Genomic DNA, 112,872 nt, shown 5'->3' with positions numbered 1-112,872 from the left:
GTGTCATCTGCAAATGGGTTTAAGTCGATAGTAGGTTTTCCTCTCTGCCATCTCTCAATATTTCTTCCGCTCTTATTTTCGAAACAAACTTGTCTGAGCGTCTCTTTGCATTCTACACTAATTCATGAACCAGACCACTTTTATGATTCACTGAACACCAAACTGAAGACAAGTATTTGACTGTGTAGAGCGAGAAAACATTTCCCCTTCGTTCATCAACCTCGCAGCTACTCAATGGGGGAATTTCCCCGCACATCTTTTCTCAGCGTCCTCCACCCCATCTGGTTTGGAGTTGTGCGTCACAATGTCAGCGTCTCCAGTCCTCTTTTTCAATAACGCAAATGAAAGACAAGATGCGGGGGGAGAGAGAGAGAGAGGACGCAGGCATGGAGACCTCTGGTTTCAGCCCCCAAAAACCAGTCACTCTGGGCTCTCGATCTGACTGAAGGGATGAGTGTTTTTATTGTAACTTTTATTAGCCGGTGTTGGTATTTGACTGTCTTAGCAATGCCCGGCATGACTCGGGAGCTTCCAAGAACAATCTTTGTATTCTGGTCATACCTCATAGAGCAGGTGGATGTGGGCCTTTTTGGTTGGTACACATATTAGCTTTCTTGCTGAGAGACAGATGAGAAAATTGACAACAGTTAGGCTACATGTTTGGGCACTAAATATGAGCCTACTGCTAGCTAACGTAGCTTAGCACAAAGACTGGAGATAGGGGAAACAGTAAGCCTGGATCAGTCCAAAGTTGACCAATTCCACTAGGGGTTTCTGGGGGTTATGTGCCAGACTACTTGGCCAGGTCCAGCCACATCCTGGAGTCTTCACAGGTTGCAGGGTATCTGGTCCTGACCAAGCAGTATTTTGGCATGTTACCCTCTGAAAAACACCATTTGTATGGATGAACCTGGCTTTATAAGTGCTGGTGGGTGGATTTAGTTAACATTTGGACAGAGCCAGGCCAGTTGATTCACCCCTGTGTTAAGTCTTTGTGCTAAGCTAAGTTAGCCGGCTGCTAATGGTAGCTTCAGGGCACAGTCACACATGGACAAATGCAGGCAATCGACCGTCGCCTGCTGAAGTGACATTCGTGCTGAATGTGGGGTCAACCACAAACACCGCTATGGTTTCGATGATGTGAACGTTTTACTCGGCCCTTTGCTCGCATGCGATGGAAGTTAACTGGAGGCAAGTACCTGCATTAAGGCCTGGCCACACATGCGCAAAACCCACATTGGCAGATATTTGCACACACATACGTGTGTGTGGTTGACCAAACTTGGCACAAGTATGACTGTGTGACGGACCCAAATGATGATCTTCTCCTTTAAATTGGTTTTGGGGCTCAAGAAGCAGCGTTGGGACCACACAGCTGCCCGTCTAACCTTTAGGCCACCGCAGCTCACTCCTTTACTGTACATGTGGAACACAGACTCCGTTACATCTAGTCATAAAGGTTGTCGTTTCCGTGGGTTGCTGCATGTTATACTTCATTACAAAAAGGTTTTTGAATTCTCTTCATCTTGCTTCCCTCCTACTTAAAGTGGGTGCTAATCCTGTTCCTTTACAAAGTGCTGTTAAATATGAGAAGTAACACTATGCCTCATGTGCGCAACAAAGTTGTTTCAGATCATGAGTAGTAATTATGTTTTTTTGTTTCTGACACCTCGCATTGTCAATGTCATGGAAACTTAATTACACCTCTTGTGCACACAGGCCTGCAGCATGGTGCGCTTTGCAGTATACATTGCAATACCAAGCTTCATCTTATCTGATGTTATCTGCAGACCTTCAGTGGTAGAAAAACCCGCAACCTCAGTTATTATCTCGGAGGCAGTAACACACTAAGGTATAGACGTAGAGACTGTGTGACTGAACAATATGCAGTCTTCCAGCTGACACATTTTAAGCCGGTTTCGTGGCATTTCTCCGAACAAGACAGTACAGAGAGAAGAGATGACAGAATACAAAGGTCATACGAACTGTGACACTGCAAGCAAATGTGACACACCAGCCCGCTGAAACACCAGGAACCTCCCCCTTTACTAATGCACTCAGCTCTTGTGGGTTGAGAACAGCTTCACACACAGGAGTCAAATGTTTCCACAGGAAGTCCTTTGTCGAAACAAAAGCAGGTCCGACCAAATTCACCTTTCAAATTCATGAGGGGAACCTGCACTGACTCTTGATGAACTCAACCAGGAAATTTCCACCAGCTGAACCAGATCGAGAGCTCACTACAGACCCGGGAGGCTCCTTCAAGTCACCAGACATCAGCATCCTGTATTGCTACATAACTACAACTATTATATAAGTATCATTCTTAAAAGACACTTGTGAGTGTTTAAGATCAATATGCTTTTTTTTTTTTACTTAATTCTTTTGGACACAGTCTTTACTTTATGGTCAAAAGTATGCAGACACCCCTGTCCACAATAAATACAATGATTTAATAGAATTTAGTAGTTTTTCTGGCCATTTTTTCAGTGCATTCTTGTCAACTTTGTTTTTTAAGGTCAAGAATGAACTTAGAAACTCCATGTAGAATAGTAGTGAGACGCGTCTAGAGTTACAACGTTAACGCATAACACACAAAATAAAACATTCATTTTTACAACCATCATCTCTCCAGGAAGGATCCCGCCGTGTGTCCATGTGTGTGCATCAGTCATGGCCGCTTGCTGAAGGACATCTTGTGGTTTGCGGTGACTCACACTTACTCAAAAACACTGGCCAGTTGGGGCCGCTAGTGATAACACAGCTGTGTGCATCTCGCATCTGCTACTCTGTGCCCAGGGACACAGTGGGGAGGGGGAGGGGGACAGTTTGTTCACTTTTATTGTTTAGGACGGTGTGTTTGGCTAACAGCTAACGGAGCTACCAGTGCACTTACTGCTGAATACATCGCCGCCACGCGGGCAGACAGCTTGGTGAGTTAAATTTTGTTTTGGAAAGATTGTATGAAACGTCTGACGTCGCTGCTTGTTTTTGAGTTTGAATGAAGGTGTGTTTTTAAGTGTGGGTTGTATTCATTTAACCACACGATACAGCAGCGGTCATTGCAGACACACCTGGCGGAGATCTGCACTCTGAGGGCCATTATGTGGTGAGTATACTCACACATATCATTTGTCAAATCCTCTACCATTATGCAAATGATTTGTAGATGCAGAAAATTAAGGAGGCGGTCAAGTTAAGGAGGCGCTACAAAAAACGTTTTCAGCATGTTTCTGAATGACACGGCTGAAGTTCCCACTATCACTTTGACTGGAGCGAGAGCGAGTGTGTGTTCAGGAGGGACACACACCCACACTTCAGTTTCTACTGATGAGCAGAAAAGATGCTGCCGCCCCCTCACACTTGTGTGAAACATGACTTCCAGGAAAACCACTTATTTGATATTTCCCCCCAAAGAGTTCAAGTAATGCCTCACACTTTCAGGAAACTCACGCATGGCAGTATTTTACGATACTGCCCACGTGACAAATTGTTGCACATTGCTTTACCCACATGTTGCTGGTATCACGAGTCATTTTTTTTGCATTGTGGTTGAAAAACAGATTTTTGAATGAACATACATATCCACATTTCCTGATAACTATCGGATGTGGCTATAGAAATACAATATATGAAAAAAGTTTTTCTGTGTGAGACATTTATATTACAGGTTTACGTGACACCAACATTTCTGATGTCAAACATATTTCAGTTTAACCTGCCCAACAAGCCAATGGCGACACAATGCAGTTTAAAGCAGGTAAGTGTCTGCTCTTGGTTTGGGTAAGAGGTTTTAGAGAAGATGCATTAGGTCAGGGCTAGAGAATATAGTCCGTCAGACTTATCACTTTTTAACCAACCTACTGGTTGGCACCAGACTTCAACGGCCAACTAAGGTTATTTTGAGGAGCTTTTCCCATCCAGCTAAGAATATATTGTAGTTCTTTGAGGCATATTCTTTCACATAAACCGAACACTTGCAGGTGTGACCATGGAAGTTTCATTTGACAATTTTAAACTATTGAGAGGCCACATTTGTTTTTGGTTGACTACACTTTACTGAGTCTTATACGAACTGTACAGAGAGCATTAACATAACCCAAGTCTGTAGCTATCCGATACACAACTACTTTTCTAGCGTTTATAATCCAGTTGCAATGAAGGGTTACCCCAAAACTGTAAGTTCTATAATACTTATAATTATGGAGCATTACCCCCACCTGGTGGTCACCTGGAAGAACAATCTAAACTAGTTTCAACTCAGAACGTTAACTTCCGAATGTTAAGGGAAAACCCTACAAGGTTGTTGATTTAAACTGGTGCTATAGATGAAATCATTTGTCAGACGGTATAAATTTAAACGAGACAAAACATAAGGTATTACAGCTTTAATTTTTTTTGCAAAACAAGACTTGGAATACAGACAAGCCTGGACTCGGGCAAAGGAATCATACAGTCGTCTCTCCATGCAGCGTGCAGTGTTGCACATGAGCAGAACCTCCCGAACCCTCCACCAGAACCGATCTGATAATGGAATGTACCATTCCCATGTTCACACACTTACCGCGCCAACATTTAAAACTCAGTGCAACAGGGTACTTGTTAAAACATGTGTTGTCACCATGAACTTAAACAGCAAAAACCAAAACTGCTTTTTCTTAAAGGTCTTGCAGAGTACTGCTCTGAACGATAGAGCAAAACTGGTCCACCACACAACATGAATGACTATTTATTTTTTTTGCAGTTACTGCAGTTTTAGAGGATGAACAATTGAAAAGTGAGGCTAAAGTGTTAGAAATCTTGGGGGGAGTGTTGGTTTAATCAACTTCTTCCATGCGTGAAGCATCATCATCTTCACCGTCGCCTTCTAGGGGAGGAATCGTATCTGGGATGGATGCAGCGGTTGCCTCCTCTGGAATGACATCGTCGTCATCGATACCTACAGGTACAAGAATCAGTGTTTGTTAGAGATCAATACAAGTAACGAGCATGTAAAAAACTACCAATGGTGACCGGTTGCATCTCCTTACCCAGTCCGAGTTTGATCATTCTGTAGATGCGGTTGGAGTGGGTCTGTGGGTCGTCCAGGGAGAACCCTGAGGACAGCAGGGCGGTTTCGAACAGCAGGATGACGAGGTCCTTCACTGCCTTGTCGTTCTTGTCGGCATCTGCCTTCTGCCTGAGAGTCTCCACGATGGGGTGGTCCGGGTTTATCTCCAGGTGTTTCTTGGCCATCATGTAGCCCATGGTGGAGTTGTCCCTGAGTGCCTGGGCCTTCATGATCCTCTCCATGTTGGCGGTCCAGCCGTAAGTGCTGGTCACAATACAGCAGGGTGAAGACACCAGTCTGTTTGACACGGTTACCTGATAGAGAGCCAAGCGGAGGACATTAGGACTTAACACATGCATAGCTGACCCAATCTAAAATGAGTTAATAAAAGCATGCAGAACAGTCATGTTAGAAATAAATGCTCAACACACCAGCATGGCAAATTCCACATCTTAAATGTCAACATTTGTATACAAACACATTGTAGTTTCACATCCGTTAAAGCAATTGAAAATAATTAAACAGGCATCTGTTAGATCACACCGAGTTGCACTAAAAAAGGGTGACTTTACATCTCCACAATCATGGAGAAGTCACTGGTCAAAAACACATTTGTAAGTGAAAAACTCATTCGGGACACACAAAAGACTTGAGGGGCCTCCTTGCAGATGTATAAAACTCACCAGAATACAACTTAGGACCAGTTAGGGCACCTGTTTCCAAACAAAACAGTGTCAACTGGAGTTCATAACGACCTAAATCCTACCGCATGAAGGGAAATTTAGGTCAAAATTAATATGAACTCATTGGGATTACTGACCTTCTCCACTTTCTTGTCAAGGATCTCCTTCATGAGCTTGCAGAGGTTCTCAAACTTAGCCTTATCCTCCTCCATCTTCTTCTTCTCCTCCTCATCCTCTGGCAGCTCCAGACCCTCCTTGGTAACAGACACCAGGCTCTTGCCATCGAACTCCTTCAACTGCTGGACACAGTACTCGTCGATGGGCTCCGTCATGTACAGAACCTCAAAGCCACGCTTGCGGACGCGCTCAACGAAGGCGGAGTTGGCCACCTGATCCTTGCTCTCACCTGAAGAAGTCAAGCAAGCATCAGCGTTATCCTCACAGATTTAACATTGGCTTATAAATAAGCTACTTAAAGTGAACTTATGTTTCTGTGTGCCGCAAAGCTAGTAAACAAGTTAATGGCATCAGAAAAATCTTTCAGAGCCCAACGCACCAGTAATGTAGTAGATGGACTTCTGGTTCTCCTTCATGCGGGTCAGGTACTCTGTGAGGGAGGTGGTCTCATCTCCAGACTGGGAGCTGTGGTAACGCAGCAGCTCAGACAGCTTCTTGCGGTTTTGAGAGTCTTCATGGATGCCCAGCTACAGATTTAACAAATATGATTACACGCTCATACAAAAACAATCCCACACAACAGTACCCGATATCTAAACAAGATTAATTGATCACACAGCTGTTGCATTGTCTTGCAAATACAAACTCCATCTCTCCAATCAGGATACAAGTTACTAATCAAGTAATTTATCTACAGCTCTAAGTGACTATTCTACTGCACATAAGTACAGTACCAAGTGTAGCATACACAAGAGCCTTGTACACTGGCCCAACTGCATGAGATGTACTACACTGAGCCTGTAGAACGTACGGCCAATAACAAGCTCTTACTAGACTGCCTCAGAAAGCTGGAGGGTACAGTTAAGATTAAAATGTAAACCTTATGAGTCCATTGAGATGCACTGAAGACATGAGCGCATTACAAAAGAGTAACTTTCATTCAAAACTTGGAGATTTTCAATGCGTCACGTGTGTATTTAGGATACCTTGATGTTCTTGGAGAAGCCTTCGTATAACTTCTTGTAGTTCTCCCGGTCTTCAGCCAGTTCAGCAAACAGCTCCAGACACTTCTTGACGATGTTCTTGCGAATGACCTTGAGGATCTTGCTCTGCTGCAGCATTTCTCTGGAGATGTTCAGGGGGAGGTCCTCGGAGTCGACCACGCCGCGAACAAAGTCTGGAGATAAACACAACACATGCTTATTGAAACCATCTTAACTACTCAATCTTTGCAAAACTGCCTTACTGGGGTACATGTATAATCATGCAGCGATGTAGAACAGAACTTACTCAGGTACTCTGGGATGAGATCTTCACAGTTGTCCATGATAAAAACTCTCCTGACGTACAGCTTGATGTTATTCTTCTTTTTCTTGTTCTCAAAGAGATCAAAAGGTGCACGGCGGGGAACAAAGAGCAGGGCACGGAACTCCAGCTGGCCCTCCACTGAGAAGTGCTGCAAAGAAGAAAATGACTCAGATTAGTTTGACTTAATTTCAGCATATGAACTATTCAACAGCAGTTTTATTTATTGCAGTGTTTACCTTGACAGCCAGGTGATCCTCCCAGTCGTTGGTCAGACTCTTGTAGAACTCTCCATACTCCTCGTTTGTGATGTCGTCGGGGTTCCTGGTCCAGATGGGCTTGGTCTTGTTCAGCTCCTCCTCGTCGATGTACTTCTCCTTGATCTTCTTCTTCTTCTTCTTGTCCTTGTCCTTGGAGTCTTCCTCATCGTCTGAGCCTACATCCTCAATCTTTGGCTTGTCTTCGCCCTCCTTCTCTTCCTTCTCCGCCTTCTCCTCCTTCTCCTCCTTTTCCTCCTCTGCCTCGTCATCACTGATCTCCTTTTCGCGCTCCTTCTCAACCTGCGAATTAAAAGAAGAATTCAACTTAACCGATACGCAAACAGTTTTAACTAGCCAAAACCAAAATGTCAAAAAGCAATACTTACAAACAGGGTGATGGGGTAGCCGATGAACTGAGAGTGCTTCTTGACAATTTCCTTGATCCTCTTTTCCTCAATGTACTCCGTCTGGTCATCCTTCAAGTGCAGGGTGATCTTTGTTCCACGACCAATGGACTCTCCTGTGAATAGGATTGTACAGCTATGAGGACAGGAGCTAGTAGATGTCTAAGTGGTACTGTGCATTCACACTGCAAATAGACCTTCTGCCATTACTTAATGCCGAACGTTAACCTAAGGAACTAGGCAATGACTAATAAAATCAAACCATTCCAAGATATTGAACATCTTAAATAAAATAAGTTTGCATAGGGTCCAACAACTAGCTGAATGATGCAAACAATGGGTCGGGTACATTACATGCATGTCATAACCCTGTGTAAACGGCATAATCAGAAATAGTTGGTGCAAATAGTCAAATGTTGCAACTGTAGCAGGACACGTACCGGTGTCGACCTTGACTGTGAAAGAACCTCCAGCAGAGGACTCCCAGATGTACTGCTCATCATCATTGTGTTTGGTGATGACAACCACCCTCTCGGCAGTCAGGTAGGCAGAGTAGAAACCCACACCAAACTGACCAATCATGGAGATGTCAGCTCCAGCCTAGAGGGAACAAAATTGTTGCTATTTAACACCGATCAAATATACGGTTACATCAGAGTGTTCTTGTCATGTGATAGTTTATCGATTTTCTACATGCAGCCATCTAAATCATGTTCCTAGTCATACCTGAAGGGCCTCCATGAAGGCCTTGGTGCCAGACTTGGCGATGGTACCCAGGTTGTTAATCAGGTCGGCTTTGGTCATGCCGATTCCAGTGTCGATGAGGGTCAGGGTGCGCTCTTCTTTGTTGGGGATGATTTCAATTTTCAGATCCTTGCCACTGTCCATCTTGGTTGGCTCAGTCAAGCTTTCATAGCGGATTTTATCCAAAGCCTGAAAAAACACATTGACAAAAATACAGCAATACTTTAGATATCATTTTCAAGCATTATCACAATAAAAATTATAATAATACCTCTACATTAATAATTAAATACCCTGTCAAAACACAGGCATCTGAAAGTAAACAGTCAAATCAATATGTAAAAACAATGCCAAGCTCCGGCAGGCTTACATCAGAGGCATTGGAGATCAACTCCCTAAGGAAGATCTCTTTGTTGGAGTAGAAAGTGTTGATGATCAGGGACATCAGTTGAGCGATCTCTGCCTGGAAGGCAAAGGTCTCAACCTCCTCCTCTTGGTGCATTTCTTCAGGCATCTGCACAAAAGAAAATCAAGTAATGTTTAGCAAATCAATGGTTTAAATGGCAATTTGGAAAAAAGGGATGATGATCAAAACAACTCAGTAGAAGCCAACCACAGACCAAAAAAAAAAAAAAAAAAAAAAAAAAGGCTAAAATGGCCATGTTTACGTGTGAGATTCATTCTGCCTCAAAGTGACAACTCGTTTGGCTTCATTAGAGGAATGATCATCATAATTAGATTATGTCAACAAGCCAGTTTGGGGAAAATTGGACCGCTGCCATAGTGTTGCTACAAATCGGTGGAAGCGGCCATTAACCAAACATGGCGTCGAGTGACAGACAATGGACTCCGCAAACACGTGCTGATGGGCGGCTACAGACAAAAATAAGGATAACATTAGGAAATGCGAAGCTGTATGTTCACTTGTAATAAAAACGTCATGAAGTTTAACGTTAAAAGCCACGTGGGGACAGCGATAAACGTGGTTACGATAAAGCGGCCTTATCTAATCAGCCGTAAAAAAAAAATACACAACAATGACTAATTTGAGCTATTTTAAAGTTATAACAAATTTGAGGCCATATGTTAAAAGCCCATATCAGTTTTATATGAATTAGTCAACTGGACGTCAACAGATAAACGTTTGAAACTGATATCAAACCCGAGAAATTACCGTAATACTTTAGGTAAAATGTTGAGGGGACTATATTTGGATGTGAAATGAGGACCCGGTTCTATGATCTGGTCCAGTATCGGATGTATGTTCTTACGGTTATCGCTAGCTAAACAATCCGCGATGTCATCTTCACCACACCTGCCTTAATGCAACCTAAGCCCGGCCTAACAGTGCGGCACAGAGCCGCATTTATATAATGTTATCGCAAATCGTCTATCAGTACATTAAATGTCTACATAGTTACGGTAAAACATTACGAAATATGTGAACGGACAGCAGTCAACGTTAATCTGCTAGCTGTAACGTTAGCCCACGAGACATTTTAAAGCTAAGGTTACCGTCGTGACTCATGAGCTCGCATCGTGGTTTACAAACAGCCATAGTTGAGTAACGGGTTAGCAAAAACACGCATTAAAAAAAGAGCACAATGTGTCCCATGTGTAAGCAAAGTACTCGTGTTCTTACCTTGTTTATTCCGTTGACTTATCTTGAATAAATGCCACCAATATGTAGTCCCTTCTGCTCTCTGACGCAGGGAAATGGAAAGGAACTTCCTTTTAACAGACCGGAATCTTTATACTCAATCGTTTCAGTGTGCGGCCGTATCCCTCCGCGGTGCACCATCTACCACTACTACTCTACTCTATGTTTAGAAGACAGACACAACCGACTGTTTGATTATGATAATTCAAAGGAGCTGTTGACATGAATGTATAAAGAGCGAGTGAATATTATTGATTTAATCTGATGGTATAATCTTGAAAGACAATGTAATGTAAGGTACACCTTGTATATTTGAAAAATACTGCAATATAACTAAGAAAGTCAGTTCCTGTGCTTAGCGCAACATTGCTGCCACCTTGTGGCGGTTTATGTCAAAACGACAGAACTAGATGGATACTGGATAGACCAACATTTTAGTGACGAATAGTCTTTATTACTGTCGCCACATACTATCAAGGCAAAAAATCCCTGCACCAAACTAATACACATGTTCAATCAAAATCACGAGTATATCGTTTATTTCATTGCAAAGAGTGAGGGTCTTTTCAATCTGATGGAGGAATATTTTAAACCAAGAGGGTGTGCTTCGTTTCTTCTAGCACTTTCCACGAAAAAAAAAAACCCGCCTAAAGTGACGTCACGGCTTGTCAGACGCAGCCCATCGCGGCCCAGCTGCTGTCACGAGCGATACCTACACCACAAACACCATGGTAACCAACCGCTTTAACGTTATTTAGAGTGATAATATACACATAAATACATTATAGCGCTACGTGGTCTGATGATGTGATGATCCCTGCGTTAGTTAAAATGTCTTATATATATTATAAAGCGTTGAGCAAGGCTAATAAAACCGGTGCAATTCTAATTTTAAAGGTAAACTCTGTCAACGCCTTTGATCAATAATCAATAATTAATATATACACCCTTGTACTCAGATGACACACTTGGTATTTATGAACTCCTGATGCCTCACCTGATCCTAAAAATGGTGTTAAAGTTGAAAAGTGAAACGGAAAGCTTGAAATAATATATTATAATACAATTGCATTAAAATTGTATTATTTTATAATAAAATATTCCTTTATTAGGATTTTAATAATTGGTTTTATTAATAGCATACTACAATATTAAGATATTGTTGTTATTATTATCATCACTATTATTATAACGACAATGATAGCAATACGATTATTAACAATGCACATTCATTGTGGTGTTTTTATTTTTATAGGTAGTAATACTCATATTTTCTAGCCCCGTCCAGCTGCCACGTCCCGATGTACAAAACAAGCGCGCTTGTAGTCTGGTACGTAGTGCGCTTGCGTCAATGTTTTTGAGGGCCCGTGACTAGCTAGCGTGCTAATCCAACATTCGGGACGTTACAGAAATTTTCATAATTAATAACCTTGTGAAAGCTGTTGTTTTCCCTTCGTACGCCACCTAATTTTGGGTATGTATATATGGACATGTTACATTTTATTCCGAGCCCATATTGAGCCCGCTAAAGTGAGTTTTACTTGTTAGGTAACACCAGCTCTGCCTAATGTTAGCTTAGCTTAGTGGTGCCGGGTACGGTAGCGTGCTTGATGCTAGTTTCAGCTAAACTGTTGTTTGTTTTGGTAACTTTAAATAAGAGTTGAGTTATTTAGTGAAAACGCAACATGTCGTGCATAAACAAATTCATAATAAACAAACGTCGGGGCTTAATTATATTAAGTTAGCGAACGTTAAGTTGCTCCACTTAGCAACGCTTACTTCAAATAGCGCTACAGTTGGATATCAAAAGTCCTAAATCGATGTTTGTATGCTCATCTAATGTTACCGACACATCTCAGTGGTTTCTCCAACGAAAAGAAGAAAACACGCGTGTTATGTTTGAACCGTGTTTTTAATCTCGGCTTTTACATTGTTTGGATGACTTCATTCAAGTGTGAGTTTAACACATCGTGTACATATGTAGACTGCTAATAGGCATCGCTGTTCCTTCAGGTTGGTCCGAATCACACCCAGAATGTCCTTCCCCCCTCACATGAACCGGCCGCTGTTGCCTCCTCCTGGGATGCCCCCTCAGTTTGCTGGTTTCCCCTCAGGTAAGCAACCACGTGGGCCACCCTACATGTACAGCCTCTTTCACTTTGTCTACTGGAGTGTACTAGATTTAGAAGGGACACTAGCAGCCTTCTGCCTCTGGGATTGAAGTTGATGTACATTTACTTTGTCTGTTGTAGGAGCTCAAATGATCCCGCTTCACATCATGACCCCCACGTCAGTAATGATGCCTTCTGTGCAAGTGATCAGTAAGCCTCCGATCCACCGAAAGGAAATACTGAGAGTCAAAGAGAACAATGAGAACAGCGGCCCCACTACCACAGTGTTTGTGGGGAACATCTCGGAGAAAGCTTCAGACATGCTGATCAGACAGCTGCTCGCGGTAAGATACGGGAAAGGGTTTACAAATATTACATGTCACACAGTTATGAAATATGTATGTAAAATAAAAAAGAAGTCATTGTGTGTGGGCAACCTGCTGAAACTGGATCATGTGCTGTGGCTTTTCTTAAAAAAATTCCCTTCTACCTGAGTTGTGAACTCTTCCTCCCGCTGTGCTCATGTTATAGAAATGTGGAATTGTTCTGAGCTGGAAGAGAGTCCAAGGAGCCTCAGGCAAGCTTCAAGGTAATTCCTAATACATCAAGTCTCATTACATCAAGGTATACTTTAATCTATGGCTAATTTGGTAAATTCACAAAATGATTTCACCTCAATCCAACCAGAAATGAAACAATATTTTGTATTCGTCGTCCCATCAAACCATTCATGACCATAGATGAATTTGTTGTCATGTCTTATTTCAATGTCTGTTGCAGCCTTTGGGTTTTGTGAGTACAAGGAGCCAGAGTCCACGTTGCGATCACTTCGGCTGCTTCACGACCTGCCGATTGGAGAAAAAAACCTGTTGGTGAAGGTGGATGCCAAGACTAAAGCTCAGCTGGATGAGTGGAAGGCCAAGAGAAAGACTGCGAATGGGGTATAATTCTGTTCTTGTTATGAGATTCCAAGTTATTTATAGAAGTGAAACTGAACTGGGATGTTTTCTTTATACCTTTTATTGTACCGGCAGATTAAGAAGCCTGAAGATGGAGATGATGAAGATGAGGTTCTAGACGAGGAGACAAAAAAGAAGGATCAGATTATTAAAGGTGCCATCGATGGACTGATGAGGGAATATGCTGCAGAACTCAACGCGCCTTCACAGGACGAGGACTCCCAGAGACGGAAGAGGAAACGGGAGAAAAAAGAAGAGGTATACCAACGTTTGTCTGACTTGCACTCTTCTTCTTTTGGAACTTAAAAATGTAAAAGTATTAATGTATATTTTGTATCTCTTCTTTAGGACGACCTTAACACTATTGATATGGAGGACGACAAGAGAGACCTGATCTCCAGAGAAATTAGTAAATTTCGAGACACCCACAAGGTAAAGTGGCTCCTTTGATCTTGTAGTTGACATTACAGGTTTTGGACAGCAGCTGCTCACATAGTTCACTCCTACAGCTTGCACATTCAGTCGACACATTTACGAACCTTTTTTTTGATCTCAGTAACATGCATACTGCGCTACAAATTGGCATTCCTTAAAATTTCCACCACCATACACCTTAATTTGCCCCATATTATATGAAATGTTTCATGTTAAATGTTCAGACAGCACAAGTAGGCAGATTTGACACCTGTGACCAGCGTAGTGAAACTCTAGGTGTGACTATTCTAGATCCATTCTTCATTCATCACACAAAAATGCATGGAGACGATGTAAAGTTACTTAAAAAGCTAATCTATTCATTAAACCCCACCATTATGATAGTGATCATATGGTGACTAAAGCAAGATGAATCTCAGAGCTTTGGAAAAAGTTGCGAGGATAGGATGTAAGTATCAGCCTTTATTTACTATATACTTATATTGGGCGTCCCCCCTCTTGAGGACTTGCATAGGGGCAACTGAACTGCCCCCGTCTGTGTGTCGGTCAGGCCTCACGACGATCTGTATTCAGCCAAACATTTGACGATACAAAAAGTTCCTCCCACACCCTTTTTGTCACATCACCGGCGGTGCCCCGAAATGCTTGAGTCGGTGAACCTGTGCGAGTCCTCTGTAAATCATGGTTTGTCTTAATGGTGTTCATGTTGAAGCACAAGGACTCGTGTCAATAACCACTGCAGTGACTTTGGCTGTAGCTTTTATTATGCTAGTGTGGGGGGGCGCCCTCTCCACAGCAGCACACTGATCTGAAGACTGACGAGGTATGTGCTCTCTGAATGTGTGCGTGACTTCTCTCCCCCATCTCTTGCTCTTCGTCTGACTCTCTCTGCCTTATTTGTCCTCCTTCAAGATAGATCAGTGAGTTCATGTATATATTTGATATAACTGTACAGGATGTACTGTAAACAGTCCATGCTTTCTGTTATCTAAGAAAAAAGCTGATATTTTACCCCAAAAAACAGCCCTGCGACCAGGTTCAGAAGATTAAACCAAAAACATAAAAATGCAGAACTTCACAAAGAGGATTTGACCATGTTTTCTGTTTCAAATTCATCACTTTGACTTTTCAGAATTACGATAAATTGTGCAAAAACAGCTGCTTTAAAAACACGACAGACAACAAAGAATAATAATCTGCGCTGTCTGCTAGACTTCATTTATTAAGCCAGCCCCGGTAAACACTCTACAGAGGTAAGTAAAACATCCGACATGATTTGTGCTTGAGTCGAGGCACATAAGTAATAATACTTGACCTCGGCTAATAAAGTTCTACACAGATTGCTACGGTCTCCCATCTTCTTTCTCGTGTCGTACATTTCCTTCTCTTGAGATGCATTACACCCGAGGCTTCTAGAGGAGTCTTGTGTTTCTTGCAGCAGACCAGCTGACTGTGGCTGTATGCGACTGTAATGCAGTCAAGCAATTTGAGTTCATTCTTACTGTTGCACTGTCCCTACTTTACTTTGTTGAATTAGTGCCCGAAAAGTAATGGAAATTCTCCAAGCTTAGCATTTAGTTTCTTTTTGTATTAAATGCTCTCATTCTGCGCTAGAGTTCTTTTAATTTTATACACAAATTGCACTCAAAGCCTTGTGTGTAATGCCCAGAAAGGCAGAATTGGGATGCGTGTATGTCTTTGTTTGTTTGAAGTGAGTTGTGAGGAGCTGCTGAAGACTTCTGCAGGGGTAAGACCGCTTCTACAATATTCATTTATCTGTACAGAAATAACTGCTGTTCATTTCTTGATTACCATGTTACCCTTTTGTGAAGTAAAGGCTGTTAGTTCTGATGATAATGATGCTTGAGCAAGACAGAATCCCATAACGTTTTTCCCTTGTATACCGTGTGACCTGCTTTCCTCCCAGGCCTAACTTAAAAGGCTTGTAGGGGCAGCGAACGGCCGAATCCATAGTTCAACACCTGTAAGTCACAAACAACTAGTTCACCGAACGGCCGACGCCTGTTTTCTGTTTTTGTTTCCCTTGTTCCGAGAGGACGACTCCTAAGCAGAGAAAAAGCATCGTCTTTTGCTGCGGCCTTTTTCTCGTTATGAACGCCTCAAGTTGAACGTGTTCCACTGATCGTTTTGACCATTGAAGTGGTTTCCAGTTAAATTCTTGATAAACGGTAGTTTGAAGCAGCGCTGCCTTTGATCCGTCCAGATTCTCTTACAAGCTTTGCACAGATTTTTAGTATAGGGCATGTTCCTGTATGACGCCTTTCAAAATCTGGAAACCACTTGATTTGTGCACAGTAGGGAAATTGAGAGCAAAGACTCATTGGATCTTGTGTGGCATCGGGTGAACCTGTATGTGTTTTGCTCTGCAGAAACTAGAAGAAGAGAAGGACAAGCGGGAGAAGGAGCGGCTGGAGTTTGAGCGGGACCGGAGGGATCGGGAAAAAGAACGAGAGCGGGAGAGGGAACGCCGGGACCGCGAGAGGGAGAAGGAGAAGGAGCGAGAGAAGGAAAGGGAGCGGGAACGAGACAAAGACAAAGACAAGGACAAAGACAAAGATCGCGACCGCAGGACCAGAGAAAGGGAGCGAGACCGAGAGAGAGACTGGGAGCGGGAGAGGGAGAGGGAGCCCGACCGAAGCCGGGACAGGGAGCTGGGCCGGGACAGGGAGCCCGACCGGACCCGGGAGAGGGAGCCCGACCGGAGCCGGGACAGGGAGCCGGACCGGAGCCGGGACAGGAGCCCCGAACGCAGCCGATCCAGGTGAAAAAGACTGGAAGATCAGCTGATTAACAGAAAACAATAAATAGTCACCAACCATTGTATATGGCTGACTGTACAATACAGATTTTAAGGCAAGCCGGAAGCTTAGCACTACGATGCAACTGGAAAGAAAATGTGCAATCTGAGCCATTTGTACTGGTTTAGAAAAATGCAGCAAACTAGGAGCTTTGGCCATGTGCTGACACTTTGTTCATTTTCATGCAATTGTTCTTGGACCACTGTTTTGAATTTACAACAAAATGAATCCAAAGTCGTACAGAGGCTTACATTTGTGGGTTCAGTAAAAACTTTGCACAGCTGCTCATAGACACTACACAGTCCCACAGGTGTTTTCACACTGATGGATTTAACCTCTTCTCAGACCATGTGGGTAAACTGTATAGAGACCATGCTTGATTGACGTCTTCCCGTCTCTTCTACAACTTAAACTTAACACTTATATTGGAATATTGGTTCCGATTCGAGGGTAATATGTTCTTAACCCTTTTTCTGTTTTTGAAGGGAGGTCAGTCGAGACCGAGACAGAGACAAGAAACGAGACCAAGAAGATGAAGAGGAAGCGTACGAACGCAGGAAGCTGGAAAGGAAACTCCGAGACAAGGAAGCAGCCTATCAGGAGGTAGGGAAGGTTTCCCTGGGTCAGAAATCACTGCTCCTAGATCCTAAGTTTCTAAATGTCCATGTATACCCAGGATAATACATTTCAATTCTATATTAAATGCAGTTGTGTCCAAATGAGACAACCCTAAAATATTTAGGCATCACCTTTTTAAGGGTGTCTTTATCACGGGGGCAAATAAATTCAAAGAACAAAGTGTGAATTACTGTTTTTGCTTGATGTGACTGAACATGGTCGTGGCTCACCTGATACTGTTGTGATGACAGCGTCTTAAAAACTGGGAGCTACGGGAGAGGAAGAAGGCTCGGGATTACGCCAAAGAGGCCGAGCGGGAAGATGAGCGCAGACGGGAAATGGTGAGAGCACGTTGAACGAGCAGTGGAGGTTCATAGAGGCGTCCGAGTTTACTTTGAATGTAATTTACGCCAGAATGTTACCTGTGTTTACCTTTTTAAACCTTGCAAATCTCATTAATCACTGTTAATTCCATTTCAGAATAAAGTTACAACATTAAGTTACGACTACCTTGTCGTGGCTGTCATGATTCTATGGGTTATTAGTGTCTGTCTGCTAGTTGGCATTTCAAAAATATATATATACATGTTTTTGTGTTGCCAAGATGGACCCTTTGTTTTTTGTGTTCATATGTTTTCAGGTAACAAGATAAATAAGATATAATAGAAGTTGTGAGGAGAAATATGTATCATCCTTGAGAAATAGTGCGGTCCTGTGTTCCTTTAGGTGAAAGAGGGCAAACGGTTGAAAGAGTTTCTTGAAGACTACGATGATGACAGAGATGACCCCAAGTACTACAGGTGAGCAGCATGCAAACATGTAAAAAGAATAAAGCATCACAGCAGATCTGACTTGTAGTTGCCGATGCCATACTGCAGCTATGGCTGTTGTTCTGAAGACTGTTATTCCGGATGTGACCCCTAGGGGCAGTGCGCTGCAGAAGCGTCTCAGAGACCGAGAGAAGGAGATGGAGGTAGACGAGCGTGACAGGAAGCGGGAGAAGGAGGAGCTGGAGGAGATCAGACAGAGGCTGTTAGACGAGGGACATCCAAACCCAGACGCAGAGCTACGCAGGGTATGCTTGTCCTTAATAATGATGTGTGTGTGTTTGCCTGTTAATCTGTAGTGAGTCCGCGTGCTGTCTGTTGTCTTTGTGAAGGTCACTTTATCATCAGAGTCTCTCTGCACATCTGGGGTGTCCAGCTTTCGTTGTATGTTGACCTTCTTTTCTCTAAAACACCGATTGGGTGTTAATCTTCTGCCTATCTGCCTCTTATTGGTCCAGATGAAGGAGGAAGAGGAGGAGCGTCTGAGACAACCTCCCATCGTCCAAGAGCCGGAGATCGAGGAGGAGCGGGAACGGGAACGCCACAGGGGTTCAAAAGACCACCGAGACCGGAGACAGGAACCGGAAAGACCAGAACCTCGACCACGGCCCGCCCACTCAGACGACGAGGTGGAGGAGGGTGAAGAAGACGAGTATGACAACGATGAAGACAACCCAGACACGAAACCCTGCTTGAAGCCCACAATGCGGCCAATCACAGCAGCGCCATCGGTGTCGTCGGCCAGCGGCGGCGCGTCCCCGAACACACCCGGGGACGAGTCGCCCTGCGGCATCATCATCCCCCACGAGAACTCCCCCCCCGAGGCCCTCCCGCAGGAGGAAAACCGGCCAAAGATTGGCCTCAGTCTCAAACTGGGTAAGTCTAAAATAAGTGTCCTCACTGTGACATGGAACACACGTAGCGATTGTGTTTATAAATGAATGTATTGTATTGTGTAGGTCAAATAAATAGCTTCTGTCTAGATTTTGTTACAATGTCCAACAACAAAAACTGGAGAAATCCTCTAGATTCAGACCAGAATACACAGCTTGCAAACATCCTGATCCATCATTTTCACAACCTCACACCACAGTTGTGCTCTGATTCCACACATAAGTGTCTGCACATGAAAGGTACATTTAGTTAGTCACAGAGAACCGTATTCATGAAGCTCCTCGTGCTCTCCAGGTGCCTCAGGAAGCCCCAGTCAACCCAGCGTGGGCAAGAGGAAGAAGCTGCCCGTGGACAGCGTCTTCGACAAGTTCGACGACGAAGAGACCGACGAGCAGCCTCGTAAGCGGAAGCTGGTGCCCCTGGACTACGACGACGACAAGAGCCTCGGGGTGGACGGGGCCGGGCTCTCCAGCATAAAGGGGGACGACACGGAGGAGAAACGTAAACACATCAAGACCCTGATAGAGAAAATCCCCACAGCAAAGCCCGAGTTGTTCTTATACCCGCTGGACTGGACTATGGTCGACACGGTGAGGAGAGAAGGAAAATATGGAGTATTTCATTGAACTTTGTGTTTTTTAAACCTCTTTTTGAAGGATTTGTTCACTTCTGCCTCTTGATTTTCTCAGCAAGTCATTCAAAACAGAACTAGATGTTAACGCCTTCATCTCTTGTCCCGTTTAGACGTTAATGGAGCGACGCGTTCGGCCCTGGATCAATAAGAAGATCATCGAGTACATCGGAGAGGAAGAGGCCACGTTGGTGGACTTCGTCTGCGCCAAGGTATTGATCATGTGATGTCTGTGTGCAGGTGACGTCTTTCACACTTTGAGAGGAAGTAAAGCGTGATACGATCCTGATGTTTTCTCTTTCCCAGGTGATGGCTAACAGTATGCCACAGAGTATCCTGGATGATGTTGCTATGGTGAGTAATTTAACGGATGAGTAAGCCTCTCACACACAGTTCCCACTGATCCTTAAAAAAACATCTTTCAAGGCATTGAATTCATTCATTTAAAAGGCCTTTAATTAGCATTAAATGTCTTAAATCAATCTTTCAAATGTCTTAAAAATGCTAAGACATGGGAAGTAGGATTGTATTGTCAATTCAACAATTAATTGGTTAGTTAATTGGCAACTATTTTGATATTCAGTTAATTGTTTGTCATTTTTAAGCAATAATCTAAATCATTTGCTTGATTCGGCTTCTTACATTTTAGGTTTTCAGCTGTTCTTTGTCATGTGATATTTAACTGAATATTTTAGGGTTTTTGACAGTAGGTCAGACAAAAGCCCAACATTTGAATATGCATCATAACGGGAACGTTTCAGTGTTTTTCTTTTGACCGTATTTGGGGCCGAGTGATATCGAGAAAATCTCATTATCGTGATATTTACTATTGTATTACTTGTTTTTACTTTTGGGCATTTTGATCCTTTAATTAGAAAGTGAAGAGATGACTGAACGAGGGAAAGAGAGCTGTAACAAAGGTCCCTCCTGTCTTCGTCTTCTTCTTCATGTGTTCCCTCTTGTCTTCTTCTTCAGGTCCTCGATGAAGAAGCTGAAGTCTTCATAGTGAAGATGTGGAGGTTGCTCATCTATGAAACCGAAGCGAAGAAGATCGGACTGGCGAAATAAGCGGAACCACTGAATGAAGATCAACAGCTTTCTTTTCATACATTGTGTAAAATAGTGTAGCGCAATTTATGTCTCCCGCCCCAAAACAGCGGCGTGTCCCTACTAGTACCGACCGTAACTGCAGATTCTGCTCACTCTCACATTTGCACCAGTTGTCCAGGTTTATTCCCCCCCCGCTCGCTGTTTGCAGGTGCTGACTGTGTCGGTGTGCTTTCGTGTAAATACAGTACGTAATTGATGACTTAATTCTCAGACAAAACTGCTGACTGTCGCCCAGGACCATTGTTGCGTTGCCAGTTGAGGTCTCTCAGTCCGATCATTTTATTTGTATCCATGTCGACACACTTTTTGGGAAGAGTCATCTGTAGGATTGTTACGAGCAATCGGAGTCTCTACGGTGTGCTCATTTTTTTTTTTTTTAAATGAGACTTTAGAGTTTGCATAACTACAACAAGGAAGTGATCTTTTTTACAAGATTATTTATTTAGGGTTTTGGACACAACTCCAATTGAAGAGTTCATTGATTCAGATTTAATCCGCTTCATTTTTCCTCATCACATTCCTGATTGATTTGTAGACCGCTTCAAAAAGCTCCTAATTATCATTTGACATGCGTCCACTGACGACACCCACAGAATATATATTGGATGGAGACATCCCTGCAGCTGTAAAAGCACACACACACACACACCCACACACACACACAACCACTATTGGAAAATGAATTAAGAACAGGAAAAAATGATATGAAGTTGTGACAATGCTCTCCATTTGTTTTTGTATTGTGAACATTTGAATAAAATTGATTTTTTATAACCGTTTGTGTAACCGTTTCACTACCTACATTAGTTTATTTCACAAATCACTGCTCTATAGTTTGAGTTTTAGTCTTGGTGGGATGATGGGACATTATTTATACCATTATTATAGCTTTTTTATGTATTTTAATACAATTACTTTTTTATGATATCCTACTGCTATACTATATTCATGCTATAATGTATTTTTTCATGGCATAACATATGTTTCTATGTAATTTGAATGCCATACAATACCATGTCATGATATTTTATTACATACTACACTATTCCATACAATTGTTCATGGCATGCTATAACTTATGACATACTGTTAAGGAGTGTTATGACTTATAGTATGACTTTCTATGTCGTACTATAAATACTTCTGGCATACTATACTATAACTTTATGATAAATATGACAAACTATTATGTTTTTGACATATCCATGACATGATGTAAGTTTTACTTTTTTGTTTTCATGTCATAGTATACTATGACTTTGATATTCTAATGCTACACATACTGACTTTTTATAGGCATCTTTATGGCATATTATACCATGACTTTTGATATGAGTCTGATTTCTTTCGACATGTTTTACCATGACTTAATGACTTTTCGACATACTATACTATGATTTTATTTGTACCTTTTTTCAACACGCTATATATACTATGAATAATTTTGACATACTACACTATGACATTTTCCTACATACTATAGTCTTTTTTTACTTTTGACATGCTATACTATGACCGTATGACTTTTTTTCGACACTACATGACTTTTTTCGGCATGCCTTACGATGACTAAACTAAGATTTATTCACTTGACTTTGTCTATATTAACATTCTAGGTTCTTTCAATTTAAAATGTCAGCCTGCTTCCTAACAGAACAGAAAACATTACGCCACAATTATATTATTTGGTTTGTCCTTTAATTTACCCAACAAAGAGTTAGAGAGGGATAGCCAGTCGCAATGAGTTCTGTAGTTGGAGTACCTTATTGTTTAGTGCTGAAATGCATGTTAATTACAAAAAGGAACACAATCCTTTAAACTAAAAGTAAGGTCGGGTGCCAATTCATTCAATCTTCTCACAGCAGCTGACAAAGACACATCAAGATCAAAACTTCCAGAACTTTATTGATGCCATGTGAGCTAAACAAGAGCAGGTCTTGCCAGTAAAAACCCTCTAACTGGAAGAAAAAAAAAGAGCACATAACGTCACGATAGACCGGTGTTGATACTGACGAGCCTTTAAATCAATCACATCCAGTGAGCAGCCAGAGATGAAGAGCCATGGATACTGAAGACACTGGGCTCTGAAGCAAGAGCGAAGGAAAGGCCACTGCTCGGAAACAGCTCGTTATTTTAGATTTATTTATTCAAATCGATGTCATTAAAAAAAAGAAACTATATTGTTTAATATGTAATTTAACTTTCCTTCAATATCTGCATAGGAAGACAGCTTTTTGTGTTACCATCTTCTGAAATAAACCTTGCTAGAGAACAAACCGGGACGTTTGCCAATGAACTATTAACGCCAGTTAATGTTTGCAATGTGAAAGTTAACATCTGTTGTGACTGTGGCCAGGTCTGTCCACATTTCTCCTTTGAAGTTTCTTTTTTTCCACCAACAGCCTTCATGCCACGATCGCCTCTAGTCCTCCGCTTTGACCTCCATCTCCTCTGCGTCGTCGTCTCCGTCCACCTCTGCGTTCTCTCGCTCTAGCCTCTCCAGCTGCCGGGCGAGCTCCGTCTCATCCGTGTCTGTCACCACCTTGGGCTGAAAAACAAATGAGAAAAAGTAGTAACATGTCTAAACAGAGAGGTTTTGTGGTCGTGTTTGGCTACTCTTCATCTGAGATTGAGAGGTAAAGTAACATTCTGGGGAAAAGTAATAAAGTTGTAATTTATGAGAAAAAGACAACATTTGATAATTTTACAAGTAAAAGGAAATAACATGAGAATGAAGTTCTAATATTTGGAGAAAGACATTCATTTTGTATTCAGAAATATTCTTTTCAAACAGAGGTACTAATACTCTGTTTGGTATTAAATGATCAAAAGTTTAAAAATACAAAATCACCAGTTTTGAAGACATGTTTTTCACCAGACAAGAACGGTATGAAAAACTGTTATCTGTAAAGTAACTAGTAATATATTTGCGCCTGAGAAGTATAAAGTAGCATAAAATTAATACACAAGTAAAATACAAATACCTCAAATGAGTACCTAAGTACATTACTTGAGTACAGGACAAGCATTGCTCACTGGACACCCTAACTACAAACTTTATTAACATTTTAGAAAACATTAAACCGTATATAACAAAAGAAACACACAAAAGGACATGGGATGGCTTTGGCGCAGAGAAAGTGAAGTCACTCACCTCCATCTGGATGTTAAAGACACCTCTCTTCTCCTCAATCTTCTCCTTGATGGCAGCCATGGCCTGGTTGAGGACAGACAGGCCCTCTGTGCGCTCCAGAGTGGTCGTTGTCATCACGTAGCGAGGGGGAGCGATCAGGTTGATCTGCCAAGAAGAAGAAGAAGAAGAAGAAGAAGACCATGTTAGTCTAATTAACGCTGGCATTAGCACGGTCAAAGTTTCACCAAATATGTGGCTGAGAGCGGGTGAAGCGGTGAGAATTACCTTGATGGGCATGGCCTCTGTGGAGCAGCCAAGCCCGGCTCTCAGAGCTGCCTTCACGGCATCGATGCCCTCGTAGCCGTAACACGCCACTTCAATGTCTGCAGGCGGGACAAACATAAAGTTGAGCACACGGTGTGGTTCTAGGTCACACATTCACCATGTTACTTCCTTTTCTAAGTGGAACTGAGAGTCATGATACAGCTGGAATAAACTTCAGTATATGAGAGCATATTGTTGCCTGTGTGGCTGTAACGGCATCACAGAATACAACGGTACAAAAACGGACTGCCATCGTACGGTGTACATTTGCTTATCTACGGTATAAAAAAAGTGACACGTGTGAGTTTAAAGTACAGACAGGAGGACTCTATCTGGGCTTTTGTGCACCTTTAGTATATGTAAATTGTGAAAAATCATAAGTTTAAAAAAAAAAAGCTTAACATGCTACAGTACAGTTAATTATCATTGTTAAAATCAGTATATAAAGCCGTGTTCTCACCAAACGCGACACAAATTTGCACCGTAAGACACCTTTATTATTATAATGCTGTTCTTGTCGCTTTAAAAATTGTAATTGATAATAATAATAATAATAATAATAACAGTTAAACGGACATCGTACTGTGAAAATCTCATATCGTTACCTGCTCTGATTTTGACGGCCTGTGGAGTGAGTCGCCTGTTGATGTTATCAATGAGCACGTCCCTCTCTTCCTTCGTTAACTCCAGGCAGTCCAGAATGGCCGGATCTCTAGTGCAGGCGAGATGAACACAGTTTGATTTGACCTCGTCAGATTAAGCATCGCTTGCACGCAGGCAAGACACGTTTAGCGACTGGTAGCCTCCCACCAGCGAGCTTGGAACGACCACTTACGACACAGCCTGTTTGAAGACATCATAAGCTCCGTATCCTGGCCTCTTGTATTTCTCATCGAACACCCAGGCGGTGCGCTCGTACAAGCTCTCTAGCTGCTCGTCCTTACTGTATTCCAGCACCTCCGCAACGTGTCGCAGGATGCTGTACACCTGCGAACAACAACAACCGCGTCAGAAAGTTCACAAGAGATCAACGAAGAGAAAAACGTTTAGAGTACCGTCTTTAACGTTGTCATGTATGTACAGTTCACTTTTTTTGACAACGCTGAACACAAACGATGTTGGCAATCGTCTCAATAATTCATTTAAAAAAGTTACAACCCTGAGCCTAAATTTGACTTACAGTTTTGGATTTGGTGAATTTATCTTCACACTTGATGGCCTCCTCTGGTGAAACTCTTCTTTTTGATAAATCAATGTATCCTAAAGACAAAGCAGAGAAGAGATGCATCATGGTAACTTTTCACTACTGTCACAAAAACGCTCTCCTGCTCGACGCATTAAAAAAAACAGGGAGTAACGGAGCGGTCTCGCCGCTATTTAAAAGCACCATAAAATACATTTATATAACCACAACATCTTATTTTTGGGGGTGATTACATCATCAAATAAAATGAAAGACATTTGGAGCTTCATTTCAACCTAAATAGAAGCTTCACATGTAAAAGGTTTTGTTGAGCAGGCACATGAGAGGAGACGCGTGGTATCAGATCCATGGAAAACAGACGCAAACTGGTTCGTATTTAAGGATTTTAAATAACGGGGCTCAGCAGGCGGACGTGAAGCAGGGCGCATATTCTAGACAGAGAATATTTTTATTTCTGATAGTAAGTTAGTTACAAACGCCTTAATTTAGGAGTAGGAAAAAACAATCGTCTATCATCCCGTCAAACGTTGATATAGAATCTGATCGCCGATCAGCACCAACCTCAGAATAGAGTCCAGAAGGAGAAGTTTAGATCAGCGTGGATACGGTGAACTGATTTAACTCTTCATCCATTACTCATCTTTCACTAAAACTTTATGGTTTAGGCTTCACAAGTTGCCTGCTGTTCTCAGGCTGCTCTATCATTACAAATCATAAACTTATGTCGTTTTGCAGTCGACAACATTAATTAATCTAAAAACAACATTTAGACAAATAATCCTTATTGTCCCGGAAGGAGATTTGTTTTCACAGCGTGTATTTATTCCACACAGAATAATATAAGTATGCACAATACATTAAAATATACACCGGGAGCAAGGCCTAGCCTCTCCACACAAACACGATAACGTTGTCAGTACCGGTTACAAACCGGCTCGGTAGTGAACGACATGCCAACGTGCTGACCAATATGGAGTTCTGGTGTTTTTAGCTGAGCTAGACGACAATAATCGGTTAAAAATAGATCGGTGGTGATGTTTTGCCCTCATTGTTTGCCGCGGTGCGTTTTATTTGGAGTGAGCACTGCGCCGGACTCAGCTAAAAAAAAAAAAAGCCTTTTAAATGCTACATTGCTGGTCAGCAACTGGCCAAATGGTAATTTGGGAGACAATTGGGCCTTATGTGCTCTGATTTATTTGACATGCAGTTAACATACTAATCATAATTCTGTTTTAATGAAAACCCAACTCCTGGTGTTCTTGCATGGATTATTGATTATGGGCTGATAATGATTGATTATGTCATTACTTAAGAGACCTAGAAGATGTTGTACCAAGCCCACAATACTCTATTTATACCTTTAGTATACAAGTGTCGCTGTATCAAGGAACAAAACAACAAAAGTACTACTCTAGTGGTCGGAGGTAAAGAAGAGTTTTGCAGAACAGAGGGAACAGTTGGCATCTCGTTCTCTTGTCAGTATATACATTGAAGTTAAGGCTGTGGTTGGTACATTAGGTCAATTTACCTGCCACCGTTGGCACTGGCAGCCAAGCCCTACACGAGGGCCTATATCCAACACTAAACAGTGGTTAATACCCTCCCTGAACTCACCCTTCTCTTTGTCTACTCGGATGACGACCACGCACTCATTGCGGCCTATGCGGATGAGCTTGTTGATGGAGCGGATACGTCGACGCGACAGTTCGCTCAGGAGGATCATGCCCTCGATGCTGTTGTATTCCAAGAGGCTGACGTACGCGCCCATCTCGGCGATGGACCTCACATTCACCATCACAACATCCTCCACCTCTGGGAACCGGTGCTGGTAAAATCGACAGCTGAGCCCCGGCATCGCTGGGAGAACAGAAACAAAACGGAGAGACGGGGGGTAAAACATTTGATCATTCAGCCTGTAAAAACAGTAGTTTATTGGAGGGAGGTTTCTTAATTTTTTGTAACAGAAAACATCTGTTACAAACGGAGTATGTGGGTATTTACCCAGCAGGAGGAACACAAGATCCTATCATGGTGAATTAAAGGAATTGCAGACCTCAACTAGAAACTGAACGTCAGGATATCTCCTCTGCTGCTTTGGCTTTGACAGGACGTTGGACCCAACGTCATAGAGGAGCAATGCTGAATCACTGAGCACAACTATAAATATATTTAACTACGAGGGCCATTACCTGTGATGGGGTAGATATTCTAAAGGGGCCACAACAAGGCACAACAGGTTGGAACCCACTGAGGCCATAGCAAGCAAATAATGCACCAACAACGACACATCAATAACTCTTGAATCCACTGCTACATCATCAATGCAGATCACGGTTAGGTTAAATAATTTCTTATATTAGTAATGCACTCTAAACAGCTCCATGAAGGCTATAAAGTACATATAGTTTAAGAGAGGCGTTGATTCATATTTATGGTCATTTTAGGGATGCTTTAACTTGATCGCTCTATGCTGATGGTAACATTTAGTCTAACTTACTCTCAATTATAAAACTTGGGTAACGTAGACCAAATAATACAAACACCTCTCGAATATGTACTGAACAGTCAAAGCCATTTAAATGGCAATTATTCATTTGGTTTCTGGGTGTTTTTTTCACTACTATCACTGAATTGAGACTGGGAAATAATCCCAACACAACTACAGGGAGATGAAGCGGTGTTAAATGAACTGGCAGCAGTATGAACGGGCACTTATATTACACATTTATTGTCTATGAATGGGATGATGCAATGCAGACCAACGAGATGCCCTTTAGTTAGCTAACATTACCACAAATAAGAGATAACCTCGCTTAAAATGACCGCAGCAAATTAACAGCGACCGTAACTAGTGACAATCACGGAGTTAAATACCAGAACACGATAATTCAAGTTACAGTTACTTTAATACCCGTTAGCTTCACAGCTAACAACCCGGTTCAAAACTCACATGCGGCACATGTACCGCTGTCGAGGCTAGCCGTTAGCTAGCAGCTCAGTGTGCGCGCGACAGCCCGTTAAAAACTCATCTTAATAAAAGAAAACCTCACCTGTGTCATACGGTTACACAACGATACACGTGAATGCTGTGCACTGTACGTGTTTAAATGTCCGATTATATTTCCTTCGGGTTCTTTTTAGATGAACGATTCGGGCCCGCTAGCTCACATTCATGGGTGTTGCTAATTTTCTCGACCCGGAAAAGATCGTCAGGGCTTATCCACACGCGCATGCGCAGAACGCGCTCGGTTCGGTCATATGATCCGAGGCCAGCTGATCACCACGGAAAGAGAGAGAGAGAGAGAGAGAGAGAGAGCAGTAGGACAAGATCACGACAATCGCCTCGACCAAGGCTTCTAATCCTGCACGAAAACCAACGGGTTTTTTAGGTTATGTGTATAGTTTAATACAATAGAATAAAAGCGAACGTTTTAGTGTTTATTTTCCGAAAGGTCAGTCAACAGAAGGCCGCCGTCATCGACCAAAGGACGAGAAGATGTCTGGAAAAGAACGAATCGACGTTTTCCCCTCCAGAATGTAAGCAGCTTGTTTGCTAGCTAGTTGCTAACCCACCGTAGCCTCATAGCCAGATATCATGATTCTGTTTTGTTGATTTGTTGCGTCACAGTCTCTGGGATGAACTATGCATATCTCCTGCTAAATTAAATGAATCTCACTCGCGCCAGGTTACTGTTTAAAAGAGGAAGAGTGCTTGTCATGTGATGTTTCTAACACCATCCCAGTGTGAGCTGTCAGTCTGAGATGATGTCTGACTCTACTGACCCACAGACAGTATAAGTCTTGACTGTAACATTGTGTGACCTACTGATCAGCAGTTTCCTGTTTGTCTGAGGGGGTTAATCAGGGCCACTGATGCAGACTATGGATCCTGCATGTTAGTGGGTTATAAAATAAAACACCAACAAATATCCAGACAGCTAAAATAACAGTTTTCTTTACCCATGCGTGTCAAAGCATGTACATAACCCCTGTATACTATTTAAATCCTGTATACTTGCAGTGTAATTGGAGAGATTCAAATACAGCATTCAAAATGTTTGTGTTTTTGTTTTGGCTTGCAGGGCTCAGACCATCATGAAGGCTCGGCTCAAAGGGGCGCAGACCGGCCGCAACCTGCTCAAAAAGAAGTCTGATGCCCTCTGCATGCGCTTCCGTCTGATCCTCCGCAAAATCATCGAAGTAGGTTGAGAATGATTGATAACCGGCTTTGTTCTCCTTGCATCCGTTTCTTTAAGTAGCCTTAATAGTTTTTCTGAATGAGGACTTCTTATCTCTTTCCCCCAGACTAAGACTAAGATGGGAGAGGTGATGAGAGAGGCGGCCTTCTCTTTGGCTGAAGCCAAATTTACAGCTGGCGACTTCAGGTAAAAATCTAGCAGGACGATCATGTGATGTGGCGTTTAGTTAAGGTGCATCTGTAACTCACATCTGTAATTCTGTCCACAGCACAACTGTAATCCAGAATGTCAACAAAGCCCAAGTGAAAGTCCGTGCCAAGAAAGACAACGTGGCAGGTTTGTCTAAACATATCCTCTTTTTAATCTTAACTGTTGGTAAAACACGTTTTTATATGCTCCATTTTACATACAAGTGACATGTGTTTCTTTATTTTAGGTGTCACCCTTCCAGTTTTTGAGCACTACCAAGAAGGCGGCGACAGTGAGTCATGTTTGGATAAAATTAGTTTTTGTGACGAGTAAGTGAGCGCGTTCTCACCTTCCCAGTGTCTTTCAGGTTACGAGCTGACTGGTCTGGCCAGAGGAGGAGAGCAGCTCTCCAGGTTGAAGAGGAACTATGCCAGAGCTGTTGAGCTGCTGGTAGAGTTGGCCTCCTTACAGGTAGGGGGCGCTGTTAATAAACTAAGCTGTTAATTCAGCTTAGTTTATTTCTTCTCAGGTGAAATGGACAATGGTGGAATAAAGATTAAACTACCAAACAGCATAAAGTTATCAGAGTGCCACATTATTATACTGTTTAAAGGGTACCTGCATTTTTTGAACATTTACATAAAAATTACTGCAAAATTCTGTATAAGTATAAAAAAAGTTAGTGTGATTGAGATCCTCCGACACGTTTCCCACTTTCTGTCTGTAGACATCTTTTGTCACTCTGGATGAAGCCATAAAGATTACCAACCGCCGTGTGAACGCTATTGAGCACGGTAAATTCACACTTAACATGCAACTGTTGCCCTTTTTCTCAAAGAATTAAAGGACAGTTCAGTTAAAGCTCATCTTCATCCCACTTTGCAGTGATTATTCCCCGGATCGATCGCACCCTCACCTACATCATCACAGAACTGGATGAGAGAGAACGAGAGGAGTTCTACAGGTGAACACCTTTTTTATAGCAGTCCAATAAATCCCCCTTTTTTTATTTAAACAACTTCTTCTTTCTAACCTTCTATTTTTGTTATAACACTGAAAATCATTTCTCCTCTGACAGGTTGAAGAAAATCCAAGAGAAGAAGAAGCAGCTCAGGGAAAGGACAGAATTAGAGATTGCGGCCCGTCTGGCTAAACTGGGTCCCATCGCAGAGCCCACCAACATGCTGACGGAGGAGACGGATGAAGACATGCTGTTCGAGTGAAGCGCTCTCAAGGCAGACAAGTCCCCGACTTCATATAATATCCTATTTATTCTGTGCCTCTAAGGCCACGTCGATGTCTCCTCATGCAAGTGATGAAAGTTGTTTTCTGTGTACTTGTCTGTGATGATTTGTTCTATTGCTTCAGTGCTGGAAGGTACCGTGTGTTTCCAGATTTCGTCACTGTACAGAACCAAGCTGTCGTCTCACTGTTCAGCCTCAAGGGAGTCAGTTCACGATTCACAACACAATATTAGTAGGTTTACACATGGTTTTGCGAGTGAAATTAAAGGAGGATTCTGTGGGATTAACTGATTAACTTATTTCGAGCTCCTCACAACATTCAAAGCCATTGCATGCTGTGAAGCTTACGGTTGTTGTAGATTTCAAAGTGTGTGAGTCTGTGTTGTGGAGGTTGGTGTTACCTCATTTGAGGATGTTTACCATTGAACCAGAAAACCCTAAAGTGGCCCTGCTGTAAAGTCAACAAAGCCCTAAACTTCATTCAAATAAATATGTCATCAGTATCCAACCATTGCAGAGATTTCTTGACACGATTAGAACAACAGTTCTTCCATCTCATCGGCTTTTGCATTAATGTAGAAGCTTTTCATTTCCACATGTGAAGTAAAGGAGGACTGGGTAAGTCTGCAGGATCACATTTCTTTCAACATGTGCTCGGAAACATTTTGTGCAAGTGTTTCAGTTTACCCAGCTAGATGAGGAATGGCAGCCATCTTGCATCAGAATGCTACATTTAACACATTATTTTTAGCTACGGTCGGACTTTGCAAAGTTTGAATTAGTACACATTAGTGTTGTAACACCAATATTACCAACGTTCACATATGTATCTGATTTTATTAACACTTTTCCAGAATTGTGCTTACGATTCAATAAGTTCTCTGCAAAGAAGCAATACCATATTTCTTGGAGTTAAACTAACTGGTGGAAACTATTACAGGAGTACTTTGCAGCACGATATACTGGTAGTAATGATTACCAGCTAGAGACAATACCTTAGATTGGAGGTCTGGTATCACAGTGTAAATGAGACATGAAACTACAAAAAATAATACTGACACTGGTGTAGACGAAGAACCTCGGAGCTGTGCAGGTTACAGCAGTTTTTTTCCATCTGTGTTACTGAATGGAAGACGTTACTCTGCAGTCATCACCTCTCTTCTGTTTCGTACATAAACAGCTTTTGGTTTACTGCTTTATCAGGAAGCCATTTCAAAATTGTGACAATAACACTCTCCAAGTCGAGTGTACCAGTTGTATATCGCCCACACAAAAAAAATCAATAAAATATTTTATCCTTTTGGCTAGAAAATATATATATTTACAATTATAAATAACTATTGAGAATAGGATAGAAACATAGCTACGTGTTTGATAAATGACTTTGCATAAAACTGAGATAAACAAATAAACAAAAAATCACAAAGACACACACACACACCAACATAATGAAATGTGAGAAAGAGTCCATCCCTGCAACATGTGGTAAAGATCACCTCTTCTACAAACGAGGAGAATGTGCAATTGAAAATCCAAAGACAATCAGCACTGTCCATCCTTCATTTTTCATCCTTCATTTCTGTTTGACTCCTTCAACCCAGTCACACCCAGTGACCTCTAGCACAGCCAAGAGGTGGGCACCCACTGTGGCTCAGTGTCCAGCTTGTCTATCAGCCTGCGCAGCTCGTGGAAAGCCTGGTCGGGATCCATGTTCACAATGGTTGCATCGAAGAAGTGGCCGAAATTTTGCTCCATCTCGCGGGCCTTTTCAATAACCTCCTTCAGCTCTTCAGGCTGTGCAAAGACAACAAGACATCGCGTTTTAGACGTACTGGACATAAATATTAAAAGGCTTGTACGGTCATTATTACTTTATGCATTGAATACTTTGATATTGTGATAGCTGTGTATCGATTTCAATGTGTTTGTGTATTTAGAGTACCGGGAGTAAACAACCTTTTTTTACTATTAGCGCCATGATAAAGACCCCGTGAGGTCCAAACCGGACAAAAAGCTTTTAATATAACTTCTTTCTTTGCTTTGCCTAAAAGTGACTAAAGAACCCTTTTCTTTTCTGGGATTAATCTTAAATGCTTCATTTTGATGAAATACGTTGCATCTGTTATGCAAATAACTGCATGCAAGATGTAAACTATGAAACTTACAGTGTGTGTATCAACGTTTATGAAGGAAATACCATTTTGCAACACTGTACAGCGGGTACCTTTGGTGTTTTCCCGTCTGAGGCCAGCAGGGAGCGTAGTCGTTCCTGAGAAGGAGGAGCGATGAAGATGACATAGGGCTTGAGGTTGGAGGACCTGAATACCTGCAGTGACTGACAAGAGGAAGAACAGGGACGCGCAAATATCAGACCAAACCAAGCACTATTACGACTGTAAAAAGTTTGCTGTATCAGTCAGTAAAAACAATTACATTTATGTCCTGAATTTGAAAAAGGCTTAATTATGCTTCGGGCCAAGCCGCAGTGGTTGAGATCAAGACAGAGGGCTGAAATGTGCTTTGTAACTAACATGTAAGACAGAAACAATGTTGGGAATTGTCCAGGCAGTAACAAGTACTCAAGTCTCCTACCCTGGTGTGGAGGCAGAGCAAACAGATGCGTCCAGAGTTGATGACATGTCGAACTGAGTCGGTGCTGGTGCCGTACAAGTTCTTCTCATATTCCCCCGACTCGATGAACTTTCCTGCCGCTAAGTCGGTCTCAAAGCCGGGCCGACTCACAAAATGGTACTCGCGCCCATTCCGCTCATGTATCCTGGAGTTTCTGGTTGTGTCTGAGCCATGGAGAAGGATAGATCATTTTCATTTATTGCAAAAATCCTCGAGCTGTTTCGTAACAATTGGCACAAATTAAAACTAAATAGTATTCAGTTAACTTATAGTCTAACTTTATAAGTTGTCAGTTAAATGTTTTGACATTAGAAATGTGTGAATGTTGTGCAGTTACAGGTGATGAAAGGTGATATGTCAAATCACAAAACACTTGTTTTGTTCCTCATCTGAAATGATGGATTGTTGATGAATCATTCATTATTAGATATCCCCCGTGCTTTGACAGGACGTCGACTTACGTGGAACAGCAACAGCAAACTTTTCCGGTTCGATGGACAGAAGCCTTCGACGCAGCTCATCGTGACCGCTGTTTGTAGGCCCAATCAGACCAATGGGGCGTTTACGATTGGCAGGCTGGTGATAAAGTGACATCTCCTCGTAGGTCAGGATGTCATCGTAGTCTGAAGAGACATTTGGGAAGGGATAATGAAACCCCCTTGACTGACATACACAATTCTCTCTAGTTCTTAGGCTGCTGTTATGTAACTATCTGTGAGATTTGACCTCTCTTTGGAGGCCGGTGAGAGGTAATAATACCACACTATTATGTTATCATTCCTGTGTTTGTGTGGACGTTTTGTCTTTTACATCAATGTCCTGCTTCATATTCAACCTTCATTCGAGTACATATGCGTTTCCTAACAACATCACACATCCCCCTTCAAGCCATTTAGGCACCTGCTGGGCACCTGTCGGTGCCCCCTCTGATCCCGTCTGTAAAGACAGGACTAATCTGAGCTGTGACACACGAGTCTGGACAAGCTGCTGCGAGAGCGACAAGACGTGTCAACTCGGGCTAACGTGCAGGGTTAACACTGACAATGTGTGGACACTTGGAGAGCTTCCCAGGACAGGAGGTAGTCTTTCACTTGTGGTAAATGAGAAGCGACAATAGGAGTTTTGTGGGTTATTACGGGTGCAGCTTCTCAACAGCACATTCTCAAACCAGCAACCCACTTCTAAAAATGTTCTGAAGAAACACAGTGTGCAAAAAGAAAGATAAAGTAGAGTCCTACCAATGTTTCTGCTCAAGGTAGTCGTGCTCTTCTTCTTCAGTCTCTTGTTTTTCTTTGCATACCAAAGCCTCCCTGGAGAAATGACAAGTCAAAAATATTTGCTTTAAAATAGGTTTTTATCAGTTTACTTCTAGACACCACAAACTCTATTTTCATGTGAGTCAGGGTGGAAACAAAATGATATCTTGTATTTCCTCACCACATAGTGCGTGGTTACACATTTCACGCTTACCTTGGTGCTCTGGACTCCTGTCTGTTATAGTTTTCTTCAAGGTCTCTCTCTGTTGCTGGAAGCTTTTTCCTGAAAAAGGTGAAAAGCAAGGTCACGCAGATCATCTCTCCAACTCAAAGTAAACATATAGACACACAAACCCAGTGTCGTTTCCATTTTAAAAGCCCATATGAATTCAAAAATGTACAGATTTGAACATTTTTGTTGGTGTTCATTAATATTCCTCTATAGTTAGCTTATGGAAAACATGCACTAGACAACTACACTCAGGAATGGACAATTGCAAAAAACACCACCAAGCTTTTCTAGGCCTAGCACTGTTTTTCATAATCCTCCTCGTGTTTCCAGACGTGTTGAGGAAGAGGCACAAACAGGCCCCGCTTTCCATTTCCACTACTTAACCTGATTTTCTTCCAGCCACAACAGACGTGGGTCAGAGAGTAATCGCGAATAATTCTTAGGTGTTTGTTTTAATCTGCTTGATGTGCCAAATGGGTGGTGTTTGCTGCCAGGATAGTAGTTCCAGGTTTATTACTCACAGTACTTTTACTGTGGCTGCACAATATCCAAAACTATTACTAGGGACGGATGAGAAGTCCTGTGTAGTTTATGAATTATTGATACGCTGGTATCAAGTATCATTGTTTGTTTTATCTTAAGACAAGAGTTTTTAGTTAAACGTAATCTTCACAGGTTTAAGAGTTATTATCCTGCAGATGTGTATCCTTCATGTACTACAGACTGTTAACTCTGTAATTGTTGTTTTTCGCTGAGAGTTCAGCCTTTTCTAAGTTTCACTACTGAATGATGGTACATGCACACAATGCAGTTTGTGTGTTACAAGGCTATTGCTGACGACTGTAGGGATCTAATTAACTAAAGAAAGCTTTCATACAGTCTACAAAAAATTGTGTGTGACAAATTCTACTAAGATTATAGTTATATCTTTTGTATTCACCTAAATGTGTGCACTGGCTGGACAATTTCTAATCAACAAATGTATTCAAATTATTCAGCATTATTATCTATTTGCAAATTTTTGCTTTACCAACTCAGTGCCCTTGTTCTGAAAACAGACTTGGTCCCCCAACGTTTAGTGTTGTTACGTTTTAGTGAGTTAAAGACACTTATTTGCATGTAACTCCAACTTAGTTGCTCCCTTTCTTACATATTTTAGCCACATGCACTGTACAGAATGTGAAACTACCAAACAGAAAAAATTTAAACAATTAATACATAAATATATGTTTAAAATATACAGCTGTATGCATTGTAAGTAGACATACCATATGCGTTTTAGTTTTGATACAGTACAATGTGTTTACCATGTGTTTACAATGAGTTTAGTGGAGTGATTAAACAAAACACATGAACACATAATCAAACAACTTACCATACCAGGAGAGGATTTTTTTGTATTGGTAGCAATTTGTCCTTGCAGTTTATCTGCCCTTGTAAAACAATAAACTATGTTTTTATATATCTATATACATACTGAATATTGGTATTCAGCGCTGGTCTGATCCCTACCTGGAATGAGTCCAGCCAGAGGCTGGTTGTCCTCATCTCCATCCCTGTAGGCCTGCCACCAGTTGGGGTCGTCCTGGCTGATGACATGGAGGATGTCTCCCTTCTGGAAGGACAGGCCCAGCTCCCGACACGGCACGAAGGGGTCATCAGAGGGGTCGTAGTCAAAGTAAGCTCGTACGTGCATCTTAGGGACGAGATTTACAACGTCAAGGTTTGGCGTTGCATGCGTGCAAACATGCGTTCTTACACACGCTCACACTCACATCATGAGAGACTTACCACAGTCTGTCTGTGTGGGGCAGGTTTAATCTGAGAGCTCGGGATGAGGAGGAAGGTCAGAGTCCCTTGCATTTGTTGCTGATGGAAAAGATGAGAAGCAATAAAGGGATCATATTTCCATTAAATCATATTTTTTACTGTATGTATTTACCTCAAAATCTTAGCACTCTTTTACTGCTATTTCTTTTTTCAGAATAACAGCATTTAGTGTTTGTGTCTAAATTGTATATAAGAAAAAAAAGTACTGATAGTGAAGCCCACGAACACTATCAACAACAACCACCTAATGACATTTCTAAGGCTATACATGTTTGTCAAACTAACTAACATTAATCTAGAGGTGGATATGCATTGTGGGTGACACCTAATCTCACCAGCTATGGAGGGACAGATGGTCTAAGTACCGGCCCACTTTATGAATACATTCAGATGCCTTTAATAGTATTAAATGTATATCATTTTAGATTTATAGACATTTGAAGCACCCATGGGTACACTATAACAAAGCTGTAACAGTCCTCACCAGTAAGTCATGGACTTCATTGACATGTTTCCCACGAATAGATGTCCCGTTGATCTCCAGGATCTCATCTCCCTCACTGAGAAGGCCGCTCTTCTCTGCTGCTCCACCTTTCACCACACGACTCACCAACACGCTGTCCATGTCATTACGTACTGTTGCACCCTGATGGCCACGCACACAAATTAAATCCATAATATTCTCTAAAATACAGAGTGAACAGAGAAACACATGTCTAAAAGCAGAAAGGGAGGCAACAGTTTGAATACAACGAAATATGTCACATACAGTGAACAGCATTGTGTCTTTTTCAAATTTCATTCAAATTTTCCTCTGGAGCTCACATTGACAGGCATTTTGCTGCCCTGTTGGTTTGTGGGTACACTGACAACGACACACCCAGATGATAAATGTGAGTGTGGAGCACTGTAGTTACTTAAAGTACCAACTACGGTTTTGAGATGTGTAACAACTATCCTTGTTTCGGCTGTGAAGCTGTGAGAAAATACACAAAGACATACTGAGTGTACAAAGCAATAACAGAGGGTAGTATTAGACGGCGCCTCACCAGTGGAGTGTCACGGGCCTTCTCCAGTCGGACCAGTTTAACTGTCTCTCCAATGTACTGAGTCAGACTTTCTTCTGCCATTTCCTGCCCTGCCACACTGTCATGAGCCTGCATCAGTGCCTGCCACATTAAACAAACACAGAGAAACACATAGAGACAAACAGTACAGACATACAAAGGTTTTACAGACACGTAACGGACAGGAACACGGACAGAAAAATAAAGGAGGAGGCGGCATGAGTTCAAGAGAATGATTGTGTTCTGATTGTGCGTCTGTATAGATGTTGTCCTTTATAGCAACTATGGTTGGTATGGAAATAAAGTAATCATGTAGCATGGATTACAACATGACAAACATTTATTGAGTGGTTTGACAGTGTAAACGGATGACTTAAACATGCACCTGCTACCAGAAGCCTGCCTATAACCCATCACTTTTTTAACAAGACCAGTCAGCAAACCCACCAGATATAATACAGAGATTGCTCCTCTACTTCATTTAAAGTGACAAGCGCTCTGAGCCCCACAATTAATAACCGTCGGTCCAAATTAGTTTCCCTATCCTGCAGGAGAGGGGACCTCGGAGAGCAGAGGCCGGGCTAAGCTTTGGCGTACACACAATCCGTCTTAATCTCCACCTCCATTTAACAGTCAGGATCCACCACCATCAATCATCAAACACCGTTGGCTTCCCCGCTGGCCAAGAAACTGTGTCCTGCACTCTTAGAAATGCAGGTGCTAACTAGAACCACAGAGGGTTCTTTGGCGTATCCCCATAGGAGAAACCCTTTTTAATTCCTGACAGTGTTTTTGAACATCATTGCTCTAATTTTAGTGTAGAGTGTCAGATTGGATTTAAATAACACACCCCTTGAAAAACCCTTTATTCCAAAAAGTGGTTCTTCAGAGGCAAATGGTTCTGGGGAGAACCTCAGCCTTTCAGTAACAACCCTTTTGGAACTCTTATTTCTAAGGATGAAAACAATGAAATGGAGCCTATACTCCTTACACGTGTACCTGTCCATTAGTTTTGGGTATGAGGTTGTTTACCTGCACTCTACAGTGTGAGCCTCTGCTCCCCCTCAGAGAACAACACAATCTGTTCCACTTTCTGTGCCACAAGGCGGGCTCACTTCACATCATATTGCCCCCGCTGGCTACATGGATCCAGCTCAGTGGAGGGCTTAACAGGGCAATGAGAGAAATTGGTAGTTCAAAGTCATGTAGGCCAAAAATCCGACCCCTGGCGTTCCCCTGTGAGAACCCTCAACCATAAAATCACAGCTGAGTCATCCACCTGAGGTCTTTTCTCACCTTACTGCCTCTCTAATGGATGATAATGTCTGATAATGTGGTGACATTCTTTTCTACAGAAGAATCACTGAAGCTTAAACTGACAAAGCAACTTCAAAGCAATGCCATTTGAATATCTGTTTGATTCTTTTCATGTTTCACTGAAGAGATGCACAGGAAGCCAAAGTGTGTACGGCTTTTCATAACGTGACTCCTTACACAGCTGCAGAAGTGGTCTGCTCGTATCGGTGATGTCTAATAGTTTCAGTAAAGATGGAGGAAGTGGCTCACCTAAGAGGAACCTCGTAAGTTTTCAGGTACTATACCAGGAAATAACATAATTTTAACCAGTTACATTTTGTAACTGTCTGGCAACATTACTGTATTTAAGAGAAGCATCCACCTCGTCAGTAGGCCTGTCGCAATTATTTCATAATCATAATTCATTATTGAGTTTACGTGGGTCCTTTCAGGAAAAGCTTAGTGCTGACATTTACATGATGGCCTTCCTTGAGGCACCCACTTGATCAATATTTGGAGCAAATCACAGACTAGTTAACCTTAAAAAACTAAAGATAAAACTAAAACTAATTTGTCATAAAAGATATCATCTCTGAAGCAGACATCCGCCCTGCCACTGTATCATGATGGAAATATGTCCTCCAATTACCTTTGAACTGGTTAGCAGCTAAGTGTTATTCTTTCCTTTTATGAAAGACTATAATAAACTAAATCTTGACGTCTGACATCACAGTTGAAGGTGCAAGAGAAACAATTACCCTAATGGACTAAGTACAGTATAACAATATTTATATTTCCAGTATTCAAATGATCTGGGTATTACTAGTTAGTTAGTCTATAAGGCACTATCATTGGTTATTAATGTAAATTCACAACTGAGATCTGACATCTGACCTGGAGGTGAGGATTGGTGAGCAGAGCGTTGAGCTCCAAACCCTCCTTATGTTGGCTGGACTGGAGAATCCTCTGGACCTGAACACAAACACAGACACAGAACTACAGTGAGCTAAATGACACTAAGAGAGATAATCAGGGCGACCAAGTAAAGTCAAGAACAAAATAAAAGAGTTTAGTACCAATTTAAAACCCTTAAAAAATCTCCAATCTCTTAATTTAACTCTTCTCTAATCTCTTAACTTTTTAAAGTCACTAGAACTTGAGTATTGTTTCTTAAACATTAAGACAACTAATTAAAACTGTGACTTCAGTCAGATTTGAGTCTAAAGCTGCCAGACTCCATCAGAACTGCTTGTCGGATGGCGGAATGGTTTGTGAAAACGACAACTTCTGTAACTTGCTGTAACCGACAACCGGACGTTCACACTCACTACACACGCTGCTTGGCCAGCTGTGCGGAGGTGAGAAGGAAAGCCCGGGGCTTGAACTTCTCTCGCAAGCGCTCTTTTTTTTCTCCATGCGTGACACAACTATTTCACTTTTCATGTGAACAACCAAGCACAGCACTCTGAATGTCTTCAGGGAGAGACTTTCCTTGAACGTGCAACTCTAGTCACCGTATTTAACGATAACCGCGACATCATCTCCTTCTATGAGGGCCGTCTTACAGCCGTAGGTGAGTGTGGCCATTTGGAACAAGTACGTGGTAAGACAAGACATTGTACAAACTAGTTCTTTGTTTTTAGAATTACCTGGCCCTAAGCTATGTGACTCAAGTCCTCACTTAAATGAATGCCACAGCGAGGATGCATTCTTTAGATTTTGATCCACTCAATAGCACAAACTTCAGGGGAGACTGTCAACATTTGACACATCCCAACTCAGTTCCATTTGCGTTGAGATATCCCAAACACAAAACATACAGAAACCTCATGAGTGGTTTACATGCATCGTTTTCTAATTATATAACGGGTTCTTCAATTGGTGGAAACTGTATTTTCACATCTTACTTTACTTGTATCCCTTGATTTGTCTTGAGACTGTGTTCAGCATCTTGCTGAAGTTAACTCTTTCCAACAGGTGTTATTTTCTGACGCTTACACCCGACAATATTGTTCACTATGTATTAGATTGAGAAGAGCAGATTTCATAGTTGCGAGGCCCAGGTTGAGCCAACACCTATTGTTGTAATCCTAAAGTATAATAACAGAATTAACTGTATAATAACACAGCACAGCATGTTCAGGATTACAACGTCAACATAACCAAAGTTGGGCTGCACATAAACTAAACCTATACTGTACATAAAAAAAAATCACGTTGTCTTGTAGTGGGAAAAACACTACACACAATCTAGACAAGGATCCATTTTCTGTGTTTATTTGCACAGATTCTACAAGAATAACTTCCTCTTTTCTTCCACGGCTGTTCAGATTTTCCACTCTGCTACCTTTTTTCCTTCCGTTCTCTTCTCCTCTGTTACACGGCTCTATTTTAATCATTTGGTTCTTGTGCTGTCATTTAGTGGGAAGTTGCTCATGTTTGTGGCTTGGACTTCATAACAGAAGGCATTTTGGTATTCTGACACTCCGTCTCTTCATCTCCTGTTCGCAGCTTAGTTCATCCATTACACTAATCATACCCTCACTAACAAGGTGACGCACTCCCCCCCCCCCCCCCCCCCCCCAGCAGCGCTGCGCCTCCACCCGCGCTCCTGTAAGCTGCTGGAGTTTCTTTTTCTAGCCGCCCAGATCCTGCCCTGTGCTGCACCGCTCAGCCAGCACCATGGGCTGCTGGGAGATTAGTTTACCCAACAGCCCAACTGAGTGACACACAGCACAGCCACTTAGTTAGGACACACTGCAGCTCAAACTATTACGTCTTGTTAAGCACTTCGGGATCTGTGCCTGGTGGGAGAGAAGCAAAACAGATCATGTAACCCAGCCCCTCTATCCTCAAACTCCTGTCAAGACTGGAATACAGATTCTGTAGCCGTAATGCTCGGTGTCCTCTGAATGAACTCTAGCAGCCTGTTTCGTCAAAACAAGATTGACTCTTACACATCTTGCCATAAAATGTTTTAAAAAAAAAAATCACACTGCACCAGTCTGACTGCGCTGAAAAGCCTGTATTACATTCTTTCACGCTACACCCATCAAAAGTTGACATTAATCCTAATGAAGTGCTTATTCTGGGTGTAGCCTGTCATTGTTGTATAGAGCTTCTGCCTAATTCACAGCAAACCATGTCACCATTTCTGTCAGGGACCGAGCTCTGTGTGACTGTGGCTGCATTTGAACAGTCAACGTGCAGAGGCCGGGCTCCACAGGGACACTAGTCAATTACTGTCGCTTTGCTTCAGTGGGAACAAGCGGCTTGTGTTTTGTCAACGAGGAAGTCAAGTGTGGCACATTCCCACCTACTCAAACCTGAATACTGGGATGGTTTCTTGCTCTCTGTACGGGGGGGGCTCAGGATAATTCCTTCTTCCCTTTCCTTCGTGGTCCATCTTCCTGTCATCTCACCATCTTTTCGCCTTAATTCTCCAATATCATTTTTTCCTTTCTTATGCCTCTTTTCAATTCCCAGCACACTCCATTTCCACGCATGGCCGGGATCCAACAAATGCCTCATTTTTGTTTTCACTCACCTTGTTAACCACAAGACAATTTACATTTTATAATTATTCAGACTGGCATGGCTGTCTTTTGGGCAGCCTTGTTGAATGAATCATCACCAGAAGCAAAGATTGTTCATGCTTCATTGAGTTTGTTCAGATAATTCACCCACAGAGGTACTTGCCTCTAAAAATAGGCTTAATGTGGTCCAAAACACAAATTGGCAAATACAATCTCAGCGTGTTTATGCCTGAATGCACAAACTGCTGCCTCTTACTACTCTACTACTGCTAGTCTCATGAGCTACAGAATAGATTTTGTGGCATGCTTAAAACATTTCTAAAATTGAAAGTGAGTTATTCATTACTCTGGGTCCAAGTGTTTCTATTTTCCCCGATTCAGTTTCTCCTGGAGCTGTTAACAAACTATAAGACGCAGCAGTGTAAACTACGTTAACAGGAACCGAACAAGTACCTCCTGGCAGAGATCTTCTGCTTGTGCTGTGAGGGGTGAGGTGGGAATGACTCTCGTCATCTGCTGGGATACGGCAATGTAGATGGTGTAGGCATTCTTGAAGTCCTCCTTGGTAAGGAGCTGCATTACCAGCTCCACATCCTGCTGGCTCTGCGCATCACTGAGGCAGTGATGCGCCCACTTCAGAGCCTGCAACAACTCCGCCAGTTCTGAGCAAGAGGTAGAGACAGTGAGGGAACAGTACAGAGGCAATACAGAGAAACACACGGGCGTGTCTTCCATCTCATAACTCAGGAAGAGTCAAAATGCTAAGAGTCATGTGTGTGCTTTTGCAAATTAGGTTTGAAGTTGTTATTTCTAAGAGAAAGGAGCTTCATATGATATGCAGACGTCCATATTTAAAGAATTTAATGAAGAGCTTTTCAGTCTCTTGAGTCACCCAGATTCTACCTCACTGGTTTCTGAGGTGTAGAGGTGTATGGCCTGCCTGTCCACACCTTTCCAGCAGGTGTGTCAAACATCTAATGCACAACTGTGCACTGGATGGTCTTTATAAGAAACGGATCTGATGTAAGTCATTGGCTGTATATAGAAGATGTCAGAACCTTCTGCATGCAAATCAACTCTCACTTCTATTCTCACTAGACACTCTTTGCAACTAGAAGGGCCCTCGGAGCGTGCAGACCTCCGACAAGGTTGGTTCCATGTGGGGAAAATAATGTGTGAATCTGCCCTTTGATTCAAATCCGCTTCATAATGTAATGGGTTCTCCAAGTCCCTAACCAGTGGAAATAGACAGCCCCTAAATCACATCACCCTCCTCCACTACGGCCCTCTGCTCTGTGCCCTCAACAGTCATTGTTTTACTCCTTTTGTTTTCTTTTTCTCCCTAGTGTTCTCTGAAGTCTAGATGGCTGCCCTCCTTTGTGGCCTTCTTTCCTCCTTCCACCCCTTTAGACCCCAGTAAAGACCCTCTAACCCGTACTGCCCTCCTCCTCTCAACTCACCAGCTACAGGATCCTGGGCGAATGTGTCTTTGGTGGCCTTTTCCTTTCCCTCAAAGGTGGGATTGTCAATGCCCACCTTGGGGTTCTGTGACAGCTTCTTGAGCCTCAGTGAAGCATTGGGGTCGATGTCATGCTTCCCCCTGATGTCCTCCTCTCTCCTCTTCTTAAGCTCCTCCTGGTAGTGCTGAATCCTCTCCATGTGGGCACTGGAGTGTGGAGATTTGACAAGGCTACTTTCGTCCCCTGGACAGTCCACTGCCCTCTCCCTGTGGCTCTTGACCTGACCAGAGCCCTCTTGCACATAACCGTTCATATGGGACATGATCGTCCCTGCTGCAGCAGCATACAGCTCAAACCACCCCAGTGTTTACTGAGATCTGCTTGAGTAATATGAGGCACTGCTCAAAACAGAGGCCATAGCATGCCAGCGGAGGACGTCCTTTATGTTCTCTCTGTGATCTGTCATCCTGAAATACAAACAGAGAGTTACAATGTATTTCCTTTGTTATCTTAAGCATTTTTCATTAACGTTACTTGAAGTGTTTACATGGTGGACAAACTCAGGTCTTTTCTTTTTAAGAAGGTTAAAATAAATCACTTGTTGGCTGTCTCTTTTATCACATTATTCATCATAAACAGACGTTGAATGGTGTCATTCAGAGTTTGAAATGAGCCAAATGCTGGTAAAATATGCAAGTGGCAGCCAGATTTGCTTCACTCACTAGCCTAGCTGGTAGACTGTGGACTCCACCAGCCACAGGTGGAAAAATGTATTTCCAACCACGATATCATTGACAAAAAAGATGCGCACCAGTTTGGCTGTAGCTCTGACAGAGTGATTGAGAGCTTAATTGACAATACTGAAAATATAACGGAGGACTCTGGAGCCCTGGCTGCCATCACATTCTCTTTTCTGTCATACTTTAGAGGCATTGAAGGGTGAATCTGGGTTCATTTGAATTTTAAAAATATGTACTTTATTTATTTATTGTTTGCAGAGAAAGCAATCATTATCATAATATATGCCTATATACACATTGTAATACATGTATATAGCTTTTCTTTAGATGTTACTATTTTAAATGGCTTTCTTATTTTTGATGATATATGTCATTATTGAGGTATGAAGTTACCTACATCGTGACAGAATATTTTGGCCATATTACCCAGTCCTAATGTATAGGGGACAACTTTACTCCTACCTCCTCTCATCTATCGCACCACTAATCTAACTCCTAACATGGAAAGCTCTCTGGCCTCAGTCACCTAAAATCCCATCAGTTCAACATCATCCAGCCATTTGCGTGGGTACACCTGTCCCTAACTGTCCCGTCCTCATGAGCAGCTTAATCAAAATATCCACCTGTAGCCGATACGGACACTCAAATAAAAATGCATTGAATGTGATGCCTAACACACAACTACCAGGTTACTACCTGATCTCTCTATCTATTTAAGGATTATTTGTGTATTAATCTGGATTCGCAAATTCTGTAGTATAATTGGGAGATATTCACTTGGAGTCTATGTTAGTTCAGTGTGTGTGAAAAAAATGTAATCTATCTCCTCGAACAGAAAAGTGAGGAGTGAAAGTGTTCCCTGCAGGCCACAAATAGGCTATTTAGAAAGCCTGGCTTTATTTTTCACATAATGACATTAGCTTTAGTTGAAATACCATGCAGAGGCTTAGGCAGTGCTCTCTTTCTCTAAACCTGCTATGGCTTAAACACATTGTAGGCTTGACACAACCATTTGCATATTTCCTGGAACCAGAATTGAGAATTTTAACTTACACTTTTGACCTTATTACTACTTAGGCCTGACATTTAAACACATCATTCTGTGTGGATGCAGGAAAAACCTCAAGTACCCAAAAGGATAAACATGTCTTTGTCACTAAAAGCCACCTTTGTCATATAGTCAGTCATACACACATGACACCTGCTAGCTCATGGCATCCCTCCCCCTCTTCTACCTACTTCCCAGAGCTAATTACATTTGGCAGGTCTATCCCCCGGCTCTTGGACCAAGCTCCTGAACCCCTCCCCTGCAGAAGCATTTAGCTACGTTTAGAGTGGCGGTGTACGGCTGACAAACAGCAAAGACTGCCAGCGGGCCATCTGTTCCTGTGGGCTTAATTAAGCCTGGGACCTCATGCCCTAGTCTAGCTCAGTGGCCACAACAGCACTGAGAAGGATGCTGGGAAGGGAGAGACAGAAGGGACTTGTGTAGACGAATGGAAGCGCACACACCCACCGAGACATAAACAAACGACGCAATACCAACAGTTTGGTGTCAGTAAGATGTGTGGAGAAAGTTTACAAGATTACAGGGATGGTGACATATTTCTGCAAAATTAAACAAGAGCTAATCATGTCATGTGATTTAAAATTAGATAGTGACATTCAAGCTCATATCTGCAAGCCCACTAATTGAAAAGTAGACACTGGATGCCCAAATATACAAAATACTGAATTTATGAGTAATGGTGCTAGAATATCCTCCCCTATGTTTTTCATTATGTTGTTTATTCCGTACACATGACATCAATTGCATGCCTGTCCCTCCTAGGAGAGAGCTCCCTCCTCAGTTGCTCTTCTCATCCAATGCCAGGTTCCAAGGACAGAGGGTGTCCTATGTTGTACAGATTGTGAAGCCCCATGAGGCAAATGTGTGATATTCCTTTGATAACAGTGCTGCACCTTGACTTGTGTGCAAAACAATGCATGTTGAAAACAACTCCACTGGTACGTACTCGCTCAAGGCTAAAGGAGATATGGTTGAAAGATCTGGACTATGCTGTTAATTATGAGAGCATATTGTTAATTTCTTAATACAAGCAGTCTTGTAAATACTATTTACAAATAGTGATGCATTTCTAAATGTATGTCCTAATGTAATTTCCTCCAAACTAAGATTTTTGATTTATTGTCCCAGTGGGAGATTTCTTTTCACAGTCTGTTCAACGCAGAAACATACAAACATACACAGTTATATATATAAAGACAGTACAAATAAACCCTTCATGCTAATGAGGTGAAATATCCTAACATCACTTGTATAAATGACAATCAATGACAGATCCTACGCTATAGGAGTGGTTATCTGTTAAGCTACTTAACCTAATTATCATAAAGTAAGGTATATCACAAAAAGTAACGTAAAGGACAGATAGTTAACGTAAACTGAGCTTCGGTTGGTTTACCCTCCAACATCATATCTCTAATTAGCTAGCTCACATGCATACACTTTAAGAGTGAAAATAGAAATCATTCTTTAGTCATGTTGTTTTATAAACTAACGTCAGCTGGCTTGGTTTGAGGCTACTTTAAACGAAGGCGTCATTAGTGAGACGGATTTCCCGGAGTCACAAGGGGAATTACAGTCTTCATCCTATTGTGTGGAAACAGATATCCGTTAAGTGCAACTTTACGAAAGTACAACGATGTAGCACATTCATCCACATCAGCAACAGCAGACATACATTTAGAAACACGCTGCTGTTCATCCTCCTGTGTGTAATTGAACTTGTATTAACAACAGAAGCCAATTTAGCTTAGCAGCCTGGTACCGCTAACTGCGTAGCTCAACGGTTAGGTTAGCTGTCCCGCAACAGACTGCGTTTACTCACCACTTTAAAACCAGACGGCTGAATGGGTTCAGAGAAGAAGAAGAAGAAGAAGAAGAAGAAGTGGTTATTACTCCATAATCCAACCCTCAGCTCACATGTGTTTTACTGACGGTCAGGCAAAGCGCGAGGTCTCTTTCCCCCGGTCTTCACAGGATCGCGTTCAGCCGCTGCAGTGACTTTTGTCCAGGCACAGTCGGGACCCCGTGCTCGGGACACTTGTGGCCATTGCTGTGAAACTGAGCCTGGTGTTTTGAGTCGTCTCCCTGGCAACACTGCGGCTCCACAGCGCCCCCCCACTGCCAGACTCGTGGTGACCACATGATGATGATAATGATGATGACCACATCTCCCACACCTAGTGGGCCTACACACTTCAAAGATGATAAATAAAAGAAACAATACCATAATATAAAAAAACCCGACTGTACTTACTTAAGTAGAACTACCTAAATATTAGCATCAATATAAAGTGCTAAAAGTAGTATACACATCATTCGGAATGGCCCATGTCAGAATATTATTCATTATTGGGACTATAGGTATCAGAATCAGCTTTATTGGCCATGTATGCGTACGCATAGAAGGAATTTGACTCCGGTTTTCACTTCGCTCACAACGTACATACATAGAATATACAAATAAACAAGAAAAATGTAAAAAATAAAACACGGACAACAGAAAAAGTAGAACAGATGTAAGTATAAACATTAAACGACTATGTACAATATAAATATATATCTAAAAGTATATATATGAACTTAAACCTATACAACAACAATGACAATGGAATTGAGGTTATAGGTGCATTAATGTGAAAGCATCACTTTAATGTTGCAGCTGGTGAAGGTAGTGGTTGTTTTGATTACTTTATAGACTTGTCAGATAGTTTAGTCTACAATAATACAGCATGTTTATATCTATTTGATTATTATTATCAATAATACCCTGAATCTAAAAAGAAACCAGTAACTTTGGCTGTCAATAAATCTAGTGGAGTTAAAAGTGTGATATTTCCCTCCGAACTATGAAGTAGCTTAACATGGAATTACTCAAGTGAAGTACCTCAAAATAGTATTAATGTACAATACTGGAGTAAATGTACGTATTTGCTTTCGGACAATGGTGATAACCAGTGGTGAAATTAAAGTAAAAGTAGTCATTTTCTTTAAGTAAAAGTCAAAGCTACTTATAGGCAGAAGTACAGAACCAGTATCAAGAAAATGTACTTAAACTAAAAGTAAAAGATCACTTATTATGAATAACCTTTGTACTCATTACTGATGCATTATATGAAAACATCATTTTAACTTTATATACGTTGTGCCCTTTCCCCTTAAAAAGTGACTATGACGATAAACATTGTTCAAACCCACAGCACTTCACTAAGATCACAAAGACACCAAATACGTTAAAATGCACAAAATAATAATAGAAACGATTTCCATGTGATGGAATGTTCAGCTACAGCTACAAAAAACATTTCGGTTTGAATATTTAATTCAGTGAAAATATCACAAAGCTTTAAAGAAGAGCTGAGACAAGCTAATACAGAACATGTATGACAGTACTTAAGCCTGCAACAACTGGCTGTGGAAACAAGTTGTGAACACAGCATTGACAAGTTTTAAAGTTTTTAGTTGAAATGGCAAATTTGCTAGCAAACAGTCGCTTATTTAAACATCCAGCAGATAAGGAGCAATATTGTTATTAATTTAGGGTTGTGTTTCTGGCCATCTGGGGAATGTAAGACCCATATTCACTCTCTTTTAGCTCTGTTTTCGATGTCTGCCAGCTGAGGGAAGTATATGGCTCATTAGCTGCTAAATGCTCCACTATTTCACTCAAAACCACAAAATTGAACTTCATGGTAAAAAAGTCCAGGTATAGCCTTTGTAAGTATGGTTTATTCTCTGCAAACATTAATGTATGGACAACATTTCATAGCAATTCATCCATTAGCTGTTGAGGTATTTTAGTCTGGACCAAAGGGCCAACACAGCCACAGAGCCACACTGCTAGCATGGCTGAACACCTCGTTAATATCCAATCAATTATAAAAAACATTTTATTCTTTACATCAGTTTCTGAAGGTGCTACACAGCCTTCTAAATCATAAACATTGGTATTTCGCTGTATTTCTTCAACAGGAGTCAGAAACTGTTGTCTTTGGAGTCAGTTTAAGCTACAAAAGGCACATCCTATTTCTGAAAATGTACAATTTTCTTTTATTTTCTTAACAGAATAATTGGAACAGTTAACACGGATGTGAAATAAAAGAGCAGACCGCACTTCCCAAGTCAGGTGAGGAAAACTTCCTCATGAAGGAATTAAACTGAGCAAAAGAAATATAATTAAGTTTGTAGTGGTGTTACATTAGACTGTGAAGTTGTTTCAGGTATTTTGTTCATCGCTGTGTGAAGATGTTTGGATGTCATGTGATTGTTAAGACCTAAAAGACCTTCATCATGACTGTACAGAAGACTTTGGTCTTAAAAAACAGCTCCACAGAAAATGCTTGTGTGTAAGCAGCGTTTTAAATCACTTTATGGGGCTAATAATATTATTAGTAAATGTAATTAATCACTTTCCACCACAGGCTAACAGTGAGTATACACAAAATGCAGATTACAGTCAAACCCTTCAGTTAGTGAGTTAACAGCACCGGTAATTTATACTGCATCCTGAAAAATACACTCATTGCAATTGAGGGTAAAGAGTATTTGCCGTTATTCTGTACAGTCATCTCCACACTGATCCCTTTACATTCAACCCATTCACAAAGATGAATTGAAATAAGTTCTCGTCACAGCACTATTAATCATCACCAACTAATGGGATCTACTGTCATTTCACCTTGCAGAGCAGAACAGAAACTGTCTAATCTCGTGCAGCCTCAGAAATATCTACACCAAAGCCTGAAGCTGCCTTTTTCCTGCTGTATTTTCTATTAGGTTAATCCTTTCTGACACCTCTGCGCTTAACCTCCTTTCCTCATTAGGCTCTCTCCTGCCAGTACCCGATTCTTAAATACTTACCTTCCTAGAAAGAAAGACAGTTAAAATCCCCTTTGCTTTGCAGTGCTTCAATTCAAATGCAGCTTTGTTTCTTTGTTCATCTAAGAAGCAGTGGTGAATGAAGTGAAAATATACTCAAAATATTAAAAGTCTAAGTACTTCTTCTGCAGTAGAAGTACTTAAAACTAGCCATAACTAATATGTGCAGGGATCCTCTATCTATGGGTCGGGTCCCCTAGGGTCACAAGAATAATTTGGGGGGTCATGAGATAAGTAATGGGATAGAAAACAATGAAAAACAATTTAAATACAAATTTGTATTCATTTACACAAATCTGTTTTGTGAAATATTGGATGATTTGACGTCTTTGGGCCATGAACAGTTATTTAAAATAATAATCTCAAAGATTTTCATTTGAAAAAATGTCTGTAAGTCACTATCTTTTGCCAAATGAGGTAACACAAGGGTAATTGAGCCTATGGCCCACAGATGTAAGCTCTTGTATTTGCAGTAATATGAACTGGGTGACATTCCAGGGAATTCCAGAATTTGTATCACTGGGAAGTGAGATCCAAAAACACACCGGCAATTACAGCTTATCGCCATATGCTGTCAAAGAAAACGAAACAGAGATCTTTGAGACTCATACCTTTAAATGAAACCATGTGAGGAGTTTAGAAGGGAAGGTGGAGAGGCCAACAACTGATAGACAGAACATTCTGACAAGGGGCCCAACACGGCTTTTGTTTGGACGAGGTTGTAAAAAGAATTGAAATCATTGGATTCATATTCAAACATCATTGTATTTCATAAGCTTTTCATGTAAAACTTGAATCTGAAAAATATCTATAGTTACCAAATAGATGCAGTGGAGAAAATAATACATACATTTCCTTCTATAATAAAGACAGTGGATAAAATAGAAATATTCAAGTCAAGTACATCAAAAGTGTACTTAATACGTACTTGAGTCACTTACTTTTGAGGAGGGATTTTTTTTCTCAGTATATCTCAGAAAACCTTCATATTAATGCAGTTAAAACACATTCACATTTGTAAACTGTATCCACATGGACCTCGACAATGATCGCTATGGAAGGTAAGATGCTACTCATTCATTCATAATTCATGCACTTCTCTCAACTTTAGGCTACCATCTACCAAACTTTTAGTACCAAAGAAGAAAATCACTGTTTTTTTCTTTAGATATATTTTATTAAAAAAGGAAACCCAACAAGAACTTTTTTTTTTACATAATGATCAAGGATTTTTATTATCTTAGTCTCTTTCATCAGTTTCATATCATTACAGAAAATGTTATAGTACAGCGTTGTTCAATGTCTCCTCATTGCTTAATAATTTCCTTAGGAGTGCTGGTCACATATATCTGTACAATATGGTTCTTATTTTTTCTGTACATTTTTTGTGAAGTTGGTTAAAAAGGCTGTCAGCACTTAAAGAAGCTGCTTCTTTTATTTATTTTTTTATTCTTAAATAGTTGATCAAATAAAAGATTATTTTTCCCAGGTTAAGCTCGCCCCTATGGGGGGTTTGGGGCAAAGTTTACACCCGGTCACCGTGAATATAAGGAAGCTTCAGGGTCTGGGCAGACTGGGTTGTGCCCCCCCACCTCCCCATCCCAACATCACCTCTTCCCTGCCCAGGCATTTGGCACTGCGCACATAAACAAGACTCACAAGATAAACAACAAGCAAAGCTCTTTGTGAAGCCATTATGATGCATACTAATGAGAGAAAAACAGAAGTGTCACCTTGATGGGCGCTCAAAAGAGGAAGTGGTCTTGATGTGCCCCCTCTTCCTTTTAGCTGAGCACCATGGGAAATCTGGAGTCTTCCTCAATGTTTTCTTCATTTTCAAAAAACTGATTATTTTTTTCCACTAAAGATGAGAAAATAATAATTTTCTTTTTTTGTCCTGGCAGGCACCTACAGCTGTCTATTAAAATGCTACTGCTATAGATAAGGTCTAGCATTGAACACACAAAGCAATTGCAATGAAAGGAACGAAGTTGCCTTAATATAATAATGATAATAAGAAGAATAATGATAATAATAATAAGAATAATCATAATAATATATTACAGAATAAATCTCTTTTTATAATTAGATTTTTTTCATTAAAAGTTATATTTTCTTTGTTTGAAATACTATTATCTTTTTAAATTAATTTTTTTCATATGTATCTAGGTTGTGATCAAGATGTTGACTATACCTCAACGTTATCCAAATCAATAAAAACTAGCTGTGCCGTTGCATATTACAGAATAGTCAATGATATGTGGACATGCACCGTGAACCACCCATTCCAACCCGCGCTATATGACGCCGACGCTCCGTCCCCCCGTGATGACATCATAGCCGGCCGATGACCATGACGTCAACCACCTCGCCCTTGTGCAGCTCCACGTATTGCTCTGTTTTCGGAGGTAGCATCAGGAGCCCGTTAGCACTGCGCATGCTCATCAGCCTGCTGCTCACCTGGTTCCCTGCAGCAGAGAGAGGACAACATATTTTAGATATGAATTCAACCCATGAAGGAAATTGGGAGTTTGTATTTTAGAGTTTCATACCGTTATTTATTAAAATGGTCAACACATTCTCTTAAGTTTGCCGTTTGTTATCATATTTTTCATTGTCAAACTGGCTAATATTAATATACAACAGTGGCCAGTGTCTCTAATCAGTGAACCTAAGGTGGTTGTGGTGTGGAATAATGTATACTTCCAGTGTGTCTATATAGAGTAACAGATGTAATCAATCTACACTTATGAGGGCCTACTGAGGTTACAACTACCACTATGCACTGAATGCACAAGATCTTTTTTGGGGCCATTTTGCCTTTATTAGTTAGTGAGGAGAGAGATAGTCTGGAAGAGAGAGAGAGAGGAGACAACATGCAGCAAAATGCTGCTGCGGTAAGGACTCCCCCCCTGGTCCACGCGTTTTCTTTTCTGGCGGATATCAACTTTAAAATATCCCCAAAATGAACCAAAATATTTGCATAGAAAAAATGTGAGGGACATGTTAATATGAAGTAATTGCAATTCAGTGGGTCAGTACGTTTATTTTATGAACTCATCATTGTGAACTTAAAAATGATTCCATAAATCTGTTTTGCTTTTTAATCCTTGGATTCCTTGCAAGACAGGGAACAGTAAATTCAATAAATGATGCTGTCAACCAGTGAACAAATGAGAGTCTGATTCAGATGTGTGGCTGTCAGACAGAATCCTTCACAGTACTGTACCGGCCTTGGTTCTGGTACCTGTGCTCTGTGCCCACGGCAGAGGCTCCTGGTGATGCCATGTCAGAATGCAGCGGTGGTATTCAGGGCGAGGGTCTAGCTTCACATCACAAGACAACTAGAGAAATAACATACAACGTCAATTATAATGATGTATGTCAACAAGTTTTCTTCATCACCGTGGGTATTTGTCTGTAATTCCTAGAGATTTACTGTAGAGAGTAATTTCATATAGTGCAGAAACATATACTAAATTGGCAGATCATTGCTGAGAACCCTGGAACTCATTGTATTGTCGGATGTTGCAAACCTCACCATTATGGCAGCAACAAAGACTAAAAGTAACAGTAGGTTTCATGATGGATTGCAGACTGTCTTTGGACTCATGACCCACATGACAGGCCTCCTCCATGCACCTCGGAAGTGGGCAAATGTGTGCCAAAGAATCCCCACAAAGCTTTCGATGCATTTCATGTTTGTTTAGCATGTGGTAAAGGATCTGGTTTTCTAAGTCCTTGATATCTAACTTTTTATTCCAGCACTTGAACGCAGCACAGTAACTGTGGCTAAAAAAATGGAAATCTTCTAATGGCAAAAATCAACAAAATATAATTAACATGGGTAAAAGGCTATCTGCTCACCCAAATTCTGTCAAACACCTTCTTTTTTTTTTTGCATTTTCAAACCATACTCTTCCAACTTCATTGGCAACGTTTTTTCCAGTTTGACCTGAGTCTGATGCCATCTGCTGAGGGTCATTATCCGGCTACACCTGTGCTTCCAGGCCATCGGTCCCACCACTAAGTGGCAGTAATGCATTCAAGTTGATTTCTAACTGCTCTATAACAGCACATTACGTAACATAGCTCTCTGGATAGCACCCGTGGTGGCAAGAGACCGGACCTCTCACTTGATGATGCTAGTTGGAGACACAATCTGCGGCTGTTGATATCATTACGATTTTTCTTGCTCTACAATTATGAATATTCATGACCAGGGAGCAGGCCTTCAGGTCAGTGTTGGCCCGTGATTGCTTCCTCTGCCAAGTCAAAGCACAACTTAATGGTCATAAATATGTATCAAACGGATGAATAAAATAGTATTAAGTCATGAGTTAAGATGCAATGGACTGCAACGATACACCCTGGAACTTAAGTGCAATTGTAATGTGTCTTCTCTGTTGCAGGCTGTTGCATCTACACTCAAATGTTCACATATGGGAAGAGAAAGGATCTTTTTGCATACAGAGACTGGTCTGTCTACCTTTTTTTACCTCAGTGGAGACCTTGTGTCTGGTCATTAAACAGAAAAAAAACCACCACTTCTTGTAACCACCAGTGCCTCAACAGATGAGGAACTTTGACTTTGTGTGTCTTGGCCAGAGAGTCAGGCTTTCCTGGTTGCCCTGTGCATCCTACCCTCGCTTTGATGATGGTGGGCCTAGGGTCCAAAATGCCCTGCATCTTCCTCAAGGCAGGGATGACAAAAAGATTACAGGTGACAACAGCGGACACGGGGTTTCCTAGGGCGGACGGACGGACAGAGAGAGGACAGCGAAAGGAGAAAAGAGAGAGAAATATATGAGTAACACCTCCTCGGAAACAGTGGAGTGAATCACTCTTTCTCTCAACTTCACACACTACCTGGGAGGGCAAAGATTAGTTTGCGAGCACCGTCCATGTCCAAGGTGGCAAATGTTGTTGGGAGACTAAAAAAAAGAAAAACAACATTTTAGCACATTTTCCCATTTTATGCAACACTGTGCAGCTGGTATTTAATCTATTTATAATTTCTGCTGAGCACTTGATAACTAAACTGGGAAAAGTTGTATGAGAACAAAGTTGTCATTTTCTTACCCTGGTTTCATGAAAACACGACCAAAATGGATCTGAGCATGAAGATCAATATCCAGCACCTGCTTAAGGTAGTCCTAAAAAATACATTCAAATTCAAAAAACATTAAAAAAAACACAAAAGAGCAATACATAAAAAAAATCCGGCCTTCACCAAATAGTAAAGTTTTAAAATACTTTTGCATTTGTGTGGGTACTGGAGATCACCTAGAATATAAAGTAAAATAAAAACCAAACAATCAAATAAGTATCTAAGTTTTGGTGCTTTCATCATCATTTACTCTCAAATAAAGATGGTCGTTCCCCCCGTCCACCACAAGGTGTCAGTAAAAGACAATGCCATGATTGGACGTGTGCGCTTTTTATTCCGCAATCATACCTTCTCTCCCATGGACACTCCTCCTGAGGTGATGATGACATCAGCTCGGCTGATGCCTTCATTCAGAGCGTTGAGAAGGTCATCGGGGCTGTGGGGCACAAAGAAACACACACACACACACACACACACACACACACACACACACACACACACACACACGCACACACGCACACACATGTTAACCACCAACTCACAGAAGAGGAAATAATGGAGGGAAAAGGATAATAGAGAGTTAGTTTTGGAGGTAGTATAGGAAGATGATGAACATTATTATTATCTCTGTCAGGAGCTTATGTAACTGGTCATTTGCATGTGTGTGAGTGTGTGTACATCTCTGTGTCTGTCCACTGCTCATCTCGCATACTGTTGGAGCCATCAGCTGAACATTTTTTGTTCTTATTTACGACTGTATGCTCAGGGACCTCGTGTGGTCGCAGTGATTCACACTTTTTGATAACATATTTTTAATTGACTGTTTTATGCCGTGATTGACTGCTGACTCCTCACTACTCTCAACTGGCTGCTCAGCGGCCTCTCAGGGGGGAGAAAGATACAGCAGGGGAAAACTGCGTGTACAGCACTTTCCAAAAAAAATCTAACTCAGTGAATTAAGTGTTTATTTTGACCAAACCAGAGTCGATGCTTGTTGGAACAAGACGGTTTTGGTGAGTCTTATTTAGTTTCTGTTGCGATTAATGTAGCACTCTGGAAATGACAAACTGAACAAAGCGCTGAGTACGTCTTCTCATGTCGGTAGGAGGAGACCTGGTTAGCTGTTAGCAGCTGGTGGGCAGCAGAATGTGCTGTGTGTACGGCCAACAGAGCGAGCAGCGAACGGAACTAAACACACAGCAGGACTGACTATTTCTGCTCAGAGGAAGCGTTGAACAGACAACGTGAAGCGTTACACAGCGAACTGCAGGTCAGCTGCACGGAGCCGATGCACACAGCTGGATAGATTAAAATGAAAGCTTATCTTCGTGTGAGAGAAAAATGCTTCTGAATTGCTTGGGGTCTAGTCGAGGGGTTAACTGTGGTTTGTATTCATTCAATCAAACATTACAGCAGTGGTCGTTGCAGACGCAGCTGGCGGAGATCTGCACTCTAAATGCAGTTTTCTAGCATTGGAGGTGTGACAAATGCATTATCAACATGATGGCTTACTTGTCTCCCACGATGCCCAGGTTGATGGTGGGGTAGCCATGCTCCTGAATGGTGGCCAGCAAGGTGGAGCGATTGCTGTCCCTGATCTTCCCAGGATGGAGGTCGTCTTCTGGGTTCAGCAGCTACCACGACACACAGGGAGAGTTGATCAGAAACACTTGTTAATCATTCAATAGCTGTACTTTTTCAACTTGGTGTAAGGAAAATATCTGCCTTTAACATTGTTCAGAAAATATTCTTAGCATATCTTTGGGTGGCAGTAAGTCTGGTGAGTACAAAACTAATTATTCAGCTCGACAGGGAGGTTGGAGGCAATCATCCTTTGATTACTCTCATATTATTACTATGTTTAGCCTGCTCTTGGTATCAAATGGGTTGGTTGTGAAAAATAGGACAATACACTGATTGCCAGAAATTTAATTTCCAAAATACACAATATTTTACAGTGACAGAGAGAGGTAAAGAAGACACTGTCTGAAGTTTAAAGTGATCATTTGGTGTTGCATGTGCTTTCAGATAGTGCTGAAATGATTAATCGATTAGTCGATTAACAGAAAATTAACTGCCATACATTTTGAGAATCAATTCATTATTCAAATTATTTATCTAGCAATAAATGCCATTCAAACTCTGGTTCTGCCGTTTTGAATGGATTTTGAACCGTTGGTAAGATAAAACAAGCAATTTGAAGACATCAACTTGGGCCCTGGGAACCTGTGATGCGCATGTTTCATTATTTTGTAACATGTTATAGAATAAATGACCAATCGATTAATTGAAAAAAAAAAATCAATAGATAAATATGGAATGAATAATGAAAAATAATCATCATTTGCAGCCCTACTTTCAGACAAAACTAAGAACAACTTGCCAAGTCAATTATTTAACTGGTTCAATGGGTATTAGCATTATGTTCGTCTTCTATTTACATTCATAAATTTTGACCTCCCTTCTTTTCATAACAGAACTACAAATTGGAACTACAAATCTGAACTTTCTGTTTCTGAGGAAACGTCAACAAGCACTGCTAATTACTGCAAGTATAAAAGGAAAGCAACACCACAAATGAACATGCATCTAATTCAGCAGGTTCACAGTGGGTTTATGGGCAGACATACTGCATACTTTCAGTTGTAAATGCCAGCTCTGCACAGATATTCCTATTTTTCTTCATCTGCAGCATTAGTACAGAGATTGTACTCAAAATCTAGATGGTCAAATTAACAGTGTGTAAAAATGAGAAGACAAATTCTCTATTTCATCAGTCTAGCTCAAAGAGGGGAGATGAAGACAATATACCACTTAATAGGTTTGGAGTGTGGCCATGGGGTAGGTGACTCTCGGCTGATTTACACAATTCAGATATATCTGCATAGCACCGAGAACAAGGTGTTATGGGTATCTAGAGTCTGCTGAGGATCTCCATGAAGGTTACACACCCCATGAAATTTAAACAGCACATCAGTCACACGGAAAATGCACAAATATGATCCCAGCGTTTAAGAGAAACCACCTGGTCACAGATAAACACAGTCTTCACAACTGAAAGCACACATGAAACGGCTGAGTGCGCATTCAGCTCTGAATGTTGTTCTGGTGTCCGCAGTCAAAGCAAACAATGTTGATTGTGCATAAATATGAACGAGGTATGCTGTCAGAGAAGACGGCACGTTGTTGTTACCTTTAGCAGCTGAGGCCGAACCTTACAAATACAGATACAGTGTGGGTTGAGTGCACGAGGAGTATAATTTCCCAAATGAAAAAAAAAGAAATTGTTGACATGCAAGTTTTTCTTAATCCCTTACCTCATTTCCTGTCGACATGACGGCCACCACAGGGAATTTCTGAACTTCCACCTCTGTGACTCCCACAGTGGCCAGGAGACCAATCTCAGACGGGCCCATGTGGGTGCCCTTTGAGAGCACACACTCCCCACGCTTAATGTCATGACCGATGGGCCTAGGGCAGGACAGCAAAGACGATGGTTCAGAGGACGAGAAAGAGAAATGGAAGAATTCTGAAAAATGCACTTTGCAATTTAAATTAGTATATATCCTGCTGTCTAAGGTGCAAAGTTATATTGGGAACCAACGGTATTTTACACAAGAACTGCCATAACCACTAATGAGGTCAATAAAATATCAACAATGATCAAAATGACGGATCCAGCAGCATAACCAAATAAACCAACTGTACTTTCAATAATTCTGTCAGCCTCTTCAGTTTTCACATAAAATACCCTTTTCACACTGAAACCTTTATCAGTTTGTTACTGCTTAAAGAGGTGGGCTAACAAACAAAAAGGTGGGTGGGTGACATCCACATCTTCAGTATTTGATCAATAAAATTGTGATTCTGGTTTTGGCTTCTTAATAGCAACCAACACATAACACACTAACCTGATGTCCTGCCCCGGGCGAGCCTGTACTAGGATTCGTACCTCCAGCTCCTCTGTGCCCTAAAAGATAAACCAGCTGTCAGATGCATCAAATGGAACAGATTCAGATTTCCTTGGTCTATACTAGACCAAAATGCATTGTGTATGCCGCTCATCTCTCGGCTCAACTTACTCTTTCAAACAATCAGCATCTGTGTTCATTTGCTATGGTGTTGGCATAGATTAATCTCTTTATAAAAGGTAAATGTGAGTCAAAACAAAGTTATGGTTGAGTTGAGTTGAGCACAGCCCTGATTCTGACAACTTCCTGCCTCTTCATCGGGTAAAAGACCAGAAGTTAGGCTTACGTCTTCAGACTCGCGGAGCAGCTCGGTGTCTTCCACCTGGACTACAGCGTCAGCCCCGCATGGAATAGGGGCGCCCGTCGTCACCCTCATCACCTGCCCAGGCATCACTGTGTGGGTGGGCTGCACGGAGACACAGACAGAGTCTACCCTTTAACTTCAGTCATATATTTTGTCCTATCAAAGTTTAAAAAAAATACGCAAATGCCTTTTTATGCGATGGCTCTTTTCACCCTGGGGCCTAAAGTAAAATCAAATTAAGTGAAATGATAAGATTGCATTCTACTGACGTAACTCAGAGTCTTCCCCAAAGTTTCCCAAAAAGCATCTCACAAACTGAAGACAAAGTCAAAACATAACAAAGGGATATGAAGGCATGTGCAGAATATGTGTTTGCATGTGTGCTTATTTTATTCAAGATGAGAAGTTGAGTTAGTCGATAAATCTCTGCAGCCTACTCTTGTCTCAGAGGTCTAATCTGTTTTACAGTTTGGCAGCACTCTGATTCTCTAGCCCTGCTTGGAGGCGAAGGGCTTTTCATCACCTGCTAAGGGAACACACTGGTGTGCAATTACAGCTGGTCAAGGCGTGAGGTGAAGGACAAAAGTAAAGTACTTTATTTTCATACACAGGTTGAGTGGGTGTTTGCGTGACAGTGACTGCGTTAGTGTGTGTGTGTGTGTGTGTGAGGGTCTTTTTGTTTGCTAAAAAAGCATGTGTGTCTAAAGTGTCAACGTGGGCGCGAACCTGCTCTCCAGCTTGGGACTCTCCAATGATGAAGCGGTCGCCTGGGCCGTCAGCCGCTAAAATAAAAGAAAGATTTAATAGCATTACACATGTGTGCAGCTGAAAGTGTGTGTGTGTGTAGGAGTGTGTCATTTAGTTGAGTCATTTTATTTCAGTGGGCTACAGATTGAACAAATGAGTAGAGAAGGAAGACATTTGTTCTTTAATTAAACATCTAAAAAACAGACATGCACAGTATTATTAATGCTTGCAGGGCTCACAGATTTAATTACAGTTAAACCCTCCTCTTATGCACTTTTTCCAAATAATGCCCTCCACTCTGAGGTGTGAAGAGACCATCCCTTTCAGTATTGTTTCAGCCAATGGGAAAATAGAATATGTGCTTCTTATATCTGCTCTTTTACAAACACACAGGACCAAGCAGGAAGCTCATCACAAGATAAATAAAAACCCAATTCAAACTTTAAAACACCCTTTGACATTGCAAAGTGTCCTTGGTGAGTGAAAAACTTTATGACTTAAATTTCATGGTTTAACATATCTTAACAAATGATTAAATGCTTCCCCACTTTCTTTTTTCTACATAAAAAAAAAACACTGGATGACAAGCATTTTGTTGTGACCCACTGGCTCTGGAGAAAGCAAAAGGTTATTGGCTGCACAGTCTAGGCACTCAAATCGCTCAAATCTGCACATGAACGCCTCGGCAGACGCCAGGCCCTCAGGACAGGCACATAAAATCCAGAGAGACCTGTGGTGTTCTGCTCCTCCTACTCCATCAGCAGGAGCCAACAGCAGATGTCACATGCAAGAGTTTTTGAGGTGCCTGGAGCCAGCAAGCTGCCACACTGCTCTCCAGGTTAACAGGGCCCTCAACGCTTTGCAGGGCGCCCTGCCACTGATTTCTTTAACCAAAACAAGGCAACATAACGTTACCTGGATTTCACCTGAAAACTGCTCTAAGGAGTTAGTGCAGCCATAGGAATGATACCAATCTCTCTAAGCAGAGGTAAACCCCATATCTCTTGTAACTTGTCGCCACCTGGCAGATATGGAGGAAAGCCCCCTCCAATGTCCCACAATGCAAAGACTCAATCCCTCCTCAGTTCACATTGGCAGAAGAAGCCCTTACATTGCTACTGAGGCAGTTCTCCACTGCCCCAGTGTCCTGTTCATCTCAAACTAGGACAATCAGGTCATTTGTACAGGAGGAAAGACACACTGGCCTGGTTAGTTCTCCGGCTTTGTCTATGTTCTGCAACTTACTCTGAAGAAAAAACAAGAGATGGTAAACTGGATTGGGTGATTCATGAATCTATCACCAAGTTTATGTGTAATGTCCTTCCTGTCTATGCGCAATGCATGACTATATGTTTAGGATAGGTTATTGGTATAACATGCTGTCATTTCAGGTATATTGTATTATTTTTATAAAATGTTTGTATCACTATTAAACAGAATTTTGACATTCATTCTGCCAGTTTGCAACAGAGCAACAGACAACCTGGCAACTAATCTCTGTTAGAGATAGTTTGTGTGATGGAACCTATTTTTATTCAGTCTTCACTTAGTAAACCCTTACTTTATAGTAAGGCTGAACTCTGAACAAACAGCTGGTGCGACTGTGTTCATAAACGTTCCTGAAGATTTTTTTTTTTCTATTTCTAGTTTTAGGGACTCATTGTACTTCATGAGCAACAACTCAGCTGCACCTAATATTGCATATATGTGTGTACATAAAAAGTGTAAATTTGTTTATGATGTTAATTACTAAAGTGAAATTGGACATCACTGGCAGCTTCTCTGGCCTGCTCACTCCTTTTACAATGACATGTTTTTGAGGCCTAAATATTACTTTGAATGTTTTCCATCTAATGAAAAAACAAAAAAACAAAACAGTACAGGACTTTATTTTGAATTCACCTGCCATAATGTACGATGCTTACCTCTCACAGCATAACCATCCTTGACAGAGGCAGGGAAGGGTGGCAGGTTGTCTTTGGCATAAACGTCCTGAGCCAGGACTCGACCCATCCCATCTGTGGGAGAAGAGGAAGAACATGGGTATGAGGAGAGGAGGAGAAGCTGGGCGAAGGGTGGCGGAGGGAGAGAGCGACAGCTGGAGAGAGAAAGAGAGACAGAGGCAGAGAGGGTGAGGGAGAAAGTGCATCTGATTCAGATGAAGATACAGAGAGGCATATGCGCCGGAGGTGTGTGTATATATGTGTGTGTTATTAAAGAGAGACAGAGTGTGACACCGCGCATCAGGATCTCTCTGCATGACTCACTACCTGACCAGCACACACGGACACACACACTCTCTTATTCTTTTTCAGCTTTACTGATTCCCGAACAACAAGTGGGAGCTTGCAAGTGTTGCTATTCACATTTCTTAACCAGCCAGACAACTTAAAAACACTCAGGAAACATCCTTGTGGGAAGAACATAGGCTCTGCACACACACAATAGCTCAGAGAGAGTGAGGGAAGGGAAGAAAGACAGAAACAGACAGAGGCAGAGTGGGTGGAGGAGAAAAATCCTGGCACTAAAAATACCGTAAGCTGCTGTGTGGCTATATATAGCATTTGTTAGAGCCTTTATGCTATGTGGGCGTTAATATGAAGATCTAAGCTTTGATATCAATGTGTTGAAGGGGAAAAAATATGCAAGTACACCCACACACACACACGCATACACACATCAGCTTACGGCAGTCATAACGAGCCGCTGTAAATAATGCATCTCAGTCGTCGAAGAAGACACACGTGCCTATTGGACGCGTCCAATCCTTACGTCTTTCTTAAGTCGACAGCATTTCATCTGAGATATTGATGTATTTTGCTACTGCATCCAAGCCGCTATGCAAACAGCTTGTTAAAACCATGTGTTGAAGGGGAGTTGTGAATAAAAATAGAACAAAGGTGATGTCTTGTTGCCGAAGCTGAAATATGTGTTTGATCCGATGCTTTGCGAAAACATCACTGCCAGCAAGCACAGGTTTTAAAAGGGTTAAATTATGATAATTAAATCAAGGGGCATTGTGACATCACTTGTCTCTCTAGAAACAATCTGAAATTTTAGAAGACAGCAGTGATGTAAACATATGTTCGCCTCCATACTCATGCTAAACATACAGCACCTGTCTATATATAGAATATAATTCCTTTATTGTCATTGCACAAAGTACAACGAAATTAGGGAACAACCCTGACCGTGCACACACTATAACACTGTAATACAAATAAAAAAGAATAAATTATATAGTATAAATAGAAGTGCAGTGAAAACAGTAAGATATTGCACTTCTGTATATTGCTGAGTTGTATTGGCTCTATATACAAAATAAATACGGGAATAAGTATGTATTAAGAAATAAACTACGGTGCAGATGGGATGTAAACATCTGTGCACATACTTCCATGTGCAGTATATATAAATACAACATATTCTTGCACATAGATTGATGGGAATTAAAGGAATATTTCGACATTTTGGGAATAATTCTTATTTCCTGTTTCCAGTCTTTGAGCTAAGCTAAGCTACCCTGCTGATGGCGTTAGCTTTACATGTAGCGTGCAGACACCAGAGTGATATCAATCTTCTTATCCAACTCTCAGCAAGAAAGTTAAAGTGTATTTCACAGAATATTAATCTATTCCTTTAAAAGTTTTATCGAATGGAAATACAGATTTGAGATATTACACTGTCAAGAACTTACTATTCTTTAACTTTCTTACCAAACAAAACATTCTCAAAAATACAACAGTACCGGAAGTGTGACATTCAATGCAGATTATTTAGTGTATTACACCATTATGATGATAAAATAAGAGATAGATCCTTATAATTCCACACTCATGGTATGCACCATGAGTGGCTATATATCAACAAACTATGACACAGTGCACACTTCACACACCCACGTGCAGACCCCTCTAAATCCAGCAGGGGATCTGGTCCAGCTGTTTTCTCTCTAAATATTTCATCTCTCATATCCCATCTTCCTCACCTCCTTACCCCACTGTCTTCGTCCCAGCTGTGCTCCTGCAAATCCTGAAATTCCTTTCCCTCCCCAAGAACATGAAACATCACTTTACACTTGGGAAAAGTGTTGTTCCTTCTACCATCATTCATCTCAACATCATGTGCGCTGCAGGGTGTTATTGCCCCCAATCCTCTCTACCCCATTTTCAGAGATGAATTAAAGAGTGTGTTTTCCCCTCTGGCCGTCAGCCTGGCTCTCTGTCACCCTCCGCAGGCGCAGAGGCCACTCTGCCAGAAGGCTTACAAGACCCACGGGTGCTAAACTAACTTCTCTCTGTATGTTTGTATCGTGTCTGTCTGTTTAGACATGCAAATTCAACAAAATACAACTACAAAGATGCATTTAGCACACCAAATGTTATTATATGAAGTTGAATTTATCCAAAAGTAACTTTATAAATTGTTTTATATTATTCTCTTCCAATTTAAATATTTGTATACATGCAACGTTGTGAATATATATTTTTTTAAACCTGAAAGAAACGGAACCTGCAACGTAACCACGTGACTAAAATGAAACATAAGTATCATAATTATTTTCCATTTCACTTTTAAACCTGATGACAGGTAGCCAAAACAGTAAAGTTACAGGTCATACAACCAAAACAACGAGCTGAAAGATGCTAGAATGCTCCTAAAATCTGAGGGAAACTGCAGAGTCAGGGGATAATTCCCTGTGATCACTAGGTGTGACCCTTCACATGTATACTATTTATGTGAATATTAATACACGTTGATTATAGCAGCTTAAACTTCACTCTGATCAATAACTTGAAAATAGTCTTTTCTATCTCGGGGAGCAATAAATGTAAACGACACACATGGCTCGTTAGGAAAGGTTTGTATGTTATGTGCCCTCGTAGCCATGAAGCACATTTGTGTGCGCGTGCATTGTGTGAGTGACACAGACTGCTGATTCAGGCAGAGAGTGTTTCGACGCTGTCATGTGTACTTAGTGAGCACGTGCGCTGCAATCTGAAAGGTGTCAGTAGACATAATGAGAATGTGAACTGAAGATGTCAAGGGGCAGGATGAACACATTGAGGGCATTTAAGTGGGTGTGAAGAAGATTTGCTAGATCTGCGGGGTTTCTGTCCTCCTCACCTCTGTAGTTGATGATCTCAGTGCCCAGGACGGCGGTCATCTCCAGCACAGTGATGAAGGCCTTGTCCATGGAGGTGAGGGGGAAGGGGGACATGCGGTGCCTCCGGGCCACCTTGGTGATGTCCACTGCACTGTGACCTGGGAAGACAAGGGACATTACAAACACTACCATGAAATGGTTGTCACAAAATCAAACTATATCACAAAAGAGGAACAGTGTAGAGTTTGGTTGCTCTGTCCAAAATAAAATTAATGAAATTAATTTTAGCAAAAACTAGTAAACTTGTTATAGACACGAGATATGTTGTTTTATTGCAGAGGTCTTTTAGGAACATACATTGACACATAAAGTACATATAGTGCGTTCGTTCGACGACAGTGACAGTTTCAGACATAAAGCTCTAACTTCCCAAGCTTTGAAATTGAAGCCAAGCGCCCAGTCTTCAGAAAATCTTGAGTCCATTCACCCCTTTTTAGCATTTAAATTCTTCATTTAGACAGTTTGAAAGTTGAGATGTAGATAGAGGGTCAGGAGAGAGGAGAGAACTCTGCTGGGACACAATCCCAAGACAGTGGAGGCATCTATGTGGCTCCAAAGTCAGGGAACTGAACCACTCAACTATCTCTGGAGACCAAAACTGTATTTTAAAAAGGTTCTTTTTGGGCCGAGAGCCACAGAAAAAAAAAAAAAAAAAGAAATTCAAACTGATCTTAGCGCACTGGTTTTGCAGCTGTAGCAATAGCGGTTGAAATCCAAAACTCAAGTCATGAAAACGCACACATGCAAAACATACAATCAAATAAATAAACACGTGTAATCTAATGGGTTTCCACATCCCTGTCACCAAGATAATGGGATTAATTTATGTTTTTAGTGCATGTGTGCAATAACACAATTTAAACACCATGGGGGGGGGATTGGCAGGAAATAGTCCTGTTTGTTTGCCGGAGCTGTGGAACCCAGCTGGATGACAGAAGTGCTCGATAGCAGCCATGTTGGTCTAATAATACCGCTCTAATAATTCAAAAGGTAAAAGGAACAAAACAAGGTGTAACTAATATGTAATCTGCTCTCTCTCTCCCCTTCTCTCTTTATCTCTCTCTGCCTCTCTGCCTCACAGCGAGGAACAGGCTCTGTGCTTTGATTTCCCTTGACCCAATTTCTCTCCTTTAAACATACACTTACGCTTCCACAGCATATTCTGATGCTTAACATGAGGCTTAACAACCTCTGGCAAAACATCACGCACACACACACACACACACACACACACACACACGGGCGCGCATGACAGCAGCCACACACGGTAAACACACAAACCGTCCTTGCACTGTCACATCACATGTGCATTTAATATCTATTTATGCGCATTTGAGAGCACATACCGACATGACACACAGGAAAGAGAGGGTGCTTTTGAATTGGAAACTTGGTACTTACTTGATCTTAGGATATTTTCTTTGCTGCTGCATCGTGACTGCACCTAAAGATGGAGAGGGCGATTGGGAGAAAGACGTAGGACAAAGGGAAAGAGAGAGAGAGAGAGAGAGAGAGCAGAGGTGGTGGTAATTTGAGATAAACCAGGCTGCTCTTTTGACATGCTTAAGATGAGAAGCTGTTTATACAACAGTCAGAAGCATTGGCAAGAGCCGTGTCACACTACACTGTGCACTTTGTCCTGCTGTTGGGAGATGGCTGCATCTCCTGCATTAGCATTATCATCACTTACTGTACACTACATCATCACATCACAGGTGATATTCACACTGATAAATGCACTGACGTAACACATCACTATTAGGTTGAAGCACTAAAAAGGAACATATGGACAAGGGCAACAACATACAGAGTGACAATATTTCATCACAAGGTCATAACAGATGTATTAACTGTGCTACGGTGTAACATCAAATGTAGTGAAAATGTAGTGTCGAGTTTAGATAGCGGCTGTTCAGATGTGGTGCAGGACGGTAAGGTTTCTCTGGAGAGCGCTGATGCAGCATGATAGATAGCTGCACCAGCGTTTTACTACCTGTAATCTATGGCAAGGTGGGGAGGAGAGCAGAGTGGGTTAAAACTGAGCTGAGCTTCCCAGAAGCATCTTGCGAATGCAGCTTACTGTTGTGAACGGTAAGTGAATGGAAAACAAACTCAATTAAAAGTGGGTGCCGCTATTGTTTACAACTAATGTGTTTGTGCCAAATTAGTTGCAACAGTACAACAAAAGGAAAACCACGGTGGAGACAATAAGTAGCCTCTATCTCATGTGAGATCAAATGAAGACCACAAATCCCATAAACCCTGGTTTTCAAAATCAAAATATGCCATAAATAATGTCCCAATTCCATTCAACATACTGTGAATTGCAGTACTATGTTCTATTTGTCATACAGTTTTATACTGGTTTCACAATAAATGAGAAATCAATGTAGTTTATCGTTTTGTACAAACAGGAAGTGATGCAGTAGGTTCACCGACTGACTTTGGAATGCGAACCTAAAAAAAGAGATTTCACTCAACTCAAGGTCCAGCACCTAGCTTTTTCCTGAGCTTTCAACTTTCATACAGTCTTCATCAGAGGATGCTCAGATGATGTATTGACACGCAAGCTCAGTGGCTGTCCTGATGTCAACCATAGCCCTTACCTCCAGAGAACCTAAGCAAAATAGCTAGTAAGTGATCTCTGAGTTGAAATGGTCAAGCTATACTCTTTGCAAGGTCAAGAATGAACCTTTTGTTGTTCTGAGGTGTTTCTGGAATTGTTTCACCACCATCCACAACTTTATATTTTTATATTCCGCAGAATACTTTAAGTCCTAGTGAAACGGACGTCTTTAGCTTCTGCACTGTGACATATTTTTACATCCCTCCACCTCATTTGTAAGTGTTGTAAGTGTTGTGTGATTGGATGAAAGCAGAGTGGGTTATATTTGCATAACGTATTTATATTTTATTTTGCTAACATTAGATAACACAGCCATATTTAGCATTACAACTTTATTTAGCTGAGGCGTTCACGAAAGAGAGTTGCCGGATCTCGCTGAGACAGAAAAAGATCTCGAACAAAGTAAATTTTCTGCAGGACTTGTATTTCTAAAAAATGCTATTTTAATGTCAGAATATTCATAAGATGCGTGGCTTGTGAAAAACGGGTCTCTCAGCGAACACACAACACTACAAACTCAAAACCTGCTTAACATTTGTATGTAGAGTGGAATTGGGACACAGCTAGGGTCATCTTCTTGTATAATAATGTACAACAGATCTGATCAGAAGTCTCTTAGTGGAACATAAACAGTTTGCGCATAACTTAAAGTGTAATGCATATAATTAGTGGCAAACGTAGGCAAGAGCAAAAAGAGGCTATACAATAGGTGGCGACTGCCAAGTAGAAGTGGGACGTGGACATGCCAGTGGTCCCCTTTTCATCTCACCAATGCTGGTAGAAGCTGCCAACCTCCTGGTGATCATGCTGTTTGTTAACGGTTATAGAAAACTAACATAGCACCAATGCGCTGATGTTAAAGATGCTACACAGCACTTGAAAACAACAACTATATACAGCTCCTTATGAAGAGGATTCTGTGTCACAGTATGAGCATGCTTTTGGAAAGCTCAGCTTTAGGGAAGGACTAAATAAGGGAAGGAGAATCACATGTTGTCGGTTATCAGGCTACAAGATTGGCACAGAATAAAAGTATTACTTTTTACAAGTACTGCACACCAACATACATAAATAGTACATAACTCTGGACAAAATCAATTCTGATGCCATCTGATTCCAACATTTTACAGTCTGTAGAAAATCAGGGCTGATATTTAAACTTAAGTGTGTTTTGTCCAATTGTTGGTCTTGATTTGAATGTCCATTTACCTTTATTCAGATGTGTTGACTGGCATAGTTGCCTGGTTGTCTGTTGTTCTGTCTGTCCTATGTCTATCACTTTTTCTGTGTTCTGGCAGTTTTCTTTGTTGCAACTGCTGCATCTCAATAACACACATACGTTGGGTGTGGGCAGTGTGTGGTGTATGGAGAACCAAAACACCCATGGTGAAGGTCTCTCTACCCCACCCACCCCTTTCTCCCTCCTCCTCGCCTCCCTCACTGCCATCATAACTAGGCTAATACTGTGACACCACTAGGCACCAAACAGCCGAGGTGAGAGGGTGAGAGATGGGAGGCAAGGTGGGTGGGATGGTGGAGGAGGAGGGATGGCGAGACAGAGAGATAGAAAAAGAAAAAAAAACAGCTGGATAGACAGAAAGAGACAGAGGGTGGAAGGATGAGGATCAGCATGACGTGGTCCCACAGCCCGGAAGGAAAACAAACAAACAAAAACAGGAAGCACGGACTTGACAGACTTCACTAAACTACAGAGCCGAGACACAGCAGAAAGGAGGGAAAACAGGAAGAAAAGAACAAAACAATAAAGACCACTCTAGCGGCCTGATGGCATCTACTTAACAGACATCCAGCACACCAGACATAGCTACTGAAAGCAGAGCATGTTAACCGGAAAGACAGAAACAGAGACGGACAGACAGATGGAGGAGGAGAAAGAGAGACAGACAGAGAAAGTGTGCGTGGGAGACGTAGAAAAGGGAGACTCCAAACAGACTGGACAGAGAAATAGTGAGACAGAGTGACGAGAGTGAACGACAGACAGATTGAGGACGAGAAAGAGACCAGTAGCAACAGGCAGATAGAGAGACATAGAGAGAAAGAGAGTGAGCGAGAGCTAGGGAGATAGCTCGGCAAGCGAGGAGGGGACAGAGGGGAGGGGGGGGGGGAGGGGAGGGACACAGAGCGGGGCGTTTGTTTTGCGCGCTCCTCGGAGGAGGGTGAGGGAAAGGCAAGGAGGGGGGTAAGGGGGCGGGATAGTTACTCGAGAGCTGAAGGTCCTCCTGCGATCATCTTTAAGCCCCTCCAACCTACACTGGAGCTAGTGGAGATAAAGCATCGAATCACAGGCATCAGTGAATCTGTCCCGGCAACCACAACACTACAGACAGACAGACAAGACAGACAGACGGACAGATGGACGAAGGGACAAACAGACAGACAGGCATCCACTACGACAAGCAACCCTAGCAGGAGAAGGGAGCAGCGAGGAGAGAACTGAGAGAGAAAGAAAGAGAAGAAGAAAGAAAAGACAGCGCAGCGGGCTTTCAGGTGGCATAATGCACCCTGTGGCAGCCATGCTGGAGGCCCTATGAGTTCTTGAAAAGATGAACAGCTGAAACCACTTTGAATTATTCAACTTTATAAAAAAAAAAAAAAGAAACTGTTTGAGCGTCACTCTTGTCATGTTTTTTTGGCCAACGATAAGTGTCATTTCGGTCCGCGATAACGTTATAAGGTTAGCTATCTGGCCACTCAACAAATCCGATGAAATCACTGATTTAATGAATTGACACAACTAACAAGTCTTGCCTCTGTATTCCTAAAATAGATTATTCCTCTGTGCATTGTCTTTATTACCATGAACACACGACACACTGTTTATATGACAATCCCACATACACCATCCTGCAGCTGCAAATACTCAATCATCTTCTACTTTAAACCTTTTCAGACTCTTCACAGGTGCAGTATATATCCATGATAATCGTATTGATTTTGAAATCCGCTATCTGTTCTTTTAACTTGTAAAATCTCATTGCAGATATTTATTACAGCTTATTCTTTTCATGTAGACCTCCATGATGGCACCAGCTGTGGTTGCTAGGAGATTTGTGCCACAACTGCTGAGCCCTCATATGGAGAGAGAGGGAGAGGCATGATGAAAAAAAAGAGACAGAAAAAAGACAAAGGTGGGGATTAAGGGAGCTAAATACAGCTACAGCAAGACACAGATCAAAACTTGCAGACATTGAAAAGCACATGTGAAAACTAACGACAGCTAGGACATTTTCGCACAAGGTGTGCCTTGCTAAAAAAGAACTGCAAAAGACATCTAAAATAAAAACAAGTCACATTTAACGCAGGACAATTACAGCAGAATCTCACTACCTAGCTAGTCTCTTTAAACACACAGACAAACCACAAGAATCACAAGCTTCCTAATCCAGTTTCACATATTCCTCTACAGCAATGAATCATGAATCTCTCTTGCGGCTAATGCAGTAAATATACAGTCACTGTTAACTAAGAAACAGCTAGAAACCTTGATGCAGTGTGGAGTGACGACACTAAAACTGACACCGGTGGGAAAACAAGACCTCAGTATGGCAAAGAAATAGCTAAGCAGAAAAAGATCATACCATCAGAGGGCCATGGGGTGGGGGGGGGGGGGGGGGAGAGACTGTTGGCATATGGAGATGAACACAGTGGAAAAGCTACAGGAGGGTGTGTGCTGGGAAGTGAGTGTTCGTGGAGAATGAGTGAAAAAGCAGAATGGGGTGTTGTTGGACATATAAGGAGGGGGGAACGGGGGGGGGGGGGCGGCAAAAAAGCAGACTGTCAAACACTCTCACACTCATTTCTAATCTACTCTCCACTGCAAGCCCCCCTTTACTGGTGAGAACAGAGAGTGAGCTCAAATGAGGGATGCACATGTTAACACACACGCCTCATACGCACAGACACAAAGAGCACATGTCTTGTAAACTCCCCCGGTGAGCAAACGTACATGAAATAAAGTTGAAAGCCACTGTTGACATATCTGTGTGAGCGTGTGTGTGTGTGTGTCTGAAGATCTGGGCTCGACACCTTCACTCGTCTTAATGGCATATTGCAGTATATGCTGGGAATGCAGACACACACACACACACACACACACACACACACACACACAGGAAAATAAAAAAAGTAAAAGAAAGTGGCCCCCATGCCAGAAACACTAATCACTCTACACGCCGACCCTGTCGTCGCCACGGAAACAGCCTGACGACGGGTTGTCATGGAGATTTGCCAGGAAGATCAATGGGCTGGGGAACGGGGTGGCGGCGGTGGCGGCTACGGACACAGAATAGTGAGCGCGGCCAGGTCAGCGAGACGGGTGGCTCGGGGGACCGCGAGCCCCTCCGGGAAAATCGATGGGATCAATAACCAGCTGGCTGAGAAGACGCTCCAGGAAATGATGGGATGTAACCACTGAGGTGCTGAGCTCAGCACAAAACAAAGGAGCTGTCGAGATAAGTTATGCAAAAAGGGGGGAGATTTATCCGTCCGCCCTGAGGAGGAAAGGGCTGTGACAGGGCAAGGGAGGCTAGTTTGAACCAGCTTTAACCGCCTCGCCCCCCACGGGACGGGGCAAGAGAGGGATGGAGCAGAGGACAAAATGCTGGAGTGATGGCGACAGAGTGGTAGAGGGCAGGACATAATGCTACTGTGGCAATCCACAGTCAAGTGCTCCTCCCTGGGGAGTGGTGAGGAAGTGTGAGGAGGCCTCTGCTCTCTCCATTGACTGCAAAGCACTGTTGGCTTCTCTTGGGCTTCCCAATTGTTGCCCCATGGATCATCTGTTAATCCAGACACACACACACACACACACTTGCACTCCAATTCAGACCAGGCACACACACACACACACACACAGACACACTCTGCAAAAACGCTACAGCATCACCAGTCACTGATACACAAATCATATCAAATGACCAGATGTGTGATGAATGAGAGAGAATGAGTGCTGGTGAAGATCCTGAGAGAGGCAATGGGGAGGAATGTTGCTGACCACTTAAAGGTGGTGATACACAGGGAAACGTCTAGGGCAACTCTGTGGGGCGACACTGTCCAACTCAATTGCTGCTTTATCATATTTCCTTTGACTTTTAACCACTTTTCCCTTTGTTTGTTTAGCCCACTGTACTTCCATGTGTATCACCACACTAACGTAAAACCTCTATGAAAGACCTCTGCACTGCACACCTCCCCCTGCAGAAATCTGTTCGATGGGGAAATGAAAAATGTGTGTGTTGTGGTTGCAAAAATCTAAGACCCCATTTACACCTGGTATTAACATACAATCTGTATCTGGATAATGATATCAGTTCACTGGCTTTGCATTTAGACCTGGTGTTAATAAGCATTCTTGTTTTGCCCACATTGAGATTGGACGTGAATACGGACGGAGGGGTATTCAGTACCGCACTGCCCTACACACTGGTCCTTTCAATATTCTTGACTAAATAACCAACTATCAAGTTACAGTTAGCCAAAAAAAAAAAAAAATACATATTATAATTTACTTGGAGTTTAAACATTTAAAAACTCAGCTATAGTCTGTTTCATCATGTGTGGGTGTGGTTAATCAACAGTGCTGGCTACATTAATAAGGCCAACAACCCCACAGCTGACATCGCATTTTGATTAAAATATTTGCTAAATCTTTATCGGTGCATAGAAAGTACACATCACCTCAAACCAGTGAGAGGAGCACTGAAAACACAGCATTCTCTAGAGACATCTCTAATTAAAACGGCTCATTTGCTAAAAAGAAATGTGTGTTCACGAATGAATGTCAGATATCCAGACAAAGATCACATGTTATAACCACGTGTGTAAATGGGGTCTACTCTATCAACATCACCCTAAGTTGATCTTTCGCACTGTGACATCTTCACTTTTACATCTCCAATATCTCCCACTACGGCTTAACATAAGCCACCATATAGTGTGTATATCATATTTATTTTGATCTTGGAGTAGCAGTAAAGACAGTAAACTACAGTCCAATAAACTAAAGACCAGGTTTGCGAACCTGTTCCAGTCCTACATGCTATATTGTCTCAAATGTTAAGTGTTCTATGTGCCGCTCTTCCTCAGCTGTCCCCCCCTGCCTGTATACATTTGTGTTGGTGTGTGTCACCAGTGTGGTGAGGTGCTATGTGGGATGCTAGTGGCCAGCATGCCGGTAGATAAGAGCTTGGTAGAAGGTTAGCGGGTTTACCTGGTCCAAGGTAGAGTACCTTGACTTGAGCGTGATGACCTCATCCAGGTGAGCCCTGAATTCTCTCCGTGAGGCCTGGGGGAAGCCACAGGATAGTCACTCACCTTCATGCCACACACACTCTCGCACAGACAAGCACTCCCACTCTGATCAACACAACATATCAGTTAGTGGTGCTTTTAAAACACAGTTGCTCACAGTCTCCTAATTATGAGCACAATTGCACGCACACACAGACACACACACACACACACACACACACACACATACAGACACATACAGACACATACAGACACACACCCCAGAACTAACCTGACACATATTCTGCAATCGCATCAAAGGAAATTAGAAAAAATAAAAAGATGTTGCAAACAACTGGAAAACCACCAACAACACCACAGATGGATGAAGAACAGAACCAGATCAGTGGATTTGACAACAGTGGAGCGCTGCTGCTGTGGACACATTTCTCTATTAGTGTGTGTGCAAGTGGAAGTTAAGTGAAGCCAAGTGAGTGCTTGACCCCTGGCCGTACCCAAGGCCTATGTCAGGGAACATGTGGCCTTGGAAGGAAGATACAGATCACAAGTAATGTCACTATAGTACTATAATAACTTTCAATCGTACTGCTGCAAGAACAGTATTTGGATTACAATAATTTTACGACACGAGTAAGGACCTCTTAAATTGGGTTATCAAAAGATTGTGATTAAGAGATAGACATATGCTGAGCAGCACATTTTACAGTTGAAAGTGTCAAAAAAAAACAGCAAGTCTACCAGCAAATTTTAAATAAAGTTAAGTCGGCTAAAATCGGCTTCAAATATTAGCTCTAGAACATATTAGTATAACTATATATCTAGAATAGTATATCTAGAAGTAATTCAATTACAGTAATGTAATCGGTTCAGGACAGAAACTGCATTGCTATTACTTTTTTCTATTTATAAAAAGGAGATAAAATATCTGAAAACAGGTCTGATAGAAATAAGATTAAATTGAATAGTACCTCCCACCACCTTGGAGATGGACATTACTTTTTAAGTCAGCTTCCAAACTCTTCTCCAGATGTCATTACTGTACAATTACAGGTAATTAATGGATTCCGATATCACATTGGACAAGTGTCAGCACTCTTCCACGCCCTTGCACTGAGGCCATGTCTTTATCAGTTTATCAGAGTCATTGGGGCCTGACCAGAGTAACAAGCACGGGAGAGTTACAAAGGCTTACAGCACATTTACCGGTCCTTTTCTCTTTTACAAGGTGCTGTGTGTGTCTGTGTGTGTGTGTGTGTGTGTGTGTGAGGCTTTTCTCTTTTACAAGATGCTGTGCGTGTGTGTGTGTGTGTGTGAGAGAGAGGCCCTTTTACGCCCCTGAGGTGCGTAAACACACTTTGTTTGTGCAGGCATTATGACTTTCATTCAAATACATAATTCAAGCATCTTTCAACTTCAATTCTGAGGTCGAAACGCAGTTGAGGAAGATGCCAAGTGATTTTTTTCGTTTTTTTTTCTCGATGGTGTGTGAGAGTGGAAACAAGGCGAGGGTTAGATACAGAACGTGTAACAGAGCGAAGGCAACATTTTACTACAAGACACAAATTAGAAGAAAAACATAACAAGAACACATTCACACAAAAACAGAAAGAACGTACAAAAAAGGATTGTGGGTAGTGTGTAGTAAAACCACAGAGAGACAGCAGGAGTGCAGCAGGCAGGGCAGCACGCACACAGGGGAAAGGATATGAAGTTTAGGGGGTGGAGCAATCATTCCAGGCAGGAAGTAAGAAGTGCGGTTGGAGAGGAAGGGAGTAGAAACCGATGCCATGATGACGGCCGTAACGTTGCCTTAGAACACATGCAGGAGTACCTCAGCAATGCTTAGGGTGGATGAACAGGAGGGGAGCCGCGCCTGGTGCCGCGAGAGAGAGGAGGGGAGAAGAGAAGAGGGTTAACACAGCCAAAGCCGGGTTGAGCAGGGGGACAGAGGCACACAGAGACTGACGGGTGAAGCAGACGGCGTCCTCTGTCTTTCAGGAGGACATCTGCCTGACAGCTCTCTGTGTGACTGTCTCGGATGAGCCAAGGCAGCAAAGGGCATGACAGGACAGGACAGGACAGGACAGGACAGGACGAGATAGGACAGGACAGGTCAGGACAGCAGGTAGGATTTCAGAATAATAGGAGAAGAGGTTTCACAGGAAACATCACACATTTCGAACACTATGTCAATTCTTCAGCTTGTCAAACGCAGCTTAAATTTGCAAGTGTGCCGGTTTATATTCACGAGACCTGATAGCTCAATAGATTCCACATGTACTCTGTTTATACCTGAGCTTCAAAGCTTTTATTGCTCCGGGAAGACAGTTGTAGAAAATCAGCCCAATGGGAGGAGTTTCTTCCTTCTGAGCCCTTTCACAGAGAGCTGAATGACTGGTTGCAACGCCACTATACTATTCCATTCTTGTCTATGTACTCGTCCTAATCCAGGATTTAAGGGCTCCTTGTAAGCTCAAACGTCTGAGTGTGGAAGATGTGTGAACTGTACCATGATGGACATGCTCTCTTGGTTGCACGCAGGTATACAATGAAATATGTGCTTGACGTCCTGATAATCATATCAGTTTCTTACGAGCATACGCCTTCAAAATGTACAACTGAATTCAACTGCAATGTCACAGAAAGCATGCAGTTTTCCATTAGTATTCCCCACTATGTTAGGTCATACATTGGCTGGAAAATTCATATATTCCAATGGTTTAAAGGTGCCAGAAATCCAGATCAATTATAACTGATAAAGGATGAAAACCTCATTACCATCACAGTACTGACAGTAAGCCCTGCAATCAATGGAAGTGTCCACCATTGATCCAAAATGTCTCCTTAATATTCATTCTTCCCCATCATGTCGTACTCAGGAGACTAACACGACATGTAAACCGGAAATCACACAGGAAATAAAATGAGCGAGGAAAATGCAGTGTCATTTATTTCTAGCACCGAAAAGTATCACCTACTACCGCTCTGCTGGGGTCAGCCATGATTGGAGCATTTTCATTCATGCTGTGGTAAGAACATTCTAATAACGTTGCTTCCACCAGGCACATGAAGGCTTTTATTACCTCCACTAATGAGATTGGAAAGAGGTTATGTTTCTGCCTTGAGAGTTAATCTTGATCTGGATTTTGGTTTATAATTATAGTCATTATGCCATTCATTTACTGGTGGAAGAGTCATTCCCTATGCCCAAGACATCAAATGTATGGCATTCCATTCCACTGGTATTTTGTCAAAAAAAAAAAATCAAAAAATTAACATAAACATGGCCATTTGCGTTGGCAGAGGTTTTTGCTACTAACGGGAAGATCCTTTTAAAAACATCACATCTATTCCCCGCAAAATAATGGTCGGCATGAAAGCCAAGCTCACTGTCAATTATTACTAAAGTCATTAGATTATTCCCTACCTTTCCTCATGGAACAGTAACAGTTTCAGATTATTTGATAAATTGCCTTTTTAAAGTGGGGCTGTCAAGGAGATGAGCATTTCTTCCCTCCTAATTGAAATGGTTTGGATTCACAGTAGCTGCCCTCATCAAACTCACAGCTCAGGTAATGGACACTGGCAGGAAACCAGTGGGCTACACATTGAAAGTCAGGAGTGAACTACACAAAGATCTCCTAAATTCCTGCAGTAGCAAGGTAGCACTCTGTTAAAAGAAAGCTCAATTTACCAACTTCGAATGATTCTTTGTCCTCTCCTCATTACACAAAAAGAAGATATTTAGTTTCATTTGTCAATGAAATGAATTCTGTATAATAAAATAATCGAAATTCAATATTAAAGTATTCTGAAACCACCTGCTGCATATGTGAAGTATTTTTTTTTATTTCATTGGACCATCTTTGAAATTATACTGAAGTCCGTCTTCGTTGGTATTACCACAAGGGTTGAATTCTTCACATAATGTCTCTAAAACATAATGTAAAAAACAACTCTCTGTCAAATCTGCATGAAAATACTACGATTTGAAATAAAACCTTTGAATGCAAAAGTAAGAAAAATGATCTGGCAATTCCATCATCAACCAGAGATCCTGGTCAGCAGAAATCCATCCAAGAAACTGGAAGGAAACCTAAACTCTTGTAATATAAATCATAATTCACACAAGACTGATCTGTTCTAGATTACAGTTGACCTCACGAAAGCCATTAAAAGTGCCCTGTGGATTTTTCTTGTAAACAAAGCTTTTGCTTACATTCATTGTTTCTTACCAACACATGTCAACAACAAAACCTTTGCAAAGTTGATTTTATAGCATCTTAAATTCTTTATGTTCATATCCATTATTACTAGCTTTCAGTCTTCTTCTTCACTGCATTTTTGCTTCAATGCATTTCTGCATTTCATGGCGCATTAGTACCACCTACAGATAAGTGGAATAGCGTGAACCTGTTGGCAGGAATGTGTGTCTTGTAAACTTGCGTTTGTCATTTCCGTTGTAGACATTCAGGAAACGCAGACTCACACATGTAAATGCGTGTGCATATCAACAGTTAGCCGGCAAGTTGTAGGCAAGTAGATCGTAATTTCTACTCCTGTATCACTTTAGGTCAGACTAAATGATTGATGTAAAATTCATGAAGTTTATGCTTTCCCAAATCTCTACAATCGAGGTGGTGGGCGCAAAATTAGCATGACAAAAATAAAAGAGAGACACAAGTATTTTATCTTAAACTCAGTTTTACCTTACAAGTCTTTTGACAAACACAACAACAATGTAACACACGTCATAGATATCTATTATTAGATGACATATTCCTCATATCTTAAGTGAATAATAGATTCAGTTTGAGCAGCGTAAACATCTTTGGAGTGATATCACATCGTGTGCTGTCAGTGCTTTGAGTTGATTTGAAGTTTTGTGCTTACGAACAGCAAGTTCTTGAAAAAGGAAAACTTGCAAAGGGCTCCCCTCTGAATAAACAAAGGAGAGAAAGAGTCCACACTGGGAGAGCCAAACAACCAGTAAGCACAGCTGACCCGAAGCATGTGCTGTGTGTGCTCTACAGGCCAGCGCTGATCATTCATCACTGCCCTCCTATGGCACGTCCGTCTCCGCGTCTCTGCATCAATTAGAAATGAATGAGCTATTGAGTGAGTTGCCAGCCTGGCGTAGAGTGAGAGCTAACACAGCTGATTTGACAGGCTTGTGTTATGCTGCTCACCAGTCCCCCCCCCCCCCCCCACGCGCGCTTCTCATTTTCATGGTGAATGAACATGCTCAGTACAGCTGGACAGACTGGTGTCATCCGTTCCTCTTACTTCCTTTCATTTGCTGTCTGTCTAACTGTCCCCCTCCCCCCCCCCTCCGCTCGGACTGTTCGCCTCTCTCTTTCTGTCTCGCTGTCTCTCTCTTGCACTCTTTCCATTCTCTCTCCATCGCCCTTGAGGCAAACTCTACGAGTCAGTGGGCGAGAGTAACTCCAGACACATATAACGTCACATACAATGCTCGCAAACCTCCCACATACAGATGCTCATAAGGCGGCATGTGTACTGAAGTATGGACACGTCTAAAAACACTCATTGATATAGTGTGCTTGTATATATATCTACCGTATTTATCTTAAGAATAAAAATTGTTCACGTGCTCTATGGTCCAATGAACAAGCACACTGGACTCAGCTGAAGTATTCTTGACTTGAAGCCTTCAGCAACTTGACCCAAATGGTCTTTGGGTGCTACGAGCCAAATGAAGCAAGGGAGGGGGCTTTATGTGTGTACATTAATCAGAGACAAAAGAGCACTTTCCTTCAGGCCGTAGCTACTTTCAACTGGTCTCTGCAACAATATATCACATGCATTATAAAACATCCTGCGTCCTATAGGAACTAGCCACCTCAGCAATCCCTCTGCACCTGACCATTATTACAGGGATGTGTCGCGCTTCACAGCTTAATTAATATTAAACTGCCTTTTCCATCAAGCTGTCCAACAGAGGATGATATACGTTTCAGCTTGACCTGCATGTTTAAATTCCCCCTCAGGCCACGTAAAGATCGGACGAAGCAGATTTTCAGAAGGAGAAAAAGAGTTGTGCACTGCAAAAATCTCCTTATGAAATAATTTAGGAGTCTTATTTTCTTAAAACAAGTCAAATAAATCTGTCAGTGCAATAAGAATATTATACTGTCTCCATTGCCAGGAGGCTTGTTTCATGTATTTTTTAACAGTAGACATTTATTTTGTAACTACGCGTTAGTTGGCTCATTAAACAACATGTTAATTAATGAGCTTTAGAGGTGCTGGTAGGCGTATTATGTGTGAGTGGTATTATTCCAAAATATCCCCCCTGGAAAGAAAGTTAATAAGTTTACATATTTCCCAAAATCTATAATCAGTTATAAACAGAAATGATTTGTTAAATGTTTAGTTCAATTTCATTGGCCTGTCCTAACATCACCTATAGCCTTTTTTTTGGCGTCTGAGCAAAACAGCAGGACTCAACAACTTTGTAGCGCAAACAGGAACAAAAGGCATTAACAAGCCCTGCATGGATCTATTCCTCACACACTGTGGGAACCTTTGTGTAACTTAGCATCGATAAAGCTGCAAATTTATCGCTGTACCTGACATTTAGCCATCGGTAGAGTCTCCACTGCTACATCAATATCCTGCTGCTTCTCCATGTCAGCTGTTTAAAGCCGTCATGGATTTTGAAGGTGCTGCTTCCACACTTCTTCATCAATTTTGAACCTCATTTCCATTTACAGTAGCTCCCCAGCTAAGCTACTAAAGTTGGTGAACTGGAGGGGAGCACATGGTAACTCCAGGGAAAAGGAATAGCAGCGTAGGCATTGGTATCAAGGGGTTTCTGATTCCTCTTTTGCATGAATCTTACTGTAAGGTGCTCTGGGTAAAAGCAGCAGCTAAACGAGGAAGGGTGAGATGTGGATGGAGTTGCTTCCGTTTCTAAGAAGGTGATTGCTTGATTTAAAAAATAAGGAGTCCTGCTTGCTCATCCTCCTTTCTTTGTCTTTTTATGAACGTGCAATGCCCACCCTCTTTGCTGCAGACACCCTACGGCCACAATATACACCACACAAGCCCCTTCATCCTCCCTCCTCTTCCTCACCCTGCAGCCCACAAGCTAGTTTAAGCTAGTCAACAGTCCCGTCGCTACATTATTCACCCCTCTACTCTCTAAACTCATTCATGGCCTGACGGCGTACCTCCTTCAGCCATCACCAGCACACTCATGTACAAATATCAATAGAGGAGCACAACTTCTATTTACAAACACACACTGTATCCACGCAATGAATCCACCCTCATTTCCACACAGCTAATAATACAAAATCCTTCACTTATTAAACAGGAGCAAAAATTACTTCCACACAAACACACACACACACACACACACACACACACACACACACACACACACACACACACACACTCAAAACCTGTAAACATTCTCTCAGATATGCAGGAGGAAAGACATTACTTACCATCTTATGCCTGGAGTCGGAACAGAATGAGCTCCCCGGCACATGCACACAAGAACACACACACTTTTACACACTCACTAAGTGGGAGAGGGGAGAGGGGAGAGGGGAATGAGGATGAGTGAGAGAGAGAGAGAGAGAGAGAGAGAGAGAGAGAGAGAGAGAGAGAGAGAGAGATAAGAAGGGAAGGCTGGAGTGAGAAGGAAGCGCGAGAGAGCGAAAGAGCAGCAAGGAAATGCAACAGCCGAAGCCTTACGGTGCTGCACTAAATCATACACGCATGACTAAGGTCTGTGTGCGCGCATGTCTGTGTGGGTATGTGTGTGTGTGTGTGCATTTCCCATGAGTGTTTCTGTTGAGGGAAATGACAAATATGACTCTTTCTACCCCCTGCCCCCCCCCAACCCCCTCACTTTCTTTTTCTCACGCCTTCCCTCCTCACTCTGCCTCTCAGTCAGTCGTGATTTGAGATGAGATGATTCGGGGGGGGGGGGGGGGGTTTATCAGGCTGAGGCTGATATGAGGTGAGCTACCAGACAGATGTCTACAGATAGACAAACAAAGAGACAAGACAGGCCGTGCAGCACAGGCCGAGCTCGCCAAACCATCCTCTGTTTCGTTCATTTTCACTTACATCCATCTGTCCTTCCCCACCTCCCACTCTCTCTCAGTCCCTTGTCCTCTCTAACTCATTAGCTCGTTCACTCCCACTCTCTGTTCTTTTCTCTCCTTCTCTCTCCCTTCGCCTTTCTCTCTCACTCCCTCCATCATAAATCCTCCACACCTCCAGCAGGCCAGGAGACGAGGAGTCACATTTATGAGCTTTACTGCATTGGAGGACAATAACACATATCTAGTAGTACTGCTGCTTTGCTGGACACACACACACACACAGACACACACACACAGGCCAACAGAGATACACAAACGATCAATACTGTCCGGTAAAACCAAACATGAATAATATCAGTGAAACTCAATGGCATGTAACAAGTCATTTCCACAGGGGGATAAACCTGTAAGGGAGAACACAGGCTGTGTCGTCATGTCGAATACAGTGCCGGAGCGTCACACTGCACCAGACCAAACAAAACCAATTCGTGGAAATAAAGAAAAGATGGCAAAGCACAAACGAAAATCTGTAAAAGTTTGTCTTTCTCAGACCCCGCAGCATCCAGAGTACTGAAAACGACCTTGTGTGCGACTATAGCATCTTTGTAGGTGCAAATATATATTCAATGATTTATTTTCCAGCCCTATGTCTTGCCTGCAGTATTCCCTTCAGGCTGTACATACAAACATTCTCCAATCAGAGGGCAAAGCAGAAGCCTCTTTGTAGCCTGAGCGGTGACACAAGGGGCAAAAAAAGTCAAAAATGAAAATCTTAATGAAACTATTACGTGACTGGTGCTGCCCTGTATATAAGCATCTGCATTCATTGTGTTTCTCCACTCATTTATTTCAAACAAATCATTTAATGTGCTACCTTCTGACCACAATTATAGTTTGTTCAAATGTTAAAAGCAAAAGAAGAAGAAAAAAAAAACAACGTTGTGTCAACACTCAAAAATGTGAGTAGTGTGAGTTCCTGTAAATGCTTACCCAAACAAAAATAGACACAAACATGCACACACACACTCCCCTGCAGAGGTCCTTGACAGTGCAGCTAGAGCGAAGCACCCAGCGGACATTAGCAAAGCCACTCCAGCAGAACACACCCTGCTCCATCCTCACAGCTTAAAACAGCGCCAATGGGACAGGGGGGGTTACAACACACACACACACACACGCACACACATACACACAAACACACATGCATGCACACACTTTCTACTGTGTCTTATTGATAGTTATGGACAGTGCAGAGCCATGTCTCTTGTACCGTTCTGGGTCGCAGGAAGAGAAGCTGCCGTACACTGTAGATCATTGATCCGTCACACTACAGCTGGCTGATTTGACATTGGAGTGGTGCTTACGCGTGCAGCCAGGGCATAAATCATTCATCTCCCTCTGTCTGATCACTTCACTCTGTCAATGATCCTCTGTCACTACTCATTTGCAAGTGATGATTCTGTGATCTGGGAACAGATCGGGCTCAAGCCAAACAGCATGTGCAATTCACACACCATGACTATCACAGTTATGACTGCTGTGAACATCCTGCAAGGGGGACTGTTCAATAGCCAAGCTTGCACTTGTGACTGTGAGCAAAGTGATTCTCGATTAACCAAATAATGCGATTGTACCCACAATCTACTTTAAGTACCCGGAGTACTGAAATCTTTTGGCAAACAATCAATTAGTTCATAATCAAAGTTACAACAAGGAACCTTTAATTGGGTATGAAACAGTCTCAATGTAATACGGATGCTGGAGGGAAGGGAGGCACAGGAAAACCAGAACCAGACTGTCAGACCCTGTTGCAGTAAAACGAGAGGTTTTCTAAAGGGACTCTGGTGCTCGGAAACACTACGGCTTTTGTCCACATGGACATAGTAGTAGCTTTAAGTCAGAAACAATTTAAATTATGAATTCATTGTTTAAGTAATTTATCAAGCACAATGCCAAACATCTGCTAGTTTCAGCCTCTCAAACGTGAGGATTTGGTGCTCTTCTCGGAACTTGCGAACATTTTGTTTTGTTGCAATTAATTTTGTGACGTTTTATAGACTAAGCAATCGATTAGTTGAAAAACAATCTCCTAACCCATCAGCCATCTGTCTGACGGTGGATAAGCCCCTTGGGGCAAGGGGCTATATTTCTGGGGTTCCGGTTTAGCCAGTAAATATCCGGGCCGAGACTTCCTTTTCCTGCCTTGCTCGTTGTTTACAGTCTGATTAGCAACTTGAGATGCGACCGGGCTGGTTCACAAGTAGCCAATTTACAAGGCGTTTTTGATATATAATGATATCAATACTACGCAGACTACAAACAGAAAACGGTTCCAGTTGCCTACAGATTTTACATATGAATGTGGAATATGTTTAAAGACATTAGTTGAAAAAATACCTGGCAGATTAATTGGGAACGTAGATAATCTTTTTTAGGCCCATCGTGTTGCAAGCCTCAATCACAGAAAAGCTTCAATTTAAAAACAGCATCTAGAAAACCTACAGCTCCAGATACAAAAAACAAGTTACAAATGTTTTTTTCCCCAGTAGTATGCGTTCCAGGTCTGTACAAATGGACGTGAGCTAGCTTCTTTGCACACTTGTATACATGTTAACATGGTGTTGTGGCAGTGACCAGAGTGACAATAGGTCCACGGTGAAGGTCATGGAAGTGGCGTGTGCTGAATTGCACTACTGCACTGTGACTCATTTCCCACATTCCAGTGCAGGAGGAGGAGTTGATTTCCATAAGCCCTGGCCTTGGCTCCAAAGCCATACATCAAGCCATTAATCAAAAGAAATGCCACAGGACCAATGCAGAGCGAGGCAGTGTCCTCTAGGTGCACAGCCAGCACCTGAAAGAGTGTGTGCAGGGGCATTATGGGAGAGTAAGAGCATTGCATACTTTAATCAAAATAACTGCCAATATCAGTCAAGTTGATGGGATGTTTGGAACACTATACAATACATAGAACATAAATACTGGTCGCACCTGCAGATGCATCAAGGTGAAAGCTCTGATGGAAAGGGGAGAGTAGAGGCAAAGGGCAGCACTCAGGCTGAAGAGGTATTATTATTATCTTAAGCCTTGAATTAAAACAGAAAATAAGGTAAAACGCAATGTGTTTGCTCTTATATTGATTTATCATCAACTGACAAAAGAAGGTGATCAATAAGTGCAACTACAGTAAACATAAATAAAACCACAGTTGTAATAAAACACAAATGCTTCTTTTCTTTTTATGATGATGATTTGTGATGATTTCCTCAGCTCTCCCCAGGTTAGGGAATAGTAATAGATCCACTGAACCTAACCACCTACTGGGGATCTGCCAACAGCTGCAGAAGTTTCTAGCAGACTATTTTAGTCAATAGTCAAATGAACAAAAATATGAAAACACAGGTTGAAAAAAATATGTCTCTGTATCAACTTTGGACTATTTATTTAAAGTGCAACTGGAAATTGTGTTTTGAGCGCTTGTAAGACAATCCTGCATTTTATAATATACACCCAGCTAAGGCAGCAGTATTTTTTGTGGTTGTGCCTGAGCATAGAGTGAACATAAAAAACATTCCAACCATCTATAGTGAAAATAGTAACAGGAGACACAACCACAAAACACACACACACACACACACACACACACACACTGCCAACCATCCTCTGAGTCAAAGCCCCATCTACCATATGCTTCATTAATCCAAAGTCACCATTACATAACTGTACTAAATGCTCACAGGAGTGGAAGGGTACAACTACCGTCCCTGTATCTTCTGCATGCAGTGAGTGTGTGTCTATGCGCGTCGGCCTGTGTGTGTGTGCGTCCACAATTCAGAGACAGTGTGACAGAGAAAGAAAATCTGGTTACATGAATGGCTGTAGAACTGCTCAGTTTGTAATCCTTTTGTATCTGCTTGCATTTCTGGGCTGTGGGCTGTGTGTGTGTGTGCTGCATATGAGATGAGACAGTCCCTTTCTCCCTTAAGGATGTGTCCAAATTTACTCTGTGTGTGTGTGTGTGTGTGTGTGTGTATTCCCAGTTGTTACTCTGCAGACAGATAGGATTGGACATCAGTTCTTACAGGGTTTATGCTTAATTGCAAAACCTAATAGAAGCTACAGAGCTCCTTTGACACACACACACACACACACACACACACGTTCACATACAGCATTTTCACAAATGCATATGGTCAAAATTCAGTCACATCATCATAGACTACGTGCAAACACACACACACACACACACACATGGTCTCATAGCTTGGCAAATGCTACTTGAGCTGAAGTGCTGATGCACTCCCCCGTGTGTGTATTTACGCGTGTTCCTATCCTTGCTCGTGCGTTGCTCCGCGAGCCGTGGCGTCGGCCCTGCTTGTGTGGGAACCGCAGCAGCCGCTCTGGCGGTGACAAGATTAAGACCTACTCGTACCTCCATACGCAGCGCTGCCAACAAGACCAAGCTAAGAAATCAACACAGCCACACAGTGGCACATGAAATGCATCAGTGAACAGAGCCATTCTGCCTCTGGCTCCGGGGACATTGTGTACATACTGTCGACAGCCGCTTGCAACGTGGGAATTTCAAAGAACATATGGCAGCTTGTCGCTGGGAAACAGCCTGTGACAGAATCTAAATAAGCTAAGAGCTATACGTAGAAAAGTCATTAACTGTCTGTTATCTGCCACGCACAAAGACACACATGTCCACACACGCTAGTCGCACACAAACGCTTACTAATGTGGTTGGCAAGTGATTGTGACAAGCTAGCGATGCTCAAACTGGGTCATTGACAAAGAAAGGCTTCAGTGGAGAGACAGGTGAGTGTATTTGTATTTAAGGTCAGGGGGCCGGGACACCCTCACTGCATCAGTGGAGCCAGTAGCTGTACTGGGACAACAGCAACTGCAGCAGCAGCAGCAGCAGCAGGAATAAAGCTCCCTACCGTCCAATTATTTACATCTCTACACTCTGTAGCTCTGCTGCAGTCAAAAACACCTTGTCTGAGACTCTCTCGCCATGATCAGTCTCACAAGCTGTGATCACCACACAGTGTAAAAGGAAACATGTGGCATAGGTTTTGGTCAACAACATGGGTCAGGACAAGTCCAGGATCATGGACTCAAGATTGAGCACCAAACTGGAACACAATGTTGTCAATAAGACATACTGACGTAATGAATAATCGCATCGTGTAACTCCATTGTTCTGTACTTTATTGCACTGTTTCTAAAGGCATACATTGGAGTACTGCAGGGAGTATGACAGGTTTCTAAAAACTTGGCTGCAAAAAACATTTCAAAGGAGCTACATCACTGCAAAACGTTTGAGAACCGCTGCTCTATTGTACGAGGATTTTCAATCAAACCTCTGCAGGTTCAAGTCTCATAAAAGCTCTGGCTTGAGCCCGGAAAGTCAAAAACTCAGCCGTCTCATTACTTGCTGCTCAGTTCTCCACATCCTGACCGGTTGTTTTTACATATGGCTGAACTGCATATTTAAAAAATCGACATTTCCAACAGACTCTAAAAAAAATGTGTTGCCCAGGTTAAGTCGGCTCTCTAGCGCTGCCCTCTCATCGCGAGAGAGCGAGAGAGAGAGAGAGAGAGAGAGAGAGAGAGATCTCTCCTCTGTCTCATGACCCGCCTATGCACCCGCCCTCCCTCCTCCACCAACATCCCATCCCACTGTTCCCATGGCAACCCTCTCATCTGTTCCCATAGCACCTGCCTGCTGTCCGGGAGACACATGGAGACGTGACACTGACAGATGAGGTGAAAGAGAGAGAGAGAAACAGGAGCCAGAGAGAGAGAGAGAGAGAGAGTTGACACCATTCGGGATTTTAAAAACCTGCATGAGAGATCGGGGGAAAACGTAGACGGACACTCGGACATTTCATATTGCATGTTGATGCTTTTTGCATCAATAATTGTGTCACTTAAACAGAAAACAAGTTAGAACTCTTCAATATAACAAACTGGCACCATCAGCCCCAAACTAACCTGAGAGCCGTCAACATGTGGTGCATATGGACTACAAAATGAGAGCTAAAAAGAGGCAAACATGTCGACAAAATGTTAAAGTGTCCCATTAAAGCGGGGACAGACAAAGCAGACTGAGGGGATATAGTTAAAAAAAGAATTGCAATATGTTGAATTAAACCTGGGGAATAATTCTGCAGGCAAATGCATCCAAGCATGAGAACCACAACCTGCTGTCTCCATAAACACAAATACACACACTCACACACAAACAACAGGGGCTTCACATATAAGACATATTGAAACAGACACAAAACATACACTTTGCGGAGTTGAGAAACTGGAAGAGAACACCAGTCAAGGCTGTGTGTGCGATGTTTGAATGTGGAAGCAGGTACTGCAGGAAACTATCGTTTGTTTTATTTGAACCTGAATTTAAATGAACATAGACATAAATACAAATGAAAAACACATTTGAACCATGCAAAATGCAATAAACAATAAAGTTGAGGCAAAAAAAGAGAAGTAGTACAATCTCTCTCCCCCCAAAAATAACTGAAATGAAATAATGAATCACAATCAGAAATCTTTGTCATTAGTAAAAAAAGTGATTCCACTAGAAACAATACTGTATTTGTTTGTACACAAAATAACAAACTGTATAGCTACAATAACCAGTTTGTGGAGGTAAACGCAGTTGAGCTGTGGGAGACAAAAAGAAGGGCTGAGCAGACAGGAAAATGGGCTAAGGCAGGCTTTGTGTGTGTGTATGAGCGTATAGTTAGAGGTGTATGTTCTCTCACTCATATCCTGGGGGAACACCTGTTGAAGTTTTAAATTAAGGACTTTTGGTGAGCACTTTTTCAAGGCCAGGTTTAGATTTAGGATTTGAGTTTAAGGTTAAATTTAAAATTGGGATCAGATTAAGGGTTTGTGTGGGGATTTAATCTGCACATTACAACACAGTAAAATGCATACACAGGGCTTTAAAGAACTACCTGCCTTTTAAGCTTTAAAGTTCATTAATCTCACAACCTGTCAGACTGCTGCCAGGTTTAGTGCAACCGATTCAGGGTAATGAAACTACAGGCAAAAACATATGTTCATGCATGGTCCATTTTGAGAATTGGGGCTATTTTGCATCAATAACATGTCTTCTTTCAGACTAGTGGAAACAAAACATCCAAAATACACATTTTTTGTTTATTTATTTGTCTATTTGCACCTGTATTAATGTCTAATTAGCATTAGATAATTCCTAGTTTGCATATTTAACAAAAAAGAGCAATCTTAATGTAAGTAAGTTTTCATGGTGATATCTATTAGTTATATTATATCAATTATATCAATTTAGAATGAATAGCTGAGTTGAGTGAATGAGTTACAAAAAAAGAAACACAAATTTGGAACCTTGGCTTTTTCAAATCAGATTTTCTGTTCTGCAGAATAATGCAAGTTAGTGCACGTTTAAAAAGATGGTGCCCCATTTGCATATTTAAACAAAACAGTTCAGAACACAAAATGAATGTTTTAATGTAGGTAATCTGTTGGGGAAGTTTCATGGTGATTTCTATTAGTTCAAATGTTAACTTTATTCACCTGATGTCTCTCCTTAATTTGCCAACGTTAAGTCCTCTCAAGGATTTAAGGACAAACCAGATAAATTTGTGTTTGTCTAAATGTATGTTTGTGCGCGAGTGTGTTTTCCTGCACATGTACTCACTTTGGGTGTGGGACAGGAAGCGGTCGAGAGGCGGGACGTGGCCTGGGCGCGGGGCGACTCCGAGGGCGTGGTGCTGAGAGAGGCTGTGTCCCTGGGTAACACCTGCACACCCCGCGAGATAATGGAGTCTGGGATCTGAGATCACACACACAAGCGTATGCAGACACACGTGCATGTAAACACCAAAGACCCATAGAGGCAGCACACATACACATACTGATATTGAAGATCCAGGAAGACACACATACACATATATATATATATATATATATTTATATATATAGATGCAACAAACCTATTTACAGACACAAAAAACAGCTGAGACGACAAATAATTCAACATCTCTAATGTGTAATCATATGTCAAACTTAAACGACCACGCCTACTCACAGGGTTGATGAAGATGAAAGACAAATGACCTCAAAAATGTGACATGATGATGACAAATAATGAGATATCGGGGGGCGGAGTCTTACCAACATCCTTCTGTGACTGGACAATGAAGTGGGATGTTACCCTGACAACAGAGCCACAAAGCAGGGTCCAGGCTGCAGACAGGGCAGGATAGGATGATGGGTATGGAGAGATACTTGATGTTGCATGTAAGTGCACAGAGTAGACACACACACACACACACACACACACACACACAGTCGCACACACACACACACTCACGCACGCACGCACACACACACACACAGTCGCACACACACACAGATGTATGTAGAGACACACAGTCATGATATATGATACACAGAGATACATGACAAACTTATGTTAAGGAACAGATTCACTCTTTTTCAACTCAAGACATTCTAACCTTGATGTAGCTCACGTTTTAACAACAGTAAACCTACAGTGTGGTCAGCTGTGTCCTCATAATGATGAAAAGAATCAGAAAGAATATTTGACGTCGGGTTTATTGACTTTACTTTTACATCGCTTCTGGCAAAGACGTAGCCGGGACAAATAAATAAAGCCAATAAAACCTGAAAGAAGGCTTGCCATTCCACAAGTCCACACATCTGGACCACGTGCTGTACATGTTATGTCCAACAAGGCCAGTCTCATGTCAAACGCTTCTACAAATGCAGCTTTTTTTTCTCCAGATTTTGGAAGCTATAACAGATATATAACATTGGGAAAGAGACGTATATAAATAAGCAAATATTATAATAGCCCTCATTTAAATCATTCGGTCCTTAAAGTTATAAAATGCACTAATAGCCAAATCCAAATATTTTCCTGTTCCTGTGATTGAGGCAGAAGATGGACCGAGAGCTGGGAGGCGGGGTTAAGCATTTTATTAGGGTATGGGTTGAAAAACAGTAAATCTATCATCTAAAGGTGCTACCTGTAGCATTTTTGTCATCAATGTGTTATGTCCACAGTGATTGTGTACCTTATATAATAACATCATTACAGCCCTTTAGCAGCATCTGCTCCATCTATGCCAACTAGAAAAGAGCACTCAGCACCTCAGCTTGCCCTGTGTATTGTTCCATGTCAGTAGGACACATTGTAAAAACTGCACTATCCCTTTAAGACCACATTTCTACAAACACCACTGTTGCCTTATCAAAGATGCTGGTTGTTTCCTTTGCCTTTACTGAAGAAACTAACTTCTTTCTTGCTTGTAGTCCAGCTTTTCTCAGGAGATCTAAACTCCTATTTAGATGCTGTACAGTACATAATGGTTATAGTAATGACAGTCTGGCCTTTAAATCATTTTGGTAAAGACTTATTGATGTTAAAATGCTACCTGCAGCACATTGGTTGTGTGAATGACATGTATGAACGTGTATAGATGACAGTTTGAAATGGATGAAGTCAGATGAAAACTGCAACAGCAAACCCCTCCCCTCTCCTCTCCTCTCCTCCGCCCTGGTACCTTGGCGGCGATGGATGCGGCGGTGATTTGGGAGGAAGAGCTGTCCTCGGTGGACGCCACTCCGCTGTCCTTCTTCTCCTCATCCTCCTCCTCGCACTGCACGCCCTTGTCCTCGGTGTGGCGGCAGGGCGAACTGTTGAGCGGCGGCGAGAGGGGCGGTGGTGGCGACGGCAGGTCCTCCAGCTCGTCCGCCGCCTCCTTTACCTTCACCACAGCGTCCCGCAGGAGGTCGATGGCGTGCGGCAGCGCCGGCAGGATGAACTGGAAGCATTCCTGGAAGTGTAGGACAGAGCGAAGGACAGAGACGTGCAAGAGAGAGAAAATATCAGTGACAGTTGTCTTGAGTCGATATTCAAATAATGGCAGTCTCAAACAATAGCAGCCAGAATGAACAAAATAAACAGAATAAAAGGCCAGTAGACGCAGTGTTATTACCTGTCACATGTTACATTTAGTAAGATGTATATTTCCACAGTACTTATTCCATCAGTACAGCAACAGTTTATGACCACCAGTCTGCCTTTCTGTGTGTCTGTTTTTGACAAAAATGTTGTTTTTCCTCACTAATTAATGAGGGACGTGTCAAATCTCTTCTACGTTGCTATTCATTTTTTAATCAGAGTTGAGCTTCTGCGATGGAAACTCAACTCTTCCTGCAGTTGTTTCACACAAAATGCCTCACAACCCATCAAATGTTTTCAGCTACCTTGACTTCATTAGCCCATCAGGGATAATGTATGGTACTAGCCAGAAGTTGTGTTATTTGTTTTGATTATAATGGACTTGCACTGAAAATCACACTGGTCTGTATTCTAAAAATGAGGGAGTATCACAATAAAAGCATAACAGAAATGTGAGATATTATGCACTTTGAGCTGCTGGAAGGCTACTCATATGAAAGAACGCGCAAAAAAATACAGAAACAGAAGAATGGTAAATAATTAGTGAAAGAAAACACATTTTGGAAAATAAAAAGAAATAAGAGCAAGAGATTGTTGAGGATGACATTACTACTTGTCGAATAAGTGCTGTGCGTTGCTGAAATGTAGATTATTCTGAATTCATATTAAGGCAACAATTAAACAGGGAGGATGTGTTGAGTTTAAATGAACAGGAAGCAGCATCCAAAGCAAAATAAAATGAAAGGAGATCCAAAAACTAGGAAACATCTCACAAAAATATGAATTAAACTTAAATACGGGGAAAGTTAGAACTGAAGGCCTTTCTCTAATCTACAGTGAATGTGTTTCAAGGGAAAGGCTTGAAACAGTATAACCAGTTATACTGTTATCTACTCAGTCCTATGTGACAAATACAGTGTGTGACCCTGCTTGCGGCAGTAGAATCACACGCAGAGATTTCCTCCTCAGCCTCAGCAGATCACAGCGCCTCCTTCTGGCCACATTTATAATAGCTTGAGCTTGTTCCTTCCTCCCTCCATCTCCTTTCCCCTCTCCAGTGCCTCTCTGGGTGTCAGTGTGCCTGTGGGCTCCTCGGCAAGGCTAAATGCTCCATTCTCCTCACTCCCAAGACAAGAGCTAATCTGTGAAATTATTTATCTTCCTGTGTATTTTAAGCATTGAGAAGCTACATTATTAATCGCCCACACGCTTTACAGTATCTACGCCGGCTGCAAACTGGCATTCTGGGCAACCTCTCCACTTCACGTCCCATTTTATGTGTGCATATCACAGGCTGGATTAAACATGACAGTGTTAACCTTGATTTGACTGAATTGAAAATCACATAGATCCACACTGGGATGCATGCATGCCTAGAATAGCATCCTCCAACCGCTGTTCATGAAAAATACAAAATAAAAAAAGAGAGCAGTGAGACTCCTCGGATTGGGAGATGAAAGAGATTGAATGGGTTACCACGAACCCGCCAGCCCTGCTGCGTAGCCGCGAGCTAACCTTTCCACCCATACCCCCCCGCCTTCACTCACACACACCTCCCAAACCCCACAGCACACAGTGGACTGCTTATGCCTCTTGCTGGGGTGTTAGAAGCCCACATCTGAACATTTTGGAAGACGGGGAAAGGAGAGTTGGGCTGAAGAGGGGAAGGATTGGGCAAAAGAAGGAGTGAGGATAGTGTCAAGAGCCTGGAGACATTCCTCCTCTCCCCTTTTGTGCTTTCATTGCGTGCCGGGAATTTTTTTTAGGTACGTCAGGAGTGTGTTTCTTTTTTTTCTCTGCTCTTATTCTCTGTTTTGTCCTGAAGGAGAGTAACTGTCAAGAACACTAAAGAGCAGAATCCCTGGATATACTGCCAGCGGATGAGAAACACAAACGAGAGGGAAGGATGGAGGATGAGGGGAAGGCACTGCTGTTTTTTTAGAGGGGGGTTGCAGGAGATGACGAGAGAGTATGACAGACAAGAGAGAGAAAGGGAAAGAGTGAGTGAGACGGGGAGGACGAGATCTCGAGATATAAAAAGAGGCAGAGTTGGAGAGACAGAGATTCGGTAAGAGGCCGCAAAAAATAAACTGCAACAAAAAGAGAGTTCGACATAAACACAAAGTAAAGAAGAGAGAGAGTGAGAAAGGGAGAGTGAGAAAAGACAAGAAATTAAGAAAGAAATGGACACTTGTACTGTTGTTTAGTACAACAAGGGGACATGCTTCAATTTCTAAACCACAAAAGTTGCAACAAACGTAACTTAAACTAGTGCAAAAGTCAGGGCCCCCGAATTTTAAAGGACCATTTTTATATTGGCAATATGGACCAGTTGAGTGGGGGGCCAAATTAATATTCAGAATATTATGACACAAGTGAAGCCTTTTATCTCCCCTACTTCAAAAGAAACCCTTCAGTGAAGTCGATATCAGATTTTTACTCATTACCAATTTGGTACTTTGGTAAGTGCATAGTGTATGCAGATTGAGCAGCTGTGGGGAAAATAATGGACTATGGGATCGGAGGGCAGAAAAAAATCTGTTTCTGCCACACAAAGTCCTCTTTACTTCTGCCACAATTCCCTCTAATCATTGCCCTCTCATTGCAATTTACTGCAACATGATTTACTTCTTCAATCCTGTAAACAGTCTTCATATAAAACAAGGACAAAAAGGGTTGTATTCAGTTGAATTAGGGACATATGTGGCTGGAAATACACATTGCTTTGTTTTATGGGTTAACAAGCTTAATGGGTTGAGAACCTGGACGACTTCCTTTTTATTAAAAATCAGTATCTGGTCGTTGTGGTTGTGACTGGGGGTAAGTACCTGACAAATGGTGTAACACAGTGATCATATCTCACAGGGTAAATATGCAATCAGTTCAGTGTTTTTTTTCTTCTTTTACAAAAAAACAAAACTTTCCCATTAGACAGAAATGTCATCACAGTGGGTATAAATGTCTTCCCCACAGGTAAATATCATCACTGCAGGTGGAAGCATCATCACCAAAAGTTAAAATGTTTTGGCGATGAAGTCATCATCACATGAGGAAATGTAATCAAAACAAGGAGAACTATGCTTGGTTACAGGTAACAAATGCATCAGTGCCGGTATATATATATGTCATAAGCACAGGAAGAAACATCATTGTTGCAGGTGGGAATGAATGTCATTCCTGTGCGTGGAAATGTAGACACCACCTGGCAGCAACATTACAGCTGCAGGTCCTCATGTGATGTCCAAGAATAGAAACGAAGTCTTTCTTTCTTATCTTTTATCAAAGGTGAAAGTGAGCATGTTTCATAGACTGCAACAGTAATATTCTGTTTCATTTAACCAACTTTGTAATTTCATTTGTAGAACATTAAACTGCAGTTTGACCAATTTGAAGCCTTTTTAATATCTGTTATATTTCAGCTACTAAGACAAATTAAAAATGCTTTAAAGGTGCACATCAGGGTTATCTCAGATTGGACTTTTCAAATCTTAAACAGAAAGTCTGAAGTTGGGGTGTGGAGTTTGAAAGATGTAGGCATTTACCAGGCGGGGGAGGTTTAACAAAATGCAATATTAGTGTAGCATTATGGGAAATGTAGGATCCAGTATTTGCAAAGCTTGACCCACAACTAAATGTCAGAATATCTCTTCTTCTACTGCTTCGACTTGACTTTTCATTTTTGATCTGTCTCTTGTAAGTGCCGGAACTTAACAAAAGTACAATATGAAATCACTGGAGAACCCTTTACATTTTCATTTAAAAACAATTTCTTAATAAACAAGGATTCATGTATTCATGAAAGCACGAATAGAACATTAAAAGCTTCCATTCAAAGTCATGATGTGTATAGATCGGTTATGCAGGTAACACTGGAGATATTCCAGACCACCACCTCTGAGGCTAAAAATAATCCTCACTGAAATCATCTACAAAAGGTGAAAACTAAGATATCATCACAATATGGACAAAATGCAAATAAACAGGACATATACAATACACAAAAGTGTGATTGTTCACTATCTGACAGCATATGAGAAAGACTTTATCTGCAGTGTAAATTAGGCCAAAGACACAACACATGCTGGACACTCTGACACAAGGCCCTTCGTCCGACTGGTTCAGCTGGACTTCACCGGTACCTTTATGACGGGAGATCATCGTAATAAAAGCCTGCAATGGGCGGCTTGTGCCGTTAACTTTAACTGGGGGTTGATGAGGGAGACACTAATATGGCAGCAGATGGGGGAGAGGTGGCGTAATTGATTAAAAGAAATACTAAAATCGATCAGGAGAAGCGGGCGCGTAACGAGACAGAGACAGATGTGCGGGTCAGCACAGCAGAGAGGGAGACAGATGGAGGGGGACACGGAGACAGCAGTGGGTGGACACACACACACACACACACACACGCACCCTGCAGCGATACCTCTGTCCAGATAGAAATGCATCAAAACACAGAAACTTACAAATGTACCAATAAATAACAAACACAAATATTCTATACTGTAGACATCATTGATCAATCATTGAAGTGAATGCACACAAAGGCACACACTCAGATCCATACACACACACCTATAATGACTGCATGTAGATTCATTTATGCATCACAAACGATCTGCAGTTGACATTCGCACACGCAGTCACATTAGCAGCACAATGCTAAGCTAATGCCGTCCATACAAACAGGTCATAGCTGCACTAGTTGCAGTACTGACACAGAGCCAAAGGTTTTCTACGTATCCCTCAATTCAATACTTTGTCTTGAGGGCATTTTTTTAACAAATGGTAAAAGTGTTAAACTGTTAAAGATCCATTCACTGGGATCTGAAACTGTCCCAATACAAAAAAGGAGGTTTTGTGTTCACTTTCTTTATGGACAGCATGTGGTGCTTTTATCCAAAGCGCCTTACAATTTGCCTCTCATTCACTCACTGATGGCGGCAGGCGACCATGCAAGTCACTGGCCTAACCATCAGGTGTATCGTGTCTTGCTCAAGGACACTTCAACGTGGGGACAGAAGTTCTAACCCTCGACCCAAATGTGCAGTTATTTGAATCGCAACAACAAGCACAGCCCCCGATCTGTCAGCGGATGAATTTGTTTCTTTCTAATCGTTTGACTAACTACTTAACGCTATCATCCACTGGAGAAAGGTCATATCTTGTGTTTCCTACCTGGGAGCCTTTCTTGCTTCCTGGTAAGTTAATGATGAGCGTCTTCCCTCGGATACCACACACAGGTCTGCAACGCACCGGAGAAAGTTTATATGAATACAGCGGAAAAAAGGGATATTTGCCTCTACCACCACCTTAATGCTTTGATTCGGTGCACTTCATCACAGGCACTACATTAACTAACTCACCATTTTGTCTTACATTAAAAGGTGGGATGGTCCCCTCTAACGAACACAATGTATATTATTTATCTATAAGACTCTATTGGAATAACTACCAGTAGTAGACCAGTGATTCGACTGTGAAGTCACCACATTAGCACGTTCTGCATGTTATGTGTGTTATGTGTGGATTTCTGTGTTTGTCTATGCTTATACAGTATATGTTTAATCCTGTGCACTGTGGCTTAAATTAATACGTTGAAAATGATGTGAAAAAAAAGTAAGTGTGCTTTAGTTGTGTGTGGGATGTGAGGGTGTGTGCTTCTGACCTGGAGAGCATGCCTAGTGGCGTAACGTTGAGAGATCCCATCAGCATCGCCAGAGACATCCCTGGAGCCTCGCGCTCTATCACCTCCTTAGTGGCCTGGAGAGAAGAGAGAAAAGGAGGAGGGTCATTAGTGGGATCATAGTCTAACTAAGCATGTGTCTATCTTAAGTATCTTTTTTAAAACAATTTATTCAAAAAGTACTACATGAATACTACTAATGTAAACTCTATAGTGTAGAGAGGAAGGCATTTTAACTCAGAATATTGTCGCCGCTTCTTCCCGTAGTGCTGTTCATATGTAATCAAATTTAAAAAGTACAGGACAGTTTCATATGGAGAGATGGATGGAACCATATGATGAACAGCAGTTGCTCATGCTTATAAAAGCTACTGACAAAATGAAATACACTTTGTACACAACTAACAACCACTACTAATACTACTACTGCTACTATTACAGCTACTTTGGATAAAGGGAACATATTTAAATTGACTTGACAGACTGATGTCTGATATAATTTGACTATTTCTGATATAAATGTTTTCGTTGTGACTCTATAAATGTCAATAAAAAAATCCAATGGAACAACTGAACATTCTTTATTCCATTGGGTCCAGCAGCATGTTATCAAGCGAATATGGTTATAGGAGCAATTTGCTTGACATATTGTGTCTCTGGGTACTCCTGTTGTATGGTGAAAAAGACCTTTAACATTTAACGCATTATATATTGATACGTTTCTCCAACTTGTATTTTGACCAATTCCCTTTATGTCATTTGTCAAAAGCATGTGACAGCCAAGGCTGTAATCCAGAGTGACTACAACAATAGAGAAAAACAACAGAACTTACTTGACAACAATTACGACACTACAGGAAATCAACTCTTAAGAGTAATACCTCATTAAAAAAATATTGGTAAGTAAAGAAGTAAGTCTGTAACAGTCTGGCAGATGACCAAGAAATACTGATAATCGTCACACACCTCCGGAATGCATGTCTTGACTAAAAACATATGGACTGCCCTTCAAATATTGATTTAAAATCCCTCTCGCATGATCCATCTTCTGATTGTCTGAAGACCGGAAAATCCTTATCTGACCTGTCCCCTCCCCATCTGCATCCCCCATTAGCAATCAAGATTGATCAAATCTTTGGAATCACTAGAGGAAAATGTCTTTTTCTTGGTCAGCCAGTGCAATAAAAAAAAGTTTAATGTTGAATTCATTGATCCTACAGCCTGTTTTATATGGTTTCCAGCGGTGGTGGTGTTGCCAATTTCACCATCTTTGCAGGGGACACGTGAACAAATGCATTTGTTTGTATGCGTGAGTGTGTATACATGTGTCGGACTGCAGTTGATACGGCACGTTCTCGACAGATAAGATAGCAGAGAAGATAGTGCCTTCTCCTCCAGCTGTGTGTGTTGGGTGCCCTTGAGTTGAATGACACTTCAAAACGCACCATTAGCGAGGGAGAGGGGAGAGAAAAGACTTCAAAGGGATGAGGAGCCACTGATGAGCATCGTGGGCTTGGACTCAGGAGAGGATGGAGATGGAGAGAGGGGAGAGGGGAGAGGAGAAGGGAAGGAGTGTGGGAGGGACGGAGGAGGGGTAAGATAGAAGCAAGAAGGAAGGAGGGAGAGAGAGGGTAGGGGTGAGGCTGGATTCATACCTCATCATGCAAAGTTTTTGATTGGGAGAAGAGGAAGATGAAATTGTTTGATACAACAGGCATGCATTCAGACAAAGTATAAAAGACGGACTGTATGTTTTGGGTAATATTCTGCTTTTGTCTAATTGTAAGAAAAGAAATCTTAATAATGTGTATGATGCAGGTAAGAAAAGGGGGAGTAATTCTAATACATTTCTTTATTGCATTTTCTCTGCAAGCATGCAACATGAAAGTAGGAAGTGCTTTTATTTATCTATTTATTTCGGTGTTTCATTCACCATCAGTGATCTGACGCAAAGCATGCATTTCTAGGTAAACTTCAGTCCCGGTACATTTTTGAGCCCATACATCCTTCATGCTTCTAGAGCCATGAATCACCAGGAATCAATGTACTTGAAGAAAGCAAGTAATCGAGAATATTAAAGAAAAATGTAACTCATGGCAAAGTAAAACACCAAAAATATCTGCTGCAAACGTAACGAGCGAACAAGCACAAGTCTCATACAGTTCTGAGAGAAAAGGAGACGCGTGGTAGTAATGGAGTAGAATACATAATTACTATGAATTCCTAATAGTCGTTAGCACTGAAGTATAGCAGGACGACAAACCAGGCTCCAAGCCATTAAGATGTTGAGATAAAAGGTAACTCAGCTACATTTGCGCTGCTTATGTTCCTGCAAATAGAGTGAAATGGACAAAACCCCCACCTACGAAAACCAAATGTATCCCCGCTGGTTTAGCTGTAATGATATCCCATCTCACAAATAATGTAAAGAGTAAAGACATCTTACTTCTCTCCTGCTTTCAGCGAAACAGAACACAGTCATATGTGTCTTGTACAGCCTTCAAACACACAGAGACAGACAGAGAGATGTCCTTGTCTCCAGCATACAGGGTTGAATCAGATAGCAGGTATTATCAGTGACTACAGTTCGTACGTGTCTTCCCTCTTCCAGGAAGGCTGCTGCTGTCTACCATGATTGATGAGGACCAATGATAGTGCTCAGAACCACAGCTCATCCCCTGCCAAATTGCTTGTATGTGAGTGTGTGTGTGTGTGTGTCTGTGTGTGAGAGTGAGGTAGGCTGAGTACATGCAACCCAAAACGGTTTTAATCAAAGTTCTGTGGTTAACAAGTGTGTGTGACATAAGGAAGAGATGAGAAAGACAAATCGTAGATCCTTACATCTACTGTATATAGAGTAGTATACTGCCTTTATGAAAGTCTTCACACACTTTAAAACTTTGTATTTTCTGAAACAGACACTTCGTTTCAAATCGCGTACTCATTCTTTTTTTCCCCCACTTAGTACATACTGTATTTATGTAACTTTAAAATACGTGTCCTATAGTTTCCCCTTTTACTGAACTGGTGGGGTAGAAACAATGAATATGGCGAGTATATACATACGAGTTATAGTACAAAAGTTGAGGTGATTGCAGTATTAATACTGAAAAATCCCCATGACCTTATTGGATAAGAACGGTGTACTTAACCTTTATAATCCGAGGTTGAAATCTGAAATATTTACTTAATCTGATTCCAAGTGTAAGATAATTTGTGTCAGTCCAATAAAGATTAGGAAACCTGACATTGTGTGTGTAGACCTCCTCTCCCGAAGTTTATTTATTATACTATCACCAGACACCCGACACCCATTATTTTGAATTGCTTGCTACATGATCCCATATCTTTTTCAAAAAAGTGAATCAATAAGGATCTAACTTCTTCCTCTTTATTTCCCATGTGGCCATGGGGCTGATTACACTGTGTTAATCAGTGGCGCAACACATGTGTGTAATCAGCAGAAACAGGCTGAGGTTCTCTGAGTGAAGTAACAGGAGGGATCTAACGTTCAACTGCCTTTCCCTCTGACACATTATTATCAGTACACAGTATCATCATCGCTCTATCGCCGTTGTATATCACTTCCCGACCCTTGACCTCTTACCAAAACATATTTCACCCCAAGTTGTCCTTGTTGATTGTTATGTAACATGTTCCTGGCTGTATTTTTAATACAACTCTTAAGCTTCATTATACAATTTACATCCTTACAAAATACTACAAACAATAAAACGCAAATGAATGCCATGCTCGCTGCCAGAAAACCCACCTCTGGTGTGACGTCTCTCGGAGCGAAGCCGGTGCCTCCGGTAGTGAGGATAAGGTTAAGTTCCTTTTCATCGCACCAATCCACCAGTGTCTCCTGTTCACACACACACACACACACACAATTATTTGTAATTGCGTAACTCATTATTATGGATAAAACGACAGAAAGACAGAAACAGCACGTAAACAGACAGGTACCTTGATTTCGTCTATCTCATCTGGCACTATCTTGTAGGCCGTGATCATACCCCCCAACCTGAGAAAGGTAAGAAAGCCATTAGATTACAGATACAGTTATTAATGTATTAGATACTTTATTAAAATCCTATATATTGTCTTGCTACCGTTTCACAGGGAGGTTAAAAAGGTCAGCTAGGGAACTATGGACCTCGTCAGAGGTCAGAGTTTTCTTTAACAAGCAGAAGTGGAGAGCTTAAACTCAGCATGACCAGTTGAAGGAAAGTCTCTTCTGTCCATATCCACTGTCCTGCTGCCATACGTGGACTATCCAAGTGGATCAGCGCATTCGGTAACAGCCCTGGGATATTGTGGGCTCACCTCTATATTTCTCAGAGAACTACAGCAGGAAACACTCCTCAACAAAAGACCCAAACATGCACCTCAAAATCAAGACTTTAAAGTAACCGTACATCTGTCATTTAAGAGAATGCAGGCTTGTGAAGTCACTGATGGTGGAGAGAAAAGAGAACAGATGATAAAAGACTTCAAGTATGAAAAGTACGAGAGAGAGAAAGACAGTCGAGTGAAACAGGAACGAGAGAGAGACATAGGAATATAACAGCAAGTAAGGAGGAGAGAGAGAGAGAGAATGCCCTTGAACATCCCCTCCTGAAAGGATTTTCCACAGGACGGCCTACTGAAGAGGGAGCTCTGACAAGGACAGAGCAGCAGCTGCTGCGGCTGCTGAACAGCGATCCATGGCGACCTCCTGTGGCCACACTGGGCACGACACCCCAAAAAGAACAACCCCAGGCTCAAGGTGAAGCCTCTGCACAGACACCCCTTATGTAACCCTTTTCTTTTTTTTTAAGGAGCGCTATTTTTGGGAGACTACTGCATCATGTTTCCCCCTCGCGTCAGCCGCTTAAATGACATGAGGCCCTCCCTCAGACAAATTCCCAATGAACTCCGTGAACATTAAAGCATCTGCTGTTTTTTCTGCATTTCAGATGCCTTTATCCACACACAAGCTCCCGCTCCTCACACACCGAGTTAACAAAAAAAATCCTGCACCCCGGAAGCATCATTCACCAGCTCACATCGGCTCTGCTCAGTTTTCAAACGGTGCAACGGAGCAAGCAAGGGAGACACGCCAAGCAAGCAAGGAAACGCCAGAATACTGCAGCGAGCATGCATGCAGGTTCTGACAACAGAGGCGGAGAGAAAGTCTGAGAGAATCATTTAAGGAGTACTTTTTCATGAAACACTGCACATGCAGGGCTTCTCAGAGCATCCAATAACTTGTGCACCCACACACAACATCTACACACACACACACACACTCCCCCTGCTGACATGTGATGGCACGAGTGATTTACTTCTCTTGATGTGCGCTGTGGTCGGGGGGGGGGGGGGGGGGGGGGGGGGGGGGGGCATGTGTGTGTGATTGTGTGCACGCATGTGCATTTTGTCTGTTTATGAGTTTGTGTGTGTCTGTGTTACACCTCGGGAGAGTAAAGGAGCTGTCAGGACAAATCACCTCTCCCTCTCCTGGGGTTTTTATGCCTCTCTGTTTCAGCCCAAATGAAAATATGCTCAACACAAATAACTAGGGTTCCTTCCCACCGTTTCCTAGGCAACCCCTCCTGCCTGAAGCCTCTAGTTGCTGTGTTGTTCATCGTGAGCGTGTGGAGGGTTTTGTGTGTGCCGGGTTTGTGTTTTCATTTATTTATTTTTTTTGTCACTATCGGGGATGCCAATTCTGTGCGACGGCAGCAATATGCTGTTGACTGGACATTTTTGACTCTGTTGCATGTTCGTGAAATATCGTTGAGGCATGATGTAATGTGTGTAATCATGTGTGCATGTATGCCCATGTCTATAAACCCAAAATGTAGTACAGACACATGGGCATGCAGACTTATACAGTGTATAACAGCTGCAGTATATGTGAATGTGTACAGTATTCTTGTGGATGTATTTTGACAAACAATATATGTGTTTGTGTGTACTGCATTGTATCGCTATGTGTATACTATACACACCACATGTAGTGTGCACACAGTGATACATGTGTGTAACATGTGTGCTATGTATGTGTGTGTATAATTCTACATTGTGTGTGTGTCAGTTTAATATACATGTGAATATACAGCATGTATCACTGTAGGTATACTATATATGTTGTGTGTGTTTTCTTGTGTATGTATATACATGTGTACATTATGGGTTATACAGCGAAGTGTTTCTATATTTAGCCGACTCTCATTTAAGCAAACGAGTTGGACAAAATAATGGGAACACCTGTCAATGTAACACAATACAGTTCATTAGCAGCACAAGCTACAGCCTCCAAAATAACAGTTTAATCAGCACCTCTCTAATAATGTCAAATCAATCAGAGCTTTGTCGGCAGAATAGGAATGTAGTTGTAATTGTACTACATAGCTAGCTAGCTACTAGCTATGTAGCTACATAGCTAGCTAGCTACTAGCTATGTAGCTACATCCATGAAAAAAATAGCGAAAGAAAGTTGGTATACCATATATGGACCGCTTCAACAGAATTGCAATGCTAGACAACTGCTTGGGTCCATGTTTACTTCCTGTCCGTTGATGTCATCCACATACATGGCAACAGGAAATTAACTGCGACGCATTTGGAATTCATTCACGACCGTGATATGGTCTGCGTCTTCCATGGTTCAATTACAGCTGGCGATCTTTGTGCATGTGTGTCTACATGCATGCAGATACAGTTAAGTGTGTGTATGCATATATGCGAATAGGTACATATATGAGTATGTGCATAAATGTGTGTTTCAGCATGACTGGCTTCTTTGCAGATAGAGCGCTTAGCTGTATTTTGGTGGATGTGCTCTGAATTGAGGGAAGCCTATTAGAGGGGAAAGGGCCTGCAACATTTTAATCTCCAACACCCATCTATGTCTCTTTCTACTGCAGGGGGTTACGACATATAAAGCTCTTCCTCAAACTGCAGGCCGGAGGTAGTCAGCCTGGAATAAAGGCTTTTTGCTCGAGGTGTGGACAAATCCTGATGCGGGCGGAGGAAGGAATGGAAGATGGGGGGGGGGGTGTGAGGGGGGGAGAGCATGGCAGTAGTTTTTGGCCTGAAAGCCTGGACGCCTTGGCCAAATCTTTCTATGAATAAAAGACGAGCATAGAGAGGAGGATAAAGAGAGAAAGACGGGATGAGAGAGAGAGAGAGAAAGAGGCACGGAGTGAAAAGAGTGAGGAAAAAGAGGGATAGACTGTCAGGGGCACACTTAACAAGAGAGGAAAAGTGTGTGTGTATGTGAGCCAGCTGCAAATCTCTGTGGTTGTGGGACACTTCCAAGATAAGACCCATCTGCCAGGGTGATTTCATTAATAATACAAGCTCTTTGTACAGGGCACTCAATCTCACTCTCTCTTTCTTTCCCTTGCTTTCTTACATACACACTCGGCCCAGGGAGGAGAGGATCTCCACACTCCCAGTAGGAGCATTGCAGCCGAGTTGTTGGTTCGTCCATATGTAGGAAAGCTCTCAAGGGGTCACCTCTCAACATGTTAGCTGATAGAGAGAAGGATGGAGGAGGAGGAGGAGGAGTGGACTAGCCCACCTCTTCAAACCCCTACCGTGATGAGAGCTCTGAGTGCTCAGCAAGGGGTTCCACTCTCATGACTCCACTCACAGCCACTGAACAACACGCACACTGCCTCAGAAACACACACACACACACACACACACACACTTTCAAATATTCTGCAGACCACTCCACCCCACAAGCGTTCTATTTATTTACAGAATAAATGTCATCCTGGTTCAGATCTGCCATTGCTGACAGTCTCTCTCCCATTTCATTTTGTCTTTCTAAACCATTGTGGCTACTCCACATATCCAACTGACTTCATATATCTACTCAAACAGCAAAGTTAACATCTGTGGCGGAACGAGCACTGCTTGTATGTGTAAAACGACACATTTGCCCAGGTGGAGCCTCAGATTCATTGAGACTTTACTGTCACACAACTGAGTCACATATTGATCACAAATATGTTTGCGACAACAAAGTTGATCCAAGTAAAAATGTTTCATACTTATTATGATTCTTAATGGCACAGGGTCTCTGGCAGTACAGGTTTAAGTGTGTGTGTGTGTGTCTGTGTGTGTGTGTGTGTGTGTGTGTCCTGACTGAAATTGAACCCACTGTCACCCATCTGATTGACTCCTGGCTATTCTTAGCCGTGACAATTTGTAAAATTGACAAAGGTTGTTACAACAAGTCGCTGAAGGGCAGAGAGTTGGCTTAACAGCCCGGGAGGAAAACTCACTCAGCCTTCAACATATAAACATAAACACCTACAGACACACACACACACACACACACACACACACACACACACACACACACACACACACACACACACACGCTCACATTGGAAAGGTAAAGATGCATTCAAAAAACTAATACAGACACAAGGATACCCACATGTACACACACACATCCACCCCTAACTCATTTGTGTGTCCTTGAGTCTGAGTATCATTTGTTTCACCCTCCTCTGCTACTCTCTCTCTCTCTCTCTCTCTCTCTCTCTCTCTCTCTCTCTCTCTTTCTTTGCCACATATCATTTTTCTCTCCACCTGACACACCTCAGGATACTCCTGAATGCCAAACTGGGCAGACTGATTGATTGCATGTGCCAACGTGTGTGTGTGTGTGTGTAAGTTTGGGTGCCTGTGATTATAGTTTATGTTATGTGTCCTGCTGTGACCCCCCCTCTCTCTCTTTCTGTCTATGTATCTCTGTCACAGCAGGGTGGCACATTGAGGGCACAGCATTCCGGCTGGTCAACCTGATGGAGCTGCTGACTCGTGGTGCGGCGTGACACGGAGGATCTCAGGCCGGAGGAGGAGGTCAGCCAGAGCCCGTCTGCATCGGCTGCCATCACCGCAACACAGCAGAGCAGACGTGTGGACACTTACACCGACTGTCGGTCTGAATGTCCAATTCAAGTGTTTAACAGCACCCTGTTTAATCCAAGATCAACTCTCTCAGTTAACTCGTATACAACACCTTCATCCAAAGTGCCTTGCAGAGCCTTTAACTCTGCATCTGCACTGAGCTATACCAGCAACTATCACTGGAAGTCCATTCATTTCCCAAAGATAAGACCGTTGTCAACAAGCATTACATCCATAAACTTGCCAACCAAAATAAGTTGGCTGCAACTGAACCTTTTATCAACTGTCAACAAACGTTTTCTCCATCAGGAGAGTGCAAAATTGATGATAAGTTGATTTTAGCCATAGGAAACAACAAGAGTTCTCTATAACTATTATAGTGGCGACATTAAAATGGAATCTAAAGCCCCTTAGTATGCCACCAGTGCAGTCCTTGCCTTGATTTGTATCCAAATATTAAATTATGTTAATTCACTTCTTATATTTCTTCAATTTGGAACTCATGAATCCTAACGAGGGTGGAGATTAGAATATGTCATGCCACCCTGTCCCTTCAAGATGACGTTCCCATAAAACTAAACTGCATTCTCAAATATGTTTAGAGAGAAACGTCATTTCTCTCCCGGATTACCGTCGCAGTTTTAAACACTGGATTAACATTGTAAATTGAAACCAAAGAAAATGCAACACAATTACAATGTTATGTTTAGGTAACAAAAACTACTTGGTTAGGTTAACGTCAAAAACAAACTAAAATATGTTTCCCTTGTTCCCCATCATTAATTTTCTAAGAGACATTTTAGCTGCGCGACAATATAGTGACATAGACTACATCCAAAGATTCACTCAAAAGATTATTTTTGATTAAAAATACCCCAAATAAAATCCTGCTTACGTGTCTTTTGTTGCACTCTTGCTAAGAAACGTATTTTACTCTTGCAAAGCACTTTTAATACTAGAGCTTCTTGGGGTGGGTGTACAAAGTGAAGCAATTTTACGCCAAAGTAAATTCATCATGTCTCGTGCTTCCAGTCAGCATTGACTTTTTTATTCTTAACCAAGATCAAGTGCTTTGAGTTGCCTAAACATAAACATTAAATCTTGTTTCCTGGAATGTTTAGTATGAATATTTTGTGACTTTGCAGATACTTCTGGATAGCGCTATGTAAAGCAGACTACACAAGCACAACTACACGTGTGTAAAAAAAGCATCGTAATAATGATCTCACGAAAAAAAATCAATGCTGGTCTGTTGGGATTTGAAAGGTTTTACGCGAGATGACCTGACATCTCACGTAAGAAACACAAGAAACACATACATGGATTAATACACACGAAAAAAAAAAAAACCCCAATACTAAACAACTCCAAAGCTTCCCTCCAGCATACTGTACAAATAAGCATGCGGTGGATAATCACTCTCTGGCGCTCTGTCTAGCGTGACGCACATGACATGGCACAAGCCTCCTCGCACTCCCTCTCTGTGTCACACAGACTTGACACATACATATTACACATCAGCCTCAAAATAAACATACCGTAAAGGACATGACAAGCATGGATCAAGTCCAGGGTCCCATAGCGGGGGGGGGGGGGGGGGGACGACGACGACTGGTGACACTCGAGTGATATTGACTGGTGTGATATTTTGACAGAGGAGCAGGGGAGCGACAGCAAATCAATGGCTGTATGGAGAATGACTAGGTTTGTCTAGAGAAGCGTGTCTGAGGTTGCATGTTAAAGGGCACAGTTCGTACAGGCTGAAGCGGCATTTCGAAAAAAGCAACGTGTGATATGTGCAGCGATATAAAAGCTCGAGCTCGACTTATAACTCTTAGAGACATCAAAACGGACATAAAACACTACCTCATTCCTTTCTGCTGTGGGCTGCTATGGTGGAAATATTCAGTGGAAGCAGTAGACCAGATTATATTGGGCATTATACTTTTGGCCACGTGTCTTATTACATCGTGGGATGCTATGTGTAATAAGTGTTTTTGGTGAATAGCTTGCCCTTTGTTATTACCTTCGCACTCGTGGAACTGGAGACTGTTTACTTTGGTTTAAAGTTAAAGAATTTCCAATTGTCAGTCACTTCTATGTTTATGTATGGTTGGAGAAAGGTACTCGCGATCGCTCTCGTTTCCGAGAAGCTCTTTTAGAAGGTCTCATCGCTGAATCGACCGCATTTTTACTCGCTCTCAGACAAAGAGGACTCTGGATTTTATTTCAAGGCCGGTCAAGACCACAACTGCGGGGATATCACTAAACTGCCTGTGCATCGTCTCATTTTATTGTTAACATCATTACTGTGATTGCTTTGAGGAAACAAACTAAAATTCCCCCCCACACACACACACACACATTAATTACCTCTGCAATGCCTTTTGATTATTTTACCAAGACATTTCTCATGTACACTTATCCATACACACGTATAGAGCATATGTGGCAATAAAAGAGGTGAATGAAGAGTAATCTTCATGTGTGTTCTCTGGGTGTTTTATGGAATATGGATCTCAATTTGAGGGGTTTGCATTTCCCTCATTTTATCGTGACTATGTCATGTAGTGTGGGCGTCGCAGTGGTCTGGTCTTGGCTTGGTCTCAATCCAAGGTGCAAAAACAATGTTTTAATGCATTTGGCGCAATACCCTTTTCCAGTATTTTAGTTTGTTTTGACATACACTTGAAGTTCAGTTGTGATGGAGATTATTGCTTTCCTACGTGTCACCGATCACATCCCTGTTAATGGAACCAAGTGTTGATTTCACCTCCTTTAGGTCCTTTGAGCAAATAATGACTTCCTCCAGCTACTGAGAGTCATCCTTAAACAGAAGAGTGCTGCAGCTCTTTTGTTGTTGCCATGCACGCTGGGAATCTCTCTCCATAGGGCGACACCGAGCCCTGGCATGTTGTGTTGAAGAGATATTTTTAGTTTCTTAGTTTCACAAGAAGAAGACAGCTTGCACACACAAGAGCAAACACCCGCAGAGAGCCTGTTTTAAGTGTCGTGGATTTCAGGTTAGTTAAAGGACTCTTGAATAAATGATAGTGTGTATGAAGGTGTTGCCTGATCTTTTCTTTCATCATCTCTGTAGGTTGAGTTGTAATGAAAAGGCCAATACTCACAGGGAGGGATCATGGATGAGATCTTTGAGGTTGACGCCACTGCGATCCTCTGCAAGGTTCCGAAAACAGCTGTCACTCACTGGAAAGACAGAGAGAAACACAAGAAAGCTAAATTAGCACACAAACTGATAAGCAATCTAAAATGAAATGCAAGGTTTTTAGCACAACTTCATCATTTACCGAGGACAACGATTCGCTGCAAATGATTCTTTCTCATAATTGTGACTAATTACAAGGAAAAAGGTAGCATACTATCCAAAAACTGAAATGCTTTTCTTCCCAAAAATCCTTTACTCTCCTGCCAGCTAACTCACTCGCTTTTCAAGACCGAGAATCGCTGTTTTCTAATTTTCTAAACGGTGTAATAGATGGCCACGTGTCATTTCTCAAGGTGGGTGACTGAACGGATCATCAGATGAAGAAAATGACGAAACACACCAAAATGATCTTTCGTCTTGATAAGATGATGAAAACTAGATAAAAAAAACATCCAAGGCGCTCCGATCGCTCACATCTCTGAATAATTCGGTGCCGTTTCTGTATTCAGTCTTATATTTTGAAGTGAAAATGATCTGTATCCTGGACATATACAGTACAGCGCTCATCCACTGTGTCTAAATTAGGGAGGATAGGATGTTCTCATTTGTTGCAGCCCCACTTGTCAGTTGCAACTGCGATAAGGCAGGCGAACCTGACTGTATATAAAACAATCATGTCTGGTGCAACTGCTACATTGTCTTCTCATCATGTTGCCAATCAAATATGGCCACAATGTGAATAAAGCACTGACACCACCTCCGCCCTGCACACTGTTTGATCACACTGAGCCTACGTGAAGTCACACCTTCATCGTCTCCAACCTCTTCCTATAAAAGCCCCTCGACTGCAGAGCAGGTGCGAGCCACATGAGTCATCCTGGTGATCACGGACGGATAGAGTGACGGATGGAGTGAGACAGGGATAAAGGACGGAGACATGGGGAGAGGAAAGTGGGAAAAGAAATAACAAAGTGAGAGGAGACAGAAAGAGACAGACGAGGAGGATGAAGAGAGGCACAAGGTGTTTTGTGATCTGACAGGGCCAAACGTGAACGGACACGCTCGTGTCTTAAAATAGATTCAAAACGAAGCACCGGAGGGGGGAGGGGGGGGGGGGGGATGGTGGCGGTGGTTGTGGTGCAATGGAATTAATCCAAAATCTTGATGTGCTAGTTGTAGACAAGACTGGAAATGTCATGATGTTACTCCAATGAAGTGCCATGATCCATGAACGAGAGGAGGGGGCGGAGGGATGGGGTGAGTGGATGGGTGAAGCAAGAATGGTGTAAAAAATGGAAGTGCTATGGCAAGGGGGGGGGGGGGGGGTGAAGGAAAGGGATGCAACAGAGATGGAGGATGGAGGTATGAGAATGGGAGATTCAGGTGTAAGAAGAGTGGATGAAAAGGATGTCGGGTGGAGGGATTTTATTTTAAAGAGGGGGGGGGGGGGAAGGGTGATGAGGAGAAAAGCAGTGGTGACGGGGCAGCACTGTGGAGACAGAGGTAAACAGAGGGTGCAGGACATTGCTCTGGGCTCTGGCAAATAAATGGGAGAGTGCTGACATTTGCACACCGAGCCAGCTCAGAAGGAGAGAAAGAGAGGGAGAAACAAGAGAGACAGAAAGGCTGCGGGAGGAGAGAAAAAGGGGAGCAAGCACATGGAATACACACCACCCTGGCTTTAGAGGGGCACTGCTGCATAAGTGCATGTGTGTGTGTTTGTGTGTATATGTGTGTGTGTGAAGAGGGAACTTCCTTCAAGACTGCAGTATTCCTTACACTCTCACACACACGCACACACGCACACACAGAGAACCCTCCTCAGTCTTTCTCTCCCAGCTACCCCTTGA

At 42.0% G+C, this 112,872-nt stretch overlaps 6 protein-coding genes across 7 annotated transcripts; 2 read left to right on the top strand and 4 right to left on the bottom strand.

Moving 5' to 3' along the window:
* Positions 1 to 4,373: 4,373 nt before the first annotated feature.
* Positions 4,374 to 10,387, bottom strand: hsp90ab1 (heat shock protein 90, alpha (cytosolic), class B member 1). Its single transcript, XM_079180435.1, has 12 exons — positions 10,266 to 10,387; positions 8,994 to 9,137; positions 8,606 to 8,812; positions 8,320 to 8,479; positions 7,862 to 7,995; positions 7,455 to 7,775; positions 7,201 to 7,366; positions 6,897 to 7,087; positions 6,290 to 6,437; positions 5,871 to 6,139; positions 5,031 to 5,364; positions 4,374 to 4,939 (listed from the first exon to the last, which is right to left on the bottom strand). The coding sequence occupies exons 2-12, from the start codon at positions 9,135 to 9,137 to the stop codon at positions 4,818 to 4,820; spliced, it is 2,196 nt and encodes a 731-aa protein (XP_079036561.1). The 5' UTR covers positions 10,266 to 10,387; the 3' UTR covers positions 4,374 to 4,817.
* Positions 10,388 to 11,636: 1,249 nt separating this feature from the next.
* rbm25b (RNA binding motif protein 25b) lies at positions 11,637 to 21,450 on the top strand. Of its 2 annotated transcripts, none has more exons than XM_079180436.1 (17): positions 11,637 to 11,757; positions 12,297 to 12,397; positions 12,536 to 12,738; positions 12,926 to 12,983; positions 13,175 to 13,335; positions 13,429 to 13,611; positions 13,702 to 13,785; positions 16,179 to 16,570; positions 17,093 to 17,210; positions 17,477 to 17,566; positions 17,952 to 18,025; positions 18,150 to 18,300; positions 18,511 to 18,928; positions 19,241 to 19,536; positions 19,691 to 19,789; positions 19,884 to 19,931; positions 20,553 to 21,450. In XM_079180436.1, the coding sequence occupies exons 2-17, from the start codon at positions 12,319 to 12,321 to the stop codon at positions 20,643 to 20,645; spliced, it is 2,547 nt and encodes an 848-aa protein (XP_079036562.1). In that variant the 5' UTR covers positions 11,637 to 11,757; positions 12,297 to 12,318; the 3' UTR covers positions 20,646 to 21,450. The 2 variants fall into 2 exon arrangements, with proteins under 2 accessions (XP_079036562.1, XP_079036563.1); XM_079180437.1 differs by having other exon boundaries at positions 11,651 to 11,757; positions 12,268 to 12,397.
* A 1,124-nt stretch (positions 21,451 to 22,574) lies between these two features.
* eif2s1b (eukaryotic translation initiation factor 2, subunit 1 alpha b) lies at positions 22,575 to 28,545 on the bottom strand. The gene is made up of 8 exons (XM_079180662.1): positions 28,399 to 28,545; positions 26,963 to 27,205; positions 25,325 to 25,404; positions 24,980 to 25,131; positions 24,750 to 24,856; positions 24,106 to 24,203; positions 23,842 to 23,985; positions 22,575 to 23,235 (listed from the first exon to the last, which is right to left on the bottom strand). The coding sequence occupies exons 2-8, from the start codon at positions 27,201 to 27,203 to the stop codon at positions 23,110 to 23,112; spliced, it is 948 nt and encodes a 315-aa protein (XP_079036788.1). The 5' UTR covers positions 27,204 to 27,205; positions 28,399 to 28,545; the 3' UTR covers positions 22,575 to 23,109.
* An 81-nt stretch (positions 28,546 to 28,626) lies between these two features.
* atp6v1d (ATPase H+ transporting V1 subunit D) lies at positions 28,627 to 31,479 on the top strand. Its single transcript, XM_079180126.1, has 9 exons — positions 28,627 to 28,885; positions 29,431 to 29,548; positions 29,654 to 29,733; positions 29,816 to 29,883; positions 29,984 to 30,028; positions 30,104 to 30,207; positions 30,464 to 30,530; positions 30,622 to 30,700; positions 30,815 to 31,479. The coding sequence occupies exons 1-9, from the start codon at positions 28,845 to 28,847 to the stop codon at positions 30,957 to 30,959; spliced, it is 747 nt and encodes a 248-aa protein (XP_079036252.1). The 5' UTR covers positions 28,627 to 28,844; the 3' UTR covers positions 30,960 to 31,479.
* Positions 31,480 to 32,249: 770 nt separating this feature from the next.
* Positions 32,250 to 44,601, bottom strand: pals1b (protein associated with LIN7 1, MAGUK p55 family member b; the record flags this gene model as incomplete). The annotated part of the gene is made up of 13 exons (XM_079180585.1): positions 32,250 to 32,774; positions 33,205 to 33,315; positions 33,573 to 33,775; positions 34,073 to 34,234; positions 34,850 to 34,921; positions 35,082 to 35,150; positions 36,612 to 36,795; positions 36,891 to 36,968; positions 37,414 to 37,575; positions 37,979 to 38,098; positions 40,187 to 40,264; positions 43,282 to 43,490; positions 44,289 to 44,601. 13 exons carry the CDS (start codon positions 44,599 to 44,601, stop codon positions 32,598 to 32,600), a joined length of 1,938 nt encoding a protein of 645 aa, XP_079036711.1. The 3' UTR covers positions 32,250 to 32,597.
* An 8,705-nt stretch (positions 44,602 to 53,306) lies between these two features.
* gphnb (gephyrin b) lies at positions 53,307 to 111,201 on the bottom strand (the record flags this gene model as incomplete). Its single annotated transcript, XM_079180681.1, has 26 exons — positions 53,307 to 53,440; positions 54,220 to 54,316; positions 55,617 to 55,720; positions 55,839 to 55,906; positions 56,055 to 56,128; positions 56,431 to 56,518; positions 57,595 to 57,716; positions 59,276 to 59,296; positions 59,400 to 59,553; positions 59,994 to 60,052; positions 60,340 to 60,459; positions 61,084 to 61,139; positions 63,030 to 63,122; positions 66,232 to 66,369; positions 67,673 to 67,715; positions 71,119 to 71,175; positions 75,127 to 75,201; positions 76,999 to 77,040; positions 90,957 to 91,091; positions 92,848 to 93,120; positions 98,427 to 98,493; positions 98,917 to 99,011; positions 102,707 to 102,799; positions 102,904 to 102,961; positions 110,985 to 111,063; positions 111,165 to 111,201. The coding sequence occupies 26 exons, from the start codon at positions 111,199 to 111,201 to the stop codon at positions 53,307 to 53,309; spliced, it is 2,382 nt and encodes a 793-aa protein (XP_079036807.1).
* Between the last annotated feature and the right edge of the window lie 1,671 nt (positions 111,202 to 112,872).

Source organism: Pholis gunnellus (assembly GCF_910591455.1).
Source record: "Pholis gunnellus genome assembly, chromosome: 19".
Taxonomy (NCBI): Eukaryota; Metazoa; Chordata; class Actinopteri; order Perciformes; family Pholidae; genus Pholis; species Pholis gunnellus.
Note: the sequence above shows the minus strand (reverse complement) of the source record. Positions and strands in the feature narration are given on the sequence as shown.

Coding starts and splice junctions, on each gene's coding strand:
- hsp90ab1 (XM_079180435.1), bottom strand. CDS start 9,137: ATGCCTGAAGAAATGCACCAAGAGGAGGAGGTTGAGACCTTTGCCTTC. Junction 8,480..8,605: donor CCTTCATGGAGGCCCTTCAG/GTATGACTAGGA, acceptor TGTTCCCTCTAG/GCTGGAGCTGACATCTCCAT. Junction 6,140..6,289: donor GTCCATCTACTACATTACTG/GTGCGTTGGGCT, acceptor TGACTTCTTCAG/GTGAGAGCAAGGATCAGGTG.
- rbm25b (XM_079180436.1), top strand. CDS start 12,319: ATGTCCTTCCCCCCTCACATGAACCGGCCGCTGTTGCCTCCTCCTGGG. Junction 17,211..17,476: donor AGGAAGCAGCCTATCAGGAG/GTAGGGAAGGTT, acceptor TTGTGATGACAG/CGTCTTAAAAACTGGGAGCT. Junction 17,567..17,951: donor ATGAGCGCAGACGGGAAATG/GTGAGAGCACGT, acceptor GTGTTCCTTTAG/GTGAAAGAGGGCAAACGGTT.
- eif2s1b (XM_079180662.1), bottom strand. CDS start 27,203: ATGCCGGGGCTCAGCTGTCGATTTTACCAGCACCGGTTCCCAGAGGTG. Junction 24,857..24,979: donor GTCTTCAAACAGGCTGTGTC/GTAAGTGGTCGT, acceptor CGCCTGCACTAG/AGATCCGGCCATTCTGGACT. Junction 23,986..24,105: donor CAGAGGCCATGCCCATCAAG/GTAATTCTCACC, acceptor TCTTCTTGGCAG/ATCAACCTGATCGCTCCCCC.
- atp6v1d (XM_079180126.1), top strand. CDS start 28,845: ATGTCTGGAAAAGAACGAATCGACGTTTTCCCCTCCAGAAT. Junction 29,734..29,815: donor TTTACAGCTGGCGACTTCAG/GTAAAAATCTAG, acceptor TTCTGTCCACAG/CACAACTGTAATCCAGAATG. Junction 30,531..30,621: donor TGTGAACGCTATTGAGCACG/GTAAATTCACAC, acceptor CCCACTTTGCAG/TGATTATTCCCCGGATCGAT.